Here is a 130,064-nt window from a genome sequence, read left to right on the forward strand (position 1 = left end):
CAAGCCCTTAAGGATTCACTGCCACTTTTCTGCTCTGAGTAATTCCTTGAGAGGGCAAGGAAAGCTGTCAGGGGGCCCTCTGATTTATGGCTACTGAATGTTTGACCCTCCTTCTGCAGGAGCTGCCACAGCGGCAGTGCTAAAGACAATAGCCGGGGAGAGATCCACGGAGAAAGGTCCCTGGGAAAGCAGTTCATCCTCCTTCCTCCTCCTCCTCTCCACTGGGAGGTTTGTTTTTTGCTTGTGTGTCACATCAGGTGCAGGTAGCTCCTGACCAGCACAGAAGAAACTCAAAGAGCAAGTGAAGACAGGGGTTTTACACCTTTCATGCTCAGACTTGGTAACAAAGCCGCTCCGCTGATTCGATGCATTCAGGGGGTTTAAAGAAGGAAAAAAAGAGGGCTGTGCTCTATTGTCTCCATGTTGCACTGCCTCTTTAAAATCAGAAATGCACGGACAGCTTCAAGGTGCCTCCCACTGAGAAAAGGCTTTAGATGCATGCACAGAGACAGCGGAGCCATCCTCCCCTGAGCTGCAGGGCAAACCTGCTTGGGAGAGAAAGGATCGTTCTGTGGAAGTCCTCTGGCTGCTTTCAGTGATCTTTTCTCTGCTCCGGTGACAGCAGCACATTTGCAGGGGAGAAACCTGGAGGCTATCCCCAGGGTGCCCGAGACCTCCAAGAAGACGGGAGCAACTGCAGGTACAGTTAGCAGATGGTGTTCTGTCAGTTTGCGGATGGTTGGGTTGCCTTTATTTATTTTAAAGCTCTCCCTCTCGGTATTTTGCAGGGAAACCTGTCTGAAACAGATACTGCACCTTGCTTTGACCAACATACAGATTTTGCATCCAAGTATTTATTTAGTATTTCTCTTAAACGAATGTTCACATTTCCAGGCATCTGTGGGGATGTCTTGTAAAGCAGCCAATTGTTTGAACTGTTCTTTAGTTTCAGGCTTTGGCTTTCTGTTATTCTGTTGTTCTGCAATTCTCAGTTTGAAAAGCAACGTGGAGACAGAAGTTGTACAAGGGAGTTTCTCTCAGAAATTTATCAAGTGTTGGTACATCAGAGGCTGAGGGTGGTTCAAGGAAAAGAAGGGGCCAACAGCTCCACTACGTAGATCGTCCTTTGTAGCCATGATGGACATTGTTCAGTAGCATTTGACATCATGAAGACCTACTGCCTTAAAGCAGAAAAAGTGGTATTGCCCCCTGATTCTCTTCTGGGGTGGGGTGGGACTGTCCTGACAGCTGGGAGTCTGGTGTGAGGATTCCCAGATGTGGCATGAGAAGATCCAAGAAGGTAGCCCTCTCAGCATTTTGATATAGAGGCAAAATTAGGGACTAGATTAGATTCTTTTCCTCAGTGTTGAAAATAAATCAATTTTTAACATTTTGTGCAATTGGCAGTACAAAGAGGGGAGCCTGCTTCTCCCCATCTTCAAAAATTCAAGGCATTTTGTCTTGCTTAAGGCAGACTTTCCCTTTCACCTCAAGAGCCTGTTTCTGGAAGCACTCCCCCTGCGAACGTCAGATTTGCCTTCATGGCAAAGCCCTACAAACTGGTTCTTGGGACAAAATCTTGTCTATGCAAATTGGCAGCACTCCACTTGTTTGAGAGAAGAAATAATGGATTATGCTGGCTGAAAATTTGGTCACCCTACTCAGTTAATGGCTGCCAAAAGGAAAGTGCTAGCTTCACTATTTTCTTGGGTCTTGACAACTCTTAATTAAGAAATGTATTTAGAAGACAGGACATCAGGTCTCTTTTCATTCTCACTTACCGCATTGCTCTGACTGACACATCTAGAATAAAGCAAAAACTTTGTCCAAAGGGCACATCAGATACTTTTCAGAAAATTGAGGTGTCATCTCATTTTAGGTTTTTTACCTTGTACAGGGATAACAGCACTACGGGCTTGAAGGCTGGCGGAGGTTTAAACTGGATTTTACACTCCTCCTATACTGTTATTTCACTGTGTGCTGAAAACAAAATTGCATCATTGGTAAATAAGACTGCTGGCTATAACAACCAGTGCATTATGCAACTCAAGGGATTTTATGATAGCAGAAGCATCCTTTCACAGGGTATTTCCTCCCACTGTGCACAGCCAGCAATAGAGCTGTGGGGCAATAAGGTGGCTAGCACAGCATTTTTGCTGTAATTTCCTCAGGAAATGTTTTCCTCTATTTGTTCCCACAGAAGGAGACAAATGAAGCTGTTGCTCTATAATCTCATGGGGACAAAAACAAGGTGACTTACTGCTCAGAAGGAAACTTTGGATGAGATCTCTCGTCTGCCACCGTCGTGCTCTGCTACCCTGGATAATTCCAACACAAAACCAAGGGCGAGCCAAACTGTATGCATCAAAAGAAGATGGACATGGCCACGGAACAAGCTGAACATAACCCAAATGCTACCGTCAGCCTCAGCTTTGCTGCAATCTACAATCTCCATGATGGGGATTTAACCTCCTTGCAAAACATCTCCTTCCCTTTCAATTTCAGTTACAGCGATTACGACCTGCCACTGGACAGCGAAGACGACGTGACCAAAACCCGCACCTTCTTTGCAGCCAAGATTGTGATCGGGGTGGCTCTGGTTGGCATCATGCTGGTCTGTGGCATCGGCAACTTCATCTTCATTGCTGCTCTTGCCCGCTACAAGAAGCTGCGAAACCTCACCAATCTGCTGATTGCCAACCTGGCCATCTCAGACTTCATTGTAGCCATCGTGTGCTGCCCCTTCGAGATGGACTACTATGTGGTGCGGCAGCTATCCTGGGAGCATGGCCACGTCCTCTGTGCCTCTGTCAACTACCTACGGACCGTCTCCCTCTATGTTTCTACTAATGCTCTCCTGGCTATAGCTGTTGACAGGTAAGTGGGGTGCTATCACTGCACAAGGAGGTGGCCAGAGCTTCAGGGGTTGGTTGTCCAGATTTCTAGGTTTTTAAGACACTCAGCTGTTCTGTAGGATCTTATGTCAAGGTAAGTACTACACAGACCTGGGTATCCTGTTTCACAAAAATCTAATCACGTGAGGTCATGGCATTACCCGCAAGTGAAAAGAATGTTGATTTATTAAAACAATTTCTTTTTTTCATAAAAATACGCCTGATTCTTGAGTCTTGTAGAAGAGCATTTATGAAACGAGGGAAAGAGGAGAAAGAGAGAGGCAAATCAGAAACACCCAGAGATTAGAGTGTTCATCAGTACTATATAATCCTGATTCAAACCATACATCTCTAAGGAACCTTCACTACAGGCCTACACACCTTTTATGAGTCTAACCTTTTCTATAAACAGTGAAGTAAATACTCTTCAGCAAGAGAAATAGTTGACTGGCTATACAGAATTTGACAGGTGAATTTCCAACAGGGTTATTGCCTTACAGGATACGTCTTTCTCCCTCTAAGGTATTTTTCCTAGTTTTTGTTTTGATGTGAGAGAGTGTAAAAGGCAAGACTTCTATCTAGCCTGTAAAATAGAGTTCTTATTCTCTGTCGTGCCCTACTGAGAAAACCCAACAATCATTAAATTAACCATTTGATAGTACCGAGGTCTTAGCTGGATGCTCCAACCCAGAAGTGGATGCTCGGTGAGTGCGGCCAGCACTCTCCTCTCCATTAAAATACTCTCCTCTCCTATTCTCCTTTCTCTTCACATGACTCTCTGAGGATGGCACAGTTACAAGCCAGGAGAGACCCACAGGTCATTTATGGCACCCATATTTATGACACTGTCCAGAAAATAATAAAATGCTATACCAACCCAATTTAGTAGAGATTTTCATACAGCCTTCGTAACGGGGTAAGCAGAACACGACAACATCCACCCGCTACACCACCTGCTTTATGCTGCCGTCCTGAGATACATCTATGCCTGCCTCTCGCTCCAGGAATTTTAACAACATAATTTAATTGTATTCTTTCTTATGACTCCTGTTCTCTTAGCCTTGTGCATCATGGACTCTGACGGACCCAGGCACTGAGGATCAGCTTCACGCTGACATTGTCTGACATGACTGACTCACAGAAAGCCAGAGAACTACAGAGCAAACTCTTTACAGAAAGGCCATCACAACAAGTCATCTTTTGTGTACAAACACTATATACATCTCTCTATACCCTCTGCATATACACACTGTATGATTTCTACCCTCCTTTCCCTTTTTTTCCCAATTTCTCTCATGTGCCATTTTATGCTCTAGTCTAGTGTTGCACAGATTTTGGTACCTGATCCAAAAGACAGCTCAGGAGCAGTTAACCCTGCTGAGGGTTGTACAGATACAGCTTCTGCACGGCTGATTCAGCTGTTATTGACCTCAACAAAACCCTGTGGAAAGACTCTGGGGAACTTCAGACGTGTTTTGCCTGGTGTGGGGCAAAGGACAATCAGCTCCTATGAAACAAATCCTTAAGAAGTGTCTAATAAAATAACCTTTGAACAGCAGCTGAGGACTCAGGGTTAAGATTCTAAACACTATCATGTATGCATTCCCATTTTCTATTATTTAACTTTTTCAGCTTATAAAAAAAGTTTTGGAAAGCTCTGCCAGTGCATCCCAGGCTGATGAAGTAACATGGGTCATTGAGCCCTTATGCCTGCTGAGAAATCAGAAGATTTCTAGCCTATATCCCCAGGCATCTTTAAAAACAACCCTGGACATGATTAATCACTGAAGTTTGTTGTAAGAACACACTGTTTTGGTCTCACTGCCCTTTTTTTTGTGAGCTTTTGACTTGGTAAACAGACAGAAACCTCGTTCATTTAACAATCAACCTTTCCACCCTGATTATGTCATGTGGGTCATTGACTTTGGTCTCTAAAAAGAACAAGGTCCTAACAAAAGTCTTCCCATGTTTAGATCATTTAAAAGGGCTCACCTGTATAGAGAGGGTAAGCCTGTCCCACAGGATTTCCTTCAGGTAGGGCTCTCTTTTGTCTTCCCAGGTGTCTATTCACATGAAACATAGGAATTTCACTTATTTCAAGGCACATCTACACTAGAAAATATGCAATGTGAAAGGAGAAGATCTGAAGAGCAAGGGTTTGTGCTAAGGGTCCAATGTCCATGATGTAAATATTTGGGGGCATTTAGTTTTAACTGGGTCCCCTGGACTGAACACCCATGAGCACTTGGTGTGTTTTATGTACAGTTTTGGAGCACATCTCCCAGAGCAGTTTCATCTGAACTCAGTTCATGTGCTCCAGGACCACTCTGCAGTAACAGCCCGAGTGTGGTAAGCAATGAAAATCAGGAAAATCCACCACAAAAGCTCTTTCCTGACTCTCTTGTAGAGCTTTACCCCATCTAGTCAAACGTTCTGCTGAGCAGATATGCATACTTCTGAATGCATACACATACATTATCCCACAACCTTGTTTCCACAGGACCCGATCTAAAAATTTCATTTACCAGCTCCACAATGAGAGGCTGAGTAATTCTGCTGTCCCTTGACATCTAGCCTGCACTATTCAGAGCGATGAACAATTCATCCGCTTCCAAAATCTGGCTGATGAAAAGCACCACTGACTTTCCATTTTCTTTTAGGATGAATATATCCCATGGACGCTATCTATGTATAGAATACATACAGATAGAAAAGCCTCTGAAAGAATGAGAAATTCCACTTTTTGAAACAATACTTTGTGTTAAATACAATTGTACTGGGAACTCAGAGTGTGTCTGATAAAAATCTCCTTTTAGCAGAAATCTCCTAATCTTTCTGGGACAGTGTACTCTAACATAAGCCCTTCTTACACCTATAGCTTCTTAAAAAATCAATCTCCCCAAACTCCAACCAGACAAAAAACACTAGAGTGAATGCCTTTTGGTCCTAGCCCCTTTTTAACTGACTCGAACGCAACTGATGGATCTTGCAAGTAATGTACTTCCATTTCTCCACACTTCTTTGTGAAACACCGCAGCGCTCCTTCAGCTTTACAGTCAGGAGTGCAAATACCTAACTCCAGTTCTATGGTTTGGCATATTACTTAACACAGCATATTTAAGACTAATTAGCAATAGTCACCTCCAGCAGACAAAACAAAAATTTGCATGGACAGAAAATGGATTCATAGTCCTTTGCTAGTGGCTCAAAAACATGCTCACCTGTAACCATTCATTAGCATCGGCTTTAGCTCTTTGCACCCCATGGAATAAGCAAGAAAATAAGAGAAACACTGTTAGGTATGTCTGACCCCTTGGTAAAAAAAGCATATTTAAATAGCTCTCTGCCTAGGGAAAACATTTTTCTGCTTCTACATGTTTGTTGTTTTACCTGCACCTGATTAGGTCTATATTAGCGCATGTTCCAAACTTTCACTTGAACATGTGCTGTCCAGCAAAGACTTTCTAGCTGCTGTATCACGGCCTGTTCACCTGCATATTGTGCTAGGTCCTGCAAACATATTTGTCAGTAATAGGAACATTCCCTATCTTTCTCCTCTTCCCATCTTTCTGTAACTCCCAGACATGTGATCCCTGTTAAAAAAGAAAAGTTTGTGATACAAAACTGCAACTTTTTCAGTTTGATCTTATTAACAGGTGGAAGTTTAAGACTGAGGTCTTAAAACCATCCTCAGACACCCTGACGTACGTGCAGATTTTCAGATTGCCAAGCACCCACTGTCCTAACAAACCCTTCAGCCACTCGCTCCAGAGTTTCTGCCTAGATTTAGGAACTCAGCTCTAGGCTGCTATTTCAGAAAATTTTCTTAACTCTCCTCACAGACAAATTTGTCAGGATCTCTCCCTTAGAATGACAGCAATTTCCTTCTGCCTGATTCTGTCCACTTGTATTTTGAAGTGTGTTCTGACTAATAGTGTTTTCAGACTTCATTTTGAATGTGTTTGTCTGTTCCAGGTATCTGGCTATTGTTCACCCACTGAAACCACGCATGAATTATCAAACAGCAACCTTCCTAATCGCCTTGGTCTGGATCGTCTCCATACTTGTAGCTATCCCATCTGCATACTTTGCTACTGAAACGGTGTTATTTGTCGTGAAAAACCAGGAGAAAATTTTCTGTGGTCAGATTTGGCCAGTTGACCAGCAGATGTACTACAAATCATACTTCCTCTTCATCTTTGGCATTGAATTTGTTGCACCTGTGATTACGATGACCTTGTGTTATGCCAGGATCTCTCAGGAGCTTTGGTTTAAAACCGTACCAGGATTTCAAACGGAACAGATCAGAAAGCGGCTTCGATGCAGAAGAAAAACTGTTATGGTACTGATGTGCATCCTAACTGCCTATGTTCTCTGCTGGGCACCTTTCTATGGCTTCACAATTGTCCGTGACTTTTTCCCCACCATCTTTGTGAAAGAGAAGCATTATCTTACTGCTTTTTACATAGTTGAATGCATCGCTATGAGTAACAGCATGATAAACACCATGTGTTTTGTAACCGTAAAAAATAACACCATGAAGTATTTCAAGAAGATCATGTTGCTCAGATGGAGATCAACGTACAATGGAAGCAAATCTAGCACAGATTTAGATCTGAGAACAAATGCAATGCCGGTCACAGAGGAGGTAGACTGCATAAAACTGAAATAAATTTTCCCAGTTCTAATCTCACATATTTTGGAGAGGAGGTGAAGAGGAAATGATGTCTCCTCAGAAGCTTCTCCCTTGTGTGTGGGAATACCCACCATTGGTGACAGCAGCCTACTATGCATTTCCACCAGGACTCTTTTCATGGACTGCTGTATAATCCCATAACTCAGACTGATGCTGTGCTTCAGTTCACCCATCTGTAAATTTGGGACGTAGACACTCATTTTAGGGTTGTTTAAAATTTAAGGTGAACAAAAAAGTCTATGAATGCATTAAAGCGTATTGCAGTGGTGGAAGAGTTGATTGCTAATCCTAGCAATGATGCCTCTCTGTTTCTTCTTAAGAGAAATCTCTTAACCCCTTTGAGCTTACCATTCGTACCGTTAAGCTATTCGGTGTCCTTTTTCCTTCTGCTCACAAGAGGAAGGAGGTCATAAAAGCCCATTTTGCATCATGTCACTCTTTATCCTCTCAGTTTACTGCTCATAATGAAGCTCCTTGAAGTCTACAGACACCAGCTTTCTATCGTCCAATGTGCAGCATGCTTTTATGAAAGGCACATTCTCTACAAAGCTAAATACTGCTTCACAGTCTAGTGAAAACCTCAAGTGTCTTCCTGTGACACCTTGTTTAAGAATATTTTATCAGCATTCCATTCTGTAGTTTTACGTAGAGTGTTACTCTGTTTATTAGGTGTTTGGCAATGGCACAGCTACATATTGAAGGGACCTGTTCTCTTCTCTCATTTCCAGGCACCCTCTGGCTGTCTGGTGCAGCCTTGAGTCACTGAGTCCTTCACAGAATCAAATCACAAAATCATAGAAGTGGGGAACAACTCCAGATTGTCTTGTCCACCCCTCTGCTCAAGCTGGGTCAGCTAGAACAGGTCCCCAGGATTGTGTCCAGTTGGGCTTTGACTGACTCCAGGGATGGAGACTCCACAGCCTCCCTGGACCACCCTGTGCCAGTGTTGAACAGCCTTCGCAGTAAAAAAACCTGTTTTCTTCTGTTCAGACAGAATTTCATGTAGTTCAACTTGGTTTTCAGTAGGACCCATTTAAAAGAATAGCATGTTAGTAGAAAAAATCCACCCTGCTGAACAAGGCCTAAAGATCCTATCAAGTCTGTGTATACCTTTAAAATGAAGTACAACTAGTGCCGAAATAGCATAGAGATCGTGAGATGGTCTGTCCTTCTGCAGGCGATGGAGACAGACTCTAGGCTTCAGCAAGCCAGTCACTGGTTGAGTTGAGTAGCTCATTGTCTGGTCAAACATGAGGCAACAACTCAAGATGAATTCTGCGTTGCCTTCCCCAGTGCTGTTTTTACTATTCTGATTTTGTGCAACTTCAGGACGGTGTTTCTTAACTGATAATCGTGATACAGCAGGTGACAGTAGCAGTAATACCTACTCATTTAAACTACACATAATATATCATGGACTTTCATGTATCGAAATCAAGACTTTTCTAGCGTGATGACAAATGCTTCCTGTTTTAAAGTATGTGGTACTGCCTACTTTTGGAGTAAATGGCTTTTGTAAATAATTTGTCTATTCGTGAATTTAAAGTGAGCAGCAAATCCTGCTAATAAAACAGTAAACATGGAGTCAATATCAGCATTGTGAATTATTTTTTATATTTTTCCCTTAGCCATAATTTTCCTATCCATGTGATTAATGTGAATTATCCCATTTCTGCTAAACTACTAGGCTGACCAGTTAAATTTAATGGCAAAAGGATACTGAAAACCATTAAAGTGCTCAAATCCTCTCATCATTAGTTGCTCTTAAAAAATACACATTGGAGAGAAACTCGTAACTTGCTCTGTTTGCCAAAGAAATTCAAAGGACCAGAGAGCTGCAGTATTTGATCATCCAGAGGCTTAATTTGACAATTTCTCCTGAAAGCTCATGGTTTCTTCTGAAACTATGCACCCACGTTTATGTCCTGAAACTTGCTCTAGTTATCGGTGATTAGCTAGCAATACTACCTGTTATTAGAGTACCCTGATACTTCTTCCACCTGTTTTTCCTAGACTTTCCTTGGTGCAACAAAGCCAAACAACAACAATTTTCCACACCCGGAAATCCACCTCAGGCTGAGTTACTAAAAAAAAAAAAGCTCAACTCCCACCAAGAAATGTAGCACCAAGCAAAAACTGGGGGAAAGAATTGCTTTAAAGCTCTGGAAATCACTTTAAAAGCTCAGAGAGAGCTCTTCTGGTCCAGCCTGCCCAGCGTTCCCAGCCGTCACCGCACCCCTGTCCCCGTGAAGCGTAGTAAAGCACCAGCTGCCACAGCTCCTGTTGCGGTTTTAGGTTTCAGGGTCGGCAGCATCGCTGTATTTTGACATTTTGAGGTCTTACCAGCAGCAAAGCAGTGTTTCAGCCTGAACCACTGGATGGGGCAAAAGAAAAAGCTGTGCTTTGCCCTTCGCTGTATCTGTTGTGCGCAGCATTCCCAGAAAGCGGTGGGTTCCCACTGAGGCAGGACAGCAGTTCCCTGTTCCCTGATCAGAGCAGCCAAACAGCCACGTTGCCCTTAGCCTGTGCTTGCACCAACTCCAGACATCCCAAAACTGGTCACAGACTTCACTTTGATGGACCGACATCTGCTCCTAAACTGAGCTCCACCAACCAGGGGGCCTAAGGCAGCGAGCCCAAGGGTCTTGCATGGGGCCAGAAACCCACAGAATTTAACAGATTCTTAAAGTCACTTTAAAACACCATTATAGCACAACAGTGTGCAGCAGAACAGGCCCTGACCCGAGCGGCTCCCTCGGAGCAGGCAGGCTACAGTCCACCCAGAGCAGTCGAGCGAGGGGGCCAGACCCCCCACTCCCTCCATAGCTTAAGCAAGTTGTGGAGGGAAAAAAGAACAGAAAGGCTTTTTTTGTAGCCACACAACTTAGGCTAGGGAGCATGGGTGTCAACGGGTGCTCCAGAGATGGGTGCTCCCTTGGCTCCCTGTCAGGTGGGGGCTACCCTGCTGTCTCCTGCATGGCCTCTCCCTGCAGAAACACTTTCTCACTGACATCGAATGCCAACATTTAGTGAGGGAATTGAATACGGACTGCACCTACCTGGAGCTCTGCTTGCAAGAGCCATGGTTAAACAGAGAAAGAAAAGCACAAGCTGGGAGGAAGGCAGCGTCTGTTGTGGAGGAGAAGCATAAGCCCTTACGCCCTGGAAGGCAGGGAGACCTCTGCAGCCACCAGCTGCCCACCATTAGCTCCAGTGGCACAGCAGCAATAAGGACTTCACCATGCAGGAGCTGTGGGATGTGTTACGGATGAGGAGCATGTGGAGGTGAGGCATCCTCCTAAGAGCTGTTAGCAGGGCTTAGGTAACCACGCAGTGAGTAAACCAGATGCTACCATGTCTCAGTTGTGGTTTCCTCCAATTTTTGTCGCCAAAAACAAAAATGTGGTGCAAGCACATCAGATTCCTGCTCCACTGTCCTCCTGTGGCACAGCTCCCGAAACCACAGGGTCACTTCCTTCTGCAGCAGCTTCGCCAGGGATAACTGAAGGTAAAATCCAGCCTCTGTGCCTTCACACTGGCTCTCTGAAAAAGCAAAAAACAGGTGTAACTGGAAACTAAAATGGTGACCCCAAACAGCTAGGAGAGGACTAAGAGAAGAAAAAGCAGCTATTCTCAGCAATGGGCACTGAGAAAGAAACGTATGTATTTTAATAAAGAAACAGCAGGAAAAGAAACTCCAATCATTGTCCCTCTACCAAAGGAAGATGACCTGCAAGACCCTAGGCCAGGCTGGGTCACAACAGCCAGGACATGAAGCTTCCGTGAGGACTGACTGACTGACTGACTGACTCAGGAGCTCAGACTTCACTTCGCTCCTTCATCTTTGAGCCTGGCAGCTTTGCTGTGGCAACAGCACCCTCCAGCTGCTGCCTCTGCAGCGCAGCATCACTTGCCTACTGCAGGGCCCTGAAAACTGCGCCAGCTCAGCCAGCTTGGGTGACAGGGCCATGCAGATATTCCTAGGATTCCCGTGCGTCCAACAAGTAGCAACAGATGGTTCAGCTTTCGGCACTTGGACATCTAGGCACTTACCCAACACTTCTGGTGTGTGCATTCCCACTTGCTCCCTGTGTCCGCAGGGTGCACCTCACTGGGTGCTTGGGCTACCTCCTTCCAAACGCTCGGTATCATCTGTGCTGACAAAAACCCACACCACTGAGCAGAAGAAAGCAGAATTGATACAGACAGACACTACTCCCTCAGATGCACCAGAGATCTTGTTCTCTCTTATGTTCTGTTAGGATCCTGGTCTGCAGACTCCACCCTAAGACGTGTTGCCAGGAAAAGCCCCCAAGCCATTGATGAGACAGGGATGACTGCAGCTTCCACAGTGACCTTCCTAATACCATCCAGCACAAGAGAAAGAGTGACAAAACCTGATATAAATCCACCAAAAGAATCATGAATTATAAGAACAAACACTGAGCATAAAGTTGCTCAAAGCACAAAGTCGCCTCCCACAAAACTAGGACTGTTTAAAACTGACAGAAGAGAAGACACAAAGATAGTAACATTTCCCAGAAAAAGACATCCTCAAGCTCAAATGACGATTGACGGACATAAAAACCATCATGTAAGTTCATCCCCCTGCTCATCTGCTGGTTCCAGAAGAAGAAATGTGGAAGGTAAAAAATGAAAAGCACACAGGAAGCGCGTTGAGGCACAGCAATAAAATCTGGGCATGTAGCACTCCAAAAAAGCCACATGCCTAAATGCTCCAAAAAAAACATGCATTGAAGTGCTCCAGGCAGCAGGGTGCTGAAGGGCTACTACAGGGCCACATACTGAAGTGCTCCAAAACAGCCAGGTGGTGAAGTATTGCTCCAGGGCAGTGCCGTTAAGTGCTCCAATGTACAACAGATATTGCAGAAATCAAGAAAAAAGCCATGAGGTGAAAAGCCCAAAAAAGACCCATGAGTTGAAGGCCTCCAAAAAAGCTAAATGGAGAAGCATTCCCAAAAAAAGCCAAACAGGGAAGCACTCACTTTGGGTATGAAAGGACTTCTCCATGCCTGGCTGGTGACAAGCTCCAAAAAATCCTCAGTGATGAAGAAAACAAAGAACCAGAGAGTGAACAACCCCCTAAAGAAGGGCAGTGAAGGACTCTACTGGGAGGGCACAATGAATGCTTCCAAGAAGAGCCAGCGGCACGGTGAAGGATCCAAGAAGACCCAGGTGGCATGGAGAAAGACTCCAAAAAGAGCCCAGTAGCATGGAGAAGGATTCCTCTGGTGTGGCGTGGAGAAGGATTCCCAAGAACAACTGGGCAGCGTAATTGAAGGACTCCTCCAGGGTGGCACTGTGATGGACTCCAAGAAGAGCTGGATGGTGCTATGAAGGACTCAGTGGGGGTGGCGTGATGAAGGACTCCAGGAAGATCTGGGTGGCACGATGATGGACTCCTTGGGCGTGACACGATGAAGGGCTCCTCTGGGGCCACATGGTGATACACTCCACCAGGGTTATGTGGTTATGCACTCTAATAAAAGCTTAATGATGAAGCACTGCTAAAGAGATCTACAGTGAAGCTCCCCAAAAACTCCAGGTGGTGAACCACCCCATAAAGCCAGGTGGTGGAGGCACCCAAAAAAGCTGCTCGGTGAAGGACTCTAGAATAGCTGGTCATTGCAGAGCTCCTCCAGGGCCACGTGGTGATGCACTCCTCACATGCTTCAAAACTGTAGTGGGGTGTCCTAGAAAACAGCAGTGAAATAGTTATTTTTATTGTCATCTGGAAATTTCCAGCCAACAACTGTACAACTGTACAATATTCCTGTCAATCTTCTAGAGACAATTCCTAGCCAGTTGTGTGAAAGTTCTTGAATGCCTCCAAATTCATCATCTCCTAGGGGTTCCTAGGAAATTCCTCATTTCTCACTGTTTTTGCTGTGCTAAAGAACTACACTGCACATTTCTAGAATGGAAATGTGGCCTGCATTTAGCCGGACTACACCTGATGGGGACACAAATGCCACACTCCTTCCTAGACTCCTGCTATTGCACAGGGATTAGTCAACTCTGCAACTGCTCTTAATGCTTCCTAGAGAGCTTCCACCCTTCACAGGTGGCACCCGCACAGGGGCACAACCCACTTCTCTGCCTTTGAAGAAATCTGCAACTCACATAAGGCCCTTTCTGGCCAAGATACAAGGTGGCTCTCAAAACATTCCCCTCAGCCCCTTCAAATGACCACCTGGAGAGTTCCCATGTCACCTGGGAGCCACTTCTTCTGTGGTCACTCTCACCCCACCCTCGCTGTCTGCCCACTGCACAAGTGATATACAAGCAGCACAGATTCCACATCTGTGTCAACTCCAAAGGCTCAGCTGAGCTCCCCAAGCTGAAGCTAGAAGACATTGAGACAGCAGAGACTGCATATGGACAAAAGAGTCTGGACGATTTCCTGTTTTCCAGCTGTAGGCTGAATACAACTTGACAGTATATTTACTGCATACTCTCAGAAAAGTTTTGCTGAGGCTTTTGTATCTGTGAACAGGGCATTAACAAGAGAGTATGTATTCTACATACACTGCTTTTACATACTTTGCTTACCTGAAGCTTTTTTCATTTTGTTTACATTGTATGTAGTCAGTACATATTCTACGTACAGAACAAGTTCTGCATTGCCCACGTGAGGCTATTTTTGTCTGGACATAAAATACACATAACTAGGACATCATCGAGACAGATTGACACTCATAGAATCTACACATAAAACATGCAGCAAGTATATACAGAATATATACAGATAGACATACAGAAATACATGTAAACAGATGTCTTTTGAGAATATATATACACACACACCCCAGCAGAATCTACATAGACACTGTCTACTCCATATCCAGGAAGAGAAGCCTTAGCTAGTCTCACCTTGCTGAGGCTTTTTTCCTCTCTGTACTCAGAAGATAAATGACTATCTATGCATGAAAAAGTATACAGACACAGGAAGCACAACGATGTTTTTCTATCTGTAGATGCATTCTATACACAGAACACATACATAGACCATACAGAATATACATACAGTTTGTAAATTGCAGACATACTACACAAAACAGACAGACAGATAAGTGAAGGGAAGGTATGCATTTCTGCCTTTATGTTAAATATATACTATCTCTGCAAGGAACATACACATTTTTCAAGGCCAAGGGAGGAAGGGCATTTCTTTCTGGGTGTGGAATGTGTGCTGTCTTTACTTGGAACACATGCACGCAAATACACATACTTGATACGCAGTCATACAGAGAGGGGCAAGGCATCGCTTTTCTGTCTGTATAGAGCACGTCTACCCTTCTGCACATAGACTATAGTCATTCTGTATGTAGAGAAGATGCAAAAAGATGAGGCAGCTCATCTCTGCGTACAGAAGATAGCCTCTGCCTATAGAAGACAGAGATCCATACAGCAGTGCTTTTCTGTCTGTACACAGAAGTGATCCCATCTGCAAAATACAGACAGGGCTGAAAACAGGATTTATTTACCTCTACGGAATACAATCTGTGCGTAGCACATACACAGAGAGTTGAGAAAGGCTTTTCAAACTATAAAGAATACAGCCTATCCATATGAAGAATATACACAGGCAGGGTGATGAGAGACTTTTCTTGTCTGCATAGAGAATATATGGGCTCAACATACACGTACATAGAGAAGCCATGCCTCACCTGTCTCTACATTCAGTATCTACCATCTGTGTACGCACAGCATGCCAACAAGGGGAGGCTTTTCTGTCGCTGTACACCCTACATACACACTGTCTTCCTCAAGACTACAAAAGGACAGGCAAAGACAGACTTGGTGTCTCAGTACACAACATAAACCAGGATATACTCTGCCCATAGAAAACAGACAGTGAGGCTTTTCTCTTTGGATATATAGACTGTATTCCATCTGTATATAGACTGTATATAGGCAAAACATGTCTTTTCTATCTGGTCATAGACTAGATACCAGAAAGACAGGGGTTTTTGTTCTGCTTATGCAGTGTAGCATATGCTGTATAGAGAATAGAAAACAGCAGAAAGGTGAGGTGAGACAATACCTTTCTATCACCGTACAGACTACAAAATGGCTGTACAGAAAACACATACTGAGAGCACCACACAGCACTTCCCTGTCAGGACACAGACGTATTCTGGTTACAGAGCAGAGACAGGTCAGGTGAGTCGGGGCTTTTCCACCCACCGCCACGTGAAATCGGGTGAGGCTGGGGAGTGAAGAGGGGGTCTCTCTGTACATCAGGCATGTTCTGCCTACAGAAGCATACAAAGAGGTGAGGCGATGCTCTTGTCTCCACAAAGACTCGGTGCACACAGGGGCTCTTCCACCTGCATGTGGAATATAGGCTGTCTGTGGAACAGAGATGATTCTGTACTTAGGAAATACACTGCTCATCTGCACAACAGACCCAGAGAGGCAGAGGAAGGTGGGGTGCTCCTGCCTGTACAAAGGCAACGCCCTCTTTGTAGAGCACAGGCAGCAGGTTGAGACAAGGCTAGACTTCTCTCTTGGTTTGTAGAATACATCCTAGTGTGCTGGGGGAGGCAGGGCAGGCCTTCTCCATTGCTTGCACACATGTGCTGGGAGATTCTACCCCAGGCACCTCCTGCCTTCCCTTCCTCCCACTCCCCATCTATCTCCCAGGCATCCACATGGACACCAATGACATCAAGCACCATGCAGGGGAAAGAGCTGGGGGCCCAGGCAGGATTCTCCTCAGGATGGTGCAAACAGGAGTAAACACATCCTGCTGCTTAGCACCATCGGGCTGGTGGCATAGTCAAGGCTTCAGCTCCCACGACCACAGGATCCTTCCTTGAGGAACAAAGCTTGCTGGCCCAGGGACAGGGTGTCCTTGACTGAGCAGGCAAGAGAGTGTCTGCCAGCACTGCGGAGAGGACTAAGCTTCAAGTAGAGCATGCCGCATACAGCAAAGGGAAAGCACGTTTACCCAGGACAGCACTCTCAGGACAAACCGGGTGCGATACTGCTCTGTGAGGGTCCACAACTGCAGACCTCGCTACTGGCCTCCCCAGTGGGAACAACTGTTTCTCACTTGCTTTTCCCCTAATGCAACATGCTACTGCAAACACCAGATATGATACTGTACTTACTAAGCGGAAAGGGGAATCCCTCTACCCTACCAAGTGAATTCTCCTTGGGAAGGCAGAGAGGAAGGAACTAAGGAGATTACCCTTCAGGAATGCAATAAAACCCAGAGACCATATGCTTATCTAAGAATATAGATTAATTTTTATGAAATGCATCAAGTGGCAGGTATTTTTGGCTTGGTCATTTTCCACTTTCGACCAAAAAGTATTGCTTTTCAAAGCAAAGGGTATTATTCTACAATAATCTGAGGTGCTGCTAAATTTCTCCATTTTTTGTCGCTGGGTGCAAACAGACTTGTCAGACGGACAGACGGGAGGTGTCAGGTACCAGTACTTGGAGGATGACGTATAGAAAAACCTAGAAGGGAGAACAGGCTACACTGGGCTTTCAGACAGGTAAAGGAGTCAGACACCTGGCTTTGAAGGGTGAGGTGGCAGCGGCAGCATACTCCTACACTAGCCTGTGAAATCCGGACCGGGTGTCAGCTAAGCAAGGCATTCGTTTCTACCAAGTTTGGCTTCTGTTCTACCCTTCACCTTCAGAATACTCTTTCTTTGCAACTTGAGTCTCTTACCTGAAGCTGGAAAGTCATCTAAGAACTGGTCCCAGCTGTATATAGCAGAGAAGCCAACTTGGTAACCAGTCTGCTGTAGTCTCCTCATCTTAGTTTCAAGCTCACCAGAAGATGCTGCAAGAGCCAAGACGCGTTGTTACGGTCCATTCCAGAAGAACAATAAAGCAGAGTGTTAATTTCTGGCTGCCAAACACAAGAATATAGCAAAGTCTGCAAATGGTTTCTTACAGGGAAAGCAATGAGTATGCCAGTGTGCTTCAGACTAGACTCTGCAAGACTTTCCCACATATGAGGGCAGGGGGGCCTCTCTGAAAGCAAATCACCTCCTGCTGCAAGCAGCAGGGATGGAAGAGCAACAGGCACCCTCACCATGAGCAAATGCACATTTGTGACACTGCTCTGAAAAGATGACTCCACACCACCATTTCAGTCGAGCACTGTAATACTGGGGAATGCCAGAACTAAGCCTGCTCAGCCAGCTCCTGCTTGGCTCAGATGATTTACACATCCTTCTCCCCATGTCCAGCACAGGACAACTTGGAGCTCCTTGAGCACAAAGCCCTTGGCTGGTTTCTGCCTCCCACCCCCTCAGGTAGATGGGCCAGGCTTCATTTATTCCACACAGATAATTCAGTATCAAGAATAGGGTTTGAGCGCGTTCACACTTATGAACCTTCTTACACATCCCTTGTTTCAACACTAAAGCAAGTCTGTTAAATACCACGGCAGGGGGTGGGACTGTAATGATCTCTGTTGAGGTGGAAAGAGATAGCACCTGAGGTCTCCAGCCCTCAATCCCAGTGCTCAGCCTCTGAACTGCTGGGACCTCAGACTTCAAACACCCAGTGTGACACAGCCTGGAGCATGCTTGGAGCCTGGGACACGCCCCAGCCCTTTGCTACAGACCTGCTCTGAGCCCTCCTGGGGAGGGGTGGCTGAGACAGCTCTGCCCTGGGGCAGCGCGGCTTCGGCCAGGCCCTGGGCATGGCCTCCAGGCCGGCTCTCCTGGGATGAGGTGGGCAGCTTCCCTCCGAGGGGCTCCGCCACAGCAGCAGCAGAAGAGTTCAGCAGGGAGAGAGGGGATTTGGCCAAGCCCTGTAATGGTCTTCTGTGTCAGTATCAACAATGTTCACGTTCAACTCCCTTGAGCAAAAACATTACAGAATAAACTTGGTAAAAACTCTGTAGTTGAGCATATGGAAATCTCTCATTCCCCTGTTTGTTTTCCAACTTTGGTTTGTCACGGCAGGATAGTGAAGAATTAAGAGGCAAGAGGAGCAAAAAAAATCAAATTAAACTGAAAATTTAATTTTAAAATTACATTAAGAGTTAAATTTTAATTCCCACCCAAAGAAAGTCATTATCCAAGAGTTAATCTGCATTCAGGCAACCACAACAAAAAATTACAACAAAGAGGGGACTGTGGAAAGGAGCAACATATTAGGTTCCTTCTCTGACAGCGTAGCAGCTTGTCGAGGGCAGGTACCCGGGCTGGACTCCAGAGAGCCTCCCCATCCTCTCACCTGATGCTCCCAGAAACAGGCCAACAGTGATTAGTCTCGATCAAATTACTGACAGCTGATGGAAACCGCCCCTAGAGTCATGTCTGGGCTGGGATATCCTGTTCATTGTCATCTGAAACAGTGTCTATGTGGATCACCCTTCAAGAAAGACCAACACCAATTAGAAAGCATCCACAGGCTACAACTAAGAAAGATCAGGGTTTCAGGAAACATGGTCTCACAGGATTAATCATAGGGTGAACACACTTGTTATTTCACGTCAGATTGAGAAGGCAGTGGAGAGCTGTGTAAGGGCCTTTAAGTATTTAAAAGGATGCTGCAAATAAAATGGGAATTAAATTCTCCATGTCCTCCGTGTTGAGGGCAAGGAGGAATGGGCTTTAAACAAAGCAAAGGAAATGCAGTTGAGACGTTATGGAAGAGGATCCAGAGGCAGTGTGAAAGATCTAAGGTACCATGAGTTAAAAGAATGAGGAATTATGGGTTGCACCTTGTAATGCAAGGAACAGAGAGCTTACACAGCCCTGTCTTATGAAAACAGATGGGTATCCTCTATGGTGACAGCTGAAGAAAAGCACTTCTTACTTCATTTAAAATACAGCATTTCAAAATACTTTTTTGAGGGGATAAAGATCTCACCAGTCTATTTTTTCAGAGCTAATAAGCATATATTACAGGCTAATTTGATGCAGAGACTACATGGTGAAATGTTTTCATCTGCCTTTTATAGAGGCAATTGCCATAGATAAGAATGCGCCTTTTATTATTTCATTAATATATTTACAGAATAAACTATAACCAGAGTGAGTCTAATGATAGAACTATCTCTAGATTCAGCCCACTAAGTTGTGGTGCCTTCATGACTCACTGAAAAAATATTGGGTAACTTGACATTTGAGGGTCTGCTGAGTGTCTGAGTAGTCTCATCTGTACCTCAGAGTAGTTTCGATCAATATTCTAATATCCTGGAGTTACAAGTTCATCCCTCCAGAAGAATAAAAATACATCCTGCTGTTCAGGAAAGATTACAAGTACAGGAAAATACATTTCAACATACATAACTTCAATCTACCAGTACAGAGCAGCCTGATTATGGCTTTGACTTTCCCAGTGTGCTGCTTTGGTCATACATAATTTTTTCATTCCTGATGTATCAGTAATAAAACTTGATCTATCATGCAAAAATAAGAATTACATCTAAATTTGCTTTTGTGATTATATGTCTGACTGGGAGCCTCCAGTGATAAAAAGCTATTCCCACTTTCAAAGTAAAGGCTTGTAGCTCCTGAGAGCAGCTTAAACAGCTTTTCACAAGATAATGCTATGATACGGAATGTTTCGGCTTGAGGAAGGTTACCGTCACAGAAATCATCAGACACTGTAAAAAACATCAACTAGATTCTTTCTGTATGAAATAGCTTTAGCAAACAGTAAGCCACAGGCCAACAGAAGCTGACGTTCTCCAAATTCAGACCAGTTGCCCATTGTGAATGTTTATATTTTCAGTGTCTATAGTTTTTGAGAAGCTTTTGACACGATTGGCAGAAGATGATCCCACATCCAAAAGCGGCCCCATGCCAGCTTGCAGCAATGGCCATTTTATTTTAAGCAGAGAACATTGTGTTGCCCAGCTGAAAAGCTTAAGTCTATTTGGATGTCTATTTTCAGCCATGATTGGGCAGATTTTCACAGGGGAGCTAGAGCCACACAAGAATGCTTCCTCTGCTGAATTTTGGGATTGTGTCCAAAGAAGTGCCAAACTCACATGGCTCAAGTTATCTGCCCTGAAACATACCAAAACTTTTAAACTTACTTTCTTCAAAGCTCAGGAAAGTTGTGAACACAGTGAAGGGAAGATCTTCCAACATAGTCTTTAGACATCAGAGACACAGTTACAAGTTTTTCCCTTAGTATGTTACAAGTTTAATTGTGCAAAAATACAGTCATCAAGACTTCAGCTTTGTCATGAACTGAATACAATTCCAGCGAGGTACATGTATGGAACAAGATACTACTGTAATCAGAGTAAATACACCACAAATGTTGTTGAGACAACCAAGTGGTTTGATACACTTGAGACACTGTTCACAAGTGATTTAGACAACCTGTATTTAACCACTGTACTCAAGAGAATCAAAGAAATGACACCTAAAAGGGAGGCTAGTAGCAGACTAATGAAGTTTAAGACTGCACTAACTCAAAAGATCATTAAAAAATGGTTTAGACAGATTCTCCAGTGATGGCCAATAATTAGTCTGCGACACCGGCAGGCATGAAGTGCAACTCCTCTTCATTCAACACAGTATATATTGTGTTTCAGAAAAATAAAAGGCTTTCCTAATGCCAGTATTTCTTTCAAGCACAGGAAGATGAAGCACTAAGAACCTTTTAAATTGTGTTTTAAACTATGAGACACCAATGGTCTTGCAAAAGAAACAGATGAGAAAAAAAAACCACCCATAAAAAACAGAGCTCAGTCCTCCAGCTTCACCACTTAAAAAACCCCAAAACACCAAAATAATACATATAGACAAGAAAGGCATTGCTGAATCCCCTCGTCCCCATTAAAATCTTCCTGTATTGCCTACGTCACTGAGGAAAAAAACCCAAGTTTTCCAAGCAATTCCTCCCCTTGCGCATCCAAGTTTTAACACAATCAGATCAGACATTCATGACACTGTTCTGTGCAGCTACTTTTTGGTCTTAACAAATCTACGTGCTTCTTGCAAAAGCGTTTCAACATCTTCGTTATCTTTCTCCTCTGAACTTGGTTCCCAGTCAGAGTCTTCATCAGTAGGTTCGCACTCCTCTTCCTCATCATCTATAAAGCTGTCATTAGGGTCATATTCATTTGGTTCACCATTGTCGCCGTCTTTCTCCTCAGCCCTTTTTCCTGTAGGGACAAAAATGTCATATATTCATGAATTATAAGTACAGAAAGAAAGAGACCCTGCAGAGACTACCCAGTTAGTCTCTCTCCTCAAGAGGAGAGAGAATCAATTAAAGCACTTTACCCAATGCTTACTATTTTGATGTTCAAGATTTTCATGAAAAACTGTACGATCTCTCTCTGACCCCTACTGCAGCACTTACCAGTCTGATCACTTAGAAAGCTTTCCTTATTGGCTTTTGTTCCAGCACTTGGAAAACAGCATCAGGTCTCTTCTGTCAACATCTTCTGATATCAGAAGAAAACAGCACCAGATAACACCTTCTGATAACTCTCCTTTCCCTAAACGGTGGCACACACAATTTTCCTGGTCCTCTTCCTGCTACTTCTGTACCTAAACAATACAGCTATCTTGCCATTTAGCGTCTAGGTATTGCTAGGCGGCTATTTGGACCCTAGATTTTCTGTCTTCATCTATCCATACTTACTGAAGGCTATTTTATAGTAATACCCTTTTGCAACCTGACATGGCTTTTAATTCCCATTCACTTCTTTCCTGAGCTTCAGGCGAGAGAAGGGCATCTGCTAGGTCACTCGTCTCCTACGTTCTCAGCTTGGATCCATGCTGGATAGTCTGTGCTTCCTTTCTGAACACGGGTTAAGGAAACAATAAATGCTGAACGCTTCTTTCCTGAGTGGGTGCAGCCTATCTGTTTCCCAGTTCAGTCTGTTCTATTATGCTGCTTTCTAATCTGCTGTCCATCCGTCTTCTTCACAACTTACATTTTGTGATCAACTTGCCTTCTGCCTTCATAGTATTTCACAATACTCTATATTGACAGGAATCAAAGACTCAGAAACCTCTATTTACCAGAAATGGATGCTGTTCACAGTGTTTTGCTAAACTCGTTTAGACAGCTTGTCTTGCAGTATTCTTTTAATTGCTTGAATACATTGGCACATTTAAACCAATTCCCGGAGGCAGGGTAATTCCACTACCTGAAGAAGCCTTATCTATCTGACTTGGTAGTATCTATACAAAGCTGCTGCTATGCCAGCATTGCCTTCTCCTTTTACTTATCAGTAGCTGTGAATCTTTATTTCCACTGCTTCCTGATATTGGCAGATGTGTGTAACCCTCACTCTACAAGCCTACACTATCTCCCTTTTTCTCACATGCCCACAGTTCCTCACTAGCCACAGTCTGTTAATACTCCAATTGTGTTACTCTGCCCTTAAATCATACCTCTGAGTAAAACCATGTCCATTCCTCTTCTTCCCAGCCTCCAATTTTTGCATTATCTCATCTAGTCATAACCTGTCAACAATCTCATAGAGGTAATTTATTTGTTCAGTAGTTCTAATCATCCTTCATATGAAACTATAAACATGTATTTTTTTCTCAGCTACAGATCCCAGTCCAAATCACCAACATTTATATTAATCATAAGCATTTCTTAGCAACCTCTTGAAACCTCAGGCCAGGGCTCCAGGCACTCCAGCTATGCGTGTGGTGAACAAACGAGAACATCAGTACCACATCCTCTATCCATTACATTTTTCTACTAGTGGGATCGTTACTATTCCAGAATTCTCTTATGGTCTGATTAACATTTTATACTCTATAGCAACTCTCACGCAAGGTTTTCAGAAGCATTTGCAGCACTAGATAAGTTTCTTAAAGATGCACAATTTTACGGGTGAATTGTGCTACAGAGGCACCAGAATGACCTCCTAGAATCATGTCAGCCATGTGTGACACAGCCAATAATGTAACTGAGAAATCTACGGGTGGCAATCTATACTCTTTCAAGGACTAACTGTGCACCACCCAGCAGAAAAATCCTGAAAATGTGAACTGTCAATGTGAGCTGTAATCCACTATTATGCTTGCCAGTTCATTGTCTACCAGACTTCTTGTAAGAATCTCAGACTATGGTCCTGCAGAATGAAGTATGTCTTGGAGGGGAGAGGTCAAAACAAAGATGCTAAATACAATAAGAACAAAATCCCTCTTCTCATGCTAAGCTTATGAGAATAATAAGCCCAAGATCTGCTTAGCAAAGAAAAGCTGCTCTTCACTTCCACAGCACTGTGGGTGGTATTTTACAACAGAAGTAGGAATTCTGGCAAAATACGGATTACTGACATATTTTTCCTACAACTGTACAAGGAGTATATTATGTTTTTCCTCCCTGTACATCAATGCTTTTAGATTTCAACAGTGAATAATGCACTTCCTTCCATGTCTTGCCACTCCACCTCTTTCCGCTATAGTTTAATTCAGCCTCGCAGCCCCTAAAGCTGCTCATCAAGCACAATTCTGCCTTTTCCCTAGCACTGTATTTATAAAGGTGACCTTGAAACTTTCTCCATAATGTCAGGAGAAAAAGCTTGCTGACCACCCCTTTCAGACAGTTGTATTTGGAAGTGAGCTAATTACAAAGAAGCATCTAGGAGAACCCTGCATAGTCCATAGCCACACCAGGTCACCCTGCTAAGCAGCAACCATGTAGTGAGGTCATTCAGTAGTGACAATTTACTGACAGCATAACTCTGACCTTTTTCTTTTTCTTCCTCCCTTACAACTATTCCCCCAGCAATTAGCCTTAGATTATTTCTCAGAACATATACCACATTCTCTACTAGCAATTTGCAATCCCTCTGGTAGAAATTAAGACTAAAACTGTTAAATATGTCAAACATCATGTAGACGGTACCCTTTTTTTCTTGGCTTGTGGACTTTACATACACTTGTATGGAAATTAATCCTGCTGTGCTTAACAGTGTAGTTGTGCCAAATGACACCAAGTAAAGGTTAATGGAGCCCTGTTTGGCTGTGCAACCTTGCATGGCTCGGTACGACTGCCTCAGATGTGGGCTTACTGAGCCCAACCTTTTACAAGCTTTGCCCTCAAGAGAGCTAAGCATGTCAGTCAACAACACATTGAAAGAAAATATTAAAAAAATCAGCAAACAGGAGCAGCACTTTAATTAATGAATTCCCTCCTTCTCCCTGTGCATGGGGTATCAATTCTTCCCTGGTTCTTACTTAGTAAGAGGAGATAAATTTGACAGACTGAACTTCAATTCCATGTCAAAAGTTTTACATGGTTACAAAAGAAGCACTTTCCTATTCTTAGTCATGCTTGGCTGACCACGTGCTGTGAGCTGTACATCCAGGATCTACCATTCAGGTAAGGAAGGTGTTCTTATGAAAGGCACAGCTACAATTTAAAACTTTCCAGATTAAATAGACTTTAGAGATGCACACAGTCCAGCTTGCTTCATTATAAAATCTTAACCATGCACTGCTCTTACAATGCTGCTAACAATTCTCACCACGCTGTAACACACATTTCTACAAGGAAGCAGTGATCAAGATGGGGCTGGTACTTGCATCATGGGGATGTGGCAAAGCATACAGATAACAAACACGCCTCAGAATATGCTAGTGCACAGATACAACCACATCGAGCATCCAGTGATGGCAAAAGTGCATGTGTACATGATAAGGAAATGGAACAGGAAAGAAATTTCTCAGTGTGAAGAATAAAAGCTATCTCTTGCATCCACCCACAACAGAAATGGAGGCCAAAACACTTAGCCTAGAAAACTAACTACACCTATCTGCACTTTATTTATTTTCTCTAGAAGGCAGATCTCTCTGGTTTGAGGATTTCTTTAGGAAATACCCTGCCACACCTTGGTGATCTGAAGGAAGGCAAGCCAGCTCCCATCTCCACTTGAGATGCAGCACTTCCACATCTTCATGCCTTGTTCAGGCCAGTGAAAACGAAGATGGCATATCATCAGACTTTCACTTTTAAATTATTTTAGAAAAAATAGGAAGCTTCACATTTGAAAGCTGAGACACAGAAGAAGCCTGGAAACAGACCTAAAGCATATTTAAAACTGGAATCTATGCACCTGCCACATACAAGTTAACCTTGTTGGCAGCAGTAAAGCAAGCTAGGTGTGCCACTGGTACATGGAGGAGACGTTCATACACAGTATCACAATTTACATTATCAAGAGACACTACAGCTTGCCTGTGCTACCAAATAATCCTCACTGATGACTAGAAACTGAAATAAGCAGGATACATATGTAGTTTACAGTGAAAGCTGCCCCCAACTCAAAGGCATTAACCTTCTTCTACACTTAAATTCTAACAAGCCAGTATCGTACCCGAAACATCAGTACCACACAGTAAGTATAAGAAAAGTGCATCAGCACATGCACAGACATCACTTGAAAGTTATTTAAAGGTCAATGCAATGCAGAAGGAATATCTCAATGTTTCAAGAGCAATCAATCTTTATGGGGCAACCTTAACTAGTTGTGGATGAAATACTGGATTCCTTTCATCCTGTTATGACCCCTGTGTAAGCAAGGAAGAATCAATTTCGCCACATTATGTCTCTCCCTAAAACATCTGTTTGTTTTCTTGTCTGCTTCCAGGGAAGTACAGGTATGCTTATCCAGGAAGCCTGGCAACAATTCAATTTCAGCACTATTACGTGCAAAAAAGCAATCAGGGTTTTACTAAAATGACGACTACTTTCTCCTCTGGTAAGTATTACCAACAATCTCCAGCACTATTAAACGCCCAAAAACCAAAGCAAAATGATTGCATCCCATGCCAATGTGCCCATTCATGACATTAGAATGTACTCACCATTTTTTGAAGTTCGTTGTCGAGTTCCTCTTTCAGTTACTAAAGACAGGAAAAATATTAGTCAGGACAGAGTAAAACCTAGCATAAGGGTTATTCATAGAGGTTGCTACAACAGAAGACTGACCTATTAAAATTAATACTGCAATGGTTGTGCTGTATTTACAAGTATAAAAACTACTCTGCTGCCCAAAAAATCTTTTTTTCGTATTGAATGATTCCTTAGAGATTACCCAGATGATCTGTTCTTATAATTATGAACCATGCCATCTGTAGACAAATGTCATCAATACTGATTGGGTTTTGCCAAGCAGAAAATAGGAGTATTTCAAAGCATTTAAGTATTTTTACACTATTGCTTCCATATATGCAATTTCGCCTTAATAGCGTCATACTCATGATTCTTTAAAGCAAAATACATTATCATTACATTTCCATAACTGTTCTGTTCTGAAGTATTGTTTATTGCATTGGGATTTCAAGTGGAAAAAATCTTCAAGTCTATTAATGAAGAAAAAGCACAAAAAAACCCACAAAGTATCTCTTTGAATTCTTTAAGAACAGGCAAAATGTAAACACTACATTCCCCTGTGTTTTTCAACAAGTCTAGTTACCGGAATATAAAAGACTAGCAAATTTTAGAATAGAAACTCAGATCCAGCTCTAATTATATTCCCTCCAAGCCTCAAGAACATACATGCAAAAATTTGTTCTCTCAGTAAGAAAAGCACTGGTCAAAAAAAAAAAAAATTAAAAATAAAATTAAAAAAAAGCTGCCCGACACGCTTGCAGTTAGAGCATCACAAGACTTTAAAATTCTATGTTACCTGAGGATTTCCTATCAAAAGAAAAATAAGAATAAAAAGTAAGTATGAAATCTTAAGATATAAATATGTACAGTTGAAACAAAATATTTCTGTGTACACATTTTGCTGTGAGGATGGGAGAAAAGCTATAGAAACAATTTACTGCAGTATGCATTTGAAATGTTGAGAAATACTTCAGTAACACCTAAATATATTCCCTGTTTTCATTGTAATACTCCAGCTCAGAATGGAGGAAGTCGAATATGGAGATGTGGTAATATCACACTATACCATGTTTCTTTTTCAGTAAAAACGTTAAACTCATGAAAATAGACACTCGCTACATGGCATTTTTATCAATTCATAAGATACAAAGCATACAAACTACATCAGTTGTGTCTGACCCAGCCCATCTCACTTTCGTTGAAAAACATTTGAAAAGGGGAGTACAAGTTGGCAGTGGCCAAGGAACATTCCTCATCACAGACAAGGGCAAGACCTCATGCTCGAGAAGAGCAAGGGTGCAGGGCAATACAGAGTAAGCTGCAAATGCAATATTATTCACTTACAGCAGATGAAAGCATTTTATTCCATATTTCTGGTATCCACTACCAGGGTTTGGGTTTTTTTCCCCCCACATTGAGTTTTTTTGAACAACTTGGCTTACCTGGAGGTGCACTGTGCTTGTATTCTAGCTTGTGCTGTGGATTCTTCCTGCAAAGAAGACAACAGCAAAAGCTGGATTCGTCACCTTGCTCCACAAGTAAGAAGCCCAGAACTCCTTGGTATTTTATGGATAATTTTCATTTCTTTTTAAAATAAAATTCTGTGACCGATGTCTTACTGCAATGTCTCAGCTTTATAGAATGTAGGGTGTAAAAAAAATCAGGTTAAATACGACTTCCTTTTGTTTCAGCGCTAAAAAAAAAAAACCCAAACCCAAAAAACCCCACAGATTGCTGATCAAAACCATGAGATGAGACAGCTTCCAAAGTTGTAAGATGAGATGCATTTGTTCAGCATAATAAGACCTGATCCAGTTATTTACTCTCACTAAAAATGAAATCAGAACGTAACTTCTGGCGCATAAAATACAAAGTATGCACAGTGCATCACAGGTCTGAGACATCCAGGCACAGCTTCCATATTCTGCAATGTAAGGCTACATATGAAATAGTTTGGGGAAATCAAAGAATTTGGAAGGAACTGCTTGTCTTGAAGGATCACAGGGAGAGGCCACAGGAGGATTTTTCAGAGAGATTACTCATTTCTGCAGTATGTTGCTGCAATCCAGCAAGTTCAATTTACAAATGTGTATGTCTTCTATTAAAAAACAGCATCAAAGCAATGAAAGAAAAATTTAAAGTCAATTTACTCTTAGATCCGCAATAAATGTTCCCATCATTCAGGCTGTGATCTAGGTCATTAACACACTGATTTATTCCCCTGCCAAACAGTTATCCAATACTGCTCTAACGTTTTAACTTAGCCCAACATACATTGCGCTAGTCTGTCGTGTTAGTGTATTGGAGGCTTTTCTCAGGGCTGCATGTTAAAATAGTTTCAATTCGATTTATTTTTGTGCAGAAAATTTTTAAAATTTCTAACTTTGGAAGAAAACCAATATCCTAATTTTTGCTTCTGAAAATAAGCAGCAATTAAAGCCTACGATTTAAGAATGACATACCACGTGACATTGCTTGAAACTTCAAATTAATTTCTGCAACTGCAGAAGTTTTGTATATTTTACAAAATACCCTGTTGTGAAGACTACCTTGGATAACTAGTTGCTTATTTATGTTTTCTTATGCTTCAAAAACAGAATATAGTTACTCTTCGGTAGAAAAATCTTATTTTTACATCAAATAACTTGTGACAAATTCACATACTTCAAGTTGATTTACAATTCTAAAGCTAACGCTATCCTGAAGTACATTATAAGTGCATTAGAAGTAACAGTTATCTGAATTAAAAAAATGGAAGTACAGTCTCCTATTAAATACACTACTCAAACAAGAAGAACTGCCTATATCAGTGTTTTACTACTATCGTCAGCATTAAAGCATTTGATCTGAACTCAAGGGATAGCATTTAATTATGCTCCCTTCAAGTAACAGCCAACAGATAATAAGGTCAACAAAAATAACATGAAAACCCCTCAAATTACATCTGTTGCTTTGCTGAAAGAATTATCATTGCTTGATGGGTGCCTTCTTTCCTCTACCCCAAAAGAATGAAACACAGATTAAGAAATGATCAACTAGTACAGCACAGAGGTTGTCTGATCTGGAAGGACAGTTTTGGTTTTGGATAAAGCATCCGTTGTACTCCTGAAAACTATCTTGGCAATTTCATTACCAGTATAAACCCAGTTTTCTCATCCTGGGATAAGAAATTCAACTCATAAGATGTTTTTCAGAAGAGAAACACTTATTCTGCATTAGCTGAATATAACATGGCTTTTTCTTAAAAACTACCCTCATCTGTTACATTCCATATCGAACACGCTCTTTAGGATCACCACACTTTCTGAGAGAGAGAGAGGAGCAAACGTTTCTGCTCGGGAACAATCTTTACTAACAGCAGCTATTAGTTTCAATATGCCCCCTCAGAAGCGTTATTGCCTCAAAATATATCCTTTTGTCCATTGTGTCAATTACACAGCAGTCATTAAACTCTGATAAATAAAAGTGTAAAACCTAGACACTGAGAAACAAAATGGAATAAAACAGTCTTTTGAAGAAAATCAACAAATTGCTTAAAAGAAACTGTACCAGCCAGTCATAAACCGGATTTTATTGCTGTTACTTAAATACGCCTTCTTACTAATCAGATACTGATTAAAACAGTTTTTGTATAAAATCTCAACAAATACTTTATCAAAATTAAAACTAAAAGTTGCATATCAAGAACAACATGTAACAACAAACTATTGTTTACATAAAAGAAGAACAGTTTACTACATGTCGACAAGTGAAAAAGCATTTATCTCTAGGTCACAGAATAGGTTCCAAAAGTGAAGTTTTCATGTTTGCCAGCTGAGATCACTAGCAAATATCCTGCACAGACTTTAGTGCTCTAAAGGTAGCAGTCAGTCCACAGACAATTTCTGAAGGCTACAGTCAAGATTTTACATTAAGAATTACTCACTATTCTACCGTCACTTTGCAACTCCAGAGGAATACATTCTTAACCTGTAAAACAAGAAAAGTCGTCTTGTAGAGTGCTTTTTACCTATAACAAGCCGTTCCATACGGACATTCAGGCCGGTTATCATTGTTATCCCGAGTTACGATCTCCGTTTCGTGATAGTCATCGTCATTAGGGTGACTGAACTGCTGAAAGTGAATGGGATTCTTCCTGCAAAAGACAAACATGTATCGAGAACTGACTGTGCCATTTAAATACAAGGAGTGGAGATAAGACAAGGTGTTACTGAATCAGAGACAACTCATTTTTCTGTGGTTACATAAAGAGGAGCTTTTAGTGTTTAACTTTACACAGAATGGAAGACCTACTTGCAGGATAACAGAAGTCTTGTCTCAGCACATGCTGCGAAAGAGGTTAAACCAAGAATTTTCCTATCTGCTATGAGCTTTAAGTTTCAGACCTCCAACACGTACACAATCTACTGATGCAGTTGTATAGCATGAATCTTGCTTAGTTATGACTCCCTCTGGAGCTATCGAAGTGCCATAGAAACCGCTACGGAAGTCAGCTCAAGCTGGAAATGCCAACACATGGCAGCCAAACAACTGTGGTATTAAAGATTCCCCGCACCCTCGGGAGATCGCCTGTTAGCTTCAGGCAGTCCATTATTATTTCTGTTCTGTATGCAAGTTACTACTTCCTTGAATACTTCAAGTGCCAGTATATTATTCCAGATGGAGCAGTCTACTGGAAACGTCCAGTAGATTACATACATTGATTATGCTCTCAGGTTTGCCTAGGCTACCATGACATTTTATGTGAAATATCCAATTACAATGATGACATCAAGTTGTACCATAAGACATAACAACTCTGCATGTAGCTGAGTCACATCGGTGTTGGTGATGACAGCACATTATGAGCATCCACGACTTTTTGCTCTACAACACTGATGCAGTTGAATCCAAGGTGAACAAGTAACGAATATGAATACACGCATCACTGAAAGAACATTTCTACTGCTTCTAAGCAATAGGTTTGCATACACACATACACACCATGCAAGACAAGGCAGCTATAAAGAACACTACTTAGACAAGAGTTTGCTTTACAAAACTTCTGTAAGTGGTATTAAAAATAACACAGAAAAACGGGTTGCAACTTCAGGAGAAATTCGTGTGACAGATTAAAACATACTACAAAAATTATGTGTATGTTCAAAGTGAACATACGATACCAAAAGCAAATCTATTTTTTCCCCAAGCATAATATTTAAAAGCAAGAAATGTGATATATGGTAATAAGTTATTTTCTAAGACATCCACAAAATACTTCAGTGATTTCCCACACTAATTCCCAGAGTACATTATCTTCAATGTGTTTGTGCAAATTATAAAAGTGAACTGCTTGCCTCAAGCAAGAGGAATGACAACTTTAAACTACAGAGTAATTAGCGCTTTAATTTACACTTTTTACAGCTACATTTAGAAGCACAAAGCCAGTAACACGTACCTAGCTAGCTATATACAAAGCAGCTTCGTCACTGATCACAGGCATTCTTTTTTTAAAATCACAACTACCTCTTATGAACTTTATAGGGAACAATTAATTTCAGCATTTCAACTACCACCATAAGAAAAAAAGCTTTTGTTACAGCTTTTGCAAAATGATTACTCAAGCGCTGTGAGCTCTACTAGCTATTCAGGCCTCCTTTTAAGCATTTTAAGAAGCTTAGGTATTTATTATTAACACTTTAAATCTCCATTTGCCTGGTATCTTTCACTCAGAAAGCTCAACAAGTAAGCTGCAGATAAACTCTTCAATGAGCTACTTATCAAAGTTCCAGTGTCCCTTGGATCTATTTACATAGGTACCAGACTTCTTGTCCTGGTCTTCTCTGTTAATATCTGCAAACTGTGGGGTAAGTAAATAACTTTTACTAGAAATCATTGCAAGGTTGCATTTAACAGTCATTTACTCTACCACATGTTCTCAGGAAATGTCACACCAAATTCAGGCTGGCTGCCTACTTCTTTTCCCATTTAAAAATAAATGGGATGAAACAAAGTCATTTTAGAGGCTATTTGCTTTGTTTTCTAAATGTATAGAGCTAACTTATTAGAAATATTAGCAAGAATTTTCAGTCATTTGTGACACAATTCCTCTTTTCAAAGGGATACAGAAGCAACCAATGTTCTGTGAAATCACTTTCATAAATATTCCTACCATAACATACATGTAGCATCACCAAGGAAAGAAAGCCTAATAGCTGTCATTTAGCCAACCTTTTGTATTTTAGGAGTTACCCACTTTCTTTCAAAAATTTACTTTGAAACCTACTTGGACAACACCAAACAGTCCTTACTGGAGGAGATGGGAAAAAACAAACAAACAAACAAACAAACAAACAAAACAGTACTATGAGAGGAAGGAGGAAGAGAAACGGAAGGGTCTTGATGTACGCTCCCTATTACAAGGCTTCAGGATTCTTTGGGCCAGCGGATGATGCTTCTCAAATTATAAATTACCTGTGAAGCATCTTAAATATGTCCCACTTCAGATGATCAGGACTAGCAGAAACATCATATTTCACCTTACCTTTGCCTGGATAATCTGTACTTATTCCGTTTCTGTGTTGTGCAATGAGATCCAGCAAAATAAGCAGCAGAGAAGTGCATAGCTTATATTAAGTGAACATTTTCCCTTCTTGCAAAAATCTATATCTTCCTCCTTTTATTAAGGGTTTGGTTTGCTTGAAGGTTTTTTTTAATTATTTTTTTAGACACAAGAAATTTGAATTGTAAGAGCACAACGTCTATCATGCCGTAAGTTGCACTCCAAAGTTAATTAGTTTCACAATAAAACCACACTGCTGAGGAATTTGCTATTTATTTAATCAAACAAAATCATTAAGCTTTACTCACACAAAAATTAACCAATTAACAGCCTACTTCAAGAATAAAGTCTTATGGGAGATTTGCCTTCTCATAAATATACTCACACAGTTACTGCAACTTGCTTTCGCAGAAGCTCTAAATTTCATCACTTCATGACACAGAAAATTACGTAAATAAAGATTATGCAAATGAAACTTCTGAAGTTCTTCAGAACCAATACAGCCATCTCAAGCAGAAGTTCAGCATTGCTCAGTGAAATATTTAGGACAGTTTTCTTGTCTGTGCTGCTACCGAAAGCAACTTGAACTTGGTTTAGGAAAAGCTTTTAAGTGATTAGGTCAGAATCCCTGGCTCTTCATAATCACATGCAGAAGACCCCTGCCATCTCAAGGGCTTATTTTCTCATCTACTAAAGAAACTGGTAGTGAAGACGTAATGAATTACCAGCAGCAGTTACAAAGCCATAGAATTCAAGCCCGAAGTTACGCCACAAGATGTTTGCAAGTTCTAAATCGTAAGTCTTATTAGAAGACAGGACTCAAAAAACAGACAGAGGCAGGTCTTCAGCTGCCTGATCTACAAGCTTGAGGTGAAAGGAAAAATACTTATTTTCATAAACAAACAAAACCAAAAATATTTAAAAGAATGCACATACAGATCCAAAGGTTGGTTGAGCCTACCCTGCTTTGACGGTTATGGGAAAGATTTACATGCACCCAGTCAGCAGAGCACTGTATCACAGGCTAGCAACAGGACAGAACTGCGGACAAAAATAAATGGGTTCTGGTTTTAGATATGAGAGTTCAGGTCTACCGCACCCCTTCTATGCAGCCCTTGAAAAGAGGGGTTGGGTTTGGATCTATTTTTAATTCCCTATTCTTCTAACTTCGGAAAAAACAAGAAGCAGACAAGAAAACTAAAACAAGACAGTATTCAAAGAGCAAGTTCCTTGACAATAAACATAGATACAACCTAAACAGAGCACCTTGCCTCCTGGAGATAACAGCAGTTTCTTTCAATTTGGTAAAGCTTCAGGCTACCTCAGAAAGAGAATCTGACACTGAAGGACAACGACAAAAAGAATTCCTGGAGCAAGAGGTGTGCATCAAGCTTGATTCTTTCAAAAGCAATGTTTTCAAATTCATAAATGAAGAAATTGAACTATGGGTTACAAAACAATTTCCTAAATGTTTATGATATGTGTTAAGAGAAATCTAATAAAATTAAGAGAACTAACATTTAATCTTTTCAATTTGTGTTATTTTACTACTCATCTACCAAATGTGCCTAAGTTGTATCCAGAGTACAAGTATCTCTTAGTAGGAATTTACAAAATAAAGACTAGCACTCTGAACAGCATTTAGTTATTTAATAAATTACATTTTATGAATAAGAAACCTCACCCAGAAAAAAAAAAAAAAACCAAACAACAAACAAAACTTTAAGGAAATGTTACGGTTACCAAAGCAGTACTTATTTAAGATGCTGACTTCTACAGCACATCTTGTTAGAAGACACCTTTCATAAGGTTAAAGTAATGAAGAAGAGGCAAACCAACTACCCACTGAACTCAAAAGTATACTCAAAATAGCTCCTCTAAAAACTAGTTTTTGCTCAAGAAAAACAGTACACTATGAAAAACTGAATACGCTATCAATGTGTTCCTTCAAAGCATACATTCATGTCACACTTACGTACATGTTCTGCTAAAAATATGGATAACTGCAATGGCTTGCTTTAATCTAACAGCTATCCCATTAATGCAGAAAGACTACTTGGCAGTCTTGTATTAAAAGCAAACACTAAGACAGACTACAAAGCGTATTTTTTTGCTGCAAACAAGCAGGTTTAATCTCAGGACACTTCCTGCAGATCAAAGCTGATGTTTTTGATACTTCACATTTACAAACTTCTCAGTACAATATTACTGCTGCCAACAGTTTTAGAATAAAGACCCAAGAACAAATGTGCATATATAGACTCCTATTCCATATTACCTGTAACTAAAATTTGACTTCATAAACATTAGGAATCCTTCAGATATTAGCGCATTAAATCAGCTTAATCCCCATACAAGAGAAAACCTGTCTTAGCAAAATTAAAAGTAGCTGGAGCAAACTAGAGGCTGCATTTGTACTCCTGGATCATCTCAACTGCCTAATAAAACATGTTTTCATCATATTCATTACGGGACAAAATTTGAGATATGTGAAAAAGAGCTACATGAAAGCTGGAAATCAGATGTATTTGTTAGTGTAACAGCTTTACACTTCTGATTTACACAAATGTAAACAATCCATTTACTTGTGCTTGTTTTCTAAACAACCTCACTGTTTTTCCCATTGTGCAAGCCCCTTGGCGGAAACAAAGAAGGCCGGGGGACTCAGGGTGGCGAGCCCCTGTTTCCTGGCTTAGCCTTATCTTTTGTGCTTACAGCGTACACAGATTTATGTAGAGCTCAAAGCCTTCTCCTCAATGCAGTCCTCAGGTCATTGGTCATCTGCTAGCCTCAAGACCACATGTAGATTTGTATCTTCCCTTTGAAATATTAACACATGGCACTCCAGATGTTTTCCGGGCAGAAAGAACTATCACGAAGCCAAGCATTCAGCACCAGTGTTTTGGAACATTACTGGAACATTTGTATCGCACAAAACATTTATATGACCGACCTTTCAGTATGAAGTGAGAGGATATGAGTAGGAGGAAAAAAAAACAAATTTGTTCTTCACTTGAAGTATTACCAAAGACACTGACCAGATAAGGGTTAACATGAAGTTTGGAAGTATGCCTTGTTCTTGTTTTAGGAAGGGACTAGCCAATTTATAGCAAGAGTAATTCTTGATTATTTAGGGATGATATACAATAAATATTTTAAATATTCAGATCACAAAAAATGCAGTAACTTCAATAAATACAATCATTTTTCATAGAAATTTCATCTGCTAATAATACTAGCCTAGAGTGTCTAAGTTGAGCATTTCAAACATTTACATCTCTTCTCCCTGCTGGTACATGTAATGTACACACAGGTTTTTTTATTTCTTTTCTTTTTAAAATGGGCCTTTGTTTCTTATTTCCTAAAACACTTCATCTTTTGATTTGCTGAAGTACTTCATCCCCTGTTTGGGTTATACTAGCAGTTAGCAAGACATCCTGGTTCCTCCTTTTACACTTTTAAAAAACTCTTGTTATGCCATTTGTTTCTCATCAGTCCCCTGCTTACTGAAAGATTTTTTTTTCAAATCAAAGCTTGTAACAACTTTACTGTTTTCTCTTCCATAGCTAGTACATTACTTCTTAACAGTAAGCTATCTTAAGCTAGTTTTAATTTTGCTTTACCTGTAACAGCCTGTTCCATACATGCAAGGTGTCCTCTTACGCTTGATCTGTTTGGAGCTTTCTGAAGCATCTGCACTTCTGGTTGAATCAGAAATCTCAGTCTCGTAATCCAGATTTGCATCAGGCTCAAGAATCCCTTCCTGGGCACCAAAATATTGGGAAGTCCTGCCCCAGTGAGCTTGTTGGCTTGTAGAACCAGTAATCTGCTCTTTGTTTTCTGTTTCCTCAATTACATTTGTTTTATTGGAGATGTGACCTATTCTTTTAGACCACTTACTATGCAGCTGCCTACCATTTTTTTCCAGAGAACTTCCAGGGGTTTTTGTTCCAGTCTTGCCACTTCCTTCCATGCTTCTCATGGTACTCTCAAGGGGAAATCCAGATGTATTCTGTGGAACAAGGTTACATTTTGAAGGACCTGAAAATTTACAGTCTTCAGAATTCAAAGCGTTAAGGTCAAACTCTGCCTTATCTCATCACTCTAGTTTTCAAAATTATAGAATAGCCCAGTTTGGAAGGGACCTCAAAAGATCTTCTGATCCAGCCTTTAAAATCTTCTACTCCACTTTCCAAACTGAAGTTAGCTGCTGAATGAAAGGCTCGAGTTAAGAACATACAGACACAATTTAAAGAAAAATTTATCCTAGAACTCCTGTCCTCAGCTTCAGTTCCCTCGTAACACAGACGGGCTTCTCTCTCACCACTGCAGTTTGTGAATAGTCCAAGGACTTTAGCTTAAATTAATTTTCAATTAAAAGTACTGCTCCTGAAAAATGAATGGGGATTATACTTGTGAAGATACAGTAGACTCTAGAAGAATGTAAATTCCTATACAAGAATCAATTTTAATCCCTTAAGTACCAAGGTATATGGGATATAGATATATTTACCTACATACGGGAGATACAGGGGAATTCATGATATGCACCTCAAGCTTAATCCCATCCGAATACATCTTGTATGCTTCAGCTAATGACTAAATCATAGAACAGTTTGTCAGTAGATACCATAAGTCAACAATCTCACTCTTGACAAATACTGAATTTTAAACTTTGGAACACAGGTACACTTAAAATAAAGAGACGTGTGTTTTAGAAAAAGAATGAGATACATAACCAAGACAAGGCCATTGTCCCAACAACCAAGACATCACCTGGAAACATACCTATATTGATGGCTGAACTACTTTGATACACTACAGAGTTATTCAAAGGTCTCTGCTCTCTAAAGTTTATTACCTAGGTTCCCTCTCCAGTAAATCTATACTTAGTTTACAAGGATGTTTTTGGCAGAGCTTGAAAATCAGCTGGTGGTTTCCCATTCGATTTTGTTCCTTTCAATGCAAGTCTCACAAAATCTTAATCACATTGCTGCTCAAATATAATTGTCTCTGATTTTGGTTAACAAAGAGCAAAGTCAGCATTAATATCGAACGATCCTGACAGCAGCATATTTAGTAAGTCAAACTAGAGACAAAGATGACTCTTTCATCAAGACTCCCAAAATAAGGCTCAGCAAACAACTGTATCTTAGGAAACATGCCTTCATTTGAAAAAGGAAGACTAAATTAATTTGTCACTCCCACTTGTGTCTTCTCTACTACATACTTCAACCCACTGCCTATATTGTACCTAACGAGAGCAAACACCTTCATTTCTATTCTGTCAACTAGTTAACAAACAGGTTGCAAGGAAGGAAAACCAGCGACAACAGCACTAGTGGCACTGGTTATAACGTGTGTATGACCTCACTGCCATCTGGTGGCTGTTGCTGCTTTGAAGAATTAAGCTTCTTTTGACTTCCTACCCAACAGCAGATTTTCTCAATTGCCTTAAGTATGACAGCAGGCAAGTGATTTTGGTTTTGCTATCAAAATTCCAATCTTTTAGAGATCTCTATGATTGTTACTTTTGCTTGCCCTAACCCATTATTTTTCTGCAGATTTCTGAAGGCAATTTCTTACACTGCTCAAGATACAAATTATTTATGAAATCATTAGGAGAAAATACATAAGGCTTCATACTCACAAACTGCAATATGAAGTAATTTATTATATAGTCACTCACCTTATAATCTCACAAAGAGAAATTAGCGCTGCAGCTGGTATTAATGTACCTAGCCAACAACAAAGCTCACCACTCAGAACACTTCTTCAGATTAAAAGATACCACTGTGTTATATCAAAACTATCCTGAAGGGTATGCTATCCATGAGATGGTAATTTCAATTAACCTTCATATTTAATTAAGAAACAAAACCAACCCCCACCCGTATTCAGTGTCAAAACCAATGAAGCGTATCAAGTAATAGTTATTTAAGTATTTTATCAGATCCTAAAACAGATCCAGGCAATTCTAACGCTAGAGATTAGAAACACCTCCCCAGGTTGTTCACTTAAAAGTCAGTGAAAGCCTCAATTCGCTCTAACCAGAATATGTTTTGTTTGTCTTTGATAATGATCCTTCTCTTCTCATTACTAGCAGGGTGCTATCAGTAAGTATTTAACTGCCTATAAACGCAGCTGTACTTTGGGGATACACAGACACACTGACCAGCTGGACTGACATGTCTCTTCACTCACTGCCACAGATCCGTTCTGGATTTCAGATTACTTTTTTTATTTTTCCTTTTTTTGACCAGATTTTGTAATAGTGGCCTAAGCACACTCCCTGATATCTTCAAAACATAGTGGTTGCTAAACCACATACCATAATTTTCTGACCACAGAATTTCACCAACTAGAATGGCACTAATTTGGACAAATTCCACTGCTACATTACATCAGCACCATACCATCACCTATCTATCCCTAAAGGGTTCCCGGAAATAGAAACCACACACCAAGCCACTCCTAGGACCAGACCTTTGGCCCACATCTTCCAGCCTTTTGCTGTAAAGCTGAAAGTCTGGTATTTCTGTAGAACATTCTGGGACTAAATCCCACACCCCAGGAAGGAAGTGCAGAAAACCAGGTCTCTGAAGGCTTCCAGGATCCTTGCTATAGAGCTGTCCAATGGACTGGCATTTCAAAACAACTCTCAAACAACAAATCACAAGCAGAACGCATAGTTTTATTGTAGACCCAACCTTCAGCGTGACATTCCCAACTACATTCTCATTCTTCAAAATACCATGGTTCTGCCTTGAGCCAAAAAATTACCTGAGATGAAAGGACAGGGATGGAAAGACAGCTCCTTTTCCCTTGATCTTGTTCTTCACCTTCAAAATCCTCTATCGTTTCTTCAGAAGCTAATCTTTTTTTCTGCTGCACATTTACTTCTGATTTTAATGACTCCACATTACTTTCATCCCTTTCTTGGCCTTTTTTCATTCTACTACCTTAAAAGAAAAATAAAAGCGTACTTTTGGAATGCAATTTTTACAGTGAAATCCTAACCACATTAGAAATCTAAAGCTACATTGAAGCAGAACACTGGGCAAAGAGCATGAGAAATAGCAGCAGTTGTGCATGCGCTGTTTCAACAATACATTTTTCACTTCCTGCTTATGGGAGTAAAAAGTACAGTTTAGAATGAAACAGATGCTTGAGGGGGAAATTTGGAGGAAATAAATTTACTAAAAAGGATATTCTGGACTGACTGTATCAGTATGACTGACAACCTCATTTACACAACAGAAGCTGATCGAGTAAATCACATGTTTAAGGGTGACTATTACGGCAGACCTTTTGTGTAAGTATCACTTCAGACTACCAGTTTATCACGCAAACATCAATCAATTACGACATGGCAAAAATCAGAGTATGCCCACTTGCCTAGTCAGCCATGTCACAGTTGATTATTTCATCAGCCAGTAACTGACAGAAACACAGCAAACACTGTGCCTCTCTTTGAAAACCTTCACATCCCAGAAAACTACGTTCTCTGTAGTATTTTCTGGATATACAGCTGGGAGACAGGTAGGGCTGTTGTCCTGGTTTTATTACAGCTCCATCCGCTGCAAAACACATTCAGAAGGAAGATGCTTCATGCTATTTTGCAAGACTTCAAAAACCCCCCCTCTTCAAAAAATACTGACATGCCAGAGTCATTTGTATGAAGCAAGGAATTCTTTCAAATTTTAATCTCTGACTTCAAAACCACAGATGAGTGTTCCCTTTCCAGCAGGAAGACAGACAGAAGAAAAATAAATCGGCAGCATTTTAGTTTTACTCTCTACCTTCCCATCCAATACCACCTTAAAAAGATGCAAACTATTTCACAATTTTAAGGAAATATTTTAGATTTGCAGAAGAGATTGGTTGTGTCATTAATGCAGCCCATTCTAAGCTGGAATCATCTTCTCACGTAATGAATTTTTAAACAGCTCCAGTAGTGTTCGTATGTATCCCTAGCTCCCTCAAGGTCAGGCCTTCAACAGCACGCAGATACTGCTTACCCACACAGCTCCAACTCTCAACACCCATGTGATCAAACCGCTCAGTCTTTGAAACAAACATTATATACATGTATATAACAAATATTATAGCACTTCTAGAGAAAAACCGAACAAACAAAAAAACCCAACCCCCAGAAAAACCAAACAAGCCAATCATAAGAAAACAATCACAGCAGTGCAGAACTCTACAACTGAACATAGCCAGCGGAAGTCCTCTGGTACACGCAATTTTTACATCCAAGGGAATAAGCCAGCAGGGAACAGCCTAGATTTGGAAAGGGGGGGAGGGGGGAGAGTTTCTTTTGCTTCTTATAATTTCCTCAAAATTAGCTTTTGAGGAAAGGAAAGGGCATGGTAACCAACAGCACAAGACAGAGGTGTTTAAAGCCTGCCCCAGGTCAATCCATCCAGACAGCTGCATTTACTACAGAAGACAAGAAGCAATTCATCAGGCACTACACAAAATACTTCTGCAGGCCTACCCGGACATCAGGAGCCCAATTTTTCCATTACGTCATCTCAGCAGAAATAGCAGGTGGAAACAGACTTTACAGAATAGCTGCTGGACACAGAGGAGCGGACACACACACACCAGCCACAGTTCATACACTTCAATAGACCAGCGAAGGAAACTCAGCAGTTAACACCTAAACCACCTCACATCTCACCACAGAACAGCAAGCAGGGTGAGGCGTGCTGTCTTCGGCACACAGAAAGACAGAAACGCTGGGGGAGCGTTGTTACTGTACACAGTCATTTTCCTTCTCTTCGCACATTTCTTTAGTTCTCCAGTTCCATCCATAAAAGTCATCAGAGCAATAAATGCCTTCACGTAAGTTTGTCAGAGAATGTCTAAAGGCAGTTTTAGAAGACTTTACAAGCTCCCAGCAACAAAGCTGGACATGCTGGTAATTTTCCTGGGATTGTGCCAATGCGGCACCCTTGTGTCTCCCATTGATAGAGACTAAACACAGTATTCTGCTGCTGTTAACGCTGATACGCAGCGGTAGAAATTTATCGTACATTCAGCAATTTCCTTTCACAGGAAGGACACGAGGGAATGCAATACTATTTTAGCCTCATATTGATAAGAAACTACTATAATTTGATGAAACCCTCCTCCTAGGAAGAAACTCTGGACTACATGAGCAAGTCTGATTCAGTCACAGTTAAAAATAAACTAACACGCACCATTGCCAGGAAAAAGCTTCACCTTAAAAACCTGTGAAATTAGAAGAATCTAAATTTAGAAGGGCAATCAGTGACTTCAATGTGGAGAAGGCTTGGAATTAAAGGCACAGAAATTACCTAGAATTTACATATTAACAAGACAGGTGAGTTTATAGGAAAGGGCTCCAAAACATCAGATGTTCAGCTGTCCAAAGCGAGTCTATTACCTAGCATAAAAAAAAAAAAGAACAAAAAGAAAATCAACTGATCAGAAAGAACTATGTCACACCTGTAGGACTGATGACAAAGGAGACAACAGAAGTCAGTGTCTGTCAGGTGCCAGTCACAGAACATGGAATGAGAAGTAACAAATTAATATTTTCTACTACCACAATTACAATTTAAGAAAATTAAATCGAAGCACATAAATGCATATTTGTATGCAAACACATTACACGGCAAACCTACCTTCTTTAATTACAGGCTCAGAAATCCTCTGAACCAGCAGGTCTCTTTCCAGCATCCAAGATGGAAGCACTCTCTTTCTTTGAATAGATTTTGACTGTTCACTTTCATTATCATCATCAGGAGGAACCTGAAACAATATTTACTGTTTAGTACCTTTCTCCAGTTACAAAAGAGGTGGAAAAACGAGAACACAAGTTTGAACACAGTTCTGTCCTTCAAACGAAGCTTAGTTGACTACCTACTAAAAAATCTCCTTAGACCTCCAGAATAAATATCTAAAAGGCTACAGACCGGAAGTTTCATAGAAGAGTTATATCAGCATCTTGCTGTAGAGTTGCAACACATAGAAATAAGAGAAAGATGTTTAACAAACAAATGCCTAGCTGTCAAAAGCCAGACAAGTCTTGCTAGCATTCTCTCAATTCCCTTCTCCAGAAAGGAACCACACTCTAAACAAATTAAACACACCAAAGCCATGTTCAGTACATACTTATGTATGAAAGTAATATTATCGGTTTGAATCTCTGCTTACTAAAAGCTAACTATCCATCCCAGGAATCTCAGCTACAGTAAAGGCTGACACTTCATTTGTCGTATGTGGTTATCTACCAAACAATGACGTTGACCAATGTGCTCCTCTTAGCATCACGTTGCTGGAAACACAACAGACGACGTAAGAAAAATCCCACTGACTCCATACACTATTTATCAGACTGTCTGAAAGACATGTTACTCAGCAACGTTTAAAAAAAGCAAAAGACATTTGCTTTAAAAACTCTGTTTTGCTAGACAGCATTCTGGCTGCCAAGGAAAAACTGGGGGATTATTTATCTGCATGTTGATATGGATCTTAAACAACACAATTCCATCACAGCTGTACAATTCAAATGAAATAGGCTGTTAGTACACTATAAAGAGGTATCACTTACAGCCAGCACAAGGCATCTACAGTCCAGCCACAGGCTCTCCAGACATAAATTTCAGGGGCTTTTAGGCTGTCTGAAAGTCAGTCATTCATTCCCCTAGGCCTTCACAGGTACTTAGAGCACTGATGCAGACCAGAACTGGACTTTGTTCTGTAGCATTGAACTCAGCTACCATATTGTTAGCTCAAAATATTCCTTTAGCAACAGCAATTTCTGTATATTCCAGAGAACCAATTACTGCAGTATAATTATCACACATACACAACAAATACTCTTATATACTTGTATAGCACACAATCAAAATAAATAAACAACAGATATTATCAATATACAACTTCGATTGTTGTCATTTACTTCTCAGGAAAAAAAAATTCTTTAAGAAACACCACGCCTTTAGTTAATTTTCAACTGCTGCTTACAAATATTAAATTTAATTAAAAAAAAAAACACCCACCAGATGTCTGGAAGTAGCATCACTTTTTCTCATTTTTGCAGTTCCCTGTATCTCAGAGTTGGAACATGCTGGTTCTATCAACGACGGACTACAAGACATCTTAACAGGATGAACAGCTGGTCCTTCTTCTGCATCAGCCTCCTGATTTTTTCCTGACAAAGCAAAATTACTTTTAGCTAGTCAAACTCATCACAAATAAAAACGTGTACTTTTTCCTCAGACACAGAACTTGGTCTGAACGTTTACCATTAACACACTTCTAAACTGAATGTAACATACTGTTAGATCGAGAACAGAGGAAATACACACGCCTTCCCTTCCACCTTCCACTAGAAGTATTTTGAGACCTTCCAATCACTGCTGACTTCTCAAACGTTGATTGTAGACTAAAACTCAGGTAACAACGTTAAGGTTCACAGTTTTCAGGGCCAGATGCCTAACGAACCCAGCACTTCTCGGCAAGCTCTCACCAAGGGCTACAAGTCTGCAGCTCCGAGGTGACACCACATGCTCCGGCGCTGGTTTTAAAAGCCTCAGCTCCGAGCCGCCATGTCTGAAGTACTTTCCATCGTGAAAGCGCCCCGAAACCGCAATCGTTCTTCCTTTAACGCTTTGCCCTTCCGCTAGTCGAGTCACCAGCACAAAGAACTGGGGGTTAGAAAGTCAACTGCTGCGGTATTCACTGCACAGCACCGCTCGGGTCACTGCGGGCCCTTCCCCAGCCTCTGGCATCGCAGGGACGGCGCAAGCCGCCCAGCTGCACTGCTCCTCGTGAGGAGAGACACAAGCGGCCGGGCTCTGCCCCCCTCCCCAGACAGCCCCCCCCAGGCCTCTCCCTCTCCAGAGCCTTCGCTTCCGCACGGGCTCCCCCCCGCCATGGCGCCGGCGGCGCGACGTGCCCGGGGCTCCGGCGTGCTCCCCTCCGAACGCAGCGGACGGAGGGCACAGGACCACGCTGACCTCGGGGCGGGGGTCCGCAGCGCACCGGCGGCGGGGGGTGGCCTTCTGGAGCCCTTCCCCTCACGGGGGGCCGGGCGGGGCCCCTCTGAGCGCAGCTGCCGTCGAACCGGCGACCGAGGCTCCGCTTCTCCGGGACGGGACCGCCCGCCGAGGGCCGCTGGCGCGCGGGCGCCGTGTGATGACGCGGGCCCCCGCGTCATTCGCCTCAGGAGCGGCCGGGCCTCTGCGGACCCGAACAGGGACGGGTGCGCCTGCGAAACCCCCGGCCTCCCCCCCCGCGCCGCGGCGGGAGGAAGATGCGGGCAGGCGGAGAGGCGGCCCGCGGCCCCCCGGAGAGGCATCGGCCGCGGTGACGCGGGCGGCCTCCCCGCCCCGAGGCCGCGGGGATGGAGGGGGAGCGCTCGGCCGCCCGCTCGGCCGCCGGGGGACCCGCGCTCCTCCCCGCCGGCCGGCAGAGGGGAGGAGGAGGAGGGGGAGGCCCGGCCGACTTCGTGGCTCTCCTCCCCCCGGAGGTCAGCTCGCGGATTTTCAGCGACCTGGACGTTGAGAGCTTGTGTCACGCGGCCGTGACGTGCAAGGGCTGGCACCGCGTCATCGAGAGTAACGACCGCTTGTGGAGGCCGCACTGCTTGAGCGCCAGGGCTGTCTGCCAGCGGGAGATCGACTGCGACCGGGGAAACGGCTATTCCTGGAAGGTAAATTTGACGTCGGTGATGGAATGGCGGCAGCGTCCAGGCTTCAGGGATTGGTAACAGAAATACATAATAGAAATACGTAAAGAGATTACGTCAGCACATCTCGTCTGCCCCAGGCTAATGGGAGAACCTCTGTAATCACAGCATGGCTTGGTAGCACACGCCAACAGCTGGACAGCTGGTGAAATGCACAGGTGGAAGCAAGGCTGGCCCGTTCCCTGCCCAGGACCACGTCTGGCCACCCTGGCACCCCATGTTTAGTCCTCACACTGCCCGGCGCAGCCTTGGCACCGATATCCATCGTATCGAAGCCTGCACAGCCCTAGCACGGAAGAAAGTCCACATCCCAGTAGACAGGGCCAGGGGGGAGAAGACAGCGTACCCCCGCGAGGCAGCATGTGCTCTCTGGTTGCATTTCATGGGAATAGTTCTGCTGGTGAGGAAGGACTGCCCAGAAATTCATCCTGGGTAGCTCTGCCTCAGTACGCCCCGAGCAACATGCATCCAGGAGGAAAAAACTGGGGTAGAGAAAAGGAAGCAAGCAGGAGCTCCGAGAAGCTGTTTTGAAACTCTCCCCACACACACGCCCAGTTACAGCCGCTCTGAGGAGTTAGGAGCCGAATGTGCTGGAAGGTCTATCGCAGTCCAGTCTGGCCTGCAAGCTGGGGTAGATCAGGAAAGGAGTGGTTTCACAGTTACTACTCTGGAACAGCCAGAGGGTGATCCCCACCTCATTTGAGCTGGTGTGTTTGAGAGCAGGGAGGCAGTGGAAAGGTGAAAAGAGAAGCAGCAGAAAAAAAACCAACCCCCAGACAAACAGTTCTGTACTCTCACGCTTCCGTAGAGTTGTTTCAGTATGAGGCAAAGCCATGAGCAGGCAGTGGTTGCCCTTCAAATGTGTAGATCTTACTACTGTTGCACAAGAATTTCCAGAACTCCCTGCACTGATTCTCTGTCTTATCTGGAGGGAATTTGAAGTAGAAGCAACAAACACACCAGTTCAGCATTTTCTTTCACTAAAAGGTTAGCTGAAGAGAAGAATCCAGCCAGCCTGCATTAAGAGCCCAAGCAAGAGTTAAAGGTCATGAATAGCCTAAATAGGAAGAGAAAGTGAAAGGCACCTCTTCTCAGGAGTAAGGAGGAAGATGAGTTCCTGGTTTAGGGTTTTCATGTCAACCTTCAAAGAATTGAGGCAAGAAGCGGTTCTCTACCCAGCTTAGAACAGAAAAGTTGGAAGTAGACCAAGGTCTGCTTCTTGGCAGCAGTGCAGTTCCTGGGCTTCATGTCTAGATACCCAAAGACACATTCCAAATCCTTTTTCTAGCATTACTCTTCCAATGCAAAACTTACTTGTATTGAATGCAACTTACATCAGTTCATTTCCAAGATCTGTTTGTTTTTTCCATCAGATCACATTACTGAGAAACTACTGGAAAAGCAAAGTGAAGCAAGAATGGCTGAGCGGGAAATACAGCAACATTCCTTCACAAAACAGCTTGCCAGAGAAAAGCATGTATCCAATGGATGTCGACACATGGGGAGAAATCCTGGAAGCAGAACTTGAGAGATGAGAAACCAGTGCTGATTCTTGCAACTCAAGAACCTTCTACCAACAACTCGCAGACTGCCAAACTGTAAATATTTTGCAGTTCAAAATCAGCTGTGTTTGCAACCATATGATGAAAGCTTCTAAAAAAAAAAGTTATGTTTATATTTTTTTATTTGCACTTTATCTGATTAATTTTCTGTAAAATCTTAAATAAGACTAAATAGTTGTAATTTTATATTTGTAAATTTAACATTCTGCTGTATTGTCAAAAAGATGTTGATTGTACTTTCAATTTGCACTTTTTATTTTGGAAGAGATGACTTAAAAAAAAAAAAAAAGGCATGTTTGACTTGAAGTGTATTATATCAGCAGCACAACATGACAGCCCACAAAGGAAGGCTGGGGAAGGAGCAAATCCAGACATTGCAAAGAAAAGAGGACAAGGCATCCCCACCTCAGGATCAGCTGAACGTCCCCACTGCCCATCTCAAGGGACAGAGCCCTCATGGGGATCTTTTCTGAACCTGCACCCACCGGTGTTAGTGCTTGGCAGCACCGCATTTCCAGTGCCCAGCTCTGGGATTTCTGGATTAGGACTCTCAGATCCAGGCACCAGGCAGGACTGAAACAGCCACATAACTAACAGCTTCTCTGCCATCAGCCATGCATTTTAGTAATTTGCAAGATGAGGAGTACAGCAAAAGTTACTACTTTAAACAAAATAACTCAGATAACCACGTGAGATAACACAACTACATACATCTTTGTAGTCAGGCTAAAATGCATTCAAAAACTTAATTTTCTCTTACATTGTGATCTCCCCTTGCACAGACCCTGCTTTACCAGCACTGACTTCTTGTACTGACTTTAAAAACTGCTTCTATAAAAAGAGGAGATACCTGTCACATTACTCAGCATGAAAGTGACCACAAAACTAATTTATTACAATTCTGTTTCTATATCACCTTTCCCTACCTGCTTTGCACTGACGAGTAAAGTAAGTGGGAAAATGCTGGGACAGTCCCTACTGCTTGAGGTATTCCTACAAAATTCAGTCACCAGTCTTGGACCAATTTTCTATAGGAAGACTTCTATCATGCTTATGAAACAACGTCAATATGAAGTGATTTCAAATCAACTGCTGTGGACTTTCGCAGAGGACCTTGTGGCAACATAAGGATGGAAGCGTTGTGTCATGAGCATGAGGTTCGGGTGGCACTAGGTCAGGCCCCTGTTAAATACAGAGTTTACTTACAATAGGTCTAGCCCTTACCTTTAACAGGTAAGATTAACCAGGAGGGAGCCCGACAACACTAGGTGGAGGAGTAGAGCAGTTTTGCTCTGAAAATAGAGACCGTTGTCCTCTTGGCTAAGATCCAGTAGCATTTTTTGTTCAGTGGTGTGGGTGGTTAAACAAACCCTTAGTTTAAACTTCCATCCAACTTATGCATTTTTATTTTCTCACAATTATTTAAGGATATCAGAATATTTAGTGGAAATATCTAGTATTATTTAATCCCCTTTATTGCAAGCGTCTGGGCTCGCAGGCTGTTTTGTTGTAGATGCCTATATCTACAGCCCAGGGAAGAAACAGAACAGTCAGGTGAAACCAGTAGTTCTAAAATGCTTCCAAGAACAGTATGTTACCTGCTCCCTTTTCTGATTTGGGGCATTCAACAGATTTCACCAAAACTGATCCACTTCACTCAGCCTCCTACATTTTTCCCCATTAGAACAGCTTTTCAGTTCATAAGCACCAGTACCTTTTCTAAATCACGAATAGCATATCTAATCAAGGCAGCTTTCTCATCAACAACATTGCGTGACACAATGCAATGACTGGATAATGTTTCTTATACATCTTTTGCAATGTATTGCTTATAGGTAAGTGTTAGTCCCCCGATAAGGACCCCACTGCACAAAGTTTTATAAAGGTGCACACCTCCTCCCCTTACTGCCAGCAGAGTTGATGCTGTTCTTATGGGATGACGAAAATGGATGCAGTACCACAAATTCACCGAAGCTTCTGCTATCACCCTGCTGCCAAACATGGCTGAAGTGTAACTCGGAGTAAAGAGCCTTGCTAAGAACAGCAGGTGTAGCACAAAGCTCAATGAATTGCAAACACTGCTTCTTTTATTATTAGCTCTTCTGCTCTAAGATTATATTTAGTTAGCTCAAAAAAACAAACCACACCCAAGCGGTTTTTCCACTGAAGACGCTACCTCACTCCCTGCTCACAGTATCTTTTACCCTGACTTAGAGAGAGCTAGAAGTGAAAAAAAGTGCATATAAATTAATAAAGAAGAAAAAATACTAGCAGCACATTCTAATCACCTGAGGAGTGCCCAGTATCTTAATCAAAAGACAGGAAAAGTGCACAATAATGGACCTAGTCCCTCACCCTTCTCCTCACCCAGCCTCCTCCCGTTACCTCAAGTCTCTGTAACTGCCAGATATTTATCCCCTCTTTCTGCTCCTTTCCTGCCCCTCAGCTATCAGTTCTCATATATTTGTCTCGGGATACAACTTGCAAATAGAATAATTATTCTGGTATAAATTCTGTCAGAGAGTTGTTTTGCTGTGTACTTAGCTGCAGCTTTTCCCCATTCTTGTACAAGCATGGGAGTTGCCAGTATCTGTTATGCCTCTACCTCTGCCCAGATCAGGGGGCTGTGCCTCTTTAAACACACAAGGAATTAAACACTCAGCTATGCAGTTAGACAAGGCCTAGATCTTTAAACCTGGAGTAGCAGTGGTGTATGTTTTTCAAGGAAAATCTATCACTGAAAGAAGAAAAACAAGTATTTAAGTAGAAGTTCTCATGTAAACAAAGCTTGCTTCTCCTCCCCACTCTGAGCCCCTCCTTCAAGGGTTTTAATTCTCCCTGGAGATTTCATTACATCAATTCTGGTCTTCTGTTCTACCCCTCTCTGCCCCTGCACCACCTACTCAGCCTCTTAGCTCTGCTGCAGGCTGGATGTGTTCTCTTCCCTTTACAGCTACCCCAGCAGCGTCCATTGCTCCAAACAGCGGCACTTTCTACACCAGATGGTTTGGGCTCCTTCTCTTTCCCCTCCCACCTGTGAATAAAAACCACTGAAATGCCAGCAACAGGAAGATCACCCTGGTGCCTAAATTAGCACTAATGCGTAGGTATCCTTCCCCAGAGAGCATCCTCAGCAGCTAAGGCCACACATGTAAAACCCACCTACCACCCCAGGACACGCGCCAGCTGTCCTCACACCTAGGTAGCTGGTGAAACCCTTTTTCTGCTCCATTGCCCGGCTCTCTAACCCGTAAGTTTTTGAGGAAGCGGAAAGTTCTACTTTAAGGAAACCCCACTGACCTTCCCACCGCATTCACATACCACTTCTACCCTCCTACTCAGAAGGTGTTAGCTGCAGAAAGCTGCCTGAGGCGCCCATTGCCCAGGCGTCCCGTTAGCCACATGGCCGTCCTGCTGCTCACCTTCCTGCCCATCCAGCTTTCCCAAGACAGAGAAGCCTTTCAAGGGAGCATGTGAAGCTTGCGCGGTGCAGAGCAAATAGCATGTCCTCCGCCCACATGCCTCAGCTATGCAACACGGGCTCAAACCAACCAGGCTTCTGGGATGAAAAAACGTCCCAAGCTGCTGCACACAGCTGGGCATCAAAATGCTGGCACTGAAGCTCAACCTGAGGTCCCCCGAGGTCAGTATTTTATTTCTGCATTTCCAATGCCGCCTGTGGTGTTAGAACCTTCCTTGCGACTACTCAGTATTGTAGTGCTCCATTTCTGAAGGGAGGAGCTGACAGTGTGGCGTTATTTCATCATGGTGCAGGATGTGGCTTGGGGCCGTTGCCATTAACAGTCAGATTAAATAAAAAAGAAAGCATGAGATGTTTAATCACCACAGACTTTTCTTCATTAAACCACTCAAATTTCAAAGCTAATTTTGTCAAGAGAAGTGCTTCTGCTGATAGGCTGTCACTAATGTTTCATGTCTCTATCCTAGTCAGCTCTGGAACATAGCAAGTGACATAGTTATCCCAACTGAAGACAGACCAGTTGGGCTCAGGACTGGGACTGGCTGCTCAGCCCACCAGAGCTGACAGAAAGGTAATAAAGGCATGCACATGGGAGGATCTGGGTGGTGGTGGTGTTATTTTATTTTCTCTCCAAATAGACTTGGGTAGAGGCATATCAGATTCCCAAGAGCATCCTGACACTTGCAGTAGTTTTTCAGCATATTGCTTGTTCAGAAAAGCCTGTCCCCAAAACCATGGCAGAAATCACCTCCTGCATTTAATACTGTGAGTCAGCAGCAGCTTCTGATCAGCATAACAATGCTAAGAATTGGGGGTTGGTGGTGGTGGGTTTTTTTTTGTGGGCCTCAGTGCTAAGGGCTAGACCCACTTCTATTCTGGTAAACCAAAAAAACCCAAGCTATAAAAACCCTATAACTGTGGGTAGAAAGGGGAGAAGGAGAGAGGTGATGGGCAGCAAACTCAGAGGACCCAGGGGACCTACCAAGATGAAACCCAAGAGGACAATTCTACGTACTGGCACAGTTACCTGCAACCCCCCCAACTCCTCAGAATCATCGTGTCCAACGCTGCCACCCATGTCCAGCAACCATGGATTTACAAAGCCGGGGGGAATAAAAAGCAGCCTGCTAGAGCATGCAAATTAGGTACAACATTAGCTTTTTTTGATCCACATTTACAAATACAGCAGCAGCAAGCAGCAGCTCCTTTGCTTAATGCACAGTCCTTTAAAATCTTAACAGGCAAAGGAGCTGCTACTTGCCAACACAGGAGTGTCGACTGCACAGGCTGTTTTGTTGCCGAGATGCCAGACACTTGAAGCTCTACACAAAGACTTCTCCAGATGCCAGAGGACACCATTAGCCATGAGATAATGTATTAGCTATAGCACTAAACATTGCTTTTAAACATCTCCATGGTCTCAGAACACCAAATACAAAAGACCACAAGATGCTACCAGCTACCTATTGGAGGATTCAACTTGAAGGCCAAATTGAAGGTATAGGTTGCGCAAGTTGGGAAAACTTCAGCCACCTTAAGCCTTTAAACAGCACAGGGGAAAAAAGAAAAGTTGAGAAAGGCAAAATATTTTTTTTTGCAGCAGCGTCTTACAGCTAATAAATTAAATACAACAATGTCCCATAAGAACTTTACTCATCTGTTCAATTGATGGAATATTTTCAATAGCTTCCACTATTTTTCCATCACAATGCTAAAGATCAAGAGTACTGTACAAATTTAGCTAGAAGATCCTAACACCTAGGTTTCGCAAGAGACAGCATATAGTAATTTAACAGTATAGCCAGTAACAGAAACATGCCTCAAATTTCACCTAATGTAGATAACCAAGCTAATCAGCTTTTCTAATGCACCTTTGTTTTTTAAACATCACTAGTCTGTAGACTGTTTTATCACTAAATTGTACTGCTCTTTAAAGTCATTCTATCACGCAACTCTTATCAATTCATGTACTTAGAGATAATAACGCTGAGGGCTCCTCAGTTGCTTAAACAGGGAGACTATAATGGCACTCAATATCCATAAAGTAACCAAACTTCTATACACAGCATGTAGGTAGGAGGAGATGAGAAGTTTTTGCTGTTCTAGAGGGGTGACTAAAGACCACATGGTATGTTGTAGCACATCTGAAATACCACTAGGCATTTACATTTATGTATCTGAGTTCCACTCGACAAGGCCTAAAAAACAGACCCACAAGCTCTCTTTTTAGATTAGGAAGTTTAGGTCAAAATAGCTTTAAGAAGAAGGGGGGGGGGAAGGGGGGGCAGGAAGAGCAGAAAGTGGAAATAGAAGATGTAACTTTGGAAAAAAACCCTTCTTCTAAGTAAAAATATTAAGTTATTAAAAAACCCAAACCACCTTATTTTAGCACTTATGTACCAGAATGACAAAATATTTCCTTTTATTAATCAGAAAGCTGCATAAACATCTACTACAAACAATTCCTATTATTCAAAAATATCCCACGCATGGGCATTGATTTTGTTACCGTACTTTCACCATCACGTACTAGGAGACACACAGAAACTTTAGCCTTCAAAAGCAGGACACCTACATACGCACACAGCAGAAGCAATGAAGGACAAAAGAGATAGTTTCTTGTTTTTCTTTTGATATACTTGCATGCTTAAGAAAGTATTTTCAGACTTTTCCTTATGATGTGGAAGCAGGTACATGAAAAGACTGATTACACATTGATTTATATAATTGATACTCTATCAGTCTGCAATAGGTTGTTCTAGTACATTTAAGAAAGAGAAAGGGGCTAATAGCAATACTCTAAGAAGAAAGTTCTCAATGTCCTTTTAATATGTGGGTTTGAGGACGTGGGAAGATTGGGCTGTCTAGTTACGGATTTTTTTGCCATATTTTTTTTTAATTAAACTCATCAATCTCCAGTCATTCCTCCTCTCCCTTGATCAGTCTGGTTTATTAATATGCAAGATTTTGGTGAAAGACATACTGAAGGCAAATTTTAAAAAAATTACTGACATAATTTTCCTTCCTTTCAGCTGCTGGAAGCAAACATCCCTCAGTTTCATCAGCATTTGCCTTCGATTCATTTCCTCCCTCCTTCTCAGTCATCTTTTAGTGGGATGGAGAAAGAGAGGGAAACGTGTTTCCATCTTAAAAAACAACAGAGTCTATGCAGGGAAGGTGAAGAGTTTTACTATACCCCATTACACTTACAATGGAAGTCCAACAAAGTATGAAAAGCAGCATTTTCCTCAGCTTTCATATACAGTTTTACTCTCCCTTCAGCAACTGAAAGGAAAAAAAATGAAGCAATCTACAAGAACCAGAAACAAAGTGTGGAAAACCACAGTTGTGGTTCTAAATACAAAGCAGGAAGTCCTATGTTCTAATCCAGGAAAAAAAACACAAAAAACAAACTTATTTTGAAGCCAAATAACAAGCTCTATTTCAAGTCTCATGAGTAACAACAAAAGAAGAACGTTGTTTTCAGTCAGAGATTTTTCAATGGTGTTTTTTGTTTGCTTGGCTTGCAGATCACCAACCCACCATTTTACGAGATGAAACAGTTCCCAAAATACCTTCAAAAGGTGACGAAGTAACCGCATTCAAATTATTCTTCATGCATCACATTCAGACTTCAATCATATCATCATCCCACACAACAAAAAGAACTCACGGATACAGATGGTGGCTCCCTTCTACATTTGTTTTGCAGATCAGCCAGGGCTCATTCTCATACCGCAGCTACAGAGCTGGCAAATGACACTCCTCTTTCAGGCTCCAATCCAGCGACTACTGAAGCCAGGAGGGAGCATTGCAAAGATTCCACATTGCAACAAGCCTCCCTTAAGCACCCACGTATGGTGGGCAGGCAAAGTCATCTGGAAAGGCACCAGCACCTCACCAGCCAGGACACTGATCCTGCCTCCACCATTTGCTTTTTAAGTTGTCTTTGTGCTCCTTAGCATCACACAAGTCACGCGTAAAGACAGGAGAGAGATACTCAGGAACCACACTCCTGGGTAGCAGAGAAAGGGTTAGAAAGCAAGAGAAAGACTCCTTACTCACTGTCAGCATTGGTCCACAAGCAGCAGGACTGAGATTTCCATCCTGTGTCCTGATGTTAAAAGGCAAACATCTGACAATTTATGCATCGAGAGCCGCTCAGCTTACAGGCTAAATAATAAAACTATGCAATTACTTAATTGTATAGTCTGGAAGCAATCCTTCAAACCAGAGGCTTTGTGAATAGCCTTGCATTTTATTTTATCCTCTTTCAAAAAAGAACCTTTTGCATGTTGTGGCATATTATTAACATGTAAGAGCACATATATTCCACTTCTGTTTAGTTTAAGACAAACTCAGTATAATAACATTTACTTAAAAATTACTCAAGTAGGTAGGCTAAAGAACTTGGTGTTATTTATTGCATGGCATATACAGTTTTCTCAGGTGGCCAAAGCTACCAAACCCAAAAACTCCAAGAAAAGGTGGCTGATGGAGAGAAGAGCACACACCCCCTGTTAGCCAGCAGGAAACCCAAAGGGGAGAGAGAAATTTGAAGCCCAGCTTCAAGCCTTCTGTTACACACAGAGGTTTACTCTGAGCATGATCAAACCTCTATATACAAGACCACAGTTCACAAGCGAAAATATGTGCACTTTTTGAAACACAAACTGAAGGCACTCACAGAAATATCGACTACCAACAACCAGCAGAGAACTGTTATCTGCTCATTTTGCTTTTTAAAGTTCCTCCTACAGTTTTTAAATGTATAAACAAAACAAAAAAAGAAGCAAAAAAACCGACAAAAAAAAACACCTCAAAAAACCCCCACCCTACTAAAATGTTTCTGGCCCTCACCAAAAAGGCTATCTAAGAGAAGTTTCCAGGATTCTTAGTTTTGGTACTACCCAAGCCTGAACTCAGAACAAATGGAGACACGTTACAAACAATAAAAAGAGCTTATCCAGAGCCCTGTGAAGCAAGTTGTTTAAACTTAAAATAACTTCTAAAGTATTTGAGAACAAATGGGGGGGGGGGGTGTGGGGAAGGAAATAATTAGTGCTTAACATTTGCAGTAAACTGAAATTTAAGACAAAGACAGAACCAGTATTATGACATTGAAAATTATCTGCAATATTGCACTAACAAATACAAGTAAAAACTTTGTCTAAAAGAGGGACTTGACGGTACATACTAAATCTTACCTCAGAGGCCTTACCTAGTTTCTTTCCTCTTTGTGAATGGCTAATAAGCTGTTCTATTACTAAAATCACATTTTTGGTAGATATTTAACACTTTCTGTTAACTATTCTTTCAAGTAAAAAAAAAAAGCATACTGCAAAGAACAGCACCCAAATAACTACACTTAGCAACAAAATAATACTAACCTTACCCTTCAGAAGAAAGCCACAGCATAGGGAAATTAAACAGCTCTTGGAAACCACTGCTAGAAACACATTAAGACAGAACTACCTCCATACGTGGTGTTTATTGGATTATCAGAAGTAACACCTGTGGCTGAAAGCCTGTTAAGCTGTTGCAGTCCCCATGGATGTTATTTTTATAGTGTATGTGTGTGTGGTTTGCTTTGTCCTGTTCTCTTTTAAACCATAGAAGAAGAAGTTCCAGGTCTACGTCAGTGTTTTTATGGGTGCACGGTTCATAAATGTTCCTGAAAACCTGACTGTAGTACGCATGTAGTCAGAATTCCAGGGGAGGGAAAACTGCTCAGTGTAAGATATGGCAAGTCAAACATGAACCTAAGAGGATCTTTATAGTAGATTATATCATAAAAGTCTTACAGTAATTGAAGATTATAAATATAGTCCTTATCCACAAAGGTTTATTTGCTGTCCTTCTGTCTATGAAAAAAGACTAATTCATGTTTTGAGTAAAAAGGAACTGATATTGACGTAGTAATTGCTGAGTGTGTAGAAGTGTGATTTAAATAAAGGGTGAAAACAGATGGAGGAAGCATAGCACATGAAGGTCTGCTCTTCTGTTTTTCCTCTTTTAATTAGTAGTTCCTTGTACTTGGCCTGCTCTCTCTTCCTTTGTGCTGGTATTCAGGACACATGCCTCTTCCCTTCCATGCCTTCTGAGCAACCAGGCTGACCTCATAATCTATGATAGACTTGTAGTTGCTTTTTAACACTGAATTCCCGTGGACAAGATGTATTTAGCATCTCTAGAAATTGTAGTGATGTAAAAATAACCTTTTTTTTTCTCCTCATATACAGACATCTATTACAGTAGTCATCACCATCTTGTCTAAACTCCGGTTGCTCTTTCCTTAGCGGCTTTCCTGACTCAGTTCAAGGGTTGTGACAACTGTCATCATCTCATGCACAATTCCTAAGGTCAGACTGTTGGTGGCATTCAGGTACCTACTTTGATTTTCAAAAGCACTGCCATAAGTTAGGAAACTTAATGTCTTTGAAAACTAGCCCCATAATAATCCTTGTCCCCAATTCAACCCTTATGAAGAGCTTATCAAGGTCTGTGAAATGTATTGTTTTTCTTGTCAGGCCTCGTCTGAAAATGGACTAGAGCACATTTACCCTGGAATGTAGGGCAAATTATTGATGTCAAGAAATGCGTGAGAACCTGACTAAAAGGAAGAGCAGGTTGGAGTCAGTCCCAGTCCCAGGCAAACGAAAGCATTTATAGCAGGAAACGTAGGTAGGGTGGATCAGACATACACTTCCAAACTTCCCATTTCTGCCAAGCAGCAGACACTTACAAACCCTTATGATCTTCAAAAGAACTACCTATGAGGTTAGAGACCCTATTGATATAGACTAGTTTCTAATCAAGAGCGTCAGAGCTCTTCCAAAAATACGCTGACTAGCATCATAGGTGGGCAGCTGTACTCTTGACTAGGCACAGGGAAAAATGACAAGGTCAAAGACTAGTAAAACTTTTTAGTTTTATTAAAAAATGTCAGTTGCATCCCTCCTTTGCTTCTGTTTGATTGTGTGGGATTTTTTTCTATTTTTCTGTGCCATAGAGTATTTTTGGGTTAGTGAGCTCTGAAAGCAAATGTAAGCAGCAACCACAAAGCAATTATCAAGAAAACACGCTGAGCAAACAGCATATCTTTTTACCATGAGTCTTCCTTTCTCAGAATGACAGACCAGGCTTCAGCAATCCCGTCAGCTTGTGTGAGATACAAGAAATGCCTGCCAGAAGCTGATTTCCTCTGGATGTCTTAAATGGACATGACAATGGTGTCTGCAAGCCTGCTGCTCCTGCAGGGCTGTGTTTTCTTTGTGACAAGCAATACTAAAGGCAAAAGACCTTCAGGCTCATTAGCTCAGATACAGTTATAGTTAAGCAGAATTGAAGAGAAGCTTTAGCTCCAGGTTTATTTTCTGAATAAGAATTCTTAAGGATAAGGTACCTTCTTAGATCTATGAAGAGAGTTTTAGAAGTTTTGAAGTTTAATTCCACTCAGAAATATCAGTCTGCATCAGGAACAGCCTACATGCAGAATCTGACATTAACTTGACTTTCAACTCCTGCTTGAAGTTTCAGACTTAGAAGTTTGATACATAGACAAATAAAAGGATTGATCAGGTAAACTGATCCTGTCAAATAATAATGTTTATTTCAGTTACAACAAGCATAAGTTTCTCTTACATTACTAAGGCACAGAAGGAAGGACTGAGTATGTTGCTGGAGGTTAAAAAAAGAAAAATGTAAACAAAACCATTCAATCAGTAGTTCAAGTAACCAACCCATGGATCCTTTCCCTTCTCCTGTAAGATTCTGAATTCAAACACAAGTCAAATCAGCAGTACCTGACACCCCAGCAACTGCTTTGGTGACCTAGATGAAAGGAAACAATGGTTCTAGAGCAGATTCTTGTGGAGAAATTTAGCAAAGGTGAAAATCAGGTGATAAAGAAGTTGAACTGATGTTGCTTCGTATGTTTGAAATACTGTGGGAAGAGACTTTTCCTTATCCTGCTGTCATTGAGTTGTACTCGCTTTCCACATGGTGTTTCCACAGTTGTCTGCATTCTTTTCTTCCTTAACACTGAAGGATTATAAAGGAATGGATCAGCTTTCCAAGTGAGTTGATTCCTTTCTATGGCCTTACTTGTATAGGTGAACAAGCAGTAAAAAGATCCGGTAAAGAAGAAAGTGTAAAGTTTGTCTTGGGAAGACTTTGAAATATCTGAAGATACTGAAACACGGGCTGAATGGTAGGTGACTAGTTGCGTTCCTCACAGTCAGTGACATGACTCTGTCCCCTGTTAACGGTGAAATTCTCACTACCAGCTGTGGCAGCAGGGACAGGTATAAGGTACAACCTTCCCAAGGTAGACTGATTACTCTAAGCAGCACACACTAATATGGTAGGTTCTGTGCTATAATTTAGTAAAATATTACCATAACACAAGTGGAAAACTGTTAGTTTGTTAGTGCCCACTATAGAATTGAAACTTACTACCCACCCTCACCCCCAACCCACAAGCCTTAGGATGTCTTTCTGGATAATACTGCTTTCTCTCAGTGAAATGCTGAAATTCCTGTTTTGTTTTGAGTAACTAATTTCAGTTGTCTGTCTTCTTGCTGGCAGATCATCTTCATTTTCCAGTCCTAGCAACTGCCTGAATTGCTCTGATCCACTCTGTACGCTCTGTGGATGAGGCTGCTTGCAAATAATAGTGAATTTCATTTGCTGTGATGATTTCAAAGAGGATGTTGTCAACATCATACTTCTTGGCTACAGGGAAGAAATAAGGAAGTCAACTATGAGAGAATAAAGTCTTGTATTTACAATGTTTCTTCCTTTACACATTGTAAGGGGATTTCCTTCCTTTCTATAGCTGTGCCTGAAGAGGCCTTCGCAAACAGATTGCAAGATTGGGTCCACGAGACAGGTCTCTCTATTGGAGAAACAACCCATGAATTCTGCACATTTCACCTTCAGGAGTCTCTGGTTAACTGATCTCCAATCATGGAAGTATCTGCAATCCTGCAGACAGGTCATATTTCTCAAACCCTCCTGTGCCTTGCCAGCTACAAAAACCAAGATGTTTATGTTCATGTCACATCCAGAATCTCTGTTTCTTTTCATATCTGCCAGCACAGCCTACACAGGTGCTGAGATGCGAGCAGACTTTCTTGCTGGGTATGATAGTCTGCCTCTCCCATGGAGAGCATGGAATAAGTGTTTCTTATTCTTTGCAGCAATGTTTAGCCATTGCTGTTCCCACAACTTCCAGGTTTGGGAGGGAACAGAAAGTGAACAGTAATAATTTGTTCGCACAACCATTTCTAACATAAAGCTTCCATCCCAAATTCATCAAGTAAAAAGAGCAAACTCAGCTTACTTCGTCTAAGGCCAGTTATCCTAACATTGGGATGGTGTCATGCTTTTGATAAGCCTTCTCTCAACAACCGACAAAACACAAGATTCCCTGTTACTACCTTTACCACAGTATCCTTCTCCAGTAATTAAGACAGCAATAGAGAGACTAGTTACTAGAAGAATTACTGAATCATTGCACATAGATTGCTTTTGAGTAAAACCCACTTGTGATTTCAGGCAGATTGAAAGAATGTACTAAAAACTTATTACACAGCTCATTCAATATGGTTCCTTACAGTCTGGCATATCTTCCACTGCTGTCACCACGCAGCCTCTCAAGTGAATTGCACCTAGTGGTTCTTCTCCCTGGTGAGGACACAAAATCAAAATGAAATGCAACACTTCTGAAACTGTTCACGTGTTAATGTCTGGCTACAACTCCAGAATGGAAACAGAAACATCTGCTGACTTAGTATGTCACCTGGTAAACCAGGGAATCCTCACTCTGTGTGTGACATGGAGGGTGGGGTGTGTAGTAGGGAGAAGACGTGCAAATAAACAGGAAATCTCTTTTAGGACTTGGAATTCAGGATCTGCAGAGTATTTAGCATGTCCTGAACAAAGGTACAAGAAGAATACAAGCCTTGTGCCAACTATAACATTTCTATGTTACAGTGAACAGAAAAAAAAGACTAGTTAGAAAAAGAGTAGATCTTAGAAGTATTCTTACCAAGCAGCAAGAGCAGCTATACCCTTAATTACAATTTGGCCTCTTGTGCACTTCAGGACTGTGATAGTCAAAGAACGGGTGAAGATGCATTTTTATTGGCATAAATTTCAAAGAAGCAGTCCCTATAAGCTGAGACACCTCAGCCGTTTGGGAGCAGATGCCAGGAGCGGGAAAGGCAAGCTGGGAATAGGGAGGTCAGAAACTCCTCAGTGTTGATTCTCCAGTGTGTCTAGGCTGCCCCTGCCAAGGGGGACAGGCATCTGCATAAAGCACCTGGAACCCATAACACACAACTTCTCCTGCAGCAATCCAGGATGAAATAAAACCCATAGGCTGAATCTACCTGAATGCCAGCTCTTGGGAGGCAGGTTTTGCCCATGGCAATACTCCTTCCTTTCTTAGGGCAGGGTTTGGCTTATTAGAATTACACAAGAAATGGAATGCCATGTCTCAGCCTGACACAGAAAATACCTCAATATAAACTCCAAAATGACTGTATTGTGTAAATTTGCAATTGTGACCTAGAGACCTTTTCCAGAGGATGGCTAGGGCGTGTGAGCACAAACAGCTCCACTGTCCTGCTTGGTCTTCCCTATCACACATTCCCATGCAAATACTCCATTCAGATACTTCTACAAGGCATTGTCTTTAAAACAAACAGGGAAATAAACCAAACATCTCTTACTCCAGCAGGATCATAGTAATGAAGATACGCAGGGTCATCTCTTAAAACAAACTTTCTCACTTTCCAGTTCTTCCTCCGATGTCCCTAGGAAAATTCAAAACCAGGAATGACGTGAACTGCTTTGCCTGCAAGCACTTACAGTCAGCTTACACATGAGAGAACAGGCAAATACAGAAGGGAACAGTATTAATATTCTGGACAGAAAATATTCACTGGAACAGGACTTGGATCTGGGCTTTCTACATCCCACTTTTTTGCACAACAACTGGGCTATCACACTGGTTTGTCTTTTTATTTTTTGTACAAAGTAGAACAGCTTCAACACGGGAGATTCCCCTAAACACATCTCATAGGCTGGTAGCTATGACATTCACACGAGGTGTGAGAACTGGGCTTAAATGCTTGCCAGAAAACATGGCTGCGAAATGTGTTGCAGGAAGGTACCTTGAACTATAGGCAAGAATGAGCTGAAGGTTCTTCTCTCCCTGCAAAAACAACAAAAAAGACTTCCTTGGCTCAACCACCCTGTAGAGTGTTCATTGCTGAGAAGCTCAAGCAGAAATAACACCACCTTCTGATATGGATGTAAATGCCTTATTGCTTTCAGCAGATCTAGATTTTCCTTACCCATCATTTCAGTCTTGGAAACAGGCATTCTCAGCGGAAGCAGCGACACTTCCAAGCCACGATTCACAACTCACTGAGGGTGACCAAATCCAGACTAAGACTGGTGGAAGACTGTCGTGAATCACTTCCTCTCAGCATTTCAAAATATTAATTTCTCAATGAACTATGCTGTTTGTGTAGTTACTAACTAGGCAGAGGTGAATGTGACAGGGCAAAAGTTAGCAGAAAGATGCATATCTAACTTCTTCCATTGCTTTTGAGTAATCTGATTGAGCAAGAGAAATACAAGTGCACATCACCAAACAGTTCTTTAGCCCCCAAGGGATTTTTTATCAGTGGAAGTTCAGACTTGATATTAGGAAACATTTCTTTACAGAGAGACTAGTCAAACACTGGAACAGGCTTCCTGGAGAGGTGGTTGATACCCCGTGTCTGTGTCAGTGTTTAACAGGCATTTGGACAATGCCATAATAACACGCTTTAACCTTTGGTCAGCCCTGAAGGGGTCAGACAGTTGGACTAGATGATCATTGTAGGTCCCTTCCAACTGAACTGTTCTGTTCATTGAAGAATCCTGGTCTTGCTTTCAGTTCACTAATATCTTTTTGCATTGGCCTCAAAAAGTAAGGATCTTACCAGGACGCTCACCATATTGCTTAATTTTTTGCTGGAAAGGAAGGTACACAGTTATCTTCCATCTTACAGATGTGACAGGATCAAACATTAGTGACCGAAAGGACTGCTTTGCTCAGGTATGCTGAAAAAGTCTGTGAAAACTGGCAACTGAATCCAGTTGTGTGTCCAAAGGGACACTGGATCGGCAGCATTTTTACCTGAGTTCAGTTCTGCATTATACCAATGACTTGTCACATCTCCTGCTTTAGCACTCTTTCCAAATTAAAACTATAAACTGTCTTATTTTGTAATAAGAGCAATAAACCTTACAACATTGGGCAAAAGCCCTGCTGCCATGCTACAGCAAGTGTTCTCGATGCGAAGGTAAGAGGAACAGAGACAAAACCAGTCAAGCATGGAGACGGCATAAACTAGTTTCTTCTCTACAGCTTTTAGGTATAAAACAGTAATCTTGTATCCATGCAACATCATCCCCGTGACAAGATGGAACATGTGCAATACTGACCTGTTTCAGCAGACATCCTTGTTTGACTACCATGCCTCTGAATTCTTCTTTCAGGACCACATCATCATCACTAGAATTTCCTTCGCAGAAAAACCCACTGTCTGGCTGCATGACCACAAAAGAAAATTCAGACGTTACACAGCTGCTGCATGTTTATGCACATGTACAAATCTGGTTACTTGTTAGCTTCCCTCCACCCTCTTTTTTGCCACCCAAAACATCAACTCTTTTACTGGAAAAATCTCCCAGTGAAGTTGAGGATCTCTCCAAGTCACCATGGAAGCGTTATAGTGTGAGGTAGGACTACACCAATGAGTCTCAGGGCATCTGAGGAGACCTGGAGCATCTGTGTATATGTCAGTGCCTCCATTCTCCATGATTCTTGGTGTCACGTTTCCTCCATGATGGACAGGCTGCCTCAATCCCATGATGGCACAGGTTTTTAAATGCACAGATAGCAGTTCATATGAAGCAATGCCAGCACAGCCAATACACTCCAGGTTGGCCATCCCTGGACCCAACAGACCCTTCCTCTTCCTCCATCCATCACAACCATCTAGAATTCAGGAATAAAAAAATGCTCCATCTAGGCTGTCTTCTCCAACAACAAGAACTGTCCCTAGTTTTCTAAATTCTCAGTTTTCGATAGCTGTGATGTTGTGATGTGTGCACTGAGCATAGGCTGTCTCAGGATCCATGGATCACATCTATTTCACACCAGATAAATTGTGATGTTACTTACTGAAACCTTACACTGTTCAAATGATGTAAATGTAGATAAACATTTGTGTGGCTTAAACATCTGTGGTGCCTACTTGTACGATAGCAAGTCAGACATTGACCTGCTGTGACCTCCTCACACCACATTGGTATTGAACCAAACTAGAAACAAGCCAAAAGCGAGCAGAGTGCACATGGGTTGCTAGAAGTGTCCCAGGTAGCCAGGAACTGTGATGGTCACAAGGCTGCTTTCACCAGCAGTGTCTCTGCTGCCATTGCCACACAGGTGCAGTCTCCCTACTAGGGACACATTCTAGGAAAACAAATGAAGTAATGGGAGATTCATTTTGCTGAAGTCAAGTGAGTCTATGAGTCTAAATATAAACAGAATTGTAATATGCAAGCATTTTACTTGACAGAAGGCATACTTTTTTGTTAGCCTCAGTTCATAAGCCAAACATCTTTGAAATAGTATTTGACTGTGAGTGTGATATTGCGAGCACTTCAAATCAATTTACAGCATATGAAGCAATAAATTGAAAAGGTTGGGTAAGCTACCCAGGACATGTGTTATTGGAGGATATTAAAAAGTTTTGCTTCTCCACTTGCAAGCAAACTGTGTGTGTGTGTGCACACACGCTGAGTCAGATTTGATGGCTTTCCACAAAAATGGGTTTGTAGTTTTTGCCACTCAGAGAAGCCCCGTGATAATGAATTACCCTCTTCCCTTCCACTGAATCATCAGAGGAACTGATGGCTAAATTCTGGTCACTGGCGAAATTACCAGGAACAACGTCTAAGTTAAAAAGAACCCAGCTTGATCTCAGCACTCAGGTTACACTTGGAAGGGTGCCAGAAAAAAAAATGTCCTGCTTACAAATGTTTAAGTGAGCCAGTTCATTCTGAGATCATATAGAGAAATACAATTAACATGGATCTCTCAATTTCTGTACAATCTTTCCTCCAGGACTTAAGAAAACCAACAAGCCCGAGTAAAGCAGAGCATCAATAAGCCCGAGACAATAATAATAAAAAAACACAATCCACAGATACAACACTCACAAAGTAATAGTAGGCATCAGTGAGATCTAAGAAGGGTGTGTCTGACAGGCCCTCGGCAGCAGCCTTGGATGTATCTCCTGCAGGCTGTAGGTAGCCTTCACTCAAGAGGGAAGAGGCAAGCATGAGACCTTCTTTGCGATTTCGGACGGAGTTGCTAGACACCAGCCAGTCAATCACAGAGGTGCCTGGTTACAGAGGAACAAACAATATCAGCCACAAACGAAGACAGACATGAAGAAGCCTAAAAATACACAGGCAACAAACCTACTCCTTGTATTTACCAACGTCCTGAAAGATGTTCTTAGTGATAAAGCAGAGGGCTAATCTGGAAAGGTGCCTGGGTCATCCAGTGAGGTACAGCCAATCTGACTGCTGGCAGGGGCCTGCACAACTCTTGAACACTGTACCTGATGGAGAAGAGAGCTGGGAGGGGATGCGGGGCTGAGCTGGGAAGCCTCAGAGACAGGGACTAGGGAAGTACAAAGGACAGTCAAGCCTGGAGCAGGCAGTCTTCCAGGCTGCTGTGTTACTGACACAGTGCTGTCAAAACAGGTGACTTTTGACTCTAGCACCCACAGATTTGACTTGGAGCAGGACAGGAATCACATACATTGTGATGCAGCTTGTTGACAGAAAATTCAGAAAGGAATAATTCTTTTGGAGTTAAGTGTTTCATGCAACTTTCTACAAAGATCTACTTAAATCTTTCTGGCACTGGTTAAATTTCTTCATCCTCTCTTGCTTGCCATGGCCATAACTGAACACTTTTTCAGGCTTCATCCTTTGAGAACCTCCTGTGTTGGTCAAGAAAACATCTGCCAGGTTTTCTTCTCAAATCTCTCTACAGAGCTTAGAGCTGTTTTATCTATATTTAGCCTCTTGGCCCTGTGCTCCCTTTATTGTATGGAAAAGAGGGACAAGAGCTCCTTACCTGTAAAGCAGTGATTGAACACTTTTTTATCTTTTTCCAGCTTCAACTCCTTTATTCCCTTTTCAGGATCTTTCATTGAGAGGTACAAAGCACTGTGCATAAAAGAACCACAGAAAAGGTTAGAAAACAAAAAACTTTAGCCAGTTCATACAATAATATCATTGTCATTCATGGTGTCGTCATGTTTTGCTAGCATATTGCTCTCTGCAGAGCTATAGCATGGCTTAGTTTAATTTCCTGAAAAATTTACATTGCAAAGCCTGAAGGCCTCACAACTTCACTGTCGCAGCTGCAGGAGTAGAGGGGCGAGCACACGAACAGCTCACCACACCCCCATATTTTGAGAACGGAACAACCTGTGGTGGCTGTAGTGTGAACAGAGGAACACCCACTGCTGAGGCACTTTCACAGGGCCCCACAGCCTCAGTGCCAACAGGGGAGCTCACCGCTTTGTGCTATGTTCCCCCAAAGGTCCTTGGCCGAGCCGAAAACCTGTGACTGCGTCACCCCCAAAGCCGGCACACTCTCAGAGACCCTAAGTAACCTCACTGAACCCTGGTGTGACTTCCTTCTTCCCATCCGCTTTTCACTTGCTCTGAACTCTAATTACTTGGGGCTCTGGAATGACAAGAAGGACAAATATTAAATATCACAGGCTAAGTCCTTTGGCCTGTTTGTCAGGGTGATCCTCTGTTGACGCCTGTGAAGTCAGATTTAGTTGAATCTTGGCCCTGTGCAGTTTTACTGTCTTGTAAGGAGCACTGGTGGCTCATTCGTATCTTGGTATTTACTGCTTAGAGGCAAAAAAAAGGTTGCCCTTAATTTTTTTAAGTACTGACAAACAGATGGCTTCCTCTGTGTGCCCTTTATTTCTTCTTTTCCCTTTGCCATTTCCTCTGGCAGGCACCACTCTCCCCTCACTATCCAAAAACTAGGCTAACATCAGCATTTCTCTGGGGAGCAAAGAAAAGGTTTAAAATATTTTAGCAATAAGTTATATATTGTATAAAAATGCCTCTCCTACAAGAATCACACTTTGGCTGGGGTCTCCTTTTGCACTGCAGTATGATCAGAAATCTCCTTATCAGCAAAATCCTTTGATAAATAAGCATGTTTTGGTAAAAGATGATGTATTAAAAATGATCTTCCGAGTTCTGATCACTAGGTCATTTCTTCTACATTGTATGCTCTGAAACTGTTAGTCATGCAGAAGCGACTCCGAGTGAAACCAGAGAGGTAGTATGGACAAACATGCTCATAGTTCTTCCAGACCAAGGTGATATTTCTCGCACACAGCCTGCAGATGGAAGTAAATGAGGGAGCAGAGCTATGAGAACAAACCTCAGGTTGATTGTTTCAGGCAGTCTGATAGACTTTCTTGTGGATTTTCTGGCAAACCTTTGGCCTCCATCTATGCAATGAATTGCTTTCTTGATATCCCGTACCCAGGCATCTCTCTCCTCCAGGTAGGCAGCTTGAAAAAAGTGGTCCTGCTGCTTGGCTGCAGTTAGCTTGAAGACAAACTGGAATGACAAATTATGTTTTTTTTAAATGTTACTTCGGTGTAGCCAGTTGGGGACAATTAATCCAGTACCACTACGATGCACAGCCTACCTGTGCCTAAGGGCTATGGAAAGTGCCTTAAAGCCACAGCTAAATTTAAAAAAAATAAACCCAAACTCTGAAGAAAAGAATGAACAGACAGTGCAGGTAACTGACTCCTTTTGTTACTTCTCAACGAGCAATCCTGATGTTGTCAGTACAGCCAAGGTATGTGTCTCGTGGTTTAACGCAGCAGCTGGCAACTAAGCACTAGACAGCCACTCATTCCTCCCTCCTCTTCCCCTCAGCAGGACAGGAAGGAGAAATGGGCAAAAGGGGAAACTTGTGGGTTGGGATAAAGATAGTTCAATGAGGCAACAAAGTAGATATTACTACTAATGATAATAACAATGCTAATCATGAATATGCAAAACAAACTATATAAAACAATTTTTCTCACCACTCAATGACCGATTCACAGTCAGTCCTCAAGCAGTGATCACAGAACCCCGAAATCCCCAGATTTCCCCCAGAAAGATCAAACTCCCGGAAACAAGGAGAGCAGATAGCTCCCTGCACCCTGGCCAACCCCCATTCATAAACTGATCATGACATTTATGGTATGGAATATTTCCATTGGCCAGCTTGGCTATCTGTCTGGCTGTGCTCCCTCTCAGCACCTGCACACCTGTTCAGTAGCTGAAACTGGGAAAAAGTCCTTGATTTCATAGCAACAACTGAAACATCAGTGTTACCAACACTCTTCTTGTACTAAATCCAAAACACAGCAGCTGCTGGGAGGAAAATTAACTCTACCCCAGCCCAAACCAGGACAGTGTGGCACTGATATAGCTGCTGATTTTAACTTTTGCTTGGAAATTCAACACAGCTCTGAAAGGCTGAAGTGCCCAGCCCCTGCAGGCTTACAGTGGGTGTAAATTCGTCTTAATGTTTACTGAGATGAGGTCAGCCTGAAGGGGGAAAAAAAACCCACAGCGTGTTGCTCAGCTCCTGATTCACAAGGGGAGAAAAGGTCACAGTCACATCGGAGAGTAGATGAACACATTTGCAGCTTAGCAAACTTTTCAGGGCTTGGTAGGGAGATGATACATCTAACCCTTGGCTACACCTTATGATCACTACCTATCTAAAAACTCTATCAAAAATGGAAAGACTGTATTCCCCCAAAATGAGAGAAGATCTTTTAAAGGTAGTTCTAAGCAGAAAAAAGATAACACCAACCCGAAAACAACCCCCACAAAGTTCACACTGTTTGATCTCGTTTTCATCCAGTGGTTTTTTGGAAGGAAAATCGGATCTAATTACTCAGGCAAGAGGGTTTCCACTTCCTCTAAAATATAGTTCCCCATAAGTGGAACTGTAATTTGTTCTGTAGTTGTATTAGAATAAATACAACAGGTTCTGACTCAGCAGGCGTCTAAAAATGACAGGCTAATCAGCAAGCAAACAGTATGGCTTTATAAGGGCAAGTAAAGCAGAGACTATCGTCACAGTCCAGCAGTTAGTCTCAAACTCTTCTGAAACAGTTGGACAATGGCCCTTGCCAACCCAGGGCTCAAAAAACCTATGACGGGCATGCGGCGGGAATGCATGGTCATGCAATTCTCCTTCCAGGCACGATAATACAGTCTCCTTCTGTGGGTAACCCCCAGTAGCTAGGCAGAGCTAGAAAGAGCAGGTGGTTCTTGGTGATCCTGCTCTGAGTGGGATCTCCCAGGTAATGGCCCTCTAAAACCTTTTCTTTCCAGGAGAAATAGACATTTACAACTTCTTAGACTCAGCACAGGATTAACGGCAATCTTTATTCTCTGCCCCATCCTTTTATTGCACTGCCTCAAAGAGAGCTTTTAAGTTAAGAGCTCCTTTTCCTTAACAGATGTCATTCTAACAAGACTTCATAAGGATCGACTTTTTTTATATATATATACAAATATGGGGTGTGCACAAGGAAGGGAAAAAAAAGAAAAATGAAAAGAAAGAAAGAAGTAGAAGAAAGAAAAAGAAGAAAGGACGGAAAAAGGAAAGCCAGCATGTCCAAACCTGACACTAGGGATACTGCCTCCACTCACCACAAAACCCAAGGACAGGTATAACTCTCCTCACTTTACCCATATGAGAAGGTGAAGCTTGCTCTCTCATGCAGTCTCTCACACTTTCTTTCTATTTTTCTAATGCTCTCAGAGACTTCTGTCTTAGTCAGGCATCCCTGCAGTAAATTTCTTTAAGCTATAATTGGTTAATCTTCCAGATTCTGGGGGAGCCTTTGTCAGCAGAATTCCTGGAGGCGTAATACCTATCTGATGCAACTGAGTTGCTGAAGTAACAAATGACTGACTAAAGATATGATTCTTTGCTCATACTACAAATCCTGTTTTACCAACAAGTATTTTTCAGGAACCTTATAACAAAATATGTATGCTTGTACATTTATCTTCCTACATTTATCTTCCTGTATCTTATTTCCTGTCAAACAGGCTCTGAATTTGTGAATATAGTGATCTGTGTGTGTCATTGGGAATTGTGACCTCAGTCCGTGCACCTGCTACCCTCAACCTTAGAGATCCCAAATGTGCAGGCAACATTTGAACTACTTTCTCTAAATCAGTTCTGGTTTTTGCTCTCTCTCTGAGCATAGATGTGACTCACAGTCACTTGCGAAAGCCCTACAAGTAACAGTTCAGTGTGTGATTAATACAGATAGCATGAATGTGAAGTGTGTGGGGTCAGGTAGTTACCAAATAGTAATAAAAAGGTTTGGAATTACAGCTTTACTGGGGCATCTGTGTCACAGCATTTATCTCCTTCCTGTCTGAGCAAGCCAGTTGTTGCTCTTTGACAACAAATAAATGCTTCCACTGCTCATGAAATAGTTTCCCACACCTTTATTCTGAGGCAGCTAGATTTATATTTAACATAGGAGTTGCCCTATTCAGCTGCTAAGTGTCCTCACAACAATATAATTTAGCTCTGCTCTCTGACAGACTCAGAAATTAAAAAAAAAAACCTAAACAAATCCCATTCTGAATTGCTCCTTTTGAAGTATCCCAAATGTTTCCTGAGCAGTCACACCTTTCAAATACTATACAAGTCCAAGCCTGCTTGTGACCTTCTACGACAAGTGAGAGTCACCACTCAGGTGGAATCTGGAATTTGTAACCACAAGCCTTTTGCCCCTTCAGTGCCTCCAGGAGTAAAAGTATACTGTCAGTCATTGTTGTAAATAAAGTACTTACCATTCTTTTGCCAAAATCTTGGCATGGGCTGTTAATAGAGCTTCCTTTTAGCGGGACCATCCCTTTGGGGCTGTTGTCAGCCTTCCGCTTGTAGAATTCAACTCCATCTTCTAAGAGCACGACCCACATGGGCTTCCAGGTATTAAACATGCTGCCCTGCATCAATAAATCACTGTGTATATTACGTTCAATAAATCACTCTTCACATGATATCTGCTGAAGATATGACCTTTCAGGGAGTGTCTGACTGATGCTAAAATAACTATAGTTAGTGTCTCAAGAGGAATATACCACAACCGCACTCATCTTACTATGCTGTTTAAAAACATTGTTGTTGTTCTTCTGACCAGCATTAATTTCCCCTTGTAGTCATCCCAGCCATGAGTTTTTCAAAATCGCATTGCCTGCCTCAGAGGTGTTCCTTTTCAGTATCAGTTAGTCCCAGCCACTGTCTTCAAGATGACATAGTGGCAATATTCTGAATAATCCTCAAAATTTCTGGATGTAACAGGCACATTAGGACTGTCTCATTAACTTGGGCATCCCATGCTGTATTTAGGACTTGATGCTACAAGACAGTCATTGAGGCTTGGCTGTCTGATAAGAAAGCACACATCTCAGAGGACTTCTAGACATAGAATCACAGAATGGTTTGGGTTGGAAGGGAGCTTAAAGATCATCTAGCTCCAGCCCCCTGCCATGGGCAGGGACACCTTCCACTAGACCAGGCTGCTCAAAGCCCCGTCCAACCTGGCCTTGAACACTTTGAACAAACTGTAAGAGTAATGAAGAGTTTAAGGGCCTGAGGCTGCAGATCTCTAAATGCTGCGGTGAGGAATCGAGGTGCTTCATTTCATCTTTTAAAGCTTTTACTTCCTATTCCTGAAACACAGCTGTTGGATGGAAGAAATACAGAGATAAAGACAGGGCTGGATCCTACATATAATGAAACTCTCAGGGACTCAGAGAGGAACAACCTGTTTCTCTGTGTTGAGCACGATTAACCGCTAGAATTACTAAGACTGTTGCACTCTAGCTACGTAACCTCTCTGGTCCTGCCTGCAACCAACTTCAAAAGTGGTCACAATCCCAGATACCCAAGTGACTTACTGCTCAGCCAAATGAACATTTAAATATGCGGAATACCAACACTTCCTCTGAAGAGTTACCAAAGCACAATCAACATCTGTGTGCCCCAAATCGGAGGCCATCCTTCAAAAATATTAGCTTCCCTTGCTCTTTCTGTTACCAAGAGAAATCTAAATTTATACTCGTCCTTCTCCACACACGGTATCCCTGTCCTCCTCAGACCATGGAGCAGTGCTAAAGCTGCAGACAGAAGCAAGGCAGCCACTGTTGTGCTGTGAAAATGGCTTGTTTTGATTTGTTACAGCTGAGACCTGTGCAGAGTTAGTTACATTTGCGTTTGGTATTTTGGCAAAAGTGAATGGGACAGAATTATTATTATTATTATTATTCCCCAAATGAACCCTTTGTCTGTCACATCCTTTTTTGCTGCCCTACCTTCCAAGAAAGGCCTTTTGCACTCTGAATCAAGACCTTATGTTCAATGACAGGGTGGGGAGGGAAAACTGTCAGCTGAGATCTCGCTAAGAGCAGGACCTGCTTCCAGCCTCTGCAGCCCTCACTGGAAGAAGGTGCTCCACAAATGAATGCTACCTTCTAAAGGAAAGTCATTGCCTTGGAGGCTCTCTGGAAACCCAGCTAAACAGGGAACTACAAAAGAGACTCTCATCTGGGTACCACATATAGGTTTACTTTTGTTTTCTTTTGATTTTTTTTTTTAATAAGCCATAAGGATTTATTATTTTTTGAGAGCCCAAATTGACCCACTGGTTGATTTTCTGCTAAGATATCAATTAAGATGATTAGCCAAGACAAGGGCTGCTGCAATTTCCTTCTTTTTTTTTTGTGGGTTTACCACAGGTTACAATACTTCTGCTCATAAACAGACAAGTCCAGTACTTCCTGAAAACCAGATTCTGACATGCTCTGCCAATGGAAGCTACCGTGCAGCAGTGTCAGACTGCCAGTCTCAGATCCACACCATCAGCAAAGCCAAATATGGTCACACTGTTCTTATCTAAAACATCTCATGAAAGACAAGCAAGCAGGATACTGGATTTGATTTTCCTGGATGAAAATTCAAATTGTCACACCTACTCCAAAGACTGCAGATACAAACAGGTGTTCCTTGAATTGCTCGCTGAAATCATTAGCCACTTGAAAAAAACACACGCAACTTCCCTTTGGTAGCACAACTTAGTTTTATAACATCTGCAGCACTACAAGATTAGAAAATTAGCTGTTTCTTATGCTCAAAAGATGACACCTAGTCCCCAAAATATACAAACAGATGTTTAAGCTGACCTAAATCAACACTGAATTCTGAACCCACATTTACTAGAGGTCGCATTGTCCCAGCTAATGCACTGACCCCCAAGCACAGCACTGTTCCCCAGCCGAATGTAAATATCAAGAGGAGAAAGCCAGTGGCAAATGGCCTTCACTCTCTGCAAAGAGAGCGGTGGCTGCATGGATGACTCCTTTGGGAGGTCAAATCCTTGGTTTCACTTTACAGGCATAAAGGAGAGGAGGAGCATACATAATCAGCAGGTAGGGTTAATCAGGAGCATGCTCATCCTTGCGTGAAGCTCCGGTTGTGGAATTCACAGCAGCCTCACTGATGTACTGAACAGCTGGTACCCATGTGATTTGTATCTTCTGCTCCTTCTGCTCTCCAGCCCTTCCTCTAGCACACTGCTGTTCCTCACCACCAGCATAAGCTCAGTTCTATAAGGACCCACCTGCGAGGCTGTTCTAGGAAATGGGCACAATTTCGACTTCCCTGTTGCCATTGCAATAGCACCCAGCAGCAACTTTAGTAGCACGTACACAGAGGTACTTTTTGGGGACCCAGCAACTGCAGGAACATGAGCAACTGACACTGGCACATCTGCATGCATTCCCCAGCATACCCAGCCAGGCACAGAGTTTGGGATCGTTCCAGTGTCTAAGTTTCCAGCCATTCCCGTCATGGAGGAATATAGATTGTGAGCCTCTTGCTCTATGTATCAGGCCACTGGAACTAGAGATCTACAATGTGTACAGCACAAATTTGGCTCTGTCCTTCCTCATGACAGCATCACTGCCACTTTGCAATTACTTTACAAACTTAGTTCCTTTCAGTGTCAGTGGAAATAAGACAAGGAGTGGCCTCTTCACAACAGTGGTCCCAGTTTAGAGATCCCTCCAGCCAGCTGTTCTAATGAGTGAAATTCTCATTTTGCTGAGCAGAGACAGCACAGGAGAGAGCTCCTCTCTTGCACCAGGATTGACACCATTTAGTTAGGCTGCTTTAAGCCAGACTGATCTCACTAAGGATTTAAATGAAAGTCAAGGCCGTATCCTATGGGCCCTATCACAAAAGACTCGAGAGGAGAGGTTGCTGTGGGGCAGCAACTGTCTTCCCAAAGAAGAGAAGTGCCCGTGGCCCCACACACTCTCTCGAGGCCAACGTGATCTGACCTCCTTAATCTCACTATGCTTCCTTGATGCTTAACTCAGCAATTAAATGCAACAGAGTAGGCTGTGGCCACTTCAAACTGTTACCTGTTTTGCAAAGCTTCTACTGAGGGAATTAGGTTACTTAACAAAAATACAAATCTTTTGATCAAAAGGTACATCTGAGATATGTGCAAAATGCCTTTTGTAGTATTCTGACAAGATACGACTGGTAGCAAGTACCTCTATAATCACTAATATCACATAGTTTTACTGCTCAAGGAATTCTGTTCATTTGCCTTTTCTTTTTGGAAAAAGATGATCCTTTTTTTAATAACTGAAACCAAAGTACATTTCGCTACGCCTTCCCAATCTGTTCTGAGTTATCTTCCTCCTCCCCTCAGTCCAAAACTGCCCACTTACCTTCTTAACCAAGTAGCCCTCCCTTATCCGCATCGGTTCTCGCTCCATGTCTCAGGAATCCCACTCTCAGGTCTATCAGCACTGGCAGTTAAGTTCCTCTGGCAGCAAAGTCTGTGGGTTGGCGTTTTTACAGTACAGCTGTGTCACTTTCACAAGTTCCTCTGCCTGCTAATCACATGAAAACAAGCCCATTTCCTCTTACAGAGTGAGAGATAGGGAAACGCATAAGCACGTGTGTATTTATAGTATGCCTCTGACAGAACATGCAACAGCCTGACAAAATGCTCAACTGTATCAAATACAGGCAGCCTTGATGACAGAGTCCTGAGAAATTAAATAAGCATTTTAGTGCCCAGTCCCAAGAAATCAGGCCCAGTCCACAAACACATGCACTCTAGCAAAACAACAAACAGGGCGGTGTACTGTGTTGCTGCTTGGTGCATGCTAAAAGGATCTTGGAGACAGGTTTCCAACTCTCCGGTTCTGTCACTTCATCCTGTCTTCGCAGTCTGACTCCCAGTGGGGGAGCACGTGGGGTCTGGCAGCGAGCTGGAGGGCCCTCGCTTGGTTAATGACCATGCGCCCTCTGCTGATACAAGAAATTTGTTCATCAGACTTGATCGGGTTTTGGAGTTTGATTCTGAGGCCTTCCAAAGACGTTAGCTGTCAAATACGCATAAGTGGATTAAACCAGCAGATTACATAAAGCACCACAGAATGTCACTTTGTATGAGCATCTTCTACTTGCTGCAGAGCTCATTTGGCTATATTTGGTAAAAGATAAGGCAAAACCATAATTTTCCAAAAGCTGATATATAGCAAAGTCACAATTCCTCTTCCCTAGACAGAAGGAAGGGTGGTGGTATATGGCCGGCAATACGCAGGCTGCCGCATTGCGAAGAGCAAAGTATTCTCCCATGCACAAGACTCCAAGTCACTTTTACAGCTGAGCCCATTCAGATAAGGGCTGATCCCAGGGTTACTCCACCTGTCACCTCTGCCACTTGTAAAGATCCCCGAAGAGGGATTTCTTCCACAGACAGAAATTCCTGCTCTCCATTTGACTTTGTTTGTCTCAGCCTTTACTCAAAAGTATACAGAAGTCTGACAAGGTTTCTATGCTTCCCATAGAGCGCAAGAGCTCTCAGTCCCCAGGTGTAAGAAATCAAGCAAGGAAAGGAAGAGACCAGCAGGGCTGAGTCAAGACTTGCTGGTCAAACTAACGAGCAAGATGGAACTGCACAGGCAGTGGAAGCAGGGACAAGTACCCTGAGAGAGTATAGGGATGTTGCCCGGTTGTGTAGGGATGAGGTCAGGAAGGCCAAGGCACAGCTGGAGCTGAATTTGATGCCAAGAATAACAAGAAGGGCTTCTACAGGTATGTCAACCAGAAAAGGAAGGTTAAAAAAAGTGTACCCCCCATGATGAACAAGAACGGCGATCTAGTATCAACAGATGAGGAGGAGGCTGAGGTACTCAACAACTTTTTTGCCTCAGTCTTCACTGGCAACCTCTCTCCTCACCCCTCCTGAGTCAGTGGACCACAAGATGGGGACGAGGTGGGTAAAGCCCCTCACACAGTAAGGGAAGATCAGGTTCGTGACCGCCTGAGGAACCTGAATGTACGTAAGTCTATGAAATGCATCCCAGGGTCCTGAGGGAATTGCCTCATGTAGTTGCCAAGACACTCTCCATGATATTTGAAAAGTCACGGCAGTCAGGTGAAACCCCTGGTAACTGGAAGAAGGGAAACATTGTGCCCATTTTTAAAAACGGTAGAAAGGAGGACCCTGGGAACTACCAACCTGTCAGCCTCACCTCTGTGCCTGGGAAGATCATGGAACAGATCCTCCTAGAAGCTATGCTAAAGCACATGGAGGACAGGGAGGTGATTCAAGACAGCCAGCATGGCTCTACCAAGGGCAAGTCCTGCCTGACCAACCTAGTGGCTTTCTGTGATGGAGTGACTACATCCGTGGACAAGGAAAAAGCAATAGATGTCATCTATCTGGATTTTTGTAAAGCCTTTGACACAGTCCCCCACAACATCCTTCTCACTAAACTGGGGAGATATGGGTTTGATGGGTGGACTGTTCAGTGGATAAGGAATTGGTTGGATGGTTGCTTGCAAAAAGGGTAGTGGTCAACGGCTCAATGTCCAAATGGTTGCTGGTGACAAGTGGTGTCCCTCAGGGGTCCATACTGGGACCAGCGCCGTTTAATGTTTTCATCAATGACATAGTGAGATCGAGTGCACCCTCAGCAAGTTTGCAGATGACACCAAACTGAGTGGTGCAGCTGACATGCCAGAAGGATGGGATGTCATCCAGAGGGACCTGGACAAGCTGGAGAAGTGGGCCTGTGTGAACCTCATGAGGTTCAACAAGGCCAAGAAGAGGCTCCTGCACCTGGGTCAGGGCAAACACCGGTATCAATACAGGCTGGGGGATAAACAGATTGGGAGCAGCCCTGCCGAGAAGGACTTGGGAGTACTGGTGGATGCAAAGCTGGACATGAGCCACCAATGTGCACTCGCAGCCCAGAAGGCCAGCCGTATTCTGAGCTGCATCCAAAGAAGTGTGGCCAGCAGGTCGAGGGAGGGGATTCTGCCACTCTAACCGCTCTGGTGAGATGTCACCTGGAGTCCTGTGTCCAGTTCTGGAGCCCTCAGCACAAGAAGGACATGGAGCTGTTGGATTAGATCCAGAGGAGGGCCACAAAGATGATTCGAGGGCTGGAGCGCCTCTCCTGTGAGGAAAAGCAGAGAGAGTTGGGGCTGTTCAGCCTGGAGAAGAGAAGGCTGCGGGGAGACTTTACAGCAGCCTTTCAGTACCTGAAGGGGGCCTGTAGGAAAGATGGGGCTTGTTGCGATAGGACAAGAGCAATAGCTTTAAACTAAGATTTAGACTGGATATAAGGAAGAAATTTTTCACAATGAGGGTGGTGAAACACTGGAACAGATTGCCCAGAGAAGCAGTGGAGGCCCCGTCCCTGGAAACATTCAAGGCCAGGTTGGACAGCGCTCTGAGCAACCTGGTCTAGTTGAAGATGTCCCTGCTCACTGCAGGGGGGTTGGGCTAGATGACCTCTAAATGTCCCTTCCAACTGAAAGCATTCTATGATTCTGTGATTCTGTTAAAAGTCCTAGTTGCTGACCAAGCCAATCATTCTTTAGGCACTTTGCAAATCAAAGATTCAATATATGCTCTCCAAATCTCTGGCTGTCACGTGTATTTGACATCAGCCAACAGATTCTAAAATTATTAGAGAGACAGAAACTCACTGTCCTGGGTTTGGCCAGAACAGGGTTAATTTTCACCGGACTCCAGGAAGGGGCACAGCCGGGGGGTGGGGGCTGACCCCACCTGGCCATACAGAGCCGGGTATTCCATACCATGTGACGTCACGCTGGGTTCCGGTGGGGGGGGGGGTGCGGCGGGAAGGCACTCGCGGCTTGGGCGGGCGCAGCGCCGGTCCGGTTTCGGGAGAGCGGCTGTTGTACGGTTCGTGGTTGTGTTTTCTCCTTATTTGTATCGTTGTTGTTCCTGTTTTCCCTCTGTTTGCTGTTCTGTTAAACTGCCCTTATCCCGACCCACCAGTTTCTGCCTCTTTCTTTCCATTCTCCTCCGCACGCCGGCGGGGGGAGGGGCGGCCGCGTGGCGCTTTTGTTGCCGGCGGCAGCCGAAACCAAAACATTTAATTGGCGCCCAACGTGGGGCGGGGATAACGGCAGGGCTGAGCAGCGGGTGTTAAAACTGCTTTCATAGATTTTGTTAAAATTTATTATACGCATTTACTGTGCTAGTTAAAGTCGCCGGTAAAAATGTTTCTGACTTTGATCAAATATCTGTGCTACGTAAATCCTTACTTGCTGTATGTGTTTACTGCCATGCTGTTCATCATCGCTGGGAAAAAGATCAGGATGATGATTTTGCTCTACCTTACGATATCGACTTATGATATGATAACATCACTGTGCATGAAATTAGTCTTGTATTTGCATGCGGCTCTGCGGTCATTCCCGTACCTCGGATCCTATGTCTTAGAATTTGTGAATAATCAAACCCAGTCTGTGGGGAAAACCGAAGGGGATACCTTCCCCCACTCTTTCGCCCCCCCTCTCTCCTTCAGGCCAGTTCTAACGGCTTTTGATAATTTCGAGTACCCCTGGGATGCTCAGGGCAGCACTCTCCTTTTGTTATGCCTCCTGAACGGGTTTTGGTTTTTGTTTAGGGCTAAGCAAGTCGTTAAGAACATCGTGCAGAGACCTGCCCCGGGGCCGGATAGCTGTGAGTGGCTGGGTGTGTGGGACAGCATGGGCAAGTACCTAGGGCAGTGGACACCCCCGATGTTTTTTAAACTCACCCCTGAGCAAGTACAGAATCCGGAAAAACTAGTAAAATATCTGCAAAAAGTGTGCTGCCACCCTGGGAACTCCAGAGAGACACAGATCACAGCAACGTGCTGGGGTCTGGCCCACGCCTACCGAGCTGCCCTGTTTAACACTGTTCAGTGCCCTAAAGGGGAAAAGGGGGGAAACGAAGCGGCAGGCGCTGCGACTGGCGCTGCCCCCCCAGCCGGCCCTGCAGCACCTCCAGCCCAGCAGGCAGTCACAGCCCCCCCGACCAGCACCACCGCTGCCACAGCTGCAGGGTCTGCCTCGGTTTCCCCAGCGGGCACAGCAGATGCTCCAGCCCCAGCTCCAGCCACAGGCACAGTGACTGAGCCCAATGACCAACCTGTGCAGGTAGCAGTCGCCCCTGTAAAACTAAAGAAAGACGCAAAGAGAGCAGATCGCTCCAGGAGGGATGACGATGAGCCAGGGTCATCGCGGGAGACAGAGACAGAGATCATCACCCGGTCCCTGTCCCTGGGCGAGCTGCGAGACATGAGGAAAGACTTCAGCCGCCACCCTGGCGAGCACATTGCCACCTGGCTGCTGCGGTGCTGGGATAATGGGGCCAGCAGCTTGGAATTAGAGGGCAAGGAAGCCAAGCAGCTGGGATCCCTGGCCAGGGATGGGGGCATTGACAAGGCCATTGGGAAAAAGGAACAAATCCTCAGCCTCTGGAGGAGACTTCTGTCAGGCGTGAGGGAGAGGTACCCCTTCAGTGACGATTTTGTATGCTATCCTGGCAAGTGGACCAATATGGAAAGGGGTATTCAGTACTTGAGGGAATTAGCTGTGCGGGAGCTGGTTTACTGTGACACAGACGATGAGCAGGTACCCACAGACCCAGATGAACTCCAGTGCTCACAATCCATGTGGAGGAAGTTTGTGCGGAGCGCACCCTCCTTGCATGCCAACTCACTGGCAGTTGTAAACTGGAAAGGTAAAGAGGCACCAACAGTGGATGAGGTGGCTGTCAGACTCCGCCAATATGAGGAAAGTCTCTCTTCCTCCCTTGTCTCAGCTGTGAATAAACTGTCCCGACAGTTCCAGCAATTCAAAGAGGATATGTCCTACTCCCCACCTGTGCGGGCCCGCATCTCAGCTATTAGGGGCAAGCGTTTCTCTGCTCAGGAGAGAGAGTACAGAGGCTACACACCACGGGGCACCCTGTGGTTTTACCTGCGTGACCACGGAGAGGACATGAGGAAGTGGGATGGAAAACCCACCTCAAGTCTAGAGGCCCGAGTACGTGAGTTGCGAGGGAAAACAATCACCAAAGGGGATTCTGTTAGGAAAAGTGCCGCTCCAGTTTCCAGAAGCCAGCTCTCCAGACCAGGTAGAAAGTTTGACCTTGATTCTGATCCTCTGGAGGGGACCTCCAAGTCATTTTTACAGCAGGTGAGCAGCAAATTCTCTGACGAGGATTAGAGGGGCCCTGCCTCCAGCCAGGTGGAGGAAAGGGACAACCGTGTCTATTGGACGGTGTGGATTCGGTGGCCTGGCACGTCAGATCCACAAGAGTATAAAGCTCTAGTGGACACTGGTGCACAGTGTACTTTAATGACATCAGAGTTCAAAGGGTCAGAGTCCATTTGCATTTCTGGAGTGACAGGGGGGTCCCAAGAGCTGAGTGTACTGGAGGCTGAAGTGAGCCTCACTGGGCAGGAGTGGCAGAAGCACCCCATTGTAACTGGCCCCGAGGCTCCGTGCATCCTTGGCATAGACTATCTTAGGAGAGGCTATTTCAAGGACCCAAAGGGGTATCGGTGGGCTTTTGGCATAGCTGCTGTGGAGACGGAAGAAATTAAACAGCTGTCCATTTTGCCTGGTCTCTCGGAGGATCCTTCCGTTGTGGGGTTGCTGAGGGTTGAAGAACAACAGGTACCCATCACAACCACAACGGTGCACCGGCGACAGTATCGTACCAACCGAGACTCCCTTCTCCCCATTCATCAGCTGATCCGTCAACTGGAGAGTCAAGGAGTGATCAGCAAAACTCGCTCACCCTTTAATAGTCCCATATGGCCAGTGAGAAAATCTACTGGAGAGTGGAGACTGACAATAGACTACCGTGGCCTGAATGAAGTCACACCACCGCTGAGTGCTGCCGTGCCAGACATGCTAGAACTTCAATATCAGCTGGAGTCAAAGGCAGCCAAGTGGTACGCTACAATTGACATCGCTAATGCATTCTTCTCCATCCCTTTGGCAGCAGAGTGCAGGCCACAGTTTGCTTTCACCTGGAGGGGCATCCAGTACACCTGGAATCGACTGCCCCAGGGGTGGAAACACAGTCCCACCATTTGCCATGGACTAATCCAGACTGCACTGGAAAAGGGTGAAGCCCCAGAACATCTGCAGTACATCGATGACATCATTATATGGGGCGACACAGCGGAGGAAGTTTTTGAGAAAGGGGAGAAAAATAGTTCAGATCCTTCTGAAAGCCGGTTTCGCCATTAAGCGAAGTAAAGTCAAGGGACCTGCACAAGAGATCCAGTTTTTGGGAATAAAATGGCAGGATGGGCGCCGTCAAATCCCAATGGATGTCATCAACAAAATAGCAGCTATGTCTCCACCAACCAGCAAAAAGGAAGCACAGACCTTCCTGGGTGTTGTGGGTTTTTGGAGGATGCACATCCCAAATTACAGCCAAATTGTGAGTCCTCTGTACCACGTGACCCGGAAGAAGAATGATTTTGAATGGGGCCCTGAGCAACGACAGGCATTTGAACAGATTAAACGGGAGATAGTTCATGCCGTAGCCCTTGGTCCAGTCCGGTCAGGGCAAGATGTTAAAAACGTGCTCTACACCGCAGCCGGGGAGAATGGCCCAACCTGGAGTCTCTGGCAGAAAGCACCAGGGGAGACTCGAGGTCGACCCCTGGGGTTCTGGAGCCGGGGATACAAAGGATCCGAGGCCCGCTATACTCCCACTGAAAAAGAGATTCTGGCAGCATATGAAGGCGTTCGAGCTGCTTCAGAAGTGGTCGGCACTGAAGCACAGCTCCTCCTAGCTCCACGATTGCCGGTCCTGGGCTGGATGTTCAAAGAGAGGGTCCCCTCTACGCATCATGCCACCGATGCTACGTGGAGTAAGTGGGTCGCTCTGATCACCCAGCGTGCCCGAATGGGAAACCCCAGTCGCCCAGGAATTCTAGAGGTCATCATGGACTGGCCAGAAGGCAAAGATTTTGGAGCATCGCCAGAGGAGGAGGTGACACGTGCTGAAGAGGCCCCACTGTATAACCAGCTGCCAGAAGATAAGAAACAGTATGCCCTGTTCACGGATGGGTCCTGTCGCATTGTGGGGAAGCAGCGGAGGTGGAAGGCTGCTGTATGGAGCCCTACACGACAAGTCGCGGAAACTGCCGAGGGAGAAGGTGAGTCCAGCCAGTTTGCAGAGGTGAAAGCCATCCAGCTGGCTTTAGACATTGCCAGTCGAGAGAAGTGGCCAGTGCTCTATCTTTACACCGACTCTTGGATGGTGGCCAATGCCTTGTGGGGGTGGCTGCAGCAATGGAAGAAGAACAACTGGCAGCGCAGAGGCAAACCTATCTGGGCTGCCCCACTGTGGCAAGATATTGCTGCCCGGCTAGAGCAGTTGGCTGTAAAAGTCCGTCACGTGGACGCCCACGTCCCTAAGAGTCGGGCCACTGAAGAACATCAAAACAACCAGCAGGTAGATCAGGCTGCTAAGATTGAAGTGGCTCAGGTGGATCTGGACTGGCAACATAAGGGTGAACTCTTTATAGCTCGGTGGGCCCATGACACCTCGGGCCACCAAGGAAGAGACGCGACATACAGATGGGCTCGTGACCGAGGGGTGGACTTGACCATGGACACTATTGCACAGGTTATCCATGAATGTGAGACATGCGCTGCAATCAAGCAAGCTAAGCGGGTAAAGCCTCAGTGGTATGGAGGACGATGGCTAAAATATAAATATGGGGAGGCTTGGCAGATTGACTACATCACACTGCCACAAACCCGCCAAGGCAAGCGCTATGTACTCACAATGGTGGAGGCCACCACCGGATGGCTGGAAACCTACCCTGTGCCCCATGCCACCGCCCGGAATACCATCCTGGGCCTGGAAAAACAAGTCCTGTGGCGACATGGCACCCCCGAAAGAATCGAGTCGGACAACGGGACTCACTTTCGCAACAGCCTCATAGACACCTGGGCCAAAGAACACGGTATTGAGTGGGTGTATCACATCCCCTACCATGCACCAGCCTCTGGAAAGACTGAACGTTACAATGGGCTGCTAAAAACCACTTTGAGGGCAATGGGGGGTGGGACTTTCAAAAATTGGGATACCCATTTAGCAAAGGCCACCTGGTTGGTTAACACCAGAGGGTCCACCAACCGGGCTGGTCCTGCCCAGTCAAAACCTCAGCGCCCCGTAGAAGGGGATAAAGTCCCTGTAGTGCACATGCGGAACATGTTAGGGAAGACGGTTTGGGTTAGTCCTGCCTCGGGCAAAGGCAAGCCCGTCCGTGGGATTGCTTTTGCTCAAGGACCTGGGTGTACCTGGTGGGTAATGCGGAAGGATGGGGAAGTCCGATGTGTACCTCATGGGGATTTAATTTTGGGCGAGAATAGTCCATAAATAAATTGTATAAAGTTAGTTGTTAAATAACCCTGTCACTGTCTGTTATCACTGTTATAATTGTTATATTTTGTACCAGTAGTAGCATAGTAAGAATCGTCCAGATTAAAGAAGGATGGACTTTTTCAATGAAAACCTAGCAGAGCACAGCAATGATGGAACTGGACCTGGTTTTCAACAACTGGCATCCAGCAACTTCATCAAGATCAACATCTCCTGCAGACTGTGGGCACGGGCTGCACCAGATACATCAGCCGTGAGCTCCGGATGCAGCAAGTGACCGCCCATCACCACACATCACCTCTCCTGCCACGGAAGACCGTAACGACAGATGGAGCCCGAAGTCATGGATTAAATGAACTCAACGGACACTTTAGAGTGATGATCCATAGACTAAGGGAATGATATCTGGAGACAGGAGAAGTGGTGGTGATCGACCGGACAATGGGGGACCTGGGCATGACGTAGATGGTATGGAATAAGGGGTGGATAATGTCCTGGGTTTGGCCAGAACAGGGTTAATTTTCACCGGACTCCAGGAAGGGGCACAGCCGGGGGGTGGGGGCTGACCCCACCTGGCCAAACAGAGCCTGGTATTCCATACCATGTGACGTCACGCTGGGTTCCGGTGGGGGGGGGGGTGCGGCGGGAAGGCACTCGCGGCTTGGGCGGGCGCAGCGCCGGTCCGGTTTCGGGAGAGCGGCTGTTGTACGGTTCGTGGTTGTGTTTTCTCCTTATTTGTATCGTTGTTGTTCCTGTTTTCCCTCTGTTTGCTGTTCTGTTAAACTGCCCTTATCCCGACCCACCAGTTTCTGCCTCTTTCTTTCCATTCTCCTCCGCACGCCGGCGGGGGGAGGGGCGGCCGCGTGGCGCTTTTGTTGCCGGCGGCAGCCGAAACCAAAACACTCACACATAGCTAATAAAAGCTTCATGCTCTCTCAAAACCAAGCTAAAAGTAAAAACTTATCACTAAAAAATGGTCAAAAAGCTCTGTGTCACATTTACAGTAAGGAATCTGCCTACCAGTCCCAGGACCTGGAATGAAGTGAAGATGCATTCCAGAGCTAAGATGATCTAACTGAATTTCTGAGTTATTTCTGTAAAAGCTCCCCTTTGTTTCCCACAAACCTTAAAATGATGCTTGATGGACTCAGGAGCTTGTAGATGACCCCTGTATAATGTCTTTTTTGGTCAGTAATTCCTTTTGCATTAAGAAGGTGAATTATTTACTTTTGTTCTAGTGGTTCCATCTTTGGGAAAAGGTACACTTTTTTGTCTCTCTGATTGGATAACCCAAAAATACAGATCATAGACAACAACAACTCAAATTAAATACCTCTCACTGTGTGGTTGGAAGTCAAACTATCCCTTTATTAGCTGCCTTGAGGACATAATGCTACAGAGCATGTGGCAAGCATTAGAGACCAAGAACTGGCTCACAGTTAGTACTTCCTTCTGTCTCTACCTTGCTGCCCCTCAGACCTGACGAAACGAAACCCCTTCCCCAGCTGGAAGGGCTTATGGGGAACAAAGACAAAATAATTTGCCAGCATTTTCCTCCCTGCAGGCAGCCTTTCAACAGTTTTTCCTGCTGGTCTGCTGCTGCTGGTTCAGTGTTTGTGCTGAGTCAGGATGACAGGGCCTTGCACAATAAATTGATGATTTGAAATGTCCAGGGACAGATCCTCTTCAGCAGAACATCTATATAACCTTATACTAAAAAGAGATTTAATGTGAAAAAAAAAGGATGCTGAGTCCACAATTTCACAAAAGCTCAGTTTCTCATTTACCTGCATGAAAAGCACTTGGAGGTGTGAAATGCAATTCTAGACACAGTGGCACCAAGCCAATGACTCCAGAATTTACCATTAGCTACCTAAGCAACTCAGTGCTAAAGCACAAAATTACCTCCATCCAATATTAGCTGGAAGCAACTACTTTCACAATGCTTTTTTTCTACATATTGTTTCTATTTAATCTTTAAAGCTCAGCTATTCCTTTTGCCCCTCTACCTTACGAGTCTGGAACAATCCTTTTCTTTTAACACTGAGGCTTGGTTTCACTTAACACACATCACCACAGGGGAATCAGCGCTTCATCTTCTCCCAGGCAGAAATGTCCTGATCAGCTAAATCATTCATGTGAAGCAAAATGGTCCTTAGTCATACAGTGACCATGGCAGGTGTGAGGGACAGCCTGGACTGCTGATGCATGTCTTCTTTGTGCAGCCACTCCTAAAGAGCAGCACTGGGCACAAGAAAGAGGAAGAGCTGTATTTCTTCTAGCTCTACACAGAGGGAAGGACAGAGCTTTGTCTGGAAGAAAGGGACCTGCATTGTGGAAACCTGCTATAACTTACCCTGTTCTCCCAATTCTGTCCAAAGTAAGGTGCATGATACTGGATTAGCAATACTTGTCACAACAGCACAATCTGCAACAGAGGTGAATATCTTAGTTCAGTTTACTGGCGAGGGATCTGTTCTTGTACAGGAGATCTTGCTGCTGTATTGTGGGGTTTTTGTCTGCTACTTCAGTGTCCACTTCTGCAAGCATTTAAAAAAAAAAAGCAATCAACCACATTTACCTGAGCAAGGGATCTAGCTGAGAGACTGATGGGCTTTCTCATGAAAATTGGAACCATACCTTTGCAAATAAATGTGTCAGCTGCAAGGAAGACAGGCGGTTTCTCAGCTTGTTACATCAGCTTCACTGCTCTCTCTACTAGCCCTGCACAGCTGTTCTTCAGACATGTTTGCTGCACTGTAAATGCCATGAACGCACTCCATCTGTAACAAAGCACGTGAGTTCTCCATAAATATGCATCTCTCCAACAAAGCAAGCTGCATTTCCAGGGGAAATTAAACCAAATGCTATATGTTCAAAATGATTGTCTACACGGGAGAAATAATACAGGCAAGTGGTTTACAAAGGTGACAAAGATTCAGTCTGGCTTATAGCTCAGTAAAACCCTTTCTTACTTCTGCGCAGAGGCCTCAAAAGCATTACAGTATTACACTGAGAGCTGGCAGGTGCAAGTCTCAGCACAATTCACTCCATACGGAATCACACATACGGCTATTTTTAGTGAATGAGAGATTGTGGCTTTGCATCCACTTCTTGAAAAGAAACCCAAAACCAGAACATTTCCAAACTTAGCACTGTGTTAAGAAAGTAATCAAAGAGGGGCAAGTGTGAAAAGACTATTATAGATATTGTCCATGTCACCTTGGAATCTAAATGCTGTGGGTTGGCCATCATAAATCAGCCATCTTGTTCTGACCTCAAGGCACATTTTCTATATTGAATGTGGAGCTATGCATCAGGATTAGTGCATTAACTCTATGTGGGAAGGCCTGCATAAATGGTAATACTGAAAAGCTTACACAGTTGACATTATCATGCATAGAGAGATCATGCTGAGTGGATGCAGCTGAGAGACCAAATGGATTTCTCCAGAATGTTTTCTAGACAAACTGGGCCAGCACAAAGCATAGACAATAGCTTGTCTGGATATTAGCCCTGACTTTTCATTGGATGCATCCAACCTCACCTGTGACGTACTCCCCTCTCCCCTACAGTAGTTCCCCATCAGTGATACATGCAGGCAATGTAGCTGCAGCAGGGAAGGCCTAGGCACAAGAGAGAGGTCTTGGAGGATGAAGCTGCAGTGCAAGAAGACTTTCCTAGTTCTGGGAAGAAAAACAAAGATGAGAATAGCTGAGCATGCTGGCTGCAGCTCACCACTCCCTTCAAAAGCACTAAGGGGCTGGACAAGGCACAGCAGAGTGCTGCAATGTTCCTGCCCCAAGGGAGTGGAATAAGCTCAGTGTACCTTGCTGACTCCAGATAACACGCTGGGAAGCCTCAGATGCCAGGGGAAACAAAAGGTAGATTTGAACGACTGAAAAAAAAACCTCCCCAAAAATGCAGTTTTGCACTTTGCAAAGACATCAAAAATTCCAAACCTCACCCTGAAATGTAGATGCAGAGAGTGGAGGAATGGACACAAATTTATGTCTTTGTTCCTGGAAGTAAATTACTGCTATAGCTTAAGAGAAATGGGACCTTGTCCTAAGTCTATGATGATCTATTTAGCTTTCAATCTTGTACAGGTCAGCACATTTGCTCTGTGCTCCTAGCAAAACCACACTGCCTCCTTCTTCCTGCAGGTATTTTGCTCCCTGCAGAATATCAAGCAATTAATGTCAGGTAACCATGCAGCAGCCTGAGGGCTGGGACCCATGGAAAATCCCCATGGAGACTGGAAAGGCACGGGTTTCTCTAGCCAGGGCCCATCCCACCACCTTCAGTGAGGGAGCAACCCACAGCATCAGGCACCTCCATGGGTATGGGCTAAGGTCAAGTCAGGTAGCCAGCCTGCAGGTCAGGATCAACAGCATCCATGGCTGGATATGTCTGTGGCAGAGCTAGAGACCAGCACTGCTAAGCATAACTTAGGAAGGGACTGAAAGCCCAGAGCTGAGCTGAAATAGGGCGCATGGGCAGAGTGTGGGTGGAAGCCCCAGGTGAGGCTGGTCAGGGCCATTAAGGTAGGCAGCAACAAAACTAACCTCCCAGAAAGACTTGGCAAAGGCTATCCCTCCCCTTGATCTACATGGATAAAGAGCATCTGGTAGGATCAGATAAGTAAATGCACTAACGCATGCAAAGTTATCAGACTGATAAACAGAAAGGCAATGCCTATATTTAAAATTCTTTCTTCACAAATGTTCTACTCTCACCACGTTTCACATGGTACAACAGTTACTCAGGCTACGCACACACAATCCATAATATGACGCTTTTTTAGTTCTTCCTCCTGTTTGCCACTTTTTGCCATAGTGGTCTGGAATAAAGTCACAGCCTGAGCTGTGTTCAGAGAAAGATGATCATTCAGGCAGAAATAATAAGGGAAAAAAACTTTGTTATAGATCTGACCTCTCATGTACGTGGGAAACTAATTGCAATCAATGTCTTCAGCTACACACAATTTACTACCACATGATATGTCTGGCCCATGAGATGAGTAAAACTGATCCCTGGCAATAGCCATTATCCTTCACACACCACCTCAAGTGATACTATCAGATTTCCCATGTGTAAGGCCTCTGTGATTTCGTACTGAATTACATTTAACCTCACAGAAGCGGAAATTGCTGCGAGCAAAGCCTTCAACAAGCCACAAAGTGCAGCAGTTTCAGCAGAATATAACAAAAAATGAGAATTCACTTGAAATAAGCAAAAAAGATAGGGAGAAATGCACATGTGATCTTTTGTGATGCCATACTGTTATGATATACATGCCTATATACAGCAGCTGATTCCTCATATGAAAACCTGTGCATACCATTTGATTGTTCGATGATTTCCAAGACATTTTCAAGACCATTCGTTGTTGACCTCGACAGTGGTTGGAGGGATTCATTTTACCTAACTTTCGGTCAACTGCATTTGAGGACTTTCAAAGTCAGCAAACATCTTTGCAACAAATCGATGGAGTTCAGTGTATGATTCGTGATCAAATATTGGCCCCCACTGTGGGATGAGTTGCTACTGCGACTTACTACTTTATTAGACGCAACTACTCTTTGATTAGGTACTCTTTGACAATACAAGAGTCTTAGATGACTCAGCAAGCCCAAAAGATTCTTCTCCCATGTTAATGTTGCTAATGCTACACTACCTTATCATACATAGGGAAATGTATGGGGTTTTTTTAATAGCATTTATTTCACTCTTGACTGTTCAGTGGCAGAAGTAATGGCTGCACTGTGTAACAGCTTCCCTATAGGGGAGTCCTTGCTGCCAGTGACTGCAATCGAAGATAGGATGTTACTTATAAAACTCATCACATGCACAGTTCTGAGAAGCAGGGATCATGCCCTGCCCTTAGCTTTGTGGAAACTAGTCTTAGCTGGATACCTGATCAAGGCAAATAAAGTAGGATGGGGTTTTTTGCAGAGGTTAAGTTTTCAGCAGAATGTATTCTTTTGCTTAATATTCACAATAAAATGACTTGACTAATTAACTTGCTTGCACAAAGAAATGCAGCGGGGTAATGCTGTATCTTCCATTTGGCTTAGCAATACCACATTTTACCACCATATGTACATCCCAGCTTTAAAAAAACTAAGAAAAGGTCAGGTCCAGTGCAACACGCAGCTCTGAAATTCTTGTAACAAAATCATGAACCCTGCCATTATGTCCAATCAAACAAAAAATATATTTGTGGCCCGAATTCTGTCAGCCATAAAAATATTTCCGTTTTAACAGTAGACAAGAACAAATTCAAGATAATGGAAAGGATGCACAAACCTTCTGCTCCTGGGTTAAAAGCAATCTCTAACTGTTAGACCAGAATGAGACTTGCAGAGAGCTGAGTTATGGTGCAACTTCCACTTTCAAAGACTTTTCTCCTTGAAGAAACGGTACCAGCCATAGGTAAAGAGTAGTATTAGACTTACAGAAATGAGATTCTGATCTGATACTGCAATTACAATGGGATTTTTTTTCTATTAAAATAAGATTGTGATAAGGTGATTAAAAAAAAAAAATCCCAGCAGAAAACCTGAACCAAATATTGATGGTGACCAAATATTGATGTTGACAGTTGACTTCGGGGCGCAAGAATCTGACCCTCGGTCTAGGCACGGCGGCTTACAAAAACAGGGAGAAGAGGCACAAATCCACCACTTCGCTCTCCGCCCTCCCCTCCCTCTCAGGCACCTCTGGCTCCTGCGTGCTGCTACGCGGACGCTTCAGCCCACCCCAGAGGGGTCCGTCAGCCCGCGGGAGGGGTCTCCCCGCGGCGAGGGGACCAGCACGGTGATTTGGGGGTGTGGGGGGGGCTCCCCTCCGACGCGACCCCACGGCGCGGCGCCCGCCGGCGGAGGAGCCCCGCGGGGCGCTCCCTGCCCGTGCCGCTGTCCGCGCCCGTGGTGCTGAACCGCAGCGGCGGCGCCCGCCCGGCCCGGCCCGGCCCGGGCCCCCCGTGCTCCCTCCGGGACGAACGGCGGGATTAAGGCTGCGGTCATCGGGGCCGGATTAACTCCCCGGAAACCGGCTGCAACCCGAGCAGCTGCAAATGTCCCCCCACCCGGGAGATGGGGCTGGGAGGGGAAGGGCGGGGGGGGGCATCGGCCGCCCAGATGCTGCGTCGCGATTAGAGGGAAGGAAAAAACAAATCTATCATCCGCTGCTTTTGGGAAGGGCTGGGCCGGCTGGGATCTGGCAGCCCCTCCTCTTCCTCCTCCCTCCTCCTCTTCCTCTCCCTCGCAGCCTCGTTCTCCTCTCCCGGCCAGCCGCCTTCCGCGGAGGGGGCGAGAGGAGCGCAGAACCCGCAGCCCCCCCTTCCCCCCACTCCCCCCCCGGCGACAAGCGATGGGCGACATCCCCGGCCTCGTGAAAATCAGCGTCTCTCTCAAAATCCAGCCCAACGACGGGGCGGTGTACTTCAAGGTGGACGGGCAGCGCTTCGGCCAGAACCGCACCATCAAGCTCCTGACCGGGGCCAAGTACAAGATCGACGTGGCCCTGCGGCCCGGCACCGTCCAGGCCACGTAAGTGCAGCCTCCCTGCTCGGGGCGGCGGCTCCCCCCGGCCCTCCCTTCCCCGCCGCCTTATTTTTAGAGGTTTAATATTTTTTCCTGGCAGGCTGACAGACAGCGCGGGGTTTCCCGTGGTTTCTCCCTCCCCGCCCTTTTTGCTTTGGTGGCCCCGTTTTTAGGTCCCTGCCCAGCTGTTCCCAGTGCTTTGCCCGGCTGGCTCGGCAGAGAGGCCAAGTTTGGGAGCCGTTTCCTTCCCCCTCCCTCCCCACCTGCCCCCTGAGCTCTTTCAAGCCCAGCTCCTTTTTCCCCTCCTTCCCCGCGGCCTGCCCTGGAGGCAGCGGGAAGAGGCCCCTCCGGTGAGGCACCATGCCCAAGCCTGGCTGCAGCATGGCAAAGCAGAGACTGGGACCAGGGAGGATGCAGATGGGAAACTGGCTCTGGGTGGAGAGACAGCCCTGGAGAAAATTTTTACTAACCTCTCCCCAGCTATTTGAGATCAGATCCCTCCTGCTTTTCCTTTCTACGCCTTCCCTGGGCGACTGCAGAGCCCTGACATTTTTCAGGAGCCCCAGTGAGTCAGCAGCACTCACAGGTCTGCTGAAATCCCTGGAGCATCCCCCAGCACAGAGGCTGCCAGGCTGCAAGCCCACGTGCTGGGTCCATGCTGCCAGGGAAGGGGGCAGGCGGGGCTGCTAAAAGGCTGGATCCGGTCTCTTTGCAGGACAATGGGCATCGGGGGCGTCAATGTCCCACTGGAGGAGAAATCGAGGGATCCACAGGTGGCCTTTTACACAGGGATCTATGACACAGAAGGAGTGCCCCATACCAAGAGCGGGGAGAGACAGCCCATCCAGGTCAACATGCAGGTATGTGGTTCTCCAGGCTTGGCATGGGAAGACAAGGGAGGGCAGCAGGGGCTTGACTCCCAGAGAGAGGTGTGAAGGTGAAATATTTCAGGGCAAAGTCTGATCACAGATGCTGCCCTCCTCTTTGCTTTGCATCAGTGAGACCACTGGCCAGAGCGTAGCCGGAAAACGCAAGCCCTGCTTCCCAAGGGGAAGCCAAGAAAGCAGCAAAGGCCAGGAAGTAGTAGGGGGATTTCTAGAGATCTGCACAGTCTTTTGGGCTGCTGCAGGAGAAAGGAATAGGAGCTGAACTTCTCACCTCTTCTGCAAGGCACATTACAGACTTCAGGGAACTCCCACCAAGGTTCCTGGCTAGGAATCCAGTCCCAAGCCCTGGGTATACAGGAACCCTTCTTTTGCCTGTCAGCACTGCCAGTTTTTTTTGAGCACAGCATGCCCCAAGCAATGACTGCTCTCCCTTTCCACCTGTCATCTGCAGGATGCCCGAGGACCTATCAGAGGCTGAAAGCATGCTTGAGAACATGAACTAACACACACACACATGCGCGCACGCACACTCTCTCTCTCTCACACTCTCACTCCCTCTCTCTCCCTCTCTCTCTCCCCTGCCCCTCAAAGGCTGTCTTCTCCCTTTCTTTCCCTATATGCTTCCATTATCACATTATCTCTACAACCACAAACCTAAGTTGTTATTCAAGTGGTTCCTCACCCCAACCTTAAAGAGAAGCTCTAAGGGCCAGAATCGGTATATGCCATGGCCCCAAAGCGAGATGACAAAAGCTCCAGCCCATAAGGCAGCAGAGCTGACAGAAGACAGGAAGAGCAGCAGGAAGATTTCCACAGCAATCTTCGAATGGTGCGCTTGGGGTGCAGAGGCAGATTCAGTTTGTTCTGGCTTTGGTTTGCTGGGGGTTTTTTCCCCCTCCTGACTACAGTTGTGAGGGATTCCTGCTGTTTATTCTGTGCCTCCTATACCAAAAAGGCTAAATGGGGCAGTAAGTCATCTTCATCTGAAGCTCTCCTAAGGGTCTGTTCCAATTTATATAAGTTTAGGACCCTGCCAAGCCCACCAGATTTCAGCTTTTTCTTATATTTGCTCATTGCACTCAAGATTTCATCTTGATCTTTATCTTCACTTTTTTTTTTTTTCTTTTTCCTGGAATCCTCATTTAGGATGGCAATCCCCTTCTGAATAACTGTAACATCTCCATTTGGAGTTTCTAGTAATTACAGCATGCATTACTTAATTTTGGAGACCCACATCACTTTAACAGTTACCACTTTATAATTTTAGGTTAGTAAGACTACCCTGAAGTATTTGTCCACATTAATCACTCTTCTATGCAGTCACCTCCTTTTAACACCCAGGAAAACCAAACACTCTGTATGACTTCTCAAGCAGCAGGCAAGGGCTGCTGGATGCCACTGTTGAATATTGCAGGTACATTTCACAATGTCCTTATACTAGGAGGTGAAAGGACAGCATTCCAAAAAAACCAACTGCTTTGACTAAAGCATCCCTGTTTTGATAGCCACCTTTACCATTAAGCGTAGCACTGTCCTGGGTTCAGCTGCGATAGAGTTTATTTTCACAAGAAGCTGGTTGAGCTGACCCAAACAGCGAATCAAATGGGATGTCATGCTCAGTATTTAAGTGGGGAGCTGGCTGAAGGAGGGGGATTTGCTACTCAGCAGCAAGCTGAGCATTGGGTGGTGAGAACACTGCATGTTGTACGTTCTTTTTATCAGTACTATTCATTGTTATTTTCTTCTCCCTTTGCCGTTCTGTTAAACTGTTCTCAACCCAACCCACAAGCTTTGCCTTTTCTTTCTGATTCTCCTCCCCATCCCAGTGGGGAGGGGGAAGGAGTGAGAAAGCAACTGCATGGTTCTTTGTTGCCAATTGAGGCTGAACCACAACAAGCAATGATGTGGATATTGGGAAGTTCAACTTTTTTTTATGGAAAAAAACAAGTCAAATCACAAATGAGGTAATTCCAAAAAATGCAAGGAGGGTCTGATTTTCAGGTACAAGCTCTGAGATGGCTTGTTGCAGCATCAGAATGAGTAGCCACAATATTTGTCCAAATAGTTGCTTTTACAAATCAAATCCTGGGATATTAACCATGAAGCTAATAGGATTTTCAAGTGTTAAGAACATCTTCAACCCCTTTCAGGATTTGATCTTGATAGAACGGTTCTTCAGTACAGGCTTAGATGTCCACAACTGATATTTTTAAGTATTAAATATAGGCCACTCAACAGTGAATTACATGTTTAATTCATCATTTAGCTGCTTAGCTAGACAGAGCCATAACACATTTAGGGAACCAGCCTCAGACACCCCAGCCTGAAAACTGCTTCTGACACCTACTTCCTGAATCTTCGAAACTGGGCATGTTGCATACAGCTTTAAATTCTCCTATTTCCTTTAACTGTGATGAACTTCTGCCTCCACTTCCTTTTCTAGAACAGGCAGGATCCTGATGCATCCTAGGGAGATAAGGACACTATTTAAGGCATAAAGTCTGAACTCTCATTAGGAATAGATTGTGAGGTCAGTCCTGCAGTTAAAAACTGGTCTGATACTGCCAATCTAATGCCTGAAAGATGGAAGGTTCATAAATGTCTGTAAGAATTTATTTCTCATCTGCTTTAAAACTTTAAAGAAATAATTCTTTGTGCTCCTACTTTAACTGGCTAGTAGACATCTGATCTGTTACAGCCATAGTTTAGATAGGTAAAACAATAATCCTGTCTCTGAATTTCAGAATCTGAGGATGTGCTTCTGTTACCTGAATGTTCAATTATGCAAACTATCCAGAAACTGCTAAACTGTCTAGCAAATGGTGTAAACTAAGTTAGAAACCCCTCTTTGGGTCTTATTTTATTCTTGGTCAGACTAGACTAAGATTGAATAAAGAAGCTAGACCTCTATTCCCAGTAATAAATAGTCATCAAACCATCCTAGTGTGCAAATTCAGAGGGAGTGATTCTATTCACGCCTATAGCAGTGGATGACAGAATAGCAGACAGGGAAATTGACTTCTAAGCCTGACCTGCAAAGACTATGACCATCCCTCCTCCGTGGGGAAGTCCATATATAGGCCCAGCGGAGGAGCTAGAATTCAGCTGCAGGAGCCATGGGAATTCAGGGCAGCTCTGAGGATGAAGAATGCTCATTATGGCACACAGCTTCTACATCTGCTAAGTACTGGGCTGGGGGGGAGGCACATGGTAGTAGGAAAGCTCTGCAATTAATTCTTTCCTTCTCCTGCAAATCCACAGAAGTCAAACTACTCAGGGTAGCTCAGCAAAACTGCGTCATTGGAGGAAGACAGAATTTATTTTCTTCCTCTATCTTGTTGAAATTCAGATCCTCCATACACTAATGAAACGCTGTTCTTGTATCATATCACCTTCTACAAATGCTATTAGAAATGGCTTTTCTTGCTCAGTTTCCAGGCTGAGGGTGGCTGATGCTCCTCTCTGACAATTTCTCTGTGTGGACTGTGCGCAGTAATATCGAATGTGCTTAACCTTAGTATCTTGCATTACGAGTATATTAGTATAATCAAAGATGATTACTAAAAAAAATTCTTAATTAAAGCTTTAGTTGCTGGGAGCGATAAAATAGCCTGTACATCTGATTCTCTCTTTGTCAAAGGAAGCAGCAGAAATATTTCAGCCACTCCTTTAAGGTAACACTTGGAACTGAAGCCAAATAAAAACCTTCCACTAACGGCACACAGCAGCTCCTGCTGTTGTCAAGGCTAAATATAAATCACCACCGTGGGCTGGAGGAAGGTTTACAGCAATGTCCATTATGTAGCAGCATCTTACAAATCACATCTTGGATTAAAAAAAACCCAAACAAACATGTCCTTCTGAGAAAAGTGGACACAGAAGGCTCCGGCTGCAGCTCAGGAAAAATCACTGTGTAAAAGGGCTTTCATGCTGACTTTACAAAGTGTGATTATAATAGGCAGATGATCAAAGGTCAGCTCCCAAGCACATGATGGGAATGGAAAAGAGTCAAGTGAAGAAGCTGTCATTAAAGTGAGAGATGGAAATATTTAAAAGGAAAAAATGTTGAAGAACAGTGCTGTTCAGTAGCGCTGAATCCACTACCTAGTATCTTCTAACAGCGTAACACAATCAACAAGCCATACCACTGGGACCAGCAGCAACACATATAGGCTTCATACCCACACTTCAGATGCTCTGCAAGGTCTCAAGGCACAGGAGCTCAAACTTTACATCACCATTATAATTGAAATCATAATCTATCCTTGAAAGCCTCTATTGTGAGGTTTTTATGGCATTGTAAGGGTGTCTATCAGTAGCTTAAAAAAAAAGATATTTTATTCTACAGAACTTACTATAGCCATAGTCTCCTTCAAAGTTGCAAGCACAGTCAGACAACTTGCAGTCAATATCTCACTACTCCTTCACTGTATTAGACACTTACCTGCTACACACACTGATTATCTCCTTCCTAGCCTCTGTCACTCATATCTAAGTTTGAAAAACTGCACTATGACAGTACAACTAGCAATTACAGAAATGCACAGAGAACTTCTTTTGCTTAAATTTCATGTAAAACGTGGAACAGAATCCAAGGGAAGGAGCAAGTGGTCTAATAGCAGCATGCCTCAGTCAAGACACTGCAAACACAAGGCTACAAAATACAGGGACATTAAAGATTTCAGATTGAGCAAAAGAAGGAATCTTCCCAATCCCAACAGCAGCCTCTAGCTATGGTATAAAGGTGAAGTGGTGGCCTGTATCACTACAGATCACTGCTATACGATCTACAGTATATACAAGCCACTTTGAATCATCAGGCCAACTACTGCTGTGTCATCTTAAGAAGGATTATAGCTTTGATTCTTGCTGTTAGTAACATTTATCCACATGAAAACTTGAACATTTTTAATCCCTTGCCCTTCCCAGGTATAAGGGGGAAGGGGATATAACCAGGCTCACTAGAGATGAGCCCAGGTGTGGCATGCCAATGTTGAACGTGAGATCGACAGCCCAGCTCAAGTGCATCTATACCAATGCACACAGCATGGGCAATGAAAAGGAGGAGCTGGAAGCCATTGTACAGCAGGACAGCTATGACTTGGTTGCCACCACAGAAACACGGTAGGATGACTCTCATGACTAGAGTGCTGCAATGGACGGCTATAAGCTCTTCAGAAGCGATAGGTGAGAGAAGAGAGGCGGTGGGGTGGCTCTGTATGTTAGGGACTTCTTCGATTCTACAGAGCTCAATGATTGTGATGACAAGGTCAAATGCTTATGGGTAAAGATGAGGGGGAAAGCCAACAAGGCAGACATCCTGCTAGGAGTCTGTAATATAGACCACCCAACCAGGATGAAGAGGCAGATGAAGTTCTCTACAAGAGGCGGGCACAAGTCTCACAATCACTAGCCCTTGTTCTCATGGGGGACTTTAACTTACCAGACATCTGCTGGAAATACAACACAGCAGAGAGGAAACAGTCTAGGAGGTTCCTTGCGTGTGTGGAAGATAACTTCCGGACACAGCTGGTAAGTGAGCCTACCAGGGGAGGTGCCTCGCTTGACCTGCTGTTTACTAACAGAGAAGGACTGGTGGCAGATGTGGTGGTCGGAGGCTGTCTTGGGCTCAGTGACCATGAAATGATAGAGTTCTCGGTTCGTGGCGAAGTATAGAGAGGGGCCAGCCAAACCACCACCACAGACTTTCAGAGGGCAGACTTTGGCCTGTTCAGGACGCTGGTTGAGAGAGTCCCCTGGGAGAGAGTCCTGAAGGGCAAAGGGAAGGCTGGACATTCTTCAGTGAGGAAGTCTTAAAGGCACAGGAGCAGGCTGTCCCCATGTGCCGCAAGACGAACCGGCGGGGAAGATGACCAACCTGGCTGAACAGGGAGCTCTTGCTGGGACTCAGGAGAAAAAGGAGGGTCTAATACCTATGGAAGAAAAGGCAGGTGACTTAAGAGGATTACAGGGGTCTCGTTAGGTCATGCAGAGAGGAAATTAGAAAGGCAAAAGCCCACCTAGAACTGAGCTCATCGCTGTTGTAAGGGACAATGAAAAATGTTTTTACAAATACATTAATAACAAAAAGAGGGTCAAGGAGAGTCTCCATCCCTTATTGGATGCAGGGGGGGCAATATTGCCACCAAGGATGAGAAAAAGGCTGAGGTACTTAATGCCTTCTTTGCCTCAGTCTTTAATAGTCAGACTGGTTATTTCCAGGGTACTCAGCCCCCAGTGCTGGAAGATAGGGATGGAGAGCACAACAAACCTCCCATAATGCAGGAGCAAGAAGTTAACGACCTGCTATGCCACCTGGACACTTATAAGTCTATGGGGCCAGATGGGATCCACCCAAGAGTGCTGAGGGAACTAGCAGGGGAGGTGGCCAAGCCACTCTCCATCATCTATCAGCAGTGCTGGCTAACAGGGGAGGTCCCAGATGACTGGAGGATCGCCAGTACAACACGCATCTACAAGAAAGGCAGGAAGGAGGATCCAGGGAACTACAGGCCTGTCAGCCTGACCTTGGTGCCAGGCAAATTATGGAGCGGTTTATCTTGAGTGTGATCACTGGGCATATGAAAGACAGCTAGGGGATGAGGCCCAGCCAGCATGGGTTCATGAAAGGCAGGAACTTGACCAGCCTGATCTCCTTCTATGACCAGGTGACCCGCGTAGTGGATGAGGGAAAGGCTGTGGATGTTATCTACCTGGACTTTAGTAAGGCCTTTGACACTGTCTCCCCACAGCATCCTCCTGGAGAAACTAGCTGCCCATGGTTTGGATGGGTGTACGCTTTGCTGGATAAAGAACTGGCTGAATGGCCAAGTGCAGAGAGTGGTGGTGAATGGAGTTAAATCCAGTTGGCGGCTGGTCACGAGTGGTGTTCCCCAGGGCTCGGTTTTGGGTCTGGTCTTGTTTAACAACTTTATCAATGATCTGGATGAGGGGATTGAGTGCTCCCCTCAGTAAGTTTGCAGATGACACCAAGCTGGGCAGGAGGGTCGATATGCTCGAGGGTAGGAAGGCTCTGCAGAGGGATCTGGACAGGCTGGATCCATGGGCTGAGGCCAACTGTATGAGTTTCAACAAGGCCAAATGCCATGTCTTGCACTTTGGTCACAACAACCCCATGCAACACTACAGGCTTGGGGAAGAGTGGCTGGAAAGCTGCCTGGCAGAAAAGGACCTGGGGGTGCTGGTCAGAAGCTGGCTGAACATGAGCCAGCAGTGTGCCCAGGTGACCAAGGTGGCCAGCGGCATCCTGGCTTGTATCAGGAACAGTGCAGCCAGCAGGAGCAGGGAGGTGATCATGCCCTTGTACTTGGCACTGGTGAGGCTGCACCTGGAGTACTGTGTTCAGTTTTGGGCCCCTCACAAGGAGGACACTGAGGTGCTGGAGCATGTCCAGAGAAGGGCAACACAGCTGGTGACAGGTCTGGAGAAGCAGTCTTTTGAGAAGCAGCTGAGGGAGCTGGAGCTGTTTAGTCTGGAGAGGAGGAGGCTGAGGGTAGACCTAGTTGCTCTCTACAACTACCTGAAAGGAGGTTGTAGTGAGGCAGGCGCTTGTCTCTTCTCCCAAGTAACTAGAGATAGGGCAAGAGGAAATGGCCTCAAGTTGCATCAGTGGAAGTTTAGTTTGGATATTAGGAAAAATTTCTTTAGTGAAAGAGTGGTCAGGCATTGGAACAGGCTGCCCAGGGAGGTGGTGGAGTTACCATCGCTGGAGGTGTTCTAAAAACAAGTAGATGTGGCACTTCGGGACGTGGTTTAGTAGGCATGGTGGTGTTGGGGTGACAGTTGGACTTCATGATCTTAGAGGTCTTTTCCAAGCTATGATTTTATGAAGTGCCAGAGGAAAGTACATGGAGAATCTGATCCTTCATGTTTTACGTATGCATTAGCATAAGAGATCTTACGAATGCTAGAGCAGACTTTACAGATCTTTGATTTATTGACTTGATGAACAATAACCCTTATATCATGTTTCATGTTCCACGGTTATGTAAAGGTATAATTTCCATTAAGAGAGAGAAACCAACTAAATAATCAGCTCAGTAACACTGATATTCCGTCTTCCTTGCAGTTTAACGACATCGGTGTTTTTGAAACAGTCTGGCAAGTCAAATTCTACAATTACCACAAACGGGATCACTGCCAATGGGGAAACAGCTTTGGCAGTATTGAGTATGAATGCAAACCAAATGAAACACGCAGTCTTATGTGGATCAATAAAGAGACCTTCCACTGAAGAGATGTGAAACCAATAATGCTGGACAATCTCCCTGAAGAAAAATCTACCTTTTTAAACCAGCAACAAGTCTTAACAAAGTCATACTGTTACATTGCTTTGTTCCATAAGGTTTCAACAACTACATTCTATATACATGTGGTGCCACTAAAATCTTTGCCTGTTACTCTACTTTAAGTTTACCATGGCATCTACAACATTCTTATCTATCACCCTGAGAATACTGTAAAGTTCATGCTAAAGAATATTCGATAGTGGTGTAGAAAGTTATACCATCACAATACTGTCATAAGTGTTTGGATTATACCCACTAAACAGTTCTACTAGACGTAACAACTTTTGTGAAGTGTTTTGCTTTATTGCTTAGAATTGGATGCAACATCATATCAGTGATTTCTGTATTTATATTTGTGTTTGCTCCTAAATTGGTGTGCTCCTTCAGGCATTTTGTCGTACATGTCATCCCAGTGGACAGCAAAAAGTGCAAATTATGGATATTTGTAGGTTTAGCTAAATGGCAGCTACTGCACTGTTGATATTGTGCTTTCACACCAGGAGATTTGGAAACTCATTCTCCCTTTTGTTAAGTGCTGTAAGATATTTTGTGAAACGTTTACTAATTTACCAAATCTCTCAAAATAGGATTTGTTGTTAAGTTTTCCAGTCTCTGAAATAGTTTTACAAAACGATGTAAAACATGCTAACCTGAAAGAAGGAAAAAGCAATAAATCAGTTGTGATATCAAAGATATCTAACAACATGGCTAATATCTATCTTAAGATCATATAGTATCCTTGAAAGGTATAGCAGCCATACTCAATTAGTTCTTGGAGTAAGAGTTCTGATAATCTCCATTTTTGTTTTAATGACACATTGCTCAAATAAGTAAAATCCTACAAATCAATTTTTTCAAGCCTGACCACTGTATTGTACCAAAATCAACAGGATTTCTGACCAACAAACACTCAGAAGTGTGAAGAGAGTACAGATCCCAGTGCATGTTTATACATGCATTGCACTCTTTCAAATAAAGATAAGCATGTAAGCATTTGTATGGTTATGACTAAAGGTGCTACATAAACACTAGATCAGTGTTTAACAATACAGACACTGAAAAACAAACATATCTTTTCTTTCAGTAAATAAAGCAGGGAAACAAATACACTGTCCCATTCCCAACTTGGGCTGAAGTAAGCTGTCAGTTCTTGCATATCTGTTATTCCTTTTGTGAATAATTTGTAAATTGTGTATGTAAATGGTAACCATGACTTTTGATCTTTGTAATAAAGGACTTAAACAATTTATTCTCTAGTATGACCATTTAAATGAGTTGAAAATACTATATCAAAAAGGGTAGTGGTTTTAAAGGCAGACAGCAAACGGTACGTAGTAAGCACTTTCTGAGAATTCAGTCCCAAGTACCTCATGTTCTTTGCCCAGAGCTACTGTTTCTAGGAAATACAGATCCAATGTGCTGGAATGCAGACAGTTAATGTGATAACACCCAACAGAGCTTATTGATAAAATTCAACAGCATTTTGTTACACTAACATAGTGTGGAAAGTAGAGATTTAGGACAGAAGTGATATACCAAAGAAATATTTTCTTCCATTGAATTATTAATCAAAAAGCTTGACTGTTTACAGATTTCTACAGACAAAAGAGCCTGACTAGCACTAATGTAATACACCACTGGAACAGCTCTAAGGCAATATTACACAGGCAAATTTCACTGCAATGAAATTCTAGAAATAATATTCTGCGTTAACTTCTTTCCTAGACTACAGAAAGAATTCTTGAAAATGAAAAAACTGAACTGAGCAAGTTCAAATGAAATCTGTACTTCAGACAGAAGCATTATTGCCAGCCCTTTAACAGAAGTTTCCAGATAACAGGCTTCAACAATACCAAACTTCCAGCTGTCAATCAATTCTATCTCTGCACTACTAGAAAGCAATTTTATTCTGCAACAATCAGCATACTTTGGTTTATTTTGTTTGCACATATGAACTGAAAGCACATTAGCATAAATATCTATGATACACAAATTAGAGAAATTTCTGTCCTAGTAAAATGAAAATGTGTAAGACGTGCCTTCACTTTGAGTTCAGCTTCTATGAAATCCTTGGTCCACAACGTCCTAGCCCTCCAGCATTTAAGAAACATTACAATGAACAAATTCAGCCTATCCTGGCACAGGACGGCTATTATCCTCAGCTAGCTGGAAGCACACCTTTCCCAAGGTAAATACTCATGTTCATATCAATGCCAAAGAGGGCAGCAATTTTCTCATGTCCTAGCAAGCCCTGTAGCAATTCAGCTGAAATTCAGTTCATAGGGTGGTCAAGAAAGAGCCTGCAGATGGAGTGAGTTGCTTTTAAAAGGAAGAGAACAGCCAGACTGTGTCTTTCAGGCTCCATATCCCGATACAGAACATTGCTGCCCAGGACCATAGCACCCCTTTCATAGACAGTGGCAGTGACAAAAAGGATGAGGACTGGTTAACAGTTTACCCTGGGGAAAGCATAAATGGCATTTATCAGCTGTTACATCCTTCTCCCCTAGACAAGTTTCAAGCAGAGAGAAATGTGGCTTGATAGCCTTGCATTATTCCTGCCTAAATAGATTATTCATGTGATGTTCATTGAGTATCCATACCACCTAGGATGACAGTGCTGATACTCTGCATATGTACAGCAAAATAGTCCCATCGACTTCCCCTTGCTCATCAACTGCTTTGCTAACACAGCAAACATTTGCTCCTAGTAAAGGACATCCAAGACTTCAGCAGTTCTCTGAAAGTAATGTTTTTAATTTCTTTTTCCCAGGAGCACTCTGGTAAATATTCATAAAGCTTGAGTCACTAAAAAACTGTTGCTGTGACAGTTTGATGCATTATTCAATCAGCAACATCTAATCTCCAGACAAGTTTGTTCTTTATACACCATTTTCTAATTAGTATTTCCTTTTTGGGCAGAACCCCAAAATGCAGAACAGGACACAAAACACTAAGCTTATATATATTTTTATCCATTACAATGTCAGAAAATGCTGACAATGTGTCAATCCAGCTGAAAACACAAAGCACTCATATCTGAAGGTTTCATATATGAGAGACTTCAAAATTTTTTCTCATGAAGTGTCCAGCTTTCATTTTCATAAGAAAGATCGAAACAAATACACTGAATCTTTCAGAGTCACTTTTTCATCTATATTTAGGTAGCAGTTAGCACTTTCAGACTGCCGAGTAAAAGAATCCAAGAGCAAGTTATTAGTCATGATTATTACAGTTGCAATCCTGCATAGGACTTGCATTAGATCATTAGCGTTTGCACAAGGCTTCGTGTTTAGCACAGCTACTACAGGCTTTGGTATCTCCTACCATCTGACTGTATCTGAAAAAGAAATAATACTGCTAACGTCTCCTCATGCCCTGCTAACACAAGTTAGGGAGGTTTCACTGGCTTCAGCTGAGGCTCTGTCCATTGGTTTGCAGATGCCAAGTGACCCTTAATGATTCCAGACTAGCAGAGTATCAGAAAACCTTGTTTATTACATTCTTCCTACAAAAGATGTGAACATGCAGCTTCATTGTACAGAAGTTGTGTTGTAATACAAGGCTTTTATGTGCCAGCAGAGGTTGGTTTCCATTTGGTTAAGAGCACCTACCTCACTCTGTAAAATTTTGACTCATGCTACGCTCAACGGTTCTGTTCTAGAGTAAAGCTTTGATTAAATAAGGATGTAAATGCTAACCTCTTCCTGAGATCTGAAACAAACGCTGTGACTTTCAGAATTCAAAGCACTGAGCATTGCCTTAGTAGCTGTGTCACTGTCCAAGCACAAACCAGCAGCATAATGAGTCTTATAAAATTCATGTTTTCCTTTAGCTCTTCAAAGCTCACAAGCAATGACTGAAAAGTCCCCTTAGTGCAGCTAATCCAGATCTCTGCCTAGAAGAGACAAGCACTCCTGCCCACAGGCCTTCCCTGCTGCATGCTTGGCAGCTTTCACCAACAATTCTTGGACGGCTTCCTTTTCTCCTGTCCCTGAGACTGGCATTTAAGACTTCAAATCCCTGGGAGCCCTGGCTTTCAGCCTTAGGAAGACAAGGCTGTACCAACACAGGAAGAGCCAAACCAGTCTTCTGCATCATCTTCTCTGGCCCTACCTCAAAGTTGTTTATTTCTCTTATTAGTCAACACAAGTTAGTTCTGTGCACGCGGGAAGGATATTCCCCATGACTGACCTTATACATTACATATAGCCTTGTCTGCCTCTTCCTGCAGAAGATTCATAGGGGTTCCAACTGTATCTCAACTCAAAATGAAAAGAAAATGACCAACTCCAAGAAAAACAAAGAAGTGAAGTTGCACTACAGAAAGCACTGCTGATGGCCAGTGATGGAGGTCCTGCAGCATCTGCCATTACAGTGCTGGAGAACTCTGACAATGACATAGATTATTTCCATGGTGCTCTAACACTCACTGAATTTCTCTGTATAATAAGATAGACACAAGTGAAGAATCATCAGCTTTTGTGAGTTCTCCCACTACAGTCATTGGAGTTTGTAATATTTGACCTGCAGCAAGTTGCACCATTCAAATATGAGTACACAGATCTCCATCCATGACATGGATGCCATGACATGGAAGCCATGACAGCTTTTCCATCAATGTTGATACCAAAAGAAATTAAAAAAATAATTCATAACAGCACATCTGCATTGACCAAGTGTAAGGCTTTGATATTCTGGTTTTCCTCATTTGGACAGACTTGAGTCTCAGTGCTGCCATATAAAAGTGCTTCATATGCTTTCCCAAGGTCTTTGTTTCCCTCCCCCAGAGAACAGAATCCTCCTCCCTTTATCCCAAACAGCAAGGAACAGCCTGGTATCTTGTCCAGTAACTTCTGCAGCCTTCAAACAACCCTAAGAAAAGCAATAATAAACTACCAATTGATGATGATAAAGGCAGCACAGGCAAGAACCATATGACTGTGCTGGAGACAGGATGGACCTTCTGCCCATTCTCAGCATGGTAACTGCAACATTAGGTGCCATCCTGCTGTTATGGGAGTGACTGATAATGTTGTGTGTAATATCTACATTAAGCTGCAGCCTATGTGCTACAGGGACTAAATGTTCTTAGCAGCTTGAACTGAATCATTATGAGTTTAATGTGAACCCCAGAGGACTTCGTCTGCAGAGAAATGGTAGTAACATGCAATAATATCACAACATATACTATTTTCTCACTATGATGGCACTCTTCCACTCAGTCTAAGTTGCTATGCCAGCAGATTCATTTAAGGTACTTCCACATTTCAGACTTACTGTGGAGAACACACCCTGGCCAATTCTAAGTATAGAATATATAGTTTAAAGTTGGTGGGTTTTTCCTTTTTTGTTTTTAATTAACTGTATGATTTTTACTTCTGGCTTCAGAGACATCTCTGCCTAAATACTACTCTACAGGCAAGCTGAGCAAATGCAAGAAATACCACTGTGTGAAAATACAACTGCAGTCATCCCTGTTCTGTATGGAAACTATGTGACTGCACTCCAAAGATTTAAAAGCATTAAAAAAAATGGCTTCATGCATCTTTCAGTTCTGTTGCAGACTGAACACTGTCCAAGAAGCCTCCATCCTTTTGTCTGGCAGAACAAGGCAGTAGTCATATCAATATGCTGATCATCTTATTTTCAAATGCACAATGCTTACACTGAACTTTGCTGCCCTTGAGGCGGATGGTTAAGAAGCCAAGAAGAGGTGCCAAATGCACTCCAAGTACAAAGCTCCATCAAAGTGTATGGAGTTAACACGTGGGACAAATTTGCCCCAGTATGTCGAAATGTGCATTAACTGCCCTTGCTTAAAACAAAACCGTAAGAATTTACACCTGACCATTTTAATACAAATTACATAAAACTCACTGAGGAAATACTTCCAGGGAGGTTGTTTGTTTTAAATACAGTGAAAAGATTTCCTCTACAGATTATTTGCCCTGTCTTGGAAAAATCCTTCTTTTTCTCTAGGGATCAAGAACTAACATTTTGTGCTTGCATTCAAGTACAGAATCAGTTACATAATGAGCTAGCAGAGCTGAAAAGTTCATTGCAATTTTTTTTGTTTTTAAAATAAAATCAGCTATCATTTCTTACTTCCTTCTGCTTCAGCTCTGCAATGCCAGCAGTAGCAGCCCTCAAGCACAAATGAGCAAGCAAAGCAGCAAACTGCCACATACTTAGCTCTGCTTAGACTGAGATATGATCCAAACAGCACAGGAAAGGGAGATTATTAGCCACCTCATCAGTCCACAGAGAACCATGACTAGGACAGGTAAGTATAGTTTTTTCCCCGTGCTCTCCATTCTACAAATCCACAAATGATCATGTTTTATCTGAGACACCAGCCAGATATCTACAGGGAAAACAGCGGAGGGGCATGAGCTTGGAGTCATGGTACTATAGAAACAGCAGGAGAGACATGAGAATCTCGGAGCATATTCAAAAACACTGAGCTTTTGAGCCACAGGCAGTGGTGGAAACAGTCACTAGAGGTGTTCAAATGAAAATATAACAATACCAGAGAACCCTCCAGAAAATTCTTTTGATAGTCTCCATGTCAGTCACCTCTAATACTCCTTTCCAGGCTCCACTAGAAAGACTGCTCCGAACTTCAAAAATCTCCTACAGAACTTCCCATGGTTTTCATTGGTCAGCAGCTTTAAGCTTCTGGCTCATTAAGTTCAGCATCAGTAACTTCCACAGATTTCATACCAACCTCAAAACTTCTCAGGTCTCACTAGGGCATTCTCCAGGCAGCCAGTAGATGGTAGTGAATACTGTCATAGCTTACTTACCATCCCCTAATGTCCCATCTCATCTTTCACCTGTAATGGAGACGCAGAAAAAGCTTTCTCCCATCTCACCATTTACTGTTCAATCTGTTACTCATTCTCCTTGAAGGCTCTGCAATAAGTAGCTATTTACAAACTTAACATTTAATATAATAATCCAAGGGGACAGGGGAAGCAGCACTATATTCCACGTTATGGGATGGGCAAGGAAGCTCTTATACCTCCTATGCAGAGGGCATACCAGCTGAGCACATCAATATCCTGTGGAGCAGCACCCCTCATAGACACTCAGAAGTACTCAAAGCAGAAGTTGGCAGTTTGGACAGGTGGCGTTCACTGCTCTGATTTTGTGCCACTTTCTACTCTGGTTCACGCTGCACTCCCATAAGGCACAGCTACAATAAAAAAAAAATAAGTGGCTAAGGAAATCGGAGAGCACTTCTTCGTTCAGTCGGCCCTGTCTAAACCCAAATTCACCACCAGAATAAAACGTGGACATGCAGCAGCCTCCTTCCCATGACTGCCTCATCCTGTTTCCCAACAGAAATGAAAACTTGGTGAACAGTCCAGGTGTAAATGAAGACTGAGGGGCTTGCTATATTCTTACAGGGAAGCCTGGACAGAACACAGTGTTAACCTGTATCACACCATGGCCAGGCTAGCCTTTTAGCAACTGCCTCACACATATTTATTCTAATCAAAATGAAAAAATGTAGCCATCACAGCCTTCTTACCTGCTATGTCACTGCCACTTTAGAAGAGCAGGCTGTGAAAAAGAAAATCTTAGGCTGTGAGAAGAGGCATAGATTCTCACTGCCTAGCACACACTATCTGTTTTTACTTCTCTGGCTCCAAAGAAAAGACATATCTAAACTGTCTAGCAACCCACCTTCTGACAAGCACTTCATGCAAGCTACACTTGCCTGTGAAAAATCAAGAAACTGGAATCCTAAAATCCCAAGTGATTATTTCTGCAGAAGGCATAATTTTTACATTTTTCTTCCTACAGAAAAGAAGCGTTTTCTGTCAAGACAGTGTTAAGGTAGCCCAGGAAAACTCACAAATTTCACTGTCATTGTTCCCATTTGGTTGTTCTAACGACTGTAGTAATTTTAATTTTTTCAGGTTCTTAATTTCTGCATGCTACAAATCTTGAAGTTAATCACGTGTGGACAAACAATGCAATTCTTAAATAGCCACCTAGTTTCCTTTTTTACAATAGATCTGGTAAAACAACCAGTTCTTACTCTCTGGACAGAAAGATGACAAGAACTCACACACTCCTACATATGTTCACACACACAAGCACACGCAAAGAAGTGTTTTAATACATTGAATTCAGCCTCAATTTTAAAGATTATTCACAAATAAAAAGGGCCAAAAACCAAGTTAACAGCAAGTTCAAATGTCAAATCCAGGCAATTTTTCTCCTTTATGTGCTCATTACAAGTGCCATGCAAACACCTTCCATTCCACAAGATTTAAGCTTGTTCTACTCCACATTTTACTTGTTACTAGAGAACTTCAATTGAGGAGAAAAAAAGGTGGAATCAATTTTAGTCCATCTCTTTCTTACTTTCTGGGCTTTTTTTTAAAAAGTCATAGAAATGAAAGACTAAATGGGGTAATGGTCCTGAGGATATTGTGAAAAAGTAGACTGGCTCTACAATATCTCAAATCAGCTGAGTTACCTGCTGTGTAGCCCCTTTGATGCAGAACTCCTGGAGGAGAACAAGGCTTTAGTGAAATCTGCATCAGGTAACTAAAACCAGTGCTTTAAAATACTTCAAAACCGCCAGAACATTTCTCTGCAATTCTGCCTCATCCATGGTCTACACATTTTCAAACAAGACCTTATTTCAAGTGAGCAGGTACAAATTACCAGTCATTTCAGTCAAGAATAAATGCTCAGGCTCTGGTAAGTTCTCTCCTCTGTATTTTTGTCATTATTTCAATTCCCACAGATCCAGTAAAAGAAAAATGAACTGCTGAGGATTCAGGGATTTGAAGCAATGTTCTTCCAGCTCACAGTTGCTTCACAGAAATCACTGCCATGTGAATACTAAAAACATAGTACAACTTCTACTTTACTTTTGTTCTTGGTAGTATATCACAACAAAACCTGGAACTTATGGAAACTAGTTTCCTGTCCATCTCCTGTGGATTCTCTGGTGTTTTAATATTACAGTTCAACTCATATTGCAGCCCCTCTCATTTTGAACACTAATTTCAACCACTGTACTCTGTTCAGATATGTAATTTCATAAAACTTGAAGCAACTCGTTATAGGACCTCAGCCTCTTTCGATTTTCATTAAAAACGTTTAACATTGGGGGTGGAGGTATGCAGAGGAGGAAGAAGAGCAAGACAAAGTGTGCTCAACACAAGCTTAAATTCCCTAAGAAACCAGGCTAGAATTGCCAGACAAAAAAGCAGCAATCAAAAATACTCCAGGCAATCACTAGATGGTGCTACTAAGAGGAAATATGTATCATGAAGGAACTTTAAAAACCCCGGAGCCATCTGTAAGCCACATGAAAAAGATTCCCCATCCCATTTGTAACTGTGTAGGCCACTTCTCCCATGCAATCTTGCAGAACCTAGTGCAAGTACTTCTATGTAAAAGGGACTCCCCTTCGCTACTGCTGAGTTTCTTTTAATTCAAATTGGCACAAGAGCAGCAGCCACTGAGCACTCTGTGGTCCAGAAGGAAATCAGAGACAGACACCCATGGAGCTCACACAGTACTGAACTTCACTCACAGCACACTTCTGCCAGCATCCCCCATTACCCTGACTTTAGCCTTCGTTGCATGCAGCCTCATGAGAAGTTTCTGCTTTCCCACAAGTTAAGGAGCTTGCATTTCTTGACATGGACAATCATAAGGACTACTCATCCAACCTGTAGCACCTTCACAGTTCTTATAAATGAGGATACTACTTCCTTAATAGAGCAACTATTCCCCACTTCAAAGTTAACTCCAAACTACATCAATGCAAACAGTTACACCATAAATTTCTAAAGACAGAACCAAATCTCACTTCACCATTACATATCACAAAGAATGTGCCAAATCACATGCTTCTGTAACTAAAGTTATGTCCATGGTGCTGTGTGCCATAAGCTAGAACCCAGCTAGCTCTTGACAAGATCATAATTCAGCATTTTGCCAGTTCACAGGATCCCAATAACCAATCTCAAAACAGCATTTTTCTGCAGTGGGTCAGCACACTCTATGCGGTCTCCGTTCTCCACCTGGCAATTAATCTGAGTTAGTAAATGTAAACCTCCACTGTAATGCTAAATGATCTGTCTCCCCCCATCCCCTCCAAAGTGCTTCATTCTCAGGGGAATAAAATTAGCATTTATGGAAGCAAATGCCTCAGGGCTTTGCTAATGTGCTAATGAGCTAGCGCCTTACACCTTCGGATTACAAGCATGAATCCTATTCAGCTCAAAGGTAAAAATATGGTTTCTAGCAGAAATTTGATATCAAGATGAGTTCTAGTTCCAGCTCCTCCATCACAAATTCATCTTCATGCTTTCTGTAGAGTTCTGTTTTCCAAGTAAGACACGGCTTTGAACTCAGCAGACCCTTCTACCAAGGGCCCTCAATTTCAACAAGATCCAAAATAATTTTGATACAGATCTTCAGCATATACAGAAGATACTATCACACTTAGGAAAGAGAAAAATAAAAAGCATTTTTTTTAATAAGTGCTATGAACTGGAATTCACAGAAGTGCCCAAAATACTGAGGTTTTTAGGCAAAGAGCTACAGAAAACAAAATCTGTATAACTATCAGCTGCTTTAGACCCCTTTAACACTAAAGATTCCACTGTGGCCACATTATATTAAACTATCCAGTTTTGCCCACACACAAACAGCTATGACTGATACATATTTTTAGAAAGACGTCATATAAAATCTGAAGAACCTGTTTTAGAAAAAAAAGAACACAAAAGACAGGGGACAGGGTTTTGAATTCCAACATCTGCAAACACCTAGAGAGCTTTTGCCCCTTTTTTTTCTGCTAATTTAAAAATCACAGTATTATGCCCTAACATTGCTCGTAGTCAATGCAGAGGTTCCTCTCTTCCACAGGAGGGAGTTTTTCCCTTGCAAAGATGACAATCTCTTTCGCAGTTCCCATTTTGGAAACGTGTAGGAGCTCTAAACAGTTCTGAAGGGCCCCACGCCTGACAGCTTCCACACAGGATTAGCAAAGCAGATTCGGAAAATGAAGGAAAAAACCCCAGAAAACAACAGATCAAGCATTTGTAAGCTAAACCATTCTAGGACCCTTGTGTTACATCACACTATTACTTCACCTCTCCCCCAACCTGAATGCAATTACATACATAGCAAAAAAAAATGAGAATGTCAAGTCCAACACCACTTGTGTCCAGACATATTTGACATGTATAAATTTCACCCATGTGACTGAAGGTACAAGCTATCAGGCAGTACTAGAAGAGGAACAATAAATCACAGTAATTCAAAGAACATAACATCTTGATAAGAAATCTGGCCTAACAGCTGAAAGAAATAACTGAACACAAATTTGAAAATACTTTTTAAAGGTCACAAACAAAATCAGTCTCCTCTCTGGACAACCATTTATTAATCCAACAAATGACAGTCAGCTTTTACTAGGGTTAACCTGGATGGCTGCTTTTTCCAGAAAAACAGCTCACTTCCATCATTCAGAATTGTGCCACATTTATCTGCAGCTGAGCTGCAATTTCTATCAAGGTAGCACTGTGCTATCATCACATTTCACAGCTGCTACTTCCACTACTGTTTCCTTAGCAAAAATTCACAAAATGCAGAGGTGACAAGCCAAGTGGGAGCAATGCTTAAGCTGTGCTGTTCTCACCATCTAACAGCTAGAGAATTACATATTCCCTGCTGTCTTAAGTTCTAGTCCAATGGGTATATCCTCCTCCTGCTGTGTATAGCTAATTCCCATTGTCAACAGTGGGAATAACACATGCACACAAAGGGGACAATGAGCCCTTGAGGCCTGTTGTAGTAATTTCAAAATACCAGGGTAAACATATTTTGCATGTGACAGGTAGTAAATTTGGGCACCAGTTTCTGTGTTTAATAATGCATTATGGGTTTGTACACTCAGAGCCCTAGAAATACCCTACTCACCTAGTTGCCAGCTTTGTACGAGTTTCAAGGAATGGTTCTGCCACGAATAGCTCACTGCTATGTATACAGACCTATACGCACAGATCTAACCACAGAAGAAAGCTCTGGGGAGCAAAACAGAGTAGAAAGGATTAGGCAAAATACATCTTCAGCTCCAAAGGTCTTACAATCTTGATTTATGACTAGCCACATAAAAAATAGTACATGCTGCTCAGAACTCTTTCCTCCTATTAAAGTCATAGCTTAAAAAAATATTACAAATCTTCCCTGTCTTCAATACTTGCTGTTACTTCAAAGCCAACTATGGTATAAGCATGCAGGCTGTGTTTTGGCTTACACAATTAACTAGTAAAGACAGATTCAGCTGCAGGCCATGGTCAGCTAAACAGAAGGCTAAATGTTAAGTCAGAAAAGCCAGCTCTGGTGTGATAACTTAGTGGTGTTTTCTTTAATCAAAGCCCTATCTAACATTTTAGAAAAAAAATACATCTATTCAATCTGCAGACCACATCAGATCACACTCTATGCTCAGGGTAATTTTTCAGAACAAAACTTTTCCTGTTCACAGGCAATTAACCCTACAAATTTATCATGCTATACAGTAAATGTAAATTGCTAACAAAATATTAATAATGAAACAAAACAGGCCAGAAAGCATTAGTCTGGGAAAAGACCGCAAGTCCCAATGTAGCAAAGGCAACCAGAGTCTTGTTTGTGTAACGCTTAATAAGTCCCAGAGAGAAAAGGGACAGCTGTGTAAAGCTGCCTTGGTTGTCCCTTCCCCACCCCCCCATCATGATTACATCTGTTACGAATGTTTCATAAAACAAAATGTCCAGAAAGTCTCCTCTTCAGTGTGACTACTGATAAACCTTAAACATAGAAAGCAGGTAAAAAAGCATCCTCAGTGATACCTTTTGGAAGGTAGCCAAGATCATCTTGAAAGGTTAAATCTCCTTAGGTCAAGTAAAAATCTTTACTGAGGAACACTGCATTTTCAGCATTCAACTTATTTGAGTACAAGGACTGAAAATGAACTTGACATCAAGTTTCCCAGTAGGACTTGTAGCTTACAAAGATAGCATGTCAATATTTACACTCATTCTAGGACTCCTGTTGTATTTCTTTAAGTAGATTTTTTTGCTACATTTGAAAAGAAATTATGGACTTTTTAAGACCCTGAAAAGAATCACTCTTACAACTTGAAACTGCAACTGAGAAACACAAAGCACTGGAGTAGATTTTATCTAAAATAAAAAGGCAAAGGTCAGAGTACAAGGTAGTTAATTAGATTCAAGCATGGGAAGCAAGAATTACTTGGTTTCACTCCAGTTCCAATAATCACTTTTATGAACTGATGCAGAAGGTTTTAACCAAAGCTAGACACCTAGATATATACCTAGAATGTCAGAATTGCTACCAACTATCTGCTTTACTTGACTTGAAAAAAAGGGACACTAGAAGCTGTAAGAATCAGAAAAATCCCAGACAATTCTGAAAATGGAACAATTATCCCTTGTGATTTAAAGCATTTCCTAATATTAAAGATCCTTCAAAAATTAGTTACTTTTCAAATAAAGTTTAGAAAAACACGTGCCAACTAAAATGTTACCAAAACATTTGCAAGTACAGAAATTAAATATTTACACACAGAAAGTTAACTGGAAGTTTGGGATGTTTATTTTGTTTGATCTAGTGGCTGGAAATTTGGTAACAGAACATTTTCTATAAAAACCTGTTCTGATCTAAATAGCTATTTCTCCATAAGTAATATTTCATAACTAAGATTGTATATAAGTAATATTGTAGACTACTTACCTCTGTATCATGCCTGTAAAATTACTACAGCGCTCAGGCATAAGACTGATAAACATCAAGTGTGATTTTTTTTTTTCCTTTTAAGTATTGCTTTCTAACAAGATGAAGGGTTAAATAATCATTTGGCTTTCTAAGGTTTTCTTGGCCTCAACCTTTTCTCTTATTCCAAACTAGCAAAAATAAATGGTAGGGTATGATCCTTACTAAGCTACATATCTGCTTAACCCTGAACATTAAAGAGTGCCAGATCTTTTATCCCAATATGGTTCCTTTTTGTGCTACTCCTGCATAGGAGGCATACCACACTACTAACTAAAGAAAAGTGGATGTGACTGGGAAGCGCAGTGTCCGGAGGGCATGATTTAACTCCTGCCTAGCAAAAGCAGCACAAGAAGTGAGCACAGAAAAACAGAGCAGAACAGTTATGGGAACTTTTCTGCTTCACTGAGACTGCTATTTGAGTGTGAAACTTGAACTTGGGCAACTACAGCGCCTCCAGCTTAGGAGCAAAGTCAATACATTGATTTGGAAGCTCACTTTTATGGAACATAAAACACTCACATGATGCTTGGACATCATTACTACATGAATGAAGCTTTACAAAAGGCACTGAATCCTTTTAAAAGTTTTACGATCCAGAACGGCTTTATTCAAGGTATTTTACCTGCCTGGTAAGAGAGCGCATTTACAACATGTTATGTGATGCACTGCCATTTCTGAGTAATTTGTATCTGTGAAATACCAATGGAGACAAAAGTGTTCTTACTTTCCAAACTTTGTATACAATAATTAAGAGCAGCATCCTACAGAAGTGCCTGCACTGAATTAGAAGCATAAGTAACTAAAAATTAAAATTCTCCACAAAAATACCTGATATTTAAGAAAAATGATATGGGTGTCTTCACTGACATTTGAAACATATTGATCAGAGAAATGAAAATTGATTCCTTTCTGGTAGTTTATTTTCTCCCTGATACATGAGTATTGGAATTATTCCAAATTATTTTTAATCATGTCTGTAACTGGAAATAACACTAAACCAAAAATAGATCAGCAAAGGTAATTGACAGTAGAAAAAAGGGCTGAGTCCAGCTGTGATAAAAGGTTTCAGACTGCATCAGGTTCACTGGGATTTGAGAGTACATAAACCACACTGAGTCAGGCCATAACTATTATATCTCCAATTCTAATATTGTTCTGTGAACTTCTGCACATGTATTTGCAGTGCACCAGAAAGCTAGCACAATCACTCCCCCAAATACCAGTTGTCTCAACTTTTCAGGAACTGAAAACTGAGGAAAAAAATCCATCCATAGTACCAGAAATGAAGAAATCCGGTTTCCTGCACAGTAATACTCCATACTTGGTTGGTTGGTGTTTAAAAAGTTGAGACCTCCAGTTGAAGCGTTTTATACAACTGGGACAATAAGGTGTTGGTCTTCTATGGCTTTTTGGTGTTTAACAAAAATTAGGTGAATTGCAGAATTGCAGGTTGGAAAAGACCTCTAAGATCATGAAGTCCAACTGTCACCCCAACACCACCATGCCTACTAAACCACGTCCCGAAGTGCCACATCTACTTGTTTTTAGAACACCTCCAGCGATGGTAACTCCACCACCTCCCTGGGCAGCCTGTTCCAATGCCTGACCACTCTTTCACTAAAGAAATTTTTCCTAATATCCAAACTAAACTTCCACTGATGCAACTTGAGGCCATTTCCTCTTGCCCTATCTCTAGTTACTTGGGAGAAGAGACAAGCGCCTGCCTCACTACAACCTCCTTTCAGGTAGTTGTAGAGAGCAACTAGGTCTACCCTCAGCCTCCTCCTCTCCAGACTAAACAGCTCCAGCTCCCTCAGCTGCTTCTCAAAAGACTGCTTCTCCAGACCTGTCACCAGCTGTGTTGCCCTTCTCTGGACATGCTCCAGCACCTCAGTGTCCTCCTTGTGAGGGGCCCAAAACTGAACACAGTACTCCAGGTGCAGCCTCACCAGTGCCAAGTACAAGGGCATGATCACCTCCCTGCTCCTGCTGGCTGCACTGTTCCTGATACAAGCCAGGATGCCGCTGGCCACCTTGGTCACCTGGGCACACTGCTGGCTCATGTTCAGCCAGCTTCTGACCAGCACCCCCAGGTCCTTTTCTGCCAGGCAGCTTTCCAGCCACTCTTCCCCAAGCCTGTAGTGTTGCATGGGGTTGTTGTGATCAAAGTGCAAGACATGGCATTTGGCCTTGTTGAAACTCATACAGTTGGCCTCAGCCCATGGATCCAGCCTGTCCAGATCCCTCTGCAGAGCCTTCCTACCCTCGAGCATATCGACCCTCCCGCCCAGCTTGGTGTCATCTGCAAACTTACTGAGGGAGCACTCAATCCCCTCATCCAGATCATTGATAAAGTTGTTAAACAAGACCAGACCCAAAACTGAGCCGTAGAGGACACCACTCAAATCTAACTGGTGGCCAGTCATAACTCCATTCACCACCACTCTCTGTGCTCAGCCATTCAGCCAGTTCTTTATCCAGCAAAGCGTACACCCATCCAAACCATGGGCAGCTAGTTTCTCCAGGAGGATGCTGTGGGGAGACAGTGTCAAAAGCCTTACTAAAGTCCAGGTAGACTTCCTGGACTGAGATACTTATGTATCTTCCCTCCCATAAGGATAACACAAAAATCTTTCTCCTCTGGTCTGTGGCCCATTGTCACACAGGGAACTTAGTCCTTCAGAAAATTTTGCTTGTCAAATGCAGCTGATCACTGAATAAGCCAAATGCAGGGTCTTGCACCTGGGGAGGAACAACCTCATGCACCAGTACAGGCTTGGGGTGGACCTGCTGGAGAGCAGCTCTGCGGAGAGGGACCTGGGCGTCCTGGTGGACGACAGGTTAACCATGAGCCAGCAGTGTGCCCTGGCTGCCAAGAAAGCCAATGGGATCCTGGGATGCATCAAGAAGAGTGTGGCCAGCAGGACGAGGGAGGTTCTCCTTCCCCTCTACACTGCCCTAGTGAGGCCTCATCTAGAGTACTGTGTCCAGTTCTGGGCTCCCCAGTTCAAGAAAGATGAAGAGCTACTGGAGAGAGTCCAGCGGAGGGCTACGAGGATGATGAGGGGACTGGAACATCTCCCCTACGAGGAGAGGCTGAGGGAACTGGGCTTGTTCAGCCTGAAGAAGAGAAGGCTGCGAGGAGACCTTATAAATGCTTAAAAGGGTGGGTGTCAGGAGGATGGGGCCAAGCTCTTTTCAGTGGTGCCCAGTGACAGCACAAGGGGCAATGGGCACAAACTGAGGCACAGGAAGTTCCGTCTGAACATGAGGAAGAACTTCTTCCCTCTGAGGGTGATGGAGCACTGGAACAGGCTGCCCAGGGAGGTTGTGGAGTCTCCTTCTCTGGAGATATTCAAGACCCGCCTGGACAAGGTCCTGTGCAGCTTGCTGTAGGTGACCCTGCTTCGGCAGCAGGGTTGGACTAGATGACCCACAGAGGTCCCTTCCAACCCCTACTATTCTGTGATTCTGTAATATACCTTGTTCCTTAAAGCTAGCTAAAAAAGGCTTCTCAAAACATCAACAGCAGTAATACTTCTTCCCTTGGCCATGTTGTTTTTTTTTTTTTAAAGCTCAAGTAGTTATTTGCATTCACACCAGCAAAATGCTTCTATCTACAAGATTTTAAAACAAACAAACAAAAAAAAAAAAGGGTGTGTGGGTGTGGATGTCTAATCCACAACAGTTACAGCCATAATTTAAGCTCCACTGTAGCTCGCTGCCAGCATATCTTAACCCTCATCTGGGACGACCACATTTAGCCTTTCTATCCATTCCCTGAAGAGTAACAGGAACCCAAATGTTCCAGCAACAGCATTCTTTTCATCAGGAGTTCCAGAAATTTAATGTGCACATTTCTTCTAGGAGGCTACCAGATCATTCAATCTGGCTAATAGATGAAAGCCTTGCACAGTACTAACACCACATATGGAGAGCTGCAGACTCCAGTTTTCTTGCATCTATATTCTTTTTTGAACAGTACTCTGAACACGCACAAGATGTTTTTATTAGAGCCACAGTCAAGGACAAATCAGCTATAATGAAACAGCAAAATTTAACTGCTGCCAACAGCATTCTGCTTTGGTCTACAGTCAGTTTGAGCTTCTGCCCAACATCCACTTGCTATCAGGCTCCCATAAAGTGACACTAAGCTGCCTCATCAAGAGTCTTAAAGTTTATTTTGCTTTTACTGCAACTCTTCACTATGCAGTTGCACAGTAGTAAACATGACCTTAACATCCAGTGGAAGTTTGGCAACAATTTGATTGCAAATGTAATCCACAACAGCAACAGAAGTTAACCAGGCCAAAAGCAGAGTTACAGCTCTTAAAAACTCAGACTATAAATGGCAATACAAGATCACATTTCACACGGTAGTTTGCTAGCATGATTAACTATAGTGCTGTGTTACACCTGCAAATCATTTATCTTTTTGCAAATACAGCAGAAGTAATGTAGATGCCCCAGTATCTGTCTGTCTTCAGATCAGTTAACAGTAGGAAGAATAATAAATCAGTGGTACTGCTTGAAATCTTCATTGTTAAACAAGCATGCAAGTCTCCATGGGATCAGGACCTTGGGTGGTGAAGCAATGATCTAAAGTGCCCTGGCAAATAAAATGGCACCATAATTTTAAAGGCTCAAAATGAAGGCCTGGTTATTGTAGTAGATAAAAAGTAAAAGCCTTCATCAAGTTTTTAGGATAAATATGTTTTAGAAGCTGAGTCTGTAAAATTTTGTAGTAATAAACCACATTCTATTAAAACGTTTTATAAGGTAGAGGGAGCATCCGAAAAAGGAATGCGTCTGAGATTTATTTACAAATAGGCTACAGAAATAGTTAGCTACTACCCTTGCTGCTGTTGAAAAGAAAGCTGAAGTAAAAAGACGCAGCTTCTCTGAATAGGAATTGTCTAGGTACAGATAAAAAGACGACAAAACTGAAAATAAAAAGCTGTAGTAAGTTGATCATAACAGAGCTCCTGAAGTGAACATTCCAATAAAATGCTATCAGCCATTTTCAATATATGAGAGGAGACATTGAATTTCCATCCTTTTAGCAACCTCTCAGAATAGCACTTCATATAGGCAATAGAAATACTTGGCTCAGGAATATACTGCTGAATTGACAAAACCACTTCAAAATTAATAGGGGTTAGATCATTTCGCCACTTAAACTGGCTTAACTCTCAACCCAATACCTGTTTTTCAACGACTTCAGCTACAGCATAGCCAGGCCCTAAACAGGTAGCTCCAGCAGCAGCTTCATGATCAGTTTAATTTGTAGCTGTCTTTCCCCAGACTTATCACAATCACACATTCTTGACCTTTCCCAGTGCCTCACTATTGCTTATGCAATCATGTGGTCAGCCAGATCAGAAGGATACTTTGGCATATGCTAATTTTTGGGGAGGCTATTTTTCAGTCACATTAGCTTCCTGATTCCACCACACTTGCAGCCACAGGAATACAAACAGTGGCACAAGAGAAAGGTCAAGAAGGCGTAGCAGGGACTAGCTGTGCCTCAACCAAATGAGAAACTGCACTTTTATACAGAAGTTCAGGCCTTGGCTCACTACACAGTATTTGCAACCCTGCTCAGCAAAGCACACTGACATGAGGCCTCAGTTACTATGGTGATGAGCATGGAATAAATGTTTATACATAATTATATGAATTCTCCCTTCAAGAAAGCAGTTGTCCTTCTCACAGGCAGCTATTCATACTTTTTTAATTGAACAGATGTAAAAAAAAAGTACTAAAATTTTAAAGCTTTAGGACCACTGTTATTAAGTTAATGGTAATTTAAATCTATGGCAAGAATTAAAAAAGCACATGAAAAATTGGCCAGTGAGAATCCCATCTCTTCTGAAAACTAAATTGCTAAACTCCCTAGAAATGAATTTAGTGATTCGTTTTATGTATTTTAGGTTTTTGCTTAGGAAAAACAGAAATTAATAAAATTGTCTCATTCTTTAACAAAGCTTAAGAAATACTTATCTGAATAAAAAATTAATGTGAGTCCTTTTCTTCTATGCAATCACTGAACTAAATCACCTCTACTTGTAAAATATAAACAGTATTTCCTAACTCTAAGCTCACGATAAAAGCAATGAGTTGATATAAACAAATTAACTTACTTGAAATGCTTAGTTCATAAACTCCTAATGAGTACCTTACTTCCTTTTTCAGAAGATTATGAATCAGTAATTCTGCTAAGGGTTTTGGGGAACTCTTTACCACAACATTTACCTACAACTTGGACTTTTTTTTTTATTAAGAAAATCCAGTCCCAAAATGTGATCACCAGTCATATTCCTTAGCATCTAAAATTGCTTTAAATTTAAGAAATACTAAATTCAGAGCAGACAAGATGATTGCCTAGGATCAATGACTACAAAAACTAATGACAAAACCAAACACTGAATTCCTCCCTGAAGAAAAACAATTAATTGGCAAAATGCATCAGAAACATTGCCAGCTGATGAGCTGCCTCATTCTTTCCACTATGATGCCATCTGTTGCCAGCTCTTCCCTGTCCACGTGCACTACAGTCCCTCTGACTCTCAGCCTGACCCAGATCCAGCCCTTGTCTCAAGTCTGATAATGAAATTCAGCTTTACCCACCCGATTGGTGTCAATAACTACACTTGTGGTTGCAGGTAGTGCTTTGGTGACAGCAGGCAATTAAAGAGGCTTCTACTTCCAGCCACTTATTACCGCTCTTTCAATGAAATTTTTCTCCCTTCTCCTCAGTCTGCCAACATAACTACATACGTATTTGCTCCTCAACCAAATTCTCAGAGTAATTAACTTTAGAAAAACTTTGTCCACAAAGCGTTTAAGCTAAGAGGGACAATATTTGAAGAACTGAGAGTTAGGAAGCAGCCACATGCAAGTTCATGCAATAGATCATATGGGGGAAACTTCCAATAGGAAGGACAAAACCAACAGTGTGTACACTTTCTGCAGCATTACAGGAGCCAAGGTACACACCTGGCATCTATCCACACACTATAACCTAGTGGTAAAGAATAGTGAGATCTTAACCCTAATAAAATCATAAAATAACATTTAGTTATCCTTTACATTTAGGCTGCAAATTCCTCCAAGGCAAAGACTTTCTTCTGTGCCTTGCACACATTATTAATACACAAGAAATAATAGAGGGATGTACAGCGGATCATGAAGCAGCAGAGTGTAATTTTGACTTGCTCTAAGAACAGGCCGAATGCCTTCTACCAGTTTGCATGCAAATTTATTACTGAAGACAATGCAGGTATTTGAGGGAAGGAACTCTGCTCAGAGTCTGAATCTCTCTTCAGGGACCATCCAAATCAAAAACAGACCTACTCAAACACCAAAGTTCACAGCTTTACCATCTTCTATCAAAGGATTTTTAAATGACAAACATCGACATATTCATAGAAGGATCTTTGTTTCAACTGAGTGTTTCATTATAGCTGCAGTGAGCAGCGTGTTATTGCAAAAGGCAATAACTAGATAATTAGGTCAAACTAAATCTCCTTTTATCCTTAAAAATCATGTGTTACTATTAATTCACAAAACATTCACTTAGAAGATAATCCATAGCAAGGGACTAGACATCCCCAAACGCTAACACTAGAGATATCAGTTATTCTGAGATCCAGGTAAATTGCTTATTGTACAGCTAAGCAATCTCAAAGTGGATTTTCTTATTAATACCTTTAATATATTGAGTTGTTTTCAAACTTAGAGTACACAGTCTTAGAGATCCTGTTTTCATTTAAACATGAAACAGTACAGAGTTTAGCTGAGTATCCTTACTTAAACTGGATTCACCATGAATTTAGACTGTAGCACTGCAACAAAAAAAAATGTGCAGCTTGTAAGATTTTCCTCCTTTTTAATACCTGAAATTTATACGTGAAATATTAGTGAGATATTCTGTTTATCTCTTTTATGCAGATAATAAAAAATTCACCTAATACTGTTGATACTACACTTTGAAATTTTTATAAGTCAAGAAGAATCTTTTTTCATTTTTCCTCTACAAAAAAATATTCAGGCTGGACATGTCAAGGAATGTTGGATTTACCATATATTGCACATATTTTAATATGTACTTTTTGTACCTTTTGTAATTATGGATTATACCATGTAAATATCAATGCACATATAAATACAGTATGTATTTGTGTAAGAATTTCTGAGTCCTCCATCTAGTAGCACTATTGTCTTTCAAAGAGGACATTTCAAAAGAGGCCTTAAAGTTTACATACCCATCTGGGATACCTAGTGTGTAAGGTCGTGTAGTAAATGAGTGACAAATTTGGTGGTAAAAATCCTCTGTTAAAACTCAGCGGTGAGAATAGAGCATCAGTGAAGGCGTTCCCAAAGCAATACCCAGCAAAACACATACACTAGGAAACTTGTCTTTGACTTTAGGGTTAACACGTATCCATTTCACAGATGTTAATATGATTGATTTGTTAACAGTTGTAGCGAAGAATCACTGTGGTCCTGATCAAGGTTTGGCATCCCCAACACTAAAGGAAATGTAGTACTGAAGTGCTTAGTAATCCATAAACCAGAACAGGCGTAACAGAGTTGAAGCCAAAATGTATGCAGGTAAGAATGTCTGGACCCATTATGCAGTCTTTATCATCACAGCAGCAGGCAGGAGCACATTACTACAGATTAGGACACATTTGACCAAGGTGTGATTCCTGAACAGCACCACACAGGGACATTAAGGATGCTGGAGAGCCTATATGCTAGCTCTCAGGGAGGGGGCAACAAGGGCTGCCCACAGCCTTTCATTGGTCCGGCTCAGGGATTCAGCAAGTTTCCAGCTCAATCCCACAGCTCATTGAAATCAGACAATCCCTGGGAAACTATTTTCATCTCTTCACTGGAAGTTATCTGCAGAGTTACTCCCAACCCAAACTGTCTCAAAATATAGTTATCCCAAAACTGCCAAGAGATATGCAGAATAAGACTCAAAGCTGGCTACTCATGAACAAACAGATATCTTAAGCAAATGCTTAAACTGGCTACAATGATGCCAAGAACTGAATATTTTAAGCTTCCATTATGTTCAGTCAGAAAAACACCCGTATATTCAAAACAAGATAAATGTACATGTTCACTAACAAAATTGACCATCTGAGTAATAAAGGGTGCACTGAATGTTACTAAAATACCAATAAACTAAAGGACTTACCACCAGGGAGCCGAGTTCTTCCTTCATGATTATACAAACCATACACTTAATTGAACACTGTACAAACAAGATCTGTTCCCAAACCTGGAGTTACTGTACTGCAAGTTGGGTTTTTTTGAAATTCTTATACACATTTCACTCCACATTAACATGAATTAAAAGATGGCATAGTCCCTGGTTAAGTTGTATTTTAGTTCAGTTAAAGAACTCCCAAGAATCTAGTGCTTTATCCACAGATCTCAAGTGCTTTAGAAAGTTCCAGCTCTGACTGCTTCAATGATGGATGTTTTTCATTTTAGTACCACAAGCGTTACTGGCTTTCGACATCCTCCACTCTTTTTTAGCGCCTCCAGGGGCCTTGATTGGGTAGGAGCATTTTGTCTTCAAAATGTCCGTTTGCAGGGTCACTCAGACTTTACAGGAACTGTGAGTCTCTGAAAGCAACACAGCTCAGATTTGGGAAAGTTTTTTGTTTTATTTTTAAAACACTGCTTACTCCACACAATTATTTCAAAGGCTCTGACCTCCCAAAGTTCACGACAAACAGTTTTAGGCTATATCCAAAGGCTTCTGAGTGTTGAGGATCAAGTTACAGTGAAAATTACTTCCCTGGAGAATTCATCTAAAATATGCTCTATTTACTGCACTCAGAACAGCAGTGCTCAAAAAAATCCCCTAACAGTCCACACAAAAAAGGCTGCAGGTTGTTCAACATGAAAGGCAGATCTCCATTTATGTGTCTGAGAACAAAAGGAAGCCTCCATACACACTGGACAAACACCCTCACTGTGCCAGATGTGGGTACATCTGGCACACTATCAATCAAGAGTGTTCTGGTCAGTAGAGGGAGAAAGAGGTTCAGCTCCCAAGAGGATTACATACTTGCTCCTCCTTCTCCCTAACAGCAGTCCTTCTCTCTTCCCTGACCCCAAGCTAAAACCAGTAGTAACTCCCACTGCATTTGATGAGCTGAAGACTGAGTACATATTCGCTGGTGTCGAGGCATTAATTAGTCCCTTTCATCCCAGGGTGTGATTATAGGATGGAGGCACAGGGAATGAAAGCTTTCAGTTGCTTGCTACCAAGGTCTTGCTCAAAGTATTGCTAAAGCTGGAGAGTTTATGTCCAGCAGGGCAAGATAGTATTGATGACCTGTATTTATTCTTTGCTATATATGCCAAGATCAGTAAGTAGCATGCCGCCTCACCATGCTGTGAGGGGTATTTCTCAGAATGGTTTCTATTTGTAAGAGGGCCAGAATATAAACATTTCCCAGACATGTCCCACACTTTTAGCTCTGCTGGTTGGGAACAAGAAGGTAGCAAAATACCCCTGTAAGCACAAGTGAGCCAGAAAGCTGCAAATTACATTGACCAAAAAGCCACTACAGTGTTGTTTGTTCTAGTCCCAAATTGGTGTGAGATATAACAGGAAAAAGACACTGACTGCAACTACACTAAGAAGGTTTGTCAGAATATTCAGCAGTACTGTTGCATCCACAGGCTGCTGTTGCTTTGGGAATAGTGGGTCCAGCAGAGCTTTATGCACCTCAGTAAATCTTCGTCCAGTTTCAACCCACGCAGTTGCAGCATTACTCAAAGGTACCATGCTTATTACAACACTAATCAAGTTTCCATATGTTTTTTAATACCGGGATTTACATGCATTACAGAGCTCACGGAGTTGTGAAGTACAGTTGTGTACTTCATCTACCTGTGCCTTAACTCTCCATTGCAATGTTACCAGCTATCCCTAAGTCTGCAGAAAGGGTCATCTAACAACTTCAGCTGAATGAGAAAAGACATAAAGTTCAAGTTCTTTACATGACAATATGATTTTTCAACACAAATAGTCTCATTTCATGAGTATTATCCTGATAATGAACGACCTGCACTACTCCTTGTGCAGTACTGTTCTCTCAAACCTCCCTTTGGTTGTCTATGCAAAAAATGCATGCACCCAGGCCACAAAATGAAACACACTGTTGAGCTCTCCACCAGCTGAAAATCATTAGAATCACTACTGCTTTTATGCTTCCTGCCACTGACAAGGCTTACAGGAGTGGGATTTTTTGAAACTAGATTTCACACTGAGGACAGTCTAGAGTATCTCTTGTTGCATGATACATGCTGCTTAAACTGGGGACAGCACATTTGAGATTATCATCCAGTGTAAAATTGTTTGGGCTGTAGCAGCATTCCAGTGTTGGCGCTTTGTAGTAAAAAATCTGAAGTTGTTTTCAATGTGCAGAGCAGGCTGCAAAATAAAATGCACAATTTTCAGAGAGCAGAAGTCTTCCCTATTGACAGAGGGAGGAAAAATAGTACTGTATGACTAAGTCACTCAAAATTTCACGGTATTTACTTAGGAACTTCACCTTCATTATGCATACCTTTTGTCTGCAGGGAGACAAACGTAGTGGGGGGAAGACTGACATGAAGATATGAGCAAAAGTCTTTATTCTGACTTTTGAAATCTCCTTTGGAAACTCTGCAGGTCCTTCTAGAAAAGGAAAATCTCCATTTTTTTCTTGTGGGAATTTCTTGTGTGAGAGTTCAGCAACAGCATGATTGATCAGAAGCTAATGTTAAACCCACTGAAGTTGTAAAAGCCATTCCACACCAGAAAGTAGATAGTACTTTGCCAAATAGGTAGGAGGCAGAAGCATCACGACTTGCAGCTTACCACAGTAACAGCTGCACCTCATCCCTGGCAAATGCCCCTTTTAATTAGGCAGTCTTTTGCAACATGAAGGCCTAAAGACTTAAATCACACAAGATCTTCAGATTAGCACAGATTAACAGCAAATCCAGCCAAGTTATAATTCCTGTAAGAGACTCTAACCTCTGTGTAAAGCAAGAGCTTCCAGCACCTGTAATGACTCTGCACAAAAAACCTGCCATCTAACTACTCTTTAAGGAACAGGATGCCAGGAAGCAAAATCTTTTTATGATTCCTTAAGTGACCGTACTATGCTAGAAGCACAAAGACCAAGCATTCAGTGGCAGAATCTATCCCTCCCAGCACCGGGGTGAAAGGATAAAACCTAGAATGTCCAAACACCTTGGATTCAGGACCTGAACCTGCTTTATGGGAACAAAACACAGAATCCCCACCCAGCAGCGTGCAAGTAACTTCACTCTTCTACTGAAAGCAGCAGAGCAGGACTGAATCTTCACCCACCACCAAAGATCCAAGCCAATTTTCTAGTCCCATGATACAGATCCAGAATATCTGAAGACTACCACGGTAAGAAAAAGGCAGTATCCAACGATGATCCAAACACTGACAGACAGGCACAGTTGACAGACTAGGTGCTGTGCACCTCAAGAACAGAGCATCGCCAAAACCACTTTCACCATGTCTAACGTAGCAAAACCTGTTGTGGCTATAAAAATACAGGTAGTATTCTGTATTAGCACCGAATCAGTTATCTGGGAGTTCTCAGATGCAATTCTGAATTCCTGTGTTAGAAAAAAAGATCACATCCTGTGGCAACAGACCTAGCTAGTATATGGGGTTACACTCCCTCCTGTTTCTCAAACTGAAACTACAAACCACACAGTCCTCAATATATACTCCCAAGAAAGTCTCTGCATGGAACAGAGGCACAGAGTGCAGAACCGCACACACATGGTGCTTACCTCAGTGTGGTCTCGCCTCCTCAGCTGAGTGGGCCTTGAACATTTACATGAATACATGTGATCATGCTGCATCACGTTTTCCTTGAAAGCTCTAACAAGCTACTAAATTTTTCACACAGATGATGGCACCGTAAATGAAAGCAGAGTACATGAGCACCGAGATTATGGCAATCAAAGCTACAGAAAAATGCACAGCTAGGATGGATGTATTTGCCATATGATACCACAGACAGCATTTGTTAACACAATTATTTTTCTCTTCCATGATAACAAAAAGGGTTAACAGACACAGAACTTCACACTACATTAATTTAACTCCCCACAACACAGACTGATAAAAGGTACTCCACATGACAACAGCATCTATTTTGATTAGTTTTGAGAGTCAGGTTACTTGCTGCTGTTCAAAATTTGCCCCCAACTCAAACCGCTGGGGGATCAACAATCAAGCAATTCCCCAGTTTTCTCTCTGCCACAAGAAAAAGAAAGAACAAATTAAGACCTTCTGGCGTTCTTTCAGTTCAGACTCTGCTGTTTCACTATTAAATTGTCACTGTAGGTTGCTGCCTGAGTCATCACCTTCAGAATTTGTACTAGCCCGAAGCTGAACCAGTCAGCCAACACATGACCAGTGATAAAACAGGTACCACCTTAAAATAATTCAAGTGATTGTTTCCACAAGATTGAAGTTACAAACATTAAAAGCTCATTAATATCCTGTGCAGGCCAATCTCTACTGCCTAATCAGTTACTGCAGGCAGATAAGAATTTCACAAGTCAGACCCATACCTGTGTATCTCTAGCAGAGTTAAACAAAAGCAAGAAGCCTTTACAATGGTGGTAGACAAGCACGAGTGAAAAAAAAAAAATCAAACACTGTACTTGTGCTTGCAGCACTTACCTCCATTTGCTACAAGGTCTTTGAGTAGTCAGCCCACAGCTCTTGGAGTTCACCAGAACAAATGTCTCCAGAAAAAAACCAGCCAATTATACCAACCCCAGCTACAGCTGGATGCCATCACGAAATCTTATCAGCTGCTAGGCAAATAGGATCACTATATTATTATGTAGTGTATGAAATTATTATGCAAACAGCAGAGTCTCAAGAAAAATGTAACCTTTTAGTCTCAATTTTTCTGGCAAATTGTTTCCATATATTTGTTCTGCAGAGAGCTATCTGATACAGTGATATGAATACTGGCACAGGGTCAAAGATACAGAAAGCATTTTTATCCCCAGTTTATCCTAGCGAGAATTGGTAGTAAGTCTACAAAAATCAGACCACTCTTTATATCCCAGTTAAGAAGGAAAAAAAAAAAGCTTCACACAGTGATTTTCAATCTGTGGCTTCAAGTCCTTGTGGGCTGTTAATTACCACCAAGAACTGAAAACAGTACCAAAAGAAATAATCCTCCTGTCAGGACATTTAATTCACACCACTTTGGGCAGCAAGATCTACAGATCAGAAGCGTTTACAACCACTGTTTCAGTAAATGCACATATGCTGGAGACAACTACAGATCTGCACTTGCTCTAGCAATTTGAAACCCAGCATCCTGCAGTGATGCAAAACAAACCAATGGGTAACCAAAAATCACCCTACTAACCTACAGCTTCACAAGGCTTCTGTGGCCCACGCCTTCTGGTCTGAAGGAGAGTCCTGTTCTTCATTTTCTAAGTAGAAGTAGCAGTGTTCCCCTAAATCCTTAACTCTTTCATTTGACCAATTTTTTTCTGCTGTGCCTTACTGGATCTGAAAAGTATCACCTCCCTCTTCTTCCAAATCTTGGTTCTCACAAATATGCAAGAAAATATAGGCAGACTCCCTTTGATTTCTTTCAACTGAAAAGACAGATGTAGGTGTGAGAGAGACACATGAGAGGCACTTTATCTTTCCAACCATTTGTCAGTTCTAGTCAGTATTGTATCTTTAGATTTGCTTATTATTCTACCTGTTGTCACAAATGAAATGACATTAGTAAATACGCTGCATCTGTTACAGATTAGAGTCCAGGACCTGCACTAATAAGGCAATTCAAACATGCTGAGACAGAACAGTTTACGTTTCTATCTAAAAAGGCTTCCTCTTTTGCTCATATGAGTACTTCCCCCACCCACTGTAGCTGAACACTTTCCCTCAAAGTCAGTTCATAAAAGGTGGCTTTCCTTTTTTCCTTCTAGAGATTAAAGAAGAGTAAGAGTTTATTTACTTTTACAAAACACTACTGGAGCCCATAAGAACATGCATATGCCTAAAAATCATGCGTTTTCAAGCTTTACTGCCCTGTCCCAAGAGTTTACCTGCTTTGCTAGGAAAAGCTGCTTACAGCCCATTAAGGGTCAGGGCAGAAGATTATTTAATTAGGTGGCAGCCCTCACCCTAGGTTAACAGAGAGGGAATGATCCATACAAATTGCATCCAGCTAAGGGATGTTTATACAAAGATCAGTCCAGGGCAACACAAAGGATATGCTCAGGGTATCAAAGATACATGCTATATTAAAAAAACAATCAAATTTAGAGACAGATGAGGCATCACAAATAACACTTTGAAAGCAGCATGCTATGAAAAGAACTGCAGCTAGAGTCCAGACACATAAGCAGGAGCACGGAAATTGTTTTCCAGACATTAGGTCAAGCACTACGCAAGCCAGATCATTATTGTTAATAACACTGAAGAACCCAAACAGGTACAGAGTTTACATACCTGTTTATTTATCTGTAGCTAAAACAACATCCAATTACATGAAGATACATATTTCTCCTAGTTTGAATAGCTGTAATTATGCTGCAGAGGAGCTTTACTAAAACTAGAAACTGAATAAACAGTATTGTCTGAAACGTACCCTAAAAAAAAATTCAAACAGCAATATTTGCAAAAATGCTAGTCAGAAATACAGATAATATAATGCAAAGTGTTAAA

General features: G+C 42.8%; 5 protein-coding genes across 6 annotated transcripts; 3 read left to right on the top strand and 2 right to left on the bottom strand.

The window, feature by feature from the left end:
• Nucleotides 1-567: 567 nt before the first annotated feature.
• PROKR1 (prokineticin receptor 1) lies at nt 568-9,095 on the top strand. The gene is made up of 3 exons (XM_009939118.2): nt 568-700; nt 2,201-2,877; nt 6,870-9,095. Exons 2-3 carry the CDS (start codon nt 2,360-2,362, stop codon nt 7,564-7,566), a joined length of 1,215 nt encoding a protein of 404 aa, XP_009937420.2. The 5' UTR covers nt 568-700; nt 2,201-2,359; the 3' UTR covers nt 7,567-9,095.
• Nucleotides 9,096-20,717: 11,622 nt separating this feature from the next.
• APLF (aprataxin and PNKP like factor) lies at nt 20,718-45,155 on the bottom strand. The gene is made up of 9 exons (XM_075413292.1): nt 44,965-45,155; nt 44,005-44,156; nt 42,621-42,751; nt 39,749-39,923; nt 36,589-36,977; nt 30,434-30,559; nt 27,867-27,913; nt 26,397-26,435; nt 20,718-21,718 (listed from the first exon to the last, which is right to left on the bottom strand). Exons 2-9 carry the CDS (start codon nt 44,101-44,103, stop codon nt 21,516-21,518), a joined length of 1,209 nt encoding a protein of 402 aa, XP_075269407.1. The 5' UTR covers nt 44,104-44,156; nt 44,965-45,155; the 3' UTR covers nt 20,718-21,515.
• A 5-nt stretch (nt 45,156-45,160) lies between these two features.
• On the top strand, nt 45,161-47,520 carry FBXO48 (F-box protein 48). The gene is made up of 2 exons (XM_009939128.2): nt 45,161-45,659; nt 47,069-47,520. The coding sequence occupies exons 1-2, from the start codon at nt 45,351-45,353 to the stop codon at nt 47,228-47,230; spliced, it is 471 nt and encodes a 156-aa protein (XP_009937430.2). The 5' UTR covers nt 45,161-45,350; the 3' UTR covers nt 47,231-47,520.
• Nucleotides 47,521-58,328: 10,808 nt separating this feature from the next.
• On the bottom strand, nt 58,329-90,081 carry PLEK (pleckstrin). Of its 2 annotated transcripts, none has more exons than XM_075413294.1 (12): nt 90,026-90,081; nt 86,354-86,496; nt 86,070-86,253; nt 74,703-74,813; nt 70,755-70,910; nt 67,300-67,481; nt 65,959-66,050; nt 65,028-65,212; nt 63,246-63,350; nt 61,478-61,561; nt 60,359-60,428; nt 58,329-59,474 (listed from the first exon to the last, which is right to left on the bottom strand). In XM_075413294.1, exons 4-12 carry the CDS (start codon nt 74,748-74,750, stop codon nt 59,335-59,337), a joined length of 1,062 nt encoding a protein of 353 aa, XP_075269409.1. In that variant the 5' UTR covers nt 74,751-74,813; nt 86,070-86,253; nt 86,354-86,496; nt 90,026-90,081; the 3' UTR covers nt 58,329-59,334. The 2 variants fall into 2 exon arrangements, with proteins under 2 accessions (XP_075269409.1, XP_075269408.1); XM_075413293.1 differs by having other exon boundaries at nt 74,703-74,870.
• An 863-nt stretch (nt 90,082-90,944) lies between these two features.
• CNRIP1 (cannabinoid receptor interacting protein 1) lies at nt 90,945-101,708 on the top strand. The gene is made up of 3 exons (XM_075446127.1): nt 90,945-91,269; nt 91,979-92,123; nt 100,240-101,708. The coding sequence occupies exons 1-3, from the start codon at nt 91,091-91,093 to the stop codon at nt 100,402-100,404; spliced, it is 489 nt and encodes a 162-aa protein (XP_075302242.1). The 5' UTR covers nt 90,945-91,090; the 3' UTR covers nt 100,405-101,708.
• Nucleotides 101,709-130,064: the final 28,356 nt, after the last annotated feature.

Source organism: Opisthocomus hoazin, chromosome 2 (genome assembly GCF_030867145.1).
Source record: "Opisthocomus hoazin isolate bOpiHoa1 chromosome 2, bOpiHoa1.hap1, whole genome shotgun sequence".
Taxonomy (NCBI): Eukaryota; Metazoa; Chordata; class Aves; order Opisthocomiformes; family Opisthocomidae; genus Opisthocomus; species Opisthocomus hoazin.

Excerpts from the sequence above, each read along its gene's own strand:
- PROKR1 (XM_009939118.2), top strand. The coding sequence starts at position 2,360 with ATGCATCAAAAGAAGATGGACATGGCCACGGAACAAGCTGAACATAAC. Across the intron at positions 2,878-6,869 it reads CTGGCTATAGCTGTTGACAG|GTATCTGGCTATTGTTCACC; the intron begins GTAAGTGGGGTG and ends TGTCTGTTCCAG.
- APLF (XM_075413292.1), bottom strand. The coding sequence starts at position 44,103 with ATGTCTTGTAGTCCGTCGTTGATAGAACCAGCATGTTCCAACTCTGAG. Across the intron at positions 36,978-39,748 it reads TCCCTGTCCTTTCATCTCAG|AATACATCTGGATTTCCCCT; the intron begins GTAATTTTTTGG and ends CTTGTTCCACAG. Across the intron at positions 21,719-26,396 it reads ACAACGAACTTCAAAAAATG|GAAAAAGGGCTGAGGAGAAA; the intron begins GTGAGTACATTC and ends TTGTCCCTACAG.
- FBXO48 (XM_009939128.2), top strand. The coding sequence starts at position 45,351 with ATGGAGGGGGAGCGCTCGGCCGCCCGCTCGGCCGCCGGGGGACCCGCG. Across the intron at positions 45,660-47,068 it reads GAAACGGCTATTCCTGGAAG|ATCACATTACTGAGAAACTA; the intron begins GTAAATTTGACG and ends TTTTTCCATCAG.
- PLEK (XM_075413294.1), bottom strand. The coding sequence starts at position 74,750 with ATGGAGCGAGAACCGATGCGGATAAGGGAGGGCTACTTGGTTAAGAAG. Across the intron at positions 70,911-74,702 it reads AGGGCTACTTGGTTAAGAAG|GGCAGCATGTTTAATACCTG; the intron begins GTAAGTGGGCAG and ends TTATTGATGCAG. Across the intron at positions 61,562-63,245 it reads AAGGATGTCTGCTGAAACAG|GGACATCGGAGGAAGAACTG; the intron begins GTCAGTATTGCA and ends GAATTTTCCTAG.
- CNRIP1 (XM_075446127.1), top strand. The coding sequence starts at position 91,091 with ATGGGCGACATCCCCGGCCTCGTGAAAATCAGCGTCTCTCTCAAAATC. Across the intron at positions 91,270-91,978 it reads CCCGGCACCGTCCAGGCCAC|GACAATGGGCATCGGGGGCG; the intron begins GTAAGTGCAGCC and ends GTCTCTTTGCAG. Across the intron at positions 92,124-100,239 it reads CCATCCAGGTCAACATGCAG|TTTAACGACATCGGTGTTTT; the intron begins GTATGTGGTTCT and ends TCTTCCTTGCAG.